General features: G+C 48.8%; 1 protein-coding gene and 2 long non-coding RNA genes across 5 annotated transcripts in view; all 3 read left to right on the top strand.

Moving 5' to 3' along the window:
• The window catches only part of LOC309533373, a 9,113-nt gene extending 2,335 nt beyond the window's left edge, over nt 1–6,778 (top strand). The window contains exon 3 of the long non-coding RNA XR_014220182.1: nt 6,477–6,778. This is a non-coding gene — a long non-coding RNA (uncharacterized lncRNA). The remainder of the gene's footprint in view (nt 1–6,476) is intronic.
• Nucleotides 6,779–48,238: 41,460 nt separating this feature from the next.
• Nucleotides 48,239–135,400, top strand: EPHB3 (EPH receptor B3). Of its 3 annotated transcripts, none has more exons than XM_082223977.1 (16): nt 48,239–49,160; nt 85,106–85,170; nt 89,813–90,485; nt 120,275–120,430; nt 121,301–121,636; nt 123,898–124,022; nt 125,374–125,542; nt 125,661–125,766; nt 127,276–127,328; nt 128,026–128,148; nt 128,276–128,523; nt 129,906–130,121; nt 130,556–130,720; nt 130,816–131,009; nt 131,338–131,493; nt 134,052–135,400. In XM_082223977.1, the coding sequence occupies exons 1-16, from the start codon at nt 49,073–49,075 to the stop codon at nt 134,158–134,160; spliced, it is 2,982 nt and encodes a 993-aa protein (XP_082080103.1). In that variant the 5' UTR covers nt 48,239–49,072; the 3' UTR covers nt 134,161–135,400. The 3 variants fall into 3 exon arrangements, with proteins under 3 accessions (XP_082080103.1, XP_082080102.1, XP_082080104.1); XM_082223976.1 differs by having other exon boundaries at nt 48,250–49,160; nt 130,571–130,720; XM_082223978.1 differs by lacking the exon at nt 48,239–49,160 and adding an exon at nt 49,977–50,007.
• Nucleotides 135,401–136,009: 609 nt separating this feature from the next.
• On the top strand, nt 136,010–141,065 carry LOC309533417. Its single transcript, XR_014220230.1, has 2 exons — nt 136,010–139,809; nt 140,550–141,065. It is a non-coding gene; the product is annotated as an uncharacterized lncRNA (long non-coding RNA).
• The last annotated feature ends 1,488 nt before the right edge of the window (nt 141,066–142,553 follow it).

The following is a 142,553-nucleotide window of genomic DNA, read 5'->3' as shown; positions in this document are numbered from 1 at the left end:
TGGCTTGCAGGGAACCTTGACAGTTAAAAGTGGTGTGGAAGAGTTTTAAATGAATAGTGTGGGTAAGCCCTATGACACGCTGCAGGGCTTGAGTGGCAGATGTAGCAGGGACACAGGGAAGGCACCTTGTTGTAGAAACTGTTCGCTGGAAGCAGAATGCTTGAAAACCCACTGAACTTGTGTGTGTGTGTGTGTGTGTGAGAGAGAGAGAGAGAGAGAGAGAGAGAGAGAGAGAGATTTCCCCAGGATGAACATAAGCTTATGCCTTCTTCCTCATCTTCTTCTTTTAAGTCCAATGAGAGAGAGAGACGTAAGGGTGCCACTGGGCTGTCTGCAGTCCATTCCCTCTGACTGCAAAACCCTCTCCTCTAACCATCTTTAGAAACTGGTGCCAGAGTTTGATTTTAATTTTCCTCTTCCCTCCAAGTCCCTTTTCCCTTGCGTGTTGGTTCCCTTGTGTGTTTCAGGGTTTTTTTATAGATCGTAAACCAACGGATAGGGACTGTCTTGTTTTGGCTGCACGTACGCGGGTGGTGCTGTGGGTTAAACCACAGAGCCTAGGGCTTGCTGATCAGAAGGTCGGCAGTTCGAATCCCCGTGATGGGGTGAGCTCCCGTTGCTCGGTCCCTGCTCCTGCCAACCTAGCAGTTCAAAAGCACGTCAAAGTGCAAGTAGATAAATAGGTACCGCTCCAGCGGGAAGGTAAACGGCGTTTCCATGCGCTGCTCTGGTTCGCCAGAAGCGGCTTAGTCATGCTGGCCACATGACCCAGAAGCTGTACGCCGGCTCCCTCGGCCAGTAAAGCGGGTCGAGTGCCGAAACCCCAGAGTTGGCCATGACTGGACCTAATGGTCAGGGGTCCCTTTACCTTTAAGCTGTTCTGAGAGCCTTTTGGGCTGAAAAGCCAGGTACAAATGTGCCAAATAAATAAATACACAATCCTACTGGTGGCTGCACGGTTGTGAAGAAATGGCACTCTGCTCATAGAATCATGAAATCATTGAACTGTAGAATTGGAAGGGAACCCTTAGGGTCATCTAGTCCGATCCCCTGCAATGCAGGAATTTCAAGTACTGTAAAGCATTCAGAGCAGGTGGCCACCCTCCGAGGGAGACTGCTCCACTGTTGGAAAAAAACCTTTAAAAAACCACCCCAAAAACACTTCCATGATGAAGAACCAGTCTGTTCCGGCTTGCTAAAGGCCCAGCTTTCCAGCAGCCATCAGATTTTAAATATATATATTTAAGCCTCCCTCCTGGGAATGTTTGGGAAGAGGAGAAGATCCCCAAGAGGCGCCCGTCTGCGCTCCAGGCCTTGCGCGCTGCTTGGAGAAGCGCCTTGCCTCTCCTCTCCGGCTGCGCGCCTCTCGGGGCGAAAAGCGCCGGCGTCACCCGAGCCTCTCTCCGCGGTGGCGAGCGGGAGTCTGGGCCCGGGGCAGGATCCCACCTCCAGCCCCCGAGTTCACATCTGGTCCTGCTGAAACCCAAGCAGAGCCTGGGAAGCGCCGCTGCTTTGCGCGTGGCTCAAAAGAGCCATTTCACCCCCCCCTTCCTCCTCCTCGCTCGGTCCCAAACAAGCTGGGGGGCTGGAGAGGCTCCTGTCGTCGGCCCCTTCCTCTCCTTCCTTCCTTCCTTCCTTCCCTGCCCGCCCTTGGCCCCGGGGGCAACGAGTGCCTTCCTGCTGCCCGCTCGCCCGGGCTCCCCCGAGCCTCCCTCTTTCCTTGCAGTCTGGCACCTGATTCCACTCCAGAGGGTCCGTAGCTCCTGTTGTCTTTTGGGTAGGGAGGGAGAGGGCAGGATCTGGTAACAAAGAGGACACCGCGCTTTGTGTGCGTTTCTAGCGCAGCTGGCGCCAGCTTTGCCCAACCTGGCGCCCTCTAGCTCTTTTGGGGGGACTAGAGCGAGATGAGCGCGGAACCCCAGAGTCGCCCGCGACTGGACCTAACTGTCAGGGGTCCCTTTATCTTTACAGCTGAAGCTGATAGGAGTTGCAGTTCCCCCAAAAACTATGCCCTCCAACATTTATCCATTGAAAATAGGGACGTCCTATTTCATAATAATAATTTTATTATTTATATCCCACCCATCTGACTCAGTTGCCCAAGCCACTCCGGGCAACTTCCAACGTACAGTGGTGCCTCGGGTTACATACGCTTCAGGTTACAGACTCCACTAACCCAGAAATAGTACCTCGGGTTAAGAACTTTGCTTCAGGGTGAGAACAGAAATTGTGCTCCGGCGGCGTGGCGGCAGCAGGAGGCCCCATTTGCTGAAGTGGTGCTTCAGGTTAAGAACAGTTTCAGGTTAAGAACAGACCTCTGGAACGAATTAAGTACTTAACCCGAGGTACCGCTATATATAAAAACACAATAAAACATTAAACATTTTAAAACTTCCCTATGAAGGGCTGCCTCCAGATGTCTTCTAAAGGTTGTATAGTTATCTCCTTGGCTGGGGGGACAGGGACACATAACTCCATAGCCTCCCACATTTCTCCGATGAAAATAGGGATGTCCCAAGGAAAAGCGGGACATCCTAGGATCAAATCAGAAATTGGGACGGGGTCTGTAAATCCGGGGCTGTCCCCAGAAAATAGGGATACTTGGAGGGTCTGCCCAAAACAACCGGACGGTGCCAAGATGAGGAAGCCCTCTCTGGTTCCACACCACGGACTGACCACGAAAGTCATGGGGCAAAGGCCAGAGGATCTTAAAATCATAGAGTTGGCAGAGACACCGAGGGTCATCTAGTCCAACCCCCAAATGAACGAATTCCTATGCCCCACAAATAACCCATAGGTGCATTTTAAATAAAAGCACACATTCTACTCATGTAAAAACACGCTGATTCCCGGACCGTCCGTGGGCTGGAATGAGAAGGCGATTGGGCCGCATCCGGCCCCCAGGCCTTAGGTTGCCTACGCCTGGACTAGATCCTCAGGGTCCCTTCCAACTCTATGATTCTATGATCTCCAAAGAGCTCTGTCTTTTGATGGGATGAAAGAAGCACCCCCCAGTGATTAAGCTGCCTGAATTCACCAAAGTCAGCTGATTAAACAAATCTGAGTTGATTAATTGCACGAGCTTAAATTAATCAATTAAATCTGCATCAAAATGCGTATGAATAAAACAACAGCTTTGAAGAATACGTCCATTGTTTCAGCAGATCACAATCTTAAGAAGAACGAAGAAGATATCCCACTTCTAGGACTGTGGTTGTCAGCTGAAGCTTTTGTATTAAAACATAATTAACTTTTAATATGTGTGTGTATATATAAATAAATAAAATATGCATTCCAATTAAGTACAGGGCACACCTTTTTTTTTTAGTCAAGTCAAAGTTTGTTTGTTTCTAATCTGTTTCTTTTTATGACTATACTCGCAATTTATTGCAATACGTCTTATTGCTTATAGACGTAGACTTTGCATGGACAAGTATACAAAATATGCAAAATACAGTAGTTTATATATTTATGTGTATGTATCTGGATAATAATAGAATCATAGAGTTTTAGGGTTGGAAAGGACCACAAGGGAAAGTTAGATGACCCTCGTGGTCCCTTCCAACTCTACAATTCTATGATTATATAAAGGGAATCTATGACTGGGAGTCCTGAAGGGATTTTATCATGGATTCACCATTCTAACAGAGGGCCTGGATGCAAATAGCATCTCATGCTGGGAAGTTTGAGGAGGGTGACCAAGATCAAGAATGTTTGAGGGAGTTGGGTATGTTTTGCCTGGAAAATAGGGGACAGAGAGGAGACATGATAGCCATCTTCAGATATCTAAAGGGTTGTCACATGAAAGATGGAGCAAGCAGCTTGTTTTCTGCTGCTCCAGAGGGGAGGACCAATGCCTTCAAGTTGCAAGAAAGGAGATTCCGACTAAGTATCAGGAATGAGTTTCTGACGATAAGAGCTGTTTGACAGTGGAACAAACTCTCTTGGGTGGTGGTGGAATCTCCTTCACTGGAGGTTTTTAAACAGAAGGTAAAGGTAAAGGGACCCCTGACCATTAGGTCCAGTCGTGGCCGACTCTGGGGTTGCGGCGCTCATCTCGCTTTATTGGCCAAGGGAGCCGGCGTACAGCTTCCGGGTCATGTGGCCAACATGACTAAACCGCTTCTGGCAAACCAGAGCAGCGCATGGAAACGCCGTTTACCTTCCCGCAGGAGTGGTACCTATTTATCTACTTGCACTTTGACGTGTTTTTTAACTGCTAGGTTGGCAGGAGCAGGGGCCGAACAACAGCAGCTCACCCCGTCACGGGGATTCAAACCACAGACCTTCTGATCGGCAAGTCCTAGGCTCTGTGTGGTGAGCCAGTGTGGTGTAGTGGTTAAGAGCGGTAGTCTTGTAATCTGGGGAACCGGGTTCGCGTCTCCGCTCCTCCACATGCAGCTGCTGGGTGACCTTGGGCCAGTCACACTTCTCTGAAGTCTCTCAGCCCCACCCACCTCACAGGGTGTTTGTTGTGAGGGAGGAAGGGAAAGGAGAATGTTAGCCGCTTTAAGACTCCTTAAAGGGAGTGAAAGGCGGGATATCAAATCCAAACTACTACTCTTCTTCTTCTTCTTCTTCTTCTTCTTCTTCTTCTTCTTCTTCTTCTGTGGTTTAACCCACAGCGCCACCCACGTCCCTTTTTTAAACAGAAAGTGGATGCCAATTTGCCATAGATTCTTTAGCTGAGATCGCTGCATTTGCAGGAAGTTGGAGTTGACCCTTGAGGCCCCTTCCAACTCTACAATTTTCGAATTCTATGATTGGATGGCCCCAGGTTCTAGGATTTTGATAGGGAGCATTGTGTTCCAGTGAAGGAAAAGCTCCTGCAGGAACTAGAGGCCTTTTCTTTCCAGCAGCAACAACTTCAGTATCTCTCCATTAAAATTCCCATCCCGCCTTGGAGATGCCTCTGTTCCTCAGTGCCAAGATCTGTGGTGTAGAGGGTGTTCTTGGGCTCATCCTTACTTCTGCTTCTCCCATGCTTAGAAAACACGCTTCCGATAAGTTTTCCACTTGTCCCACTCTTTCGAGGCATGAGCCTGAGAGATTTCACCTCTCCCCTACCGCTTCCCCCCAGAAAAACCACTCTTTAGCAATTGTCGTTTGCTCCAATTCAGCGCTAAACCCCAGGTTTCCCCAGAGGGGAAGTGCAAACGAGCTTTGGTTAAGCTCATCATCTCTTGGTTCTTGTGGTAGCCTGAGCATCCCAGGAGAACGCTGCTCCCCAGAGGGCCTGGAAAGGTCTCTGCTTGCCAAAAGACAAAAGAGTACTGCTTTGATGAAGACTTGCCAGGATTGTTTGGGAGATGGTGCAAGATTATTTCCAGGGTGGCGCAGCCTGAGACTTGCCCCAGCCATGGCTTCCTTCAGCTGCCCGCCTTTGGAGGAAATTTTATATTTTTTTAATTATTTTGACGGGGTGCCTGTTTCCCCTCTTAGTTTTGTGTTAGAAATCTCCAACACAACTCCTTTGCCGTTCAGTTGGTTGCTGAGTTTTCCCCTTCCCCGCCTAGTCCCCTCTCCCTCTCTCCCTCTCCTGTCTTCCTCTTGAGTCTTATTATGCCAAAGGAAAACAGTTTCCAAGTCAAATCTCTGAGTTGCAGCATGCAGGCGAAGACTCATTTGACTTTCAAATCTCTGAGAACCAGAGAGGTATCTTCTCTTCTGATACAAACAAACATCTCAGGTAGAGGCAGCTGGCAAGGTGGGGGGGGGGAGGTTGGCGGGCTGTGAATCCATTTTTGGCACTTTGTTTCAGTTTTAGGTTTCAGAGGGTTTTCCCCATCCTTTTATTATGGGCCCTTTCTGCTTTCGACAGCCTGTGTTCTTTCCACGCAGCTGGGGTAACTGCCACCAGCTTCCCCCTATTCCTTGCGCATCCTTCTTACATTTAAAAACAAGCAGGCAGGCAGAAATTCAATTGGTGAAGATGAGATTGAAAGCATCCTTTTTCATTTTCAACTCATCACCATTTGTCATCTTGTCTGAATTGAGAATGGCTAGCTTTAACTCTGGTTTCTCCCCAGAGGATCATAAACCATGGTTTGTAATGGGGTTGTTCAGACAAACCACTGAAAAAATTGAGTTAGCCACAGTGTGTATGAAACAACAATCTACAGTTGTTGATTCTCCGGTTGGTGGTAGCCTTGGACATTTTGTCTCTTCACCTACGTGGCTTGGCTCCTTTGTATGAGTTGTATTAATGTATCTATGTGCTGTATTCAACGGCATTCTATATTGAATAGATCCATTAAATTAATGTTAAATTAATGTACTTAAGTTAGCCATGTTAAGTATAATTGGTTTAATTGACAATGAAATGGTGAATGCCTGTGTATTGCTGAAAAGGCTTCAACATGGGGATTTTTCATGGGGCTATATTAAAGCCAAGAATGGTCTCTTTGAGCTTTAACTGTGCTGATGATTAACTGTTGTTGTTTTCTGCTAGCTAACATGTGAGTGTTTAACCTTAGATCACATGGGAGGCTATTGAATTGCAAATCACCGTTTTGAAGGGAGTTGCCCTTGAGTCTTTTGTTCCCTGGCTCCATGGAGTAAGGATATGAATGAAGCTCTCCAGGAAAACTTCTTCAGGCAGAATGGATGCCGTTAGGAGAGTGACCTTTGCTTCTAGGTCTGTTTGGATTAGTTCATATTTTGTAAGTTGCTAAGCCTATGTCTTGGACTGGCGCCTGTCTTATGGAGCTGTTTGGATGTATCATTTGATATTTTAATTCTGTTGTGAAGAAAGTTCTGCAAGTAAATTTTAATTAAACTTATGGGCCCTGACAATGTTTTATTTCCAAAAAGGAGTCAGTTTTCATGCATCCAGTCACTCCAAACTGCACAGTATACTGCACAGTTTAATTAAGCCATGTCCATTCATTTCAATGGGTCTAACCTATGCCTAACATTGGATACACCCTACCTCTGCTTTTCTCCCCTGACATAAGGACTAGAAACTTGCTTTTAAAAACAAAACAAATCCCTGAAAGAAGAGATGCTGGTCTGTGAGCCAGCCCTCTCCCCCTCTCCCTCAGTCCCCAATTTCTATGTTTCCACAGCAATCCCACAAAACTACAGGGTGCAAGAAGTTCTGGGCTGCAGCGAGAGCTGTGAGCTGTGCTTTAGTACATTTCAAGGCATTTGCATTTAATTTAAAAACAGTGAGGAGGGGTCATTTGGATTCACCGATAGATTCATGAATCACAGTCACGTGTGGATTTTAAATACAATTTCCATCTGAGCTGTCGCCCACCACATGGTCTTCAGCGTAGCAGCAGGAAACGCAGAGACAGCTGCTGAGTTTTAATTCGGAAACCTTTCAAGCTGCCTCCCATGTTGAGGTCATATTGGAAGAACCCGTGACAGTCTGCGGAGAACAGGCAAAGCGGAATAGCTCTCTCTCCCCCACCTCAATTAAGTTTTGAAGAACCTGCTGGGAGGCCAGCTTAGGACTGAGCTGTGAACCCCAAAGAACTGAATGGGACTCATGTGCAGCCATTTCCAGCACAATCCTTCCCATTGAGATTCAGAATGGGGGGGGGGGGTGCCATGTCTGCATGCCCTTCTCCTGATGCCATCCAGAACAGGGCTTACTCCTGCGTAGTTGTGCTGAGGATGATGCCCTTGAGGCGTTGGGGAGGGCGAGAAAAGAGGCTTAGCCTTTGGCCAGTCAAATAATAAGTGTTTCTTTTATATAAGTATCAAGTTCTCAGAACAGCCACACCGACTGTTCTTTTCCCCTTTTAAAGATGTGTTTATTGGGTTTTCAAAAACAGCAACGTGCAAACAGCAAAGAGCAATGGCTGTGTGGGGCATGTATGTCATTGTTGTGGCTGGCTTCCTTCTGTCTCGAGAGCCAATGGAGTGTGCACCTCCGGGGCCAAGTTAAACTGCTTCATCAGCAGTACCAAAGTGACATCCCTGGGGCGCAAAACTGGGCAGTGTATTTTGGAGTCCTGGGCTGCCCAGGTGACAAGATGCTTCCCTTTGCCTCACTGCTGTGGTCCAAAGGAAAGTGAAGAAATGCGTTTGGCACCAGTTTGGCTGCAGGAGTTGCCAGTAGGAGGTGTACAAGACGCCATCCAACCAACTTAGGGACTTCACTCCAGATTTGTGTAGCGTTTGTGTCTTAGCCTTTTATTCTCTTGAAGATATCCCACAAGGCAGTGGAGGTTTAGGGTCAGATTATTGCTTGTCCTAGATGGGCCACCTTCCCAGGTGGGCAAACCTCATCCACCCCTCACTTCCTTCTACAGTGCGTGCAGAAACCACCTTCTTGACTTTTGGACCCACTATTGGTCTCATCTATTCAGTCCACCAGAGCCTGTCTTCACGTGCAGAGGAAGTACATGATTCACTGAGCACTTGAGACCCATCGGCTACCCTCACCCGGTTTAGCCAGCCAGTCAAAGCCATTGCTGGCAGCATCCAGGAGCCACAGGTGAGAGCTGAGTGCAGGGTGGGGACCAAAGGTGGACAAGCTACTGCAAAAGGTTCACAATGAGTCCCCCACCAGAGGTGATTGCCCCTCCCCTAACACTCCATACACCTTATTAAGATGCATACACCTTATACAAACATTATTAGAGATCCAGGTAGGTAGCCGTGTTGGTCTGATGCAGTCAAAATAAATAAATAAAATTTTTAAAATTGTCCAGTAGCACTTTAGAGAAAAACTAAGTTTGTTCTGGGTATAGGCTTATGCACACAAAAGCTTATACCCAAAGCAAACTCAGTTGGTCTCTAAGGTGCTACTGGACAATTTTTTAAACATTATTACAGTTTGAATAAGGGACGTGGGTGGTGCTGTGGGTTAAACCACAGAGCCTAAGACTTGCCGATCAGAAGGTTGGCGGTTCGAATCCCTGCGACGCGGTGAGCTCCCGTTGCTCGGTCCCTGCTCCTGCCAACCTAGCAGTTCAAAAGCACATCAAAGTGCAAGTAGATAAATAGGTACCGCTCCAGTGGGAAGGTAAACGGCGTTTCCGTGCGCTGCTCTGGTTCGCCAGAAGCGGCTTACTCATGCTGGCCACATGACCCGGAAGCTGTATGCCAGCTCCCTCAGCCAATAAAGTGAGATGAGCGCCGCAACCCCAGAGTCGATCACAACTGGACCTAATGGTCAGGGGTCCATTTACCTTTACCTTTACCTTTACAGTTTGAATAAAATAACTGGAAGGTTCAGCGTACTTTTGCAGACATCAGAGCCAGCGTGGCAGAGTGGTTAGAAGTTTGGGAACCTGTTTATCTAGCTGTGAAAGGCCATTGGTACAAAGATGGTGTCAGTCGTTGCTGGAAAGTGCAGACAGTGGGCACCTGAATGCTATTCCGAGAAAAGGACCAATCCCACTGGGAGCCCTGTTCTGAGTTCCTGCAGGTTTGGCTCCTCACAGACCCCAGTAACCTACCAGTTACGCAAGGAGCAGTACATGTGAAAAGTATCTAAGAGTCTTGGTTGACCACAAACTTGACATGAGCCAACAGTGTGACGCAGCAGCTAAAAAAGCCAATGCAATTCTGGGCTGCATCAATAGGAGTATAGCATCTAGATCAAGGAAAGTAATAGTGCCACTGTATTCTGCTCTGGTCAGACCTCACCTGGAGTACTGTGTCCAGTTCTGGGCACCACAGTTCAAGAAGGACACTGACAAACTGGAACATGTCCAGAGGAGGGCAACCAAAATGGTCAAAGGCCTGGAAACGATGCCTTATGAGGAACGGCTAAGGGAGCTGGGCATGTTTAGCCTGGAGAAGAGGAGGTTAAGGGGTGATATGATAGCCTTGTTCAAATATATAAAAGGATGTCACATAGAGGAGGGAGAAAGGTTGTTTTCTGCTGCTCCAGAGAAGCGGACACAGAGCAATGGATCCAAACTACAAGAAAGAAGATTCCACCTAAACATTAGGAAGAACTTCCTGACAGTAAGAGCTGTTCAACAGTGGAATTTGCTGCCAAGGAGTGTGGTGGAGTCTCCTACTTTGGAGGTCTTTAAGCAGAGGCTTGACAACCATATGTCAGGAGTGCTCTGATGGTGTTTCCTGCTTGGCAGGGGGTTGGACTCGATGGCCCTTGTGGTCTCTTCCAACTCTATGATTCTATGATTCTATGAACCAGGCGGTCTCTCAAGGGCCTTCTTTGGTCTCCTGCTTCTGTGAAGTTTTGTGGCACGAATAATGCTCTTGCCTTCTGGAGCATTCCTGAGCCTGAAGAGTGTTATCCTGGGCTTGCATCTTAAATAGAAGCATAAGCATCTTTCCTGCACTTTCAGATTTGGCAGTAATTCAATTTGCATTTCTGCTCGCTGCCTTCTTCATATCTCAATACCGATAGAAGACGGAGGTGGGGGAGGCAGGAGAAAAGGAGGAGGACTCCACAAACAAAAGGCCGACTTAACCACATCGGAGTCCCCCTCTGCCTGCACTACAAATGTATTGTTCTTCATGTTGTTATCTGCTGCGAGGCTTTGGAGATAGCAGGGTGTTAGAAAACTTAAAAGAATCGAGGCAAATCCTGGTGGATTAAGGGAGGTTTGCACAGGCAAATGGCCTCCACATGGTCCCTTCTGACTGTCCCTGGGTAGAGGGGATGTGTATAGAATGGCACACTAAAGCAAGCATTCCCAAGCTGGTGCCTTCCGGGGATTTAGGACTACAGCTCCCATCAGCCCCCAGCCAGAACAGCTCCAGGAATACCATACCTGGAATACTGTGTCCAGTTCTGGGTGCCACAGTTTTAAAAGGATGCTGACAAGCTGGAATGTGAGCAGAGGAGGGCAACCAAGATGATCCAAGGGTCTGGAAACCAAGCCATATGAGGAATGGCTGAAGGAGCTGGGTATGTTTATCCTGGAAAAGAGGAAACTGAGAGGAGACATGATAGCCATCTTCAAATATCTCAAGGGCTGTCACATGGAGGATGGAGCAAGCTTGTTTTCTCCTGCTCTGGAGGGTAGGACTTGAACCAATGGCCTCAAGTTCCAAGAAAGAAAGGAGATTCCAACAAAACATCAGGAAGACCTTTCTGACAGTAAGAGCTGTTCAACAGGGGAACAGTCTCCCTCAGGAGGTGGTGGACTCTCCTACTTTGGAGGCTTCGAAGCAGAAGTTGGATGGCCATCTATCATGGATGCTTTAGCTGAGATTCCTGCATTTCAGGGGCTTGGACTAGATAACCCTCGGGGTCCCTTCCAGCCCTACAGTTCTGTGATTCTATGATTCTGGGTAGGGCTGCAGAAATATTCCTGCCTGAAACCCCTGATAATTTGAGTCCTGCCCTGATTCACACCCACCCAACCATGGTAGAAGACAACATGATTTGATTCCCTTACGCCTGCCAATGGTGACTGGACAAAATCACCAAGCTGCTATCTCATTAGGGATGCTTCAAGAGGAACATTTACGGAATGTCTTTTACGATTTGTTTCCGGGGAGGTTATACAATGTGGAGTCAAGCTACTGCTGTCAGGTCAGAACATAAGAAGAGCTTGCAGGATCAGGCCAAGTCCAGCATCTTGTTCTCACAGTGGCCATCCAGATGCCTGTGGGGAACCTGCAAGCAGGATCCAAACACAAGAGCAACTCTCCCCTCCTGTGATTTCCAGTAGCTGCTATTCAGAAGCATTGCTGCATCTGTAGCATAGCATATCTATCATGGCTAGAAGCCACTGATAGCATTATCCTTCATGAATTTGTCCAGTCCTCTTTAGTGGTGGGCTATTGTTTCAGTTTGTTACTATGAAGCTGTCCCAGAAACTCCAGTGGGTGCAGAATGCTGCAGCGAGGCTCCTTACAGGGTCTCTGCCATAGGAGCATATTCACCCAGTGCTTTTCCAGCTGCACTGGCTCCCGGTGGAGTACAGGGTCAGATTTAAGGTGCTGCTTTTTGAGGAGATTTCACCCCTCCCATACCCAAGAATCTCCTGATCATCTCCTGATGGTCTCTGCTGACTCTCCACAGAGAGGAGGAGGCGTGTCCTGCCTATCTACTTATTCTGCCCAGCAACATATCACTGTGTGTGAGAGAGAGTCAGTCAGTCAGTATATCGGAGAAAGTGAGAGTGTTGGAGATCCTAGAGATAAGATTGCTGCTAAGTGCAGCTGCAGACTCTCAGTGTAGCATTGATTTATGCTTAGAATATTCAGCTCTGTATACAGTTTTGTATCATAGTTGTAGTTACAGAATAAAAGGAAGATATTCTACAGAGCTGCTCTCCGAGTGGTTTATACTCTGCAAGACTCTGCAAAACTCTGCTGCGCAACGACTGTATTATTGAGACAGTGAATCCGGTGCTCTCAGCTCTAAGCTGTGAGTCCACAGCACCGTGACCTGTTCCTGTGGGAAAATGAGGTCTCTGGCGGTGCTACCCAGCTCGCCTAGCCCAGTCGGGGTTGAGGTGCATGAGTCCAGTTGGTGCACTGGCTCTAGGGCGATGCTGACACTTTTGACCTTTAAAGCCCTTCCCGGCCTAGGACCCTCGTACCTACGGGACCGCTTCTCCCGATCTGCCCCACGGAGAGCCTCAAAGTCCATAAATAGCAACACCTTAGAGGTCCCAGGCCCTAAGGAAGTCAGATTAGCCCGAACCAGAGCCAGGGCCTTCTCAGTGATGGCTCCAGCCTGGTGGAACGCTCTCTCTCATGAGACCAGGGACCTGCGGGATCTGATTTCTTTCCGCAGGGCCTGTAAGACAGAGTTGTTCAACTTGATCCCCTCCCCCTCTTTCCTTTTTCCTGTCTCCTTCTGTGATGGAACTCCTGTTTGGGGACTTCCCTGGCTTTTTTCTGGCCCATGTAGGACCAGTCTGGATAGTTGGCCTTGGTGAAGATTTAACGTTTTCATTCCCAAAAAGTTTTTGATTTGAGCCGGCTGAAAGGGACTGAAAGAGACTTAAGGGCCTCGGACGTGATAGACCCAGGCTGAGAACTGAGAGACTGAAAGACAATTTTTGGGGAGCAAAACCGGGGAGGGGGGGAGATTTTGGAATCCAAAGGGGTATAATTATATGTTTTTATTGGATAAGTTGTTGGGTAACAATTATAAAAATTGGGAAATTCGTGAAAGGGAACTTGGGATGACCTTAGAAAAAGGGGTAAATGTTATGTATTAAAATGAGGTTTAGAAGTTTAAATTTGATAAATTAAGTAAAATGCTAATAAGGGGTAATTTGGGGATAAGAACTTGTTGAGTTAATTATTGGAATAGGGATGCAAGAAGGGGAGGTGGGGGAAGTCCGGGAAAGTGGTTAAGAAATTAAGATTTTAAAACTATATTTGTTATGTGTGTGTTGTGTGTTGTGTTTGTTTGTTGTTGTGTTTGTCTAAAAAACTTTTTGAAAACCCTAATAAAAATTTTATAATAAAAAAAATGATTTGAGTTTCTACTGAAATGAGGCTGCATTTTAATGTTGTATTTTAATCTTGTTTTTAAGTTGTATTTTAATCAATTGTTTTTATACCTGGTGTTAGCCACCCTGAGCCCGGTTGTGTTTTTATATTGCAAAAGAATCCTCAGACCCTTGTAATCCTCGGATGAAGGATGGTATAGAAATTTTAATAATAATAATAATAATAATAGCATCCATCCAAGTGACTGGACATGCCTGCCTCCCTGGGAGTGAGCTGTGTTGTCTGTGTGCCTTTTCCAGGGTACAGCTGGTTGACATTTCCAATTGTCCTGATTTAGGCTGCGCTTGCAAACTGCGTTATATATATATCGGGCTTCATTTTCTGTTGTGTTGTTTTTTCTTGATATTGGTTTTTATGGCTCTTATGAGCAGCCCTGGGAATTCTCTTGGAGTGAAGGGCAGCATAAAAATGGCTTCAAAGACATAAAGGCTCCGCTGGCTGCTGGTGTTTAATGCAGGGCAACTCTCTGCCTCTCCTCTTCCACAACAGCTAAACTCAACGGCTCAATGCTCTCTGCTGGTTTAAGCTGCAAGCGCAGAGCCAGTAAGAGTTGGTGCCATTTCTGTCCTGCCAAGCCTTCTGCCCTCACCAAGCCTCCAATCAAACTGTCTCCCCCCCCCCCAGTCTTCTTTAGAACATACTTCATTGCTCCAGTTAATTCATTATTCATTTTCTTACATTTATATCCATACACCTTTCTTCCACCCTGGAACCCAAGGTGGAATACATACATACCTGTCAACTGCCCTGGGGGAAAATGGGCCATCCCGTTTTTTTATCCTGAGCAGCCAAAATGGCTGCCACAATCTTACACAATTTTGGGCTGCACTTTTGGGGGGCATGGCACCTCAAAACATGCAGTTATGGGCGCTGTGCATGAAAAAGCATGTTTTTTTTGGGGGGGTTAGGATCTCCTGTGAGTCACATGACTTGCACGGGAGTGCGGAACCAGAAGATGGCATCCTAGATTTGGGGCGTGTCGGAAGGTATGTGTCGACATGAAGGGCCGCAAATCCAGCTGGCTATCCCCGGCTGGGACGTCTCCTTTCAGCCGTCCTGCTGCAAAGACCCATCGCCTCTGCTCCAACGTAAATCAGCGACCCAGGCTTCAAAGCCAGGGCACACTATCAGCAGATTGAACTGCCCACACAGAATAGGGGTGAGGCTTGTGGAAGCATACTATAACTACAGATTTATTAATCATAAATCAGGACAAAGAAACATGTCTCTCTCTCTTTTCAACTTCTCAGAGATAACGGGGAAAAAGCAAAAGCTATACACATTGGAAGTTCCCAGCATACTGTGCTGGAATGTAAACAGACACGTGACATGCAACAGTTCCACACGTCTCCTCCTTAAGGTGGAATGGAAATCTCAACAGTATGTACGTGTGGTTCCCAGACAGTCTCCCTTCCAGGCACTGACTGGGTCCAGACCTGCTTAGCTTCAGCAAGGTGACAAGAACATAAGAAGAGGCTGCTGAATCACGCCAATGGCCTCTCCACCTCCATTGTTCAGCCCAGACACTGAGGTCCAGCTCCGATTATCTTCTGGCACTTCCCTCATTGTGAGAAGTAGTTACAGGGAACCCAGAAGCAGGGCCTTCTCAGTAGTGGCACCTGCCCTGTGGAACACCCTTCCATCAAGGAAATAAACAATTGCAGGCAGCCTCCTGTTTACGTACCTTCAATGTGTGTGTGTGTGTGTTTGCATTGCGCCAAACCCGGAAGTAACCCAAAAACGTCATAAAGACATCACTGAAATGTCACTAAAAGGGCAGAGCAGGGGTGGAACAGAGTGTTTGCAGGCTTTTTCAATGGGTTTCAGTCACCTGCGATTTCACTGACACGCACTGTGCCTTGAAATGTGCCTAAACGGAGGGCTGCCTGTATTTGACTTTTAGAAGACATCTGAAGGCAGTCCTGCGTAGGGTTTTTGTAAAATGTCTGATGCATTGTGGTTTGTTTGTTTTTTACATTCTGTTGGAAGCTGCCCAGAGTGGCTTGGACAACATAGTCAGATGGGCGGGGTGCAAGTAAAAAAGTCACCATTATTACTATCTAGTCTAGCATCCTGTCTTGCAGTGGCTGAACAGAGGCTGATGGGAAGCCTGCAAGCTTGACCTGAGTGCAAGAGGGCTCTCCCCTCCTGCGGTTTCTAACAACTAGTATTCAGAAGTATTACTGCCTCCATAGCATAGCATAGCCTTCATGCCTAGTAGCCATTGTTAGTCGTATCCACCATGAATTTGTTTAATCCTCTTTTAAAGCCATCTAGGTTGGTGGCCTTGGTTGCCTCCTGTGGCAGTGAGTTCCGTAGTTCAACTATGCGCTACATGAAGGATATATATATATATATTTGTGTGTTGTTTAGTCGTTCAGTCGTGTCCGACTCTTCGTGACCCATGGACCAGAGCACGCCAGGCACTCCTGTCCTCCACCGCCTCCCGCAGTCTAGTCAAACCCATGCTGGTAGCTTCGAGAACACTGTCCAACCATCTCATCCTCTGTCGTCCCCTTCTCCTTGTGCCCTCCATCTTTCCCAACATCAGGGTCTTTTCCAGGGAGTCTTCTCTTCTCATGAGGTGGCCAAAGTCTTGGAGCCTCAGCTTCAGGATCTGTCCTTCCAGTGAGCACTCAGGGCTGATTTCCTTAAAAATGGAGAGGTTTGATCTTCTTGCAGTCCATGGGACTCTCAAGAGTCTCCTCCAGCACCATAATTCAAAAGCATCAATTCTTTGGTGATCAGACTTCCTTACAGTCCAGCTCTCACTTCCATACATCACTACTGGGAAAACCATAGCTTTAACTATACAGGTCTTTGTTGGCAAAGTGATGTTTCTCTTTTTAAAGATGCTGTCTAGGTTTGTCATTGCTTTTCTCCCAAGAAGCAGGCGTCTTTTAATTTTGTGACTTTCGTGATTTATATATATATAAATTTTTAACGTATCATTTTTAGCAGTCATTTAACACAATTTCATATCTTATACAATTTTTTGACTTCCATCAATCACATCTGAAAATTTTCCAATCTTTTCCACTTAATTTACATTTCTTAATTTCACTATTACTTTTAATTATCGTAACTAAGAACTCTCTTCATAATCTTCCTTGCAATATTTCATATATTCCTCCTTACAAAACTTATTGTAATCCTACTAGCGTAATCTGTTGATTAAAATTCCTTTTCAAATAGTTCCCATATTTATTCCAGTCCTCTGAGAATCTCTGGTCCCGCAGGTTTCGAATCCTTCCTGTCATCTTATCTAATTCTGCATAGTCCATTAATTTCATCTACCATTCTTCTTTCATCAGTAATTCTTCTTGTTTCCATTTCTGTGCCAATAATACTCTTGCTGCTGTTATTGCATATAAGAACAGTTTGTTATCCTATTAATATCCTGTCTTACAATACCAAGTAAAAATGCTTCTGTTTTTTTTTTAAATGTATATTTCAACATCTTTTTCATCTCATTGTATATCATTTCCCAGAAGTTTTTTCACTTTCTTACATTCCCACCACATATGATAAAAAGTGCATGAAAGACTTTCCTTTATGTGCCCTGAATCTTCCTACATTCAGCCCCATGTGCTTTCAGATGCTGGGACAAGTTGGTGAAAGTGCTCAGCCCCTGTTTTCACTGAGCACAGCTGCTGGATGCATAATATGCAATGACTTCTTTTACTAACTGTTGATATACAGTATTGCTCTAGTTCCGTATTAGCTGAATCAGTGTCCCTGGCTCACATCACGCACTCGATCTATGTCACTAAGGTTGCCATGTTTTAAACAGTGTAAATCCACTAGCAGAAAAAGTTGTTGAGGTGTTTGTTTCCCCAAAAAGTTGTTTTTGAGCTATTTTTTAAAAGGAAATCAATACTGCCAACATGAGTTGCCCGGATTTTCCCAGACCATTTTTTTGTGATTTCTGCCCAAATGCAGCATTTTGGATATGTCCTGGAAATTCCGGACGTAAGACAACCTTATATGTAACCTTTCCAAACCAGCTGATAAAAGAAAACAAACCGATAAAATTATCAGTAAAAATAAATCAATGACAACCTTAATTTTAAATGCACAGAAAGTTAAAAGCATAATAGAATGGACCAAAATAAAAGCCATAAAACTTTCTCAACCTAGGCTTCTCTAAATAAGAACATCTTTTGCAGGCACCAAATCGAATACAGCGAAGGCACTTGGCTAATATCAATAGGCAAGGAGTTCCGAAGAGTCCTGGCTGCCACATTAAGCCATCAAGCTCTCACAGATGAAGAACGGGTTATTATGTGGCCCCTGTAAAAGTGCCAGTTCTGCTGATTGAATTGCATGCATCTGTGTTATTGTGGCTTGAGTTCTTTCCAGCGGCATAATAATAACAATAATGCTAATTTTATTATTTGTACCCCGCCCATCTAACTGCATTTCCCCAGCCACTCTGGACAGCAATAAAGTATGGATGCTTTATTGTTGTCAACTGCCTTTCAGGACTCTTTGTGGCACAGAAATGTTTTATAACTTCTTCGGGGGGAAAAGAATCTCAGAACAAACCCAGCCCTGCCTTGCCTTGATCCTAAAGGGTGGAGCAAAAACCTCCCTCCAACTGAAAAAACAAACAAACTTGTGTCAGCTGAGTTATTGGTCTTCCATTGATACTTCAGAATTGTTAGTTTAATTGCCTTTATTGTTTCGTTATTGTTCTTGGCTTCCATTCTGGGAGCAGAAGGGCAGGGTAGATTTTCTTCGGTTAAAAAAAATGTAAACGGGCAACACCGCAATCCTAAGGGAAGGGCAGTGACTCAGTGGCAGACCAACTGCTTGGCATGCGGAAGGTGGCAGGATCAATCCCCAGCATCTCCAGGCAAGTGTCCAAACCTGGTCCAAACCTGGAGAGATTCTGCCAGTCAGTGCAGACAACACTGAGATAGATGTGTTATGTGCTGAAGTTCTTACCCTGGGCCAGCAAGGGGATACTGTAGATAGTTCAGGTCCACATATGCAAATAAGGGATCGAAAGTGACGTTCAGTGATTGGATAGTTACAGAAAATGGTTACTGTTGCGTTCTAGTGGAGCTCTATATAAGCAGGCTGGCTGAACCCTTCAGTTCAGTTCTGTTCTGGCCTGTGAATAAACAAGAGCTGTTTGAAGAATCGCTGTGTCGTCTGATAAGTTCACCCACTACTTAACAAGATGGGTCAACGGTCTGGTGTAAGGCCCTTTGCATGGTGTCTGTCTCTCTGTGTTTTTCTACCAAATCTACCAAAGAATATAATAAAATAAAATCAACCAAAGCATAAAATAAAACAAGATTAAGTGGGTTTTTTCAGGACGGTGGAGGACTGTGTTGTGTCCGGTTGGTATACTAGTGGAGGTCTTCTAGTAGGAAATGCTCTGCGGGGGGAGGGAGGAAAAAATGGGGAGGGGTCGATAAGGGTCAGCTGGATTGGGGAGTAGGAAATGTACCTATTTTTCTAATAATAATAATAATAAATTTTATGTATACCCCACCCTCCCCGGCCAGAGCCAGGCTCAGGGTGGCAAACAACAGTAAAAATTACAGTAAAAACATAATGGGGGGGCAGTTTAAAATACAGGTTAAAATGCAATTTAAAATGCAGCCTCATTTTAAAAGTAGCCCATAGATCAAAAGCATAAGGGGAGGGAAACATAAGGGTCAGACTGAGTCCAAACCAAAGGCCAGGCGGAACAGCTCCATCTTGCAGGCCCTGCGGAAAGATGTCAAGTCTCGCAGGGCCCTAGTCTCTTGTGACAGAGCGTTCCACCAAGTCAGGGCCAGTACTGAAAAGGCCCTGGCCCTAGTTGAGACCAATCTAACCACCTTGCGACTTGGGACCTCCAAAGTGTTGTTATTTGTGGACCTTAAGGTCCTCCGCGGGGCATACCAGGAGAGGCAGTCCCGTAGGTATGTGGGTCCTAGGCCACGTATGAGGGATGTTGGAGGGTATGGATTAGCAGCCTCTGCTAACAAGAAAAACTTGTGGGTGTTAATTAAGTTGAAGCTTTCTCTGGAAAGGTGGGTCGTATATGGAAAGCTTTTCCCACCTAAGAAAGTAAGAAAGAAAGAAAGAAAGAAAGAAAGAAAGAAAGAAAGAAGCCAAAGGCACTTTCACCTGCTGAAATTCCCATTACTCAGCTCCTGAAAGAGCAGCAGGTAGCTTTGTTCTGGGGGGGGGGATACACTTGCACAAGGGGGGGGGGAGACACAACTGGGGATAATTCTGAAAGGAAATTTTCTGGCCAGGCATGATTGGTGAAACATCAGAAGTCGGCAGGGCTGGGGCGGGAATTCGCCTGCAAACAGAAAGGCTCCTTCTCCAATTGTCAAAACGTGTAGCAAGTAACCCGCCTGCAGCAGCAGCAGCGATAAAATCACTGCTCATAATTCCTGAAAGTAACAGATTTCAAGCTTGGGCAGTCAGCGAAGTGCCTCCTCTAATCCTCTCGTGCACCACAAAACGCAACACGCCAGGCCGCACCACAACAAGGCCGGTGATATATTTCGCTATACACACAAGGCCGGTAACCAGATCCCTTCAGATTAGCTGGATGGGAAAATGTCATGAAGATGTTAAACCACCTCGGAGGAAAGGAGAACCGGGAAGGAGGGGGAGGGTGGCACACGCAGCGTTTGCGCAAAGTGTTGACTGGAATGGACTCCGAGGCCGGGACGGGAGGGTCTTGCGTTCCCTTGCTGAGCGATAATGAAAATCTCTTTTCCTGCAAGTGATATTTTTCCACCGGGGCTCAAAGTGAGGACTATAAGCGACACTAGATGTGGGATAGGCAGGTTGAGGATGGAGAGAAGGTGTCAGGGCTGGCTGTTTCTGTTGAACCTGCAGAAAACAAGATTACTGTCCAGTCCTGTTCTCTGGGATTTCTTTGGTCATCTCTGGACTCCCACATGCACCCAGAGGACACTGAACGAACATGCATGGACCCTTTCCCTGGAAAGAGGCCCCTTCTATCTCAGGATAGTGAGATGGATTACCTCCGTGCTGGTCCCGTGGGTTACCCGAGAGGCGAGGTCCAAGTCCGGTCCATGGTCAAAGGTGCAACATGGAGGCAGTCCGTAGTAGCTGGAGCTGGGTGCAGGGCAGGGAGTTGCGTGAAGTCAGGAACAGGCATGCAAGCAGGGAGCCAGGGCAGGTCAGGAGCTAGCAACCAACAATGTTACTCCTGCAACTTGGGACTGGGGCTGGCCGGCTTTTATCTGCCCCAAGGCATAGGGCAGCCCCGATCCTCTAGTGACTCGCCTCTCCTGGCCTGGAGGCGAGCACTCCTCCTGCGAGAACTTAGTTCCCTCCGCCTCTCTGCCCTGAGCCTCTGCAGCTCAGGAGAGGCTGGAGGGTTACTGGACCCAGAGGCAACCTCACCTTCCCCTGACGGGGCTGAGAGTGGAGCACCTGCAGGCAATGGGTCCTCCATCACCTCAGGAGCTAGAGCAGGCTCAGCTGATGCCTGCACCTGAGGATCCAGCACAGGTGAGGACCCTTCAGGCTCATGCCCCGGCCCCGGCTCAGCTGGTTCTGGAGGTGGGGACTCCTGTGCAGGCTGGGATCCCTCAGGTTCAGCCTCTGAGTCCGAATCCCAGGCCATCACAACCTCCAGGAACGGACGCAGCAAGTCTCTGACCACCAGCCGCAGGGGAACAAAAGCAAGAGAAAGCTGTTACCCTCAAGTGTCATGGACTGGCTGGGTGCAAAGGAGTGGAGGGAATCCCCACAGGAAAACCCCAGAGGAAGAAGACTCAGAGCCAGGGGGTTGGTGGTGGGATGATGGTGCACGGTTGGAGGGAGGCAAGGGAGGGAGCAGACTGGTTGCTGGAGGTGTCGGAAGCTGAAGAGGTGACAGGGTTTAGTGAGCAAGAGGAGGCTGTGGCAGAGGGCAGCTGAGACTCAGTGGCAGGAGAGGAGGAAAGAGAAGAATCCAGGGAGTCTCCCCCTCCTGCTGCCACCGGCTCCCCTCTCCCCTGGTCTCCCAGAACATGCAGAGAAATGAAGAGGGCAGGGGAAGGAGAGATGAGACAACATAGTCTTAGACTGCCGGTGAAGGAAATCAGGGAGGAACCTTAGAGAGCGGTGGGAAGGCAGGGAGCTTCAGTCCTCGCAACTGCTTCATTCGGACCAGAACTGCTAGGAAGGGTTGCTGTGACCACTAGAACTGAGCTGAAGAAGAAGAAGAAGAGGAGGAGGAGTTTGGATTTGATATCCCGCTTTATCACTACCCTAAGGAGTCTCAAGAGGGACGCGGATGGCGCTGTGGGTTAAACCACAGATCAGAAGGTCGCGGTTCGAATCCCTGCGATGGGGTTAGCTCCCGTTGCTCAGTCCCTGCTCCTGCCAACCTAGCAGTTCAAAAGCACGTCAAAGTGCAAGTAGATAAATAGGTACCGTTCCGGCGGGAAAGTAAACGGCGTTTCCGTGCGCTGCTCTAGTTCACCAGAAGCAGCTTAGTCATGCTGGCCACATGACCCGGAAGCTATACGCCGGCTCCCTCGGCCAATAAAGCGACATGAGAGCTGCAACCCCAGAGTTGGTCACGAATGGTCCTTATGGTCAGGGATCCCTTTACCTTTACCTTTAAGGAGTCTCAAAGCGGCTAACAATCTCCTTTTCCCTTCCTCCCCCACAACAAACACTCTGAGCCAAGAATGGGAATGCAACATATTTTCTGGCACAACATTCCTCCTCCTCAGACCTGCAGGAGAACAACTGACCAAGGGGAATGCCTTTTAATTTAGGTTGGGCTTGAGCCTAAGAAATTTATTTGCATCCAGGGAATGCCCAGGGGGTTCCTGTTTGGGCTGCAGAAATTGCCCTCTCTCCCAGTTGTTCTAGGAAGAGGGGCGGTGGCTGGTGCTGAAACAGCGGTTCTCCCCACCTGGCTCCCTTTCTGTGCTTTGCCTCTGCTCCTCTCAGGTTTCCTGCTTGCTCACACTGCTCCCCCCCCCCCCGCCCCACCACCACCACCCTCCCCACCTCAGCTCCAGCTCTGCCGGGCCTTTCCAGCTCGAACCAGGAAACTATAAAACTTTACAGAGTGCGGCTGGAGAGAAACAGCCATCGCTGGCGCAGATGCCAGAGTGGGGCCATTGCTCGGCTCACAAGATTTTTCCAGGGTTGGGGCTCACCAAGAAGGGATTTATCCATCTAGGAGGAGCTGTAAAAACTAAAATTAAATTCTTCATCTCGGAATAATAATAATAATATTTCTTTTTTATAAAAAAAAACCTGTCTGCACCGAGCCAGGTCCCAGGACACTTTGGGAGAGACCCGATATAAATGCACCTGCTCAGGCATCAGTTTGATGGTCAAAGCTGCTCTTGTTTGCGCTATCCTATATGAAGGCAGGTCATTGGTCCATTTAACTCACTACTGCCTACACTGGCTGGCAGCAGCTCTCCGTTTTTTCAGACCAATCAAGCTGATTTACTTAACTGGACTTCCTTAAGGCTCTTCCACTCCTTCCTTGAAGTACCAGACCCTCCAAGTGTCCTTATTTTTCAGGGAAAGCCCCGGTCTCTGATTTGAGCCCAGAATTTTCCACTTATCCTTGGGATGTCCCTAGTTTCATCAGAGAAATGTTGGAGGGTATGGAGTTTTGTGACCGCTGAGCCAGGGAGATAAGTAACTATACAAATGTCAGATAATAATGGAATAGGACATCCCTATATTCATCGGAGAAATGTTGGAGGGTATGCAATAAGTCAAGCAGATCCAGAGCTCCTTGTTTCAGCCCTGCTTGGTTCAAACCTGGCAGTAGCCTATGGCATCCCTGGGCAACTGCCAGGGCCCCAATGCCCTGGTACCCAGCGTGCCTCTTCCATGCCACCCCGATCGTGTAGCCTGGACACTGGGGTCTGGCTCTGCGGGCCTTCTGGTGGTTCCCTCACTGAGACTAGTAAAGTTACAAGGAACCAGGCACAGGGCCTTCTTGGTAGTGGGGCCCACCCTTTATAAATTCCTCCCAACCACTTCCAATCCAACTGGTCTGGAAAAACTAAAATGCTGACTCAGAATTGATACGAATTCCAAAGTCAGCCTGGTGCTGTAACTTGGCCATCGGCAGCTCCTCAAAAGATTCCATCTACGGTGTCTCCGAAAAAATGTAACATATCACTTGGGAAGACAGGCAAACTAATACCAGTGTACTAAAAGAAGCAAAGATCCCCAGTGTTGAAGCAATGATCTTCAACATCCACTTCGTTTGACCTAGTGTCTTGTGACAAAGCATTCCACCAAGTCGGGGCCAGTACTGAAAAGGCCCTGGCCCTAGTTGAGACCAATCTAACCACCTTGCGACCTGGGACCTCCAAAGTGTTGTAATTTGTGGACCTTCAGGTCTTCCGTGGGGTATATACCAGGGGCATACCATCCCTTGCCTTTTATTAACCACTAGTCGTGGATGATGTGCCTCTCCCAGAACAACATTTGCATATATCCACCCCTGCCTCCTCCCTTTTTCTTCCCTTGCTCCCTTTTCTGAAATTTAGATTGGAAGCTCCTTGGGGCAGAGACCTGCCCCTTTTGCTTATGTCACTTTTCCAAAGTGCCGGCTGCATGGATGGTGCTTTGTCAATGAGTTTCAACTGACCTGTGCCAGTGCTAAGCATGAAAGGCCTCCCTGCCCCCCCCCAACTGTGCAAAAATTCCTGCCACGGTCATGATCCTCAGCCGCTAATGGATTTGAGCTTGTATTTCACCAAGCAGGACAGGAATAAATTAGCCTTTGGCATCTTCGCCTTCCGAATGGTGTGGAGGGGATGTGTTTATGGCGAGCCCTTCCTGCAGAGCAAGGTCGTGACCCGGTTTGGCAGGGGCTAGTCTGGGAATTAACCCTTTCCGTGACACTTCCTGGCTTTGTTTCTCTTCCCACCATCTAATTCATTGGGATTCTGCTTTTCCCCGGATGATTCATCTCTCAGTTCTCTTATTGATTTTATTTCTCTGTGTTCGTGTGTGCATGTTGCCAATGGTTATTCTAGAAGCGGCACGATGGTGTGGATGGGAAATGATGTCAGCCAAATAACTGCAGCACTGAAGCTGGATATTGTTAAGAAATACCAGTGTTTCACTTGGAAAGGTTGGAAGATGTTCGAAAGCAGGGTTGCCATGTGTCCTCTTTTTCCAGGACATGTCCTCTTTTCCAGAGGTGAAATTTCTGTCCGGGTGGATTTTTTAAATTTGCCAAAATGCCTCTTACTATATGAAATATACTCGGAGTTGAGAGTGGATTTCATGCTCTTTATTCAGCTCATAGTGGGAGGAGGAATGAATGTTTCCCCAAAGTATCTGCTTTATAAACATTATTTACACAATGAGCTACACGTGACTGGCTAATTCCGGAATTCTCCTGTAGGCCAATCAGGTTGTGGATTCACTTCCATCTGGAGCTGGATTGGGTGGCTCCTGCAGACCAATCATAGTGCTGCATTGTTCTAGGACAGGGGTCTGCAACCCGCGGCTCCGGAGCCGCATGTGGCTCTTTTACACCTTTGCCGCGGCTCTGGGGCGGATACTAGCGAGGGGAGGAGGTGCATTGTGCGCCCCGACACTCCCCACTGTGGCGGGCGCTGTACTGGCTGTGACGTCACATGGGGGCGGTGCATGCGTTAGTCACGCACCGTCCCGACATCACCTTCCCACCCGCTGTCAGATCGCGGCTCCGGAGATATATTTGTTTTAAATGCTGCAGTGGTTTTGCGGCTCCCAGTTTTTTTCCCCTTCGGAAACGGGTCCAAGTGGCTCTTTTTGTCTTAAAGGTTGCAGACCCCTGTTCTAGGACCAATCAGACTGCAGCATTTTGGATCCTATTCAACTCAGTACATAACTCTATACTTTCTGGATGAGACATAGATATAACTGGTGGTTGGAGATTTGCTTTCCTCTTCTCTTCTCCTGCCCCCTCATCATTATACCACAGCTTCTGTAGCCTGCATATAGTAGGAGTACTTAAAACAAGAGTCGTCATAGCCTCCTCTTGTTTGCTTTTCAAAATATGGCAGCCCTAACCCCACTGGGGTTCAGTGTTGCCGGCTTCTTCTGAGTCAGGGAGAGGAGACACTGTAGTGTAGTGGTTAGAGCATCAGACTAAGAGATGGGAGACTGGGGTTCAAATCCCTCATGTGGCCATGAAACTCACTGGGCCAGTTCCTGCCTCTCAGCCTAATCTACCTCACAGGGCTGTTGTGAGGATAAAATAGGGAGGGAGGAGAACCATGTACGCTGCCTTATGCTCCTTGGAGAAAAGGTTGGGATAAAAATGTTGGGTTGGACTAGATGACCCTTGGGGTCCCTTCCAACTCTACAATTCTACGAAATGCAGCAAATAAATATCTAGATATGCCAAGTCACAACAAGGACACATCCAAGATGGCACTGAGGCAGGACTCAGGGACATCCTTGGCCTTCCAGATGCAGTTTGTTTATTTGGCTGGTTGGTTCCAAGTCCCTTTGGGCTGCCTTGGGCAAGATAAAGTGACTAGCAGATTTAATAAATACCGTATTTTTTGCTCTATAAGACACACTTTTTTCCCTCCTAAAAAGTAAGGGGAAATGTGTGTGCGTCTTATGGAACGAATGCAGGCTGCGCAGCTATCCCAGAAGCCAGAACAGCAAGAGGGATCGCTGTGCAGCAAAAGCAGCGATCCCTCTTGCTGTTCTGGCTTCTGGGATAGCAACGCAAAGACTCTTCAGGGCAGCAGGAAGAATGCTCCTCCTGCCCTGAAGAGGCTTCGTGCGGCTATCCCAGAAGCCAGAACAGCAAGAGGCTATCCCAGAAGCTAGATCCCTCTTGCTGTTCTGGCTTCTGGGATTCAGAATATTTTTTTCTTGTTTTCCTCCTCCAAAAACTAGGTGCGTCTTATGGTCTGGTGCGTCTTACAGAGCGAACAATATGGTGAATTGATGATTTTCATCAGCCCCAAGCCAGCATGACTAATGACCAGAGCTGGAGCTGCAGTCCAGAACTGCTTCTGAATAAATATGGTGAGGATTGTACTGTAAATGTGAAGTATCCAGAGGATTTGTTATAGGATGGCATTGTAAGCCAAGTATTTTGAGGTGAGTGTTGTTCCCCCCAACACCATTGCCTCATTACCTTGATTTGACAGACTCCGCCAACTAACAGAAAGCAAATTCATTCGTCGATATCCTTTCTAATAAAAAATCAAAAAATCAAGAGTATCCACTGGCATCATTTTATTTGAATTATTAAATAAGAAGCTGGAGAATAGATCACTAACTCCTAAATGCAAACCCCTTATTATCCTGCACAACCCTGCATTTTTCCAAGGGGAGGCCGTGAGTCATGTTTATTTGAGCAGACAAGACAATGTGCACAGCGCTATTAGAGTAATGATGGGAAGAACATTCGTATTATGGCGAGAGCTCTTGAAATACGAGCAATCCATAAAAATTATGAATGCCTGTAAGCAGCGGTACTACAATCTCCTTTCTTCCAGCCTCTGGCCCAGGCCTTCCTTGCAGGAATGTTGTCTGGTTTGTGGAGTTATTTCAGCCATTCCTAAGCCCTGTGCTGCAAGAGCAATTCGGTCCCTCCAGACCGATGTGTGTGTGTGTGTGCTTGCTTTGCAGGTGTGTTTTTGCGACACGTTGTTGATACAGTAATAGCACATCAGTGGTGGATTTATTTTGTGCCGTCCACACATCGTTCCTCTTTATGGGTTGTTCTCTGATGCTTCCCCCAACCTTGTGACATTATTGCTGTCTTGAGGGGCTCTCTTACGCTATAGAGCAATAAAAGCAGGACTGCAAAATAAACCAAACATCTGTGGCGTAAAAGGTTGCTCAATTTCAGCACATGGGTTGTCCAGCAGGGTTTTAGCAGGGTTTTCCCCCTGTCCCTTGCTTTCTAGGTAAAAGAGCAAAAGAATCATGACAACCAAAAACTTAACAGAGAGTGGGACAAATATAGACAATACCTAAAAGATCACTGTAAACACCTGGAATCTTTGGCAGGCCTTGAATGACACCTGTAATGTGACATAACCTATGGAAATAATGACCAGAAGCATTTTTACTGGGCATTGTAGGGGAGGACATTAACAGACAGAACTGTAAATTGGTTTTATATGCAACAACAGCAGCAAGAATACTACTGCCACAAAAATGGAAGCAAGAAGAATTACCGACGAAAGAAGAGTGGCAAATGGAATTAATGAACTATGCAGAATTAGACAAATTAACTGGAAGGATTTGAAACCTGTGGGACCAGAGATTCTTAGAGGACTGGAGTAAATATCTGAATTATTTAAAAAGCAACTGTAATAAACAGATTACGCTAGTAGGACTGCAAGAAGTTCTGTAAGGAGGATTATGTGAAATATTGCAAGGAAGACTATGAAAAGAACTATTCGTTAATGATAATTAAAAGTAATAGAGAAATTAAGAAATGCAGAATAAGTGATAAAGAACGGAAAATCTTCAGAGGTGGTTGATGGAAGTCTAAAATATTGTATAAGATAAGAATTTATGTTAAATGATTGTTGGAAATGAGATGTTAAAAAACCAATAAAAATGTATTTTTAAAAAGGAAATTATGGGGAGCCATCTCCCTCTCCTTCCACTGACGGCTTGCTGGTTCTTGCGCTCTCTGTGGCATCGTCCCCTCTGCGAACGCAACCGAGCCAAGATGCCACAGCTATCTCTTCAGGCCGGCACACAATATAGGAAATGGCAGGTGCTAACAGAGACGGGCTGGAAATGGGACAATCGCATCTGACAGACAGAAGCTTGACATCTTGGCTCTGAAATGTGTCTGGAGCTTTTTCTCCCAGATATCCGAGTTGCCTCTAAACAGCATGAAAGAGATGCCCGTGAGGCCTTATTACAACTCAGCAGGAGAGCGGTGTTTTGCATCTCCGCGAGGTTCCAGGTTCAATCCTGGCATCTCCTGCTAATAGGGTCTTGGGGTCAAACTGAATATGATGTAAGTAAGGACGGTGGGGAGATTTGATTTGATTCGCATTTAAAGGCGAACGTACCCGATTCCCAGGAACATAACGTGATCTTGCATCTCTGTGCAGGAGGACGGAGGAGGGAAATGATGGAAGGGGGTGGTACCCACAGAACGCAGGGATAAATCCAGATGTGCCCGTAGGCCTAAAAGATTGGCAAGCCCTGTGAAATTCTCCCTTTATCCCCCCAATGCATGGATTAAAAACCTGTGCGGCTTGTCAGGACAACAAAGTATCACTGAACTGAGCTGAATATGCTGGCCTGACAGCTCCCAAGTGTGTTCTCCCCTCACCCCCCCCCCCACTCCCTTCGGGCTTTTGATTTCCCTCTTTGGAAATCGACACGGCAAAAGGAAAAAATATGTCACAACAACGGGGCCAGAGAGAAGGTTGGGGAGGTTGTGACAAGAGAGAAATGCACACAAAGAAAATTGGCTGGCATTTGATCCGCGTGTATTGACATCCCTTGAAATCAAACAGCATCGCCTTGGATCGCAAGTACACCCTCACTGGCAGGGCACGCTGCAACCTTTGGAAAGCAGACTGCGCCTTGGGAGGGGGAGGTCAAAGGAATGGCTTTGAAAAAGTACATTTTTTATTTTAAAAAATCAAGGAAAAAGTAGCACTAAGCAATTGGTTTTCTCCCTTTAATTTTGAATATTTTGTCGGTCATAAAAAATCATATGGACTAGAGGTATGAAACTCGGATTGCTATTATTATTATTATTATTATTATTATTATTATTATTAATATGAGGATGAGGATGATAGCTTAAGAATAAGGATGCTTGCCATTCCCCACCCCCCAGCACTCTCTAATCCTGGCATCATTAATCTTCACAAAATCACAGTATGGTAAATAAAACAGGGTACTGCTGTTGGACCCATTTCACAGACGGAAAAGTAGGAGTCAAGCTATTCCAGCAGTTCTGGATGTGCAAAGAACAACCCAGCTCTAAAGGAAAGAAGCAGTGCTTCACACTAGGCTCCTGCTTCTACTGTAAATGCAGTGCTATTTATCACCTTTTCTCTAGAACCATGGCCCTTTCGGAAAAGGGAAAAGGAATATGAAATCATGGCAGGCTGGGAAGTGGGCTGGAACTGCATGATCCGACACAGACTGTACTTTGTTGTGGCAGGACTGTGCCTCTGCTAGGTAGAAATTCAACATATGAAGTAATTGTTCTCACTATGTCTCCCTGCCTGAAAAGCGCAACCTGCTTATCTACCCCATTCTGCCTTTTTTAATATAGTGCTATGAGTTTGTGGGTGCTGGGCACCCTAAATTTCTGGATTCTGTAAGTGTTAGAATTCAGTTGCTGCTTGGAATGCTGAAACTGGAGGTCAGACACTGGGTTTAGCACAAATTAAAATATAAGCCAGTCCCGCTTTCCATGACAGGAAATCGTCTTGGAGATGAGCCATTAAAAAAGATACTGGGAGGGTAATGAGCCATTGGGAAAGCCAAAGAGAGGGGATTCTGTGCCAGACAACAAATGGGAGGGAAGGCCGCTCCCTCAACTCAGAGTTTAGTTGGGAAGACAAAGCAGAGTTTAAAAGTAGAGTTTCAGAGTTGGCTGTGAGGTGACCTGGAGGAGAAAGGTTGCAGTCTGTAAAAGTGAGCAGAGAGTCAGAGCCATGGCTGGGATCTGCTTGACTCCAAGGCTGTAGCAATGGGAGGAGCCCCTCAATCATAGGCTCAGGCTGTATACAGGTGAAAATAAGCCATATACCATAAAGACACCGCAGACTCCGCTGTGTCTCATGCCCAAAAGGAAACACGAACCCTGTGTAAATGCCTGAAAACCCTGGAATCTCGCACTGCTCATAGATTGGGGTGGTATGCAACAATATGCAGCAACTGTGCCTGCTCTGAAGTATCATATACATGTGAAATGTTGCTATATCTTTGCCAAACGTTTGCCCATTTCAGGGTGGAAGTAGGGGGCACCCTGAAATCAATGAGAATGGGGGATACACCACTGTTTTGCTCATTGGCTGCTGATTCAGGGCATGCCACCTATAATAAGGAATTCTGTCCCCTTCACAACATGAATAGTCCCAACTAATCAGGGATCCCAGAATAATGTTGTCACAGGGCTGGATGGACAATCAGCGATAGCCAAGAAAGGTCACTGAGCCAATGTGCCCACTGTATATTCAAAGCACACTCCTCACTCTAAAGACCACTGGGAACTGTAGTTTTCCCGCACGCAGAGCTACAGTTCCCAGCACCCTGAACAAACGACAGTTGCCAGGGTTATTTGTGGGATGTTGTGTGCTTTAAATGTGTGGTGAGGGAGATGGCAGCAACGATGCCAGTACCGCCTCACCCCGCCACAATCCCAAATAATCAGTGGCGCTGTCACAGCTCTGAGTATCCAATCACTGAAGGCAAACAAAGACGACAGAGAGAGCTGACAATGCTCTGCGAACGGATGGCTGGAAGCACCGGCACGCATGGGTTCACCAATCGCCCTTACTCTTGAGTGAACAGACAGACATTCGTAGTCCCCTAACAATTGCTGAAAATAGAGGTGCTTTTCAGGGCTGCTGAAAACATTTTCGGAAGCACTTTCCGCGAGTCCTTATGTACTCCCTAGACCAGGGGTCTGCAACCCGCGGCTCCGGAGCCGCATGTGGCTCTTTTACACCTTTGCCACGGCTCCGGGGCGGATACTAGCGAGGGGGGGAGGTGCATTGTGCGCCTCGACACTCCCCACTGTGGCGGGCGCTGTACTGGCTGTGACGTCGCATGGGGGCGGTGCGTGCGTTAGTCACGCACCGTCCCGACATCACCTTCCCGCCCGCTGTCAGATCGCGGCTCCGGAGATATATTTGTTTTAAATGTTGCAATGGTTTTGCGGCTCCCGGGTTTTTTTCTTCGGAAACGGGTCCAAGTGGCTCTTTTTGTCTTAAAGGTTGCAGACCCCTGCCCTAGACTTTGGCTGCCTTTGCCAGGCTCCACCTGCTTGCTGAGGGGTGGAGAACCCGAGGCTTCGGGTCATCAGTCCACTGTTTCTCTCTAGGGATGTGTCCTGCCTTGGCAAGTGGAGCCTGAGGCCACGGGTGAGGATGCTGCCCCCTTGGGGGAGTCTGGGAGGGTTGCAGCCTTTGGGGATCTCACCCTGGAGTGTAGGGTTCTCTGTCTCCATGGGCTTCTGGTGGCTGGGATTGGGCGCGGGATCAGCCTCCAGGTCCACCGCCTATGTCACTGGCTCTTCCTTGCACCAGGACTAAACTACTGAAATGAGATCTGCATGGAGCTGCCTTTTATGATGACCTGGAAGCCTCAGGTGGGATGGTGTGGAGCTGCTTGTGTGCTCAGGACGCTGAGAACACATTGACACCAGCTGCATGGGTTACTGGCACATTTTGGGGCACAAACTGAAGCAGGGGCCCAACTTGAATAAAATACAGAGGGGGCAGGTAAGCCCTGTGCCACCTACAGTTGCAACCTCCCAAGGGCCACAGGCGAATGAAGTGTTATCTGAGTTTGAGGACACATGCCAGCCAAGCAAAAGCACCTGAAGGTGTGAGGAGGTGTGGCTTGGGAAAAGAGGGTGCGGCCTGGAAGGGGGTGTGGCCTGGGGACAGTCCCACAAGCCAGATAGAGATGCCTGAGCTTCCCCACCCCTAGACCCAGTGGACAAACAGGCAGATTCATATATCCAATCTATTGGGCACCCAAATAGCTCTGGGCCAGGTCCAAACATCCCAATGCAGGGTGCACACACGGATTCCTGTGGATGGTAGGGGCACCGTTTCCCAGAGTACGCAAAGCAAAGCAGCCAGACGCCCAAATCCCAGGATGGCTCCCTGCTCTTCTCAAACCTACCTGTCCTTTCCCATGACTTGGCCAAGTCAATTTACCCTATTTAGCTCCGCTGCTGGAGTGATTGTAATAAGCAGGCGAAATTCAATAGAGGCAGCTCAATCAAAGGGCAAACAAACCCTTAAGAAATAGAGGGAGGGGGAGGGGGACTTGTTAGCTTTATAAATGCACAAGGTGCTGTGCAGAGCAAACCGACACGGAATAAGACTGGAGTTGAGTCATGCAGGGAGGAAAGTTCTTTGCAGATCAGGGCCGAGAAGTAACCCAACATTTGGACTGGAGTCTGGCTGACCCCAGTTCCCTCCCGCTGTTGTGAATTGCAGTGGTTTCAAATGCTGATCACCAGGTGGCAGCCAAAAAAGCCAATGCAATTCTGGGCTGCATCAATAGGAGTATAGCATCTAGATCAAGGGAAGTAATAGTGCCACTGTATTCTGCTCTGGTCAGACCTCACCTGGAGTACTGTGTCCAGTTCTGGGCACCACAATTCAAGAAGGACACTGACAAACTGGAACGTGTCCAAAGGAGGCCAACCAAAATGGTCAAAGGCCTGGAAACGATGCCTAATGAGGAACGGCTAAGGGAGCTGGGCATGTTTAGCCTGGAGAAGAGGAGGTTAAGGGGTGATATGATAGCCATGTTCAAATATATAAAAGGATGTCACATAGAGGAGGGAGAAAGGTTGTTTTCTGCTGCTCCAGAGAAGCGGACACAGAGCAATGGATCCAAACTACAAGAAAGAAGATTCCACCTAAACATTAGGAAGAACTTCCTGACAGTAAGAGCTGTTTGACAGTGGAATTTGCTGCCAAGGAGTGTGGTGGAGTCTCCTACTTTGGAGGTCTTTAAGCAGAGGCTTGACAACCATATGTCAGGAGTGCTCTGATGGTGTTTCCTGCTTGGCAGGGGGTTGGACTCGATGGCCCTTGTGGTCTCTTCCAACTCTATGATTCTATGATTCTATGATTCTAGGCTTCCCTCTGTGTTCGTGCATCGAGTGGGCTAGAAGGTAAAGGGACCCCTGACCATTAGGTCCAGTCGCAGACGACTCTGGGGTTGCGGCGCTCATCTCGCTTTATTGGCCGAGGGAGCCGGCGTACAGCTTCCGGGTCATGTGGCCAGCATGACTAAGCCGCTTCTGGCGAACCAGAACAGCGCACGGAAACGCTGTTTACCTTCCCGCCGGAGTGGTGCCTATTTCTCTACTTGCACTTTGATGTGCCTTCGAACTGCTAGGTTGGCAGGAGCAGGGACCGAACCACAGGGACTCACTCCGTCGCAGGGATTCAAACCGCCGACCTTCTGATCGGCAAGCTCTAGGCTCTCTGGTTTAACCCACAGTGCCTGCTCCTTAACCGTTTAATGCACTCGTGGGTGTTTATCTATTGAACTCTTCATTTGCCACCTTACTGCTTATTTGATTTAAAAAGCCCTAATGAGAGCTGTGCATGGAAGCTCTGCGGAACAAGTTGCCCCTGGACGGGAAAGGGCTTGTTTGAACAGAATGTGCTTCCAGAGTGGCTCTGCTGCTTGGAGCATGTTTTGTTTGTACTCAGCCTAGAATTCATTTTGCACCAACTTTTCCCGCTGGGCTATGTCCCAGGAAAAGCTAGTCCAGCCCTGGTGGAGTTAGTGCTTCTCTTGCAGATCTGTTGGAGAGGAAGTGAGCTGCTCTTCCAAGAGGGAAAGATCATCACTTTCTTGCAATGTTCCCACTACTGTCATTTTGAACAGACACCAGATCAGATCTCCTTGTTTTGGGAAGGCCCTTTCCAGCTGACAGATCTCTTGCATGCAATTGCATCTTTGGACTGGGAAGGACTCGATTTCAAGTGGGAGGTTATGGAGTCTTATCTGCTAAAGGATCTACTCATGAGAAAGAAGCAAAGGAGGCCGCTTGGTGCTGCTGCTCCTCCTCCTGGAGGCAAATTGTCTGGTGCACACAAGTATGCGAGCACACACACCCTCAGCCCCACACCCAAATGCAATATTGTCGTCAAACTTCACATTTCTTTCTTTGTTTACGAAATTAGATTCATGCGACAATTTAATTGAAGCAACCCATTAAAAAGAATTGAGACAGCATAAATAAGAAGACCGTGCATTTTAAAAGCTCTTCAAATTAAATGTAACAAATCACTGGGGAGAAAAAACAACAACCTCTGCTTAGGTCTGTTCTGTTGTTCGGGGCAGGTTGCCAGGAGCAGTTCTTTTCAAACACCATAGCCCATGGGTGGGCAACCTAAGGCCCGGGGGCCGGATTCAGCCCAATCACCTTCTAAATCCGGCCTGTGGATGGTCCGGGAATCAGCGTGCTTTTACATGAGTAGAATGTGTCCTTTTCTTTAAAATGCATCTCTGGGTTATTTGTGGGGCATAGGAATTTGTTCATCTCCCGCCCCCCAAAAAAAAATATAGTCTGGCCCCCCACAAGGATTGAGGGACAGCAGACCGGCCCCCCTGCTGAAAAAGTTTACTGACCTCTGCTATAACCTCTCGGAATGCGACAGTTTCTGGCGAGAGGTTTGCAGGGCTTAAGGGGACTTCTTTGGGGTGCCCCTGTGCCTTCCCATGGCATTTTGGCAGGTTTGGCTCATGACCCCATAGAGCTGCACGGGTGAGAACATCTGCAGCAGCTGGAAAGTTGCCTTCAACAGAGGATGTGACATGCCTTTGAATGCCCTTTGCAGAGAAGGCAGGGAGAGTGTTGCTGTGCTCAGGTCCTGTTTACAGTAGGGCTGGGCGATATCTGGTTTGTGATATATCACCAGCTAAACACCCCGATATACTGATATATCACGATATCTGAAATAAGGGTGGAGCTATGTGGAGGCATTGGCTGGCTTCACGGTTTTCCCCACATCATGATTTCTGCATGGCGTGCAGACACACACATATCATGGTTCCTGATATATTGCCAGGTCAAAAATTAAGAAACCGATATCACGATATGGACTTCACACCGGTTTTGGACCATATATCTATGTATCACCCAGCCCTATTTTGCAGACGACCAAGGGGATTGGGTTGGCCATGGAAGCTCTGTATGGAAGCACCCTGAATTTTCTCAGTATGTGATAGAAGTTCGTCTGCAAAACAGTCACTATCTGGAAGTGCTCTACAGGGTGCTGCTGGCTTCAGGCACTGAGCCTATTGGTAGACCAGCCCCGTGTTACAAAGATGTCTTCAAACGTGACATGAAGGCTGGCAACTGGCAACATGCAGAGGGCCGGGAGGCCAGCTGGCAAGCCCTAGCTTGGATGTCTCCTTCCATCGGCCTGTGTTCCAAGGTAAATCAGTGACCCAGGCTTCAAAGCCAGGGCACGCTATCAGCAGAGAGAACTGCGGACACAGAATAGGCGTGAGGCTTGTGGAAGCATACTATAACTACAGATTTATTAATCATAAATCAGGACAAAGAAACATGTCTCTCTCTCATGTCGTCTCAGAGAGAAAACAGGGAAAAGCAAAAGCTACACACAACGGAAGTTCCCAGCATACTGTGCTAGAATGTAAATAGACATGTGACACATAACAATCCCATGTCTGTTCCTTAAGGTGGAACGGAAATCTCAACAGCAGCAGCAGCAGCAACCCTGTTGTGTGGGAAACCCTTGCAGAGGACTGCAGTGCCTGGAGACAGGCAGTCAAGTTGTGTATCCACAGCAGTGATCAGAGGAGAAATAACTGCTGGGAGGAATGCAGACAGAAGAAACGCCCTGCTGCATCTGCAGCAGCACAACCAGATGCCTTCCTCTGCCCCAGCTGCAACAAAACATGTCTCTCCTGTATCGGTCTCCACAGCCACAGCAGGCACTGCAACCCTGCGACGTTTTCACTTTTCTCCCAAAGGCGCACTCTTCCATTGTCTCCCCAGACAGATGGATGCCGACAACAACTGGAAGTAAGTGTCATTAGTGGCTGTTAGTTGCTGCAGTGGAAGTTTAATGTAGGCACTTGGTTGGATCCTGACAATGGGCCGAGATACCAAGAGATTCTCTGATCCAAGAGCCCCCTTTCCCAAAGAGTCTCTTGCACATGGAGACATACGTGGTGTGTCTCCCCCCCATCAGAAGAAAAAAAATCCTTCTCCAGCAGCAATTATTCCTTACAATACGTTAAAGGTCACTTCCAGGAAGGCATTTATGCAGAAAGGAGCATCACGAAGCAGTCCAGTTGCAAAACCTTCGAGGGCCACATCCTGGAAGACTTCAATAACTTTTTTTTTTCCTGGCAGCACGGCCAAATGCTTTTCTCTTTATTTCCCATTATTTTTTAAAAATTAATTAAAGGGAGAATTGTATGAACCACAGGAATTTATTTTTGCTATAAGGCTTCCTTGATTATTTTGCCACTTCTCAAATTGTATTGGATTTCTCCTGCAGTCAAGAGATTTTTGCATCTGAATAGCCTGGGAGGGGCTCTTTTATCTCTGGCTAATTGCAGATTGCAAGCAAAGCTGTGCCTGTTCAGCATCCTCCTCTTCCTAATGATACCCGGTTTTGTCAGTTTTACATTCTTGCTGCCGTGAGATGGATTTGCGTCTCACCGAAAATTGCCTTCATTTCTCTGTGGTTTCCCTCCCTCCCCCCCAAACTCTTTTTTTCTGTTTGGTGAGATCTAGTGCTTATTGTATTTACATCAGAATACGGGAAACGGCTGCAAATGAGGACATCTATACCTGGCATATTTATGGCACTTTGCAGCATACTGCAATCCAGCCTTTCCCAATCTTGGGTCCCTGGATCCTGCTGGACTACAACTCCCATCATCCATAACTCTTGGCGGCGGATGATTGGAATTGTAGTCCAACAACATTTGGGGCCTTAAGGCTGGGGGCAGGCTGCTCAAGATCCTTGCAGGAGCCCTGGGAAAAGGACCGTAGCTCCATGACAGAGCTGTAAAAAGGCACCAGGCCAGAATCTTTGGAGAAGGCATTCTACCCCTCCGTTTAAAGCAGGTCCCTATGTTTCCAGTGCATCTGCTCTTTATACAGAAAGTACCAGGTTCAAATCCTGGGCATCTACAGGCAGGACTAGGAATGTCCAGTCTGAAACCCTTGAGCATGGGTAGGCAAACTAAGACCCGGGGGCTAGATCCAGCCCAATCGCCTTCTAAATCCGACCCGCAGACGGTCTGGGAATCAGCGTGTTTTTACATGAGTAGAATGTGTCCTTTTATTTAAAATGCATCTCTGGATTATTTGTGGGGCATAGGAATTCATTCATTTTTTTCCTTCAAAATATAGCCCGGCCCCCCCACAAGGTCTGAGGGACAGTGGACTGGCCCCCTGCTGAAAAAGTTTGCTGACCCCTGCCCTAGAAAGCAGATTGAGCTACGTGTATCAGTGATCTCAGGAATGCAATATTTTAATTAAAAGAATGAGATATAGAGAACTAATCTCTATATACTTTGGCCACCTCATGAAAAGAGAAGACTCCCTGGAAAAGACCCTGATGTTGGGAAAGATGGAGGGCACGAGGAGAAGGGGACAAGATGGTTGGACAGTGTTCTCGAAGCTACCAGCATGAGTCTGACCAAACTGCGGGAGGCAGTGGAAGACAGGAGTGCCTGGCATGCTCTGGTCCAGGGGGTCACGAAGAGTCGGACACGACTAAACAACTAAACAACAACAATCTAAATTTAAAAAGAGCTGCAAGAAATACAAATAGAATAAGTAGAATACAGAGTCCTCTCTTAAAGGTAGATCTTAACTCTTACTACCCAAAGAAAGCAGTAGCCCCTCCCAGCTCTCACCTGGGATCTTCAACAACAACAACAACAACAACAACTTACCGTAATTATACCTCGCCCATCTGGCTAGGTTTCTGCAGCCACTCTGAGTGGCTCCCAACAGAATACAGTGGTACCTCGGGTTAAGAAATTACCGTATTTTTCGCCCTATAGGACACACTTTTCCCCCTCCAAAAATGAAGGGGAAATGTGTGTGCGTCCTATGGGGCTAATGCAGGCTTTCGCTGAAGCCTGGAGAGAGAGAGGGGTCGGTGCGCACCGACCCCTCTCCCTCTCCAGGCTTCGCGCACCTCTCCGCAAGCAGCGGGAGCACAGCGCTGGGCTCCTGCTGCTTGCGGAGAGTTGCCTGCATGCTGAAGCCTGCGCACGCTGAGCTCAGCGCGTCCAGGCTTCGCGGACCTCTCAGCAAGCAGCGGGAGCGCTCCCACGGCTTGCAGAGAGCTGCCTGTTTGGGGGCTGGGGTCAGGGGAAGCTCGGGCTTCTCCCGCCCCAGCCCCGCGCCTGGGGGGAAATTTTCCCCCCTTTATTTCCCCCCCAAAAAAACTAGGTGCACCTTATGGGACAGTGCGTCCTATAGGGTGAAAAATACGGTAATTCGTTCCGGAGGTCTGTTCTTAACCTGAAACTGTTCTTAACTTGAGGTACCACTTTAGCTAATGGGGCCTCCTGCTGCTGCTGTGCCGCCACAGCACGATTTCTCTTCTCATCCTGAAGCAAAGTTCTTAACCCAAGGTACTATTTCTGGGTTAGCAGAGTCTGTAACCTGAAGCGTCTGTAACCTGAAGCGTAAGTAACCCGAGGTAAAAAGATAAAGGGACCCCTGACCATTAGGTCCAGTCGTGACCGACTCTGGGATTGCACACTCATCTATAGGCCAAGGGAGCCAGCGTTTGTCCGCAGACAGCTTCCGGGTCATGTGGCCAGCATTACTAAGCCGCTTCTGGCGAACCAGAGCAGCGCACGGAAACGCCATTTACCTTCCCGCCAGAGCGGCACCTATTTATCTACTTGCCCTTTGACATGCTTTCGAACTGCTAGGTGGGCAGGAGCAGGGACTGAGCAACCGGAGCTCACCCATCACGGGGATTCAAACCGCCGACCTTCTGATTGGCAAGTCCTAGGCTCTGTGGTTTAACCCACAGCGCCACCCGCGTCCCTGTAACCTGAGGTACCACCGTATTAAAAACATTCCTCCCACCCTCTCACCCTGGGAGACCACCATTTCCCTGTCTCTCACCCAAGATCCTCCATCAAGCATCTACCACCGCCATGGGCATATAATCCCTGGACCTTACTAAAGGCCCAGAGCAGAGGAAGCCAAAGAAATAATAGGAGAAAATGAAGGAGACCAGAAAGAGACAAGAAAGAAAGAAAGAAAGAAAGAAAGAAAGAAAGAAAGAAAGAAAGAAAGGACATCCGATTTTTCACCTGCTGGTTACATAAAAAAGAGAAAGAAATCAAGACATTCAGTCCACAATAACATATATCTTTTCCACTTTCTGTTAAGCAATATTTCTTTTAAGTCAGGTAGGTGTGCCAGTGGTCTGACTCAGTCCAAGACAGTTTCCTACGTTCCCCTCGTAACCACCTGGGACTTTTCCAATCCCAGGAAGGTATCCTTACAACCACACCACCCTGGCTGTCAAAATACCAGTGTTTGGCTATGCATATGAGGCCAGTCCAATAATAATAATAATAATAATAATAATAATAATAATAATAATAATAATTTATTTATACCCCTCCCATGTGGCTGGGCTTCCCCAGCCACTCTGGGCGGCTTTCGACAAACAAAATGTTAAAATACAGTAATGCATCAAACATTAAAAGCTTCCCTAAACAGTCCAAGTGCTGCCTGTAGAGAAAAGCTGCCATCTAAGGAGCCTGCAAACCTCTCTCTCTCTCCCTCCTGCCTGCTCAGGAACACAAAACCTTCAGCCGGGCCTCTCCCCTTTGGAACGTGCTTGACACCTGTGGGCTGGAGGGGAAGGAAGTGTCAATAACTTCCTTCTCCCTGGGCTCCGAGAGCGGCAAGCCTCGTCTTGGGCACTTGGCAGATGGATGATGAGGGAGCGGCAGCAGGTCAGGTTTCCTTCTGCCCTCAAATACAGAAAGCCTTCCGGCCTCTCGCTCTCCAGATTCACGGGCTGGAGCCTGCAAAGGGCAAGCTTTCCAGGAACATCAGCGGCCTGGGGGTCATTTCTCTTCAGCCCGAGGTCACGGCCAGATCACTCTCCTTCTCTTCTGTCAGTCTGGGAGAAGCCAGAAGGGCCTCCTCACCACAAGTAAGCAGCGAAGCAGATTGCCGCGTGGGATCCGTGCACAATTCCCCAGAGTAGAAATGCACCACGATTTGACATTTGCCAGGGAAAAGCAGCCAGACCCGTCGTACCTTCAGGAAGGACTTTGGACCGATTTCACCCGTGCAGAACAAGGGGAGAAGGACTGTCACGAAGGCAAAACCCTGTAAATGGAACACACTACAAATAGCACAAACTTCATCAGCCTCAGCAAAGCCTCAGAAGGATCGCAGAATCACTGAGTTTGGAGGACATCGGAAGGGACCTTGAAAGTCTTGGTTGACCACAAACTTGACACGAGCCAACAGTGTGACGCGGCAGCTAAAAAAGCCAATGCAATTCTGGGCTGCATCAATAGGAGTATAGCATCTAGATCAAGGGAAGTAATAGTGCCACTGTATTCTGCTCTGGTCAGACCTCACCTGGAGTACTGTGTCCAGTTCTGGGCACCACAGTTCAAGAAGGACACTGACAAACTGGAACATGTCCAGAGGAGGGCAACCAAAATGGTCAAAGGCCTGGAAACGATGCCTAATGAGGAACGGCTAAGGGAGCTGGGCATGTTTAGCCTGGAGAAGAGGAGGTTAAGGGGTGATATGATAGCCATGTTCAAATATATAAAAGGATGTCACATAGAGGAGGGAGAAAGGTTGTTTTCTGCTGCTCCAGAGAAGCGGACACGGAGCAATGGATCCAAACTATAAGAAAGAAGATTACACCTAAACATTAGGAAGAACTTCCTGACAGTAAGAGCTGTTTGACAGTGGAATTTGCTGCCAAGGAGTGTGGTGGAGTCTCCTACTTTGGAGGTCTTTAAGCAGAGGCTTGACAACCATATGTCAGGAGTGCTCTGATGGTGTTTCCTGCTTGGCAGGGGATTGGACTCGATGGCCCTTGTGGTCTCTTCCAACTCTATGATTCTATGATGCTATGAAAGGCATCTAGCTCAACCCGTGTGCTTAAGGTGGCATCTGCAATGGACAATTCAACTACAGTGGTACCTCTGGTTACGTACTTAATTCGTTCCAGAGGTCCGTTCTTAACCTGAAACTGTTCTTAACCTGAAACACCACTTTAGCTAATGGGGCCTCCTGCTGCCGCTGCGCTGCTGCCACACGATTTCTGTTCTCATCCTGAAGCAAAGTTCTTAACCCGAGGTACTATTTCTGAGTTAGCGGCGTCTGTAACCTGAAGCGTATGTAACCTGAGGTACCACTGTACTGCAGCACCCCTGACAGTGTGACCATTCTGTTGAAATACCTCCAGCGAAGGAGAGACTGCGGCTTCCTGAGGCAGAGAGTTCCACAGTCAAACAACTCTTGCCACTAGGAAGCGTCTCCTAACGTTCGGCCAAAATCCACTTCCCTGAAATTTCCACCCCTTTGGTTCCAAGTCCTGCCCTCTGAAGCAACAGAGAGCAAGTCTCCTCTGTCTTCTGCACAACAGCTCTTCAGATATTTTGAAGGCCGCTACCTTGGTTACATTACAGACAACTACATGAGATGTACAAGGAAGACAACAAGAAAGGGTTTGGTTATACAACTTCTAGATTTCAAAAGGAAGTTATAGAAGAAAAAGTAAAGCTGTTGAAGAAAGCATATAGTATTTTGCTAGAATGGGAAACAAAAGATGAGGAGGTCAAATTGGTTATGATTAAATGGGCACAAGATATAGGACATAATATACAATTTGAGGATTGGGAAAAATTGTGGAAAGTAAATTTGAAATGTACAGATTGTTTTGTTTTGAAAGAAAATTATATGAAAATGATGTATATGGTATATTACACCAGTACAGATAGCAGAAATGTACAAAACCGAGTCAAACACATGTTGGAAATGTAAAGAAAAAGAAGGAACATTTTTCATATATGGTGGGAATGTAGAGAAGTGAAAAAAAATTGGGAAATGATATACAATGAACTGAAAAAAAATGTTTAAAATGACATTTGTAAAAAAAATCCAGAAGCATTTCTATTAGGGATTCTAGGACAAGACCTGCCAAGAAAAATAAATAACTTATTTATGTATGATACAACAGCAGCAGGAGTCTTGATAGCACAAGGATGGAAGAATGAGGAAATCCCAACGAAAGAACAGTGGCAAGAAAAATTGATGAGTTAAGCAGAACTGGCTAAATTGACATACAAACTGTGGGATAAGGACAACTGTGACTTTAAGGAAGAATGAGAGCTTTTTACAAATTATCTAAAAAGACAACAAAATGAACTGGACTCCTTGGCAGGTTTTGAATAAACATACACAAATTTATTGGTTGACAATATAGATAACGTAAGGATAGGTATAATTTCATAACATGCAGAGAACAATATGTGCTGAGAAATCAGAGAGAGGAGCTGAGGGAAGTCTCGGGGGGGGGAGGGTTTGAAGGGGGGAAAGGGGAAAATAATAACGAATATGATATGTTTTGACAGTTTGTATGTTGAAATTGTTAATAAAAATATTAAAGAAAAGATAAGAAGAAGGCCGCTATCCATTTTGCCCTGACCATCTCTTCTTTGGGCTACAAAACCCCACAGAGCTTTCATAGGACTCGGCGTCTGGACTCCCCACCATGCTGGGTGTGACTGGAAGTTGGCTCATTTAGTTTAGAGCGATGGCAGAGCATGTCCTCTGACAGCTGGCAATAGGCTGCATCAGGGATGGTTTGTGGACCAGATGATTCTCTAGGTCCCTTCCAACGCTACAACTCTATGTTGCAAAAGATCCATTGCTGCTATCCCTACCTGGCCAGTGAAGCAATAGGCGAGGGCAGGTTCCTTGCAATGTTATTGTTGTTATTATTATGGAGTTTCTGGAGGTAGAGTCATCAGCAGTGATTCGCTCAGGACCTACAGACACCTTTGGTGTCTGGAATCAGAGGAGAGCAAGATCTTATCCACCTGATCATCAGCTGTCAGGCTACCTTGGCTGAATCACAGCGACAGCCCTGTTTATCTTGCTGATGCACATGGCAAAATCAACAACACTCAGATCATGCCAGCTCACACCGGCAGGGCGAGTCCAACAGGTGTTGCCAAAGAAGGAAGAAAGGAGCGGACCCTGCCAGTATCTGCCGAGCTGGCAGGTGGAGCTGGGCCAGAAGAGAAGCAGATCACATCTTCAGATGGAGTTTCGTTTCCTCCACCCGCAGCCTCCTTATCACCCTGCCTGAGCGGCAACTTGCAACCCGGGTGTTTCCTGGGCTTGCTTTGAAACCTGCACCTCCGCTTGGTTGCGCTGAAAGAGCATCGTCAGCTGTGGGTGAGGAAACGACCCGTGCCTCTGAGCATGCCCAGGCTGCTTTCCTCCCACTATTGCAGAACTGCAGCCCACCTGAACTCAGAATTAAGCCAATGGGCCTCTCTGTCCCTAGTTGAGGACAAAAATGAACCCTCCTAAAGCCTGCCCCCCCCACGTCCTGTTTATTGTGCATTCATGACTATTTGTGGTCGTGGTGGCATTGGGGCAGTTATATGTGATCCCACTTTCAAAGCTATTTGAACCTGCAAAAGTTTGGGAGCAGAAACAACAACAACAATTTCTTTTTTATTTAGAGAGCCAGTGTGGTGTAGTGGTTAAGAGCGGTAGTCTCGTAATCTGGGGGACTGGGTTCGCGTCTCCGCTCCTCCACCTGCAGCTGCTGGGTGACCTTGGGCCAGTCACACTTCTTTGAAGTCTCTCAGCCCCACTCACCTCACAGAGTGTTTGTTGTGGGGCAGGAAGGGAAAGGAGAATGTTAGCCGCTGTGAGACTCCTGAAGGGGAGTGAAAGGCGGGATATCAAATCCAAACTCTTCTTCTTCTTCTTCTTTATTTATACTCGGCCTCTCTGGCTGGGTTTCTCCCCAGTGGCTCCTAGTACATATAAAAATTTAATAAAACGTCAAACATTACAACCTTCCCGATACAAGGCTGCCTTCAAATGTCTTCCAAAAGTTGTGTAGTTCTTTATCTCCTATGCAGTATTGTTATGTCTGTGACGTCTTGCAAAATACACCCACAAAGGGTATCGGTCTGGAGGGGCCTCCTGACATCCCCTTTGTTACATTCCTCTCCACCCTTCCACCGTATGCACATTTATACTGTATGCTGCTCAGGGCAGAGATCTATCTTTTGCTTATGTCACCCTGCGAAGCACCGTGCACAATTGTGGCTCTGTGTAAATAATAAGCAACTATACGTTATAAGGGGCCAGGATGTAGTGGCAGAATGCTTGCCTTCCAAGCAAGGTTTTAAATGCCTTCGGTCCTTGGGACCTATGAAAGTAAGCAATAGTGCCTCTGAGCAGGCACAGAGTATATTTCACTCGCAAATAAGGGCCAGGTTAGAGGTTACCTTGAGCCAGCCTTCCCCACGCTGGTGTCTTGCTGGACTGCAACCCCACTCTCCATCAGCAGGGGCTGATGGGAGCTGGAGGCCAGATCGTTGGAAGAGCACCAGGTAGAGGAAGGTCTGTCTTAAAGGCAACATCGCCCTGGTTACTGCATCCCTTCTCCGCATTACCTGGTGGCATCCCCTGAAAACGCTTGGTAACCTTCTTACATCAGCCTAACATTTCCCTCTCATGGACCTCTCTGAATTCAGGTGGTGGAGGGACATCAATGGAGATGACGCGACATCATGTACCAGCTTCTGTTAGGCTAGGGGTGGGGAAACCTTTTCAGGACCAGGTTCCCTCACAGGCAACATTTGGGGGCCGCAAGCCTGCAGTGGGCAGGGCCAGAGGCAAGAAGTAGCTGGGTCAAAGTTGGATGTGCAGATGATGATGATGATGATGATGATGATGATGATGATGATATACCCCACCCATCTGGCTGGGTTTCCAGACGTTACCCGTATCTGTGTATATTTCAGGCACACACAAGTCAGGGTGTGTACACACCCTTTATTCAGGCAAGTGAGAGGCATCTTTACGGCTCAAGGGGAATCCTTTCTAGCTAGGGGAAAGCCCTTGAGAAGCAGGATCAAAGAGGGAGAATGTCCTGGGTTTGAGTGTCGTCTCATGAGAGTCCCAGGGGCCAGATGGAAAGGATTTGAGGGTCGCTCCTGCTCTGGCTTTCCCGACCACTGGGTTAGGCATTCTGGATGAGATTTGGATGGTGAGTAGTTCTGCACAGAGTAACCACAGAGAAGTCCCATTCATGGTGGCATAGGGAGAAGGCCAAATTAAGCAGATGCAGCTTTCACCATTGGTGACTCCTCCCGCCGCAAGTGCAGGTTGAGGTTGAGGTCTTGAGGAAGCAGCTCCCATGTACTTCCTCATATTTGGAACACTGATACATGATGCCCCTCCTTCCCCCTCTCCGTACCACACTGCCGGTGACTTTCTCAGCTGTTTCAGTATCTTATTTGTCATGGTGATTGCTCAACGACTCCTCTGAGATGTACACAAATCCAGAGCATTGCTTTGTGGTCACTAGCTTGGAATCTGGGTAGGCTCACCTTTAGAAACCTGTGCATTCTGATTTAGTGAGGTCAGGGGAAAGGCACAGGCACAGCAGCCCAGTTTCATGAGGAATTGTGAGTCTCCCCGCACCCTGTGTGAAAATGGGGGTGTTTTGTCACCTTCTTCCCTTCACCTCGCTAGATCCTTGACTAATAGAGGAGCCCTGGATCTCAAATTCTCCATCCAGCTATTGTTAGAGCACCTGCATTTGGGGGGGGGTGTTAGGGGAGGGGCAATACCTCTGGTGGGGACATGTTGTGCGCCTTCTGGACCTTTGGACCCCACCCTGCACTCAGCTCTCACCTGGGGCTCCTAGAAGCTGCCAGAATGAGACAATGGCCACACCCTAGGAAACGGCTTCAGCTGGCCAGCTAAACCATGTGAGAGTAGCCAATGGGTTTCAAACCCTCGGGGAGTTAGAGAGTTCGCCTGCATGTGAAGAAAGCCTTAGGTGGACTGAGCAGACCAGACCAATAGGGGGTCCAACGGTGAAGAAGGCAGTTTCTGCACTGTACAGTCATACCTCATGTTATGTTCGCTTCATGTTACGTTCTTTTAGGTTACGTCCTGCGGCGACCCGGAAGTACTGGAAAGGGTTACTTCTGGGTTTCACCACTCGAGCATGCACAGAAGCGCAAAATGACATCATGCGCAGAAGTACCAAATCGCAACCCGTGCGTGCGCAAACGCGCCGCTGCGGGTTACGCTCTTTTCATGTTGCGAACGGGCCTCCGGAATGGATCCCGTTTGCAACCAGAGGTACCACTCTAGAGGGAAGTGAGGGGTAGATAGGGCTCGTCCACACAGGGGCGTTCTGAAGTGGGGGCAGGGGGGTGGTCCGCCCTAGGTGCCATTCAAAGGGGGTGAGACAAAATGCCGACTCCCTATCTGTGGCACCTCCCGGGGCATACGCTGCTCGTCGTGCACCCCCGGTATGCGTGCCACGCCCCCAGGATGCACACCACGCCCTCGGGATGCATGCCATGCCCCCGCGAGCGGTGTGTTACACCCCCTCAGGAGCGCATCACATCCCCTGGGACGAATACCGCTCCAGGTACCGGAACAGGTTGCTCCGCCTCTGCGTCCACATGGGAAGGAAAACGCTGATCCTAAACTTCCACTGCCTTGTGGGATGTCTTCAGGAGAAGAAATGACAATGGAGTAAACCTTACACAAATCTGGAGAGGAGTTCCTAAGATGGTTCAGTGGCACCTTGTGCACCTCCTTCTGGCAACTCCTCCAACCCAGCTGGCTCCTGTGGACCCCATCAGGGAGGCCGAGAGGAGGGTCTTGTCGTCTGGGCAGCCCAGGAGCTCCATACACACTGCCCAGGCTTGCGCCCCAGGGAGGTCACTTCGGTGCTGCTAGTGCAGCAGTTTGACTTCACCCCCGGAGGCGCACTCCATTGTCTCTCAAGACAGACAGAGGCCAACAACAACGATGCCATGTGCCCATGAGTTGGTTATAAGTGCCAAGCACACTGCCTCCTTTTCAATTGGTGCAGGATCCATAACGTCCTGCTGAAAAACCGAAACTTTTTAAACTGCAAACGGACATTGCAGTGGCGTAGCGTGGGGGTGCAGGGGGGGGCGGCTGCACCGGCCGCAACATCTGGGGGTTAGGGTTAGGGGGCGCAAATCCACGGGTTAGGGGGCGCAAATTACTTGCCTTGCCCCGGGTGCTGACAACCCACGCTACGCCACTGGGACATCATTGCTGTTGTCGCATGTTAAGAGCTGTAGCTCAAGAGTGTCTCTCCAGATGGCAATATTGTGGTGACATTGGGAGAAGCGACACAGAACAACTAATGAAGTGAAATGACGTGTGGGCAACGCAGTGTGCTTCCCCCACTAAGGCAGTTCTAGTATCTCACTGGCTTGTTGCGGGACACATTTTGCAACATTAAAAGTATAGGGTCTATACTTAGCAGAAGACTTTATGTCAGCACATGGCTCCTGTACCTGCTCGCATGAGTATCTGGGGAAATCCTGACCATGCCATATCTGCGAAATCTGCCGCTATCTCCATGCTGCTGCGGCCGCGGAGTTCTTTATTCCTATCTTTTGTTAACTCTCAGGCTTCCCCTCCCCCCGCCTCCCATGTCATCCTGCCCATTCATGAATGGGAACCCCCCCACCTCCCACCGCAGCACTTTAATAGTTGGCTATTCCCCACTCGGCCACTAGGTGGAGCACCCTCCTCGCCGTGCCTCCCGCCCGGCCAGTGAGCCTTGAGAGCTGGTCTCGGAGCGCCCGCCCTTTCCAATTCATCTTTCCCTCGGAGCCCCGCCTCCCCGCTTCGGGAGGCGGCAACCCAGAGGACGCCAGCCGCCCAATCAGCGCGAGGCTTGGCGTTGCTAGGGGCGTTCCCGCCGCGCCTGGCCCGCGCTGAGAGGGTGCCTGGTTGCCGGGGGCGCGGCCCTGGGCGCGATTGGCAGCCGGGCTCCTCCCCCTGGGTCTGAGCCGCGGCGGCTTTGCAGGAGCGCCCAGAGCGAGAGCGTGAGCGGCCGAGAGAGGATCCCTCAGCGAGGGGCGGCGCTGGCTGCGTGCGGAGCCCGCGAGTCGCTTGCAGCCTGCCGCGCAACGAGCCTCCCGGGTCTCTCCAGCCGGGAAGGAGGACCCTCTGCGGATCCCCGACGCCGGGGAATCCCCAGCCCAGCGCGGACCCAAGAGAAAACCGAGAGTGGGGCGGGGGAGATCCTGGCACTCCAGCCCTGCCGCGCTTCAGCACCGGACCGTCCGCAAGGGCCTGGACGAGCCCGCTTGCGTTCCGACCCAGCAGCAGCGCAAGAGAAAGCGGAGCTTAGCAAGCCGAGCGGGGATCCGCTGTCCGCATCGCGGACCGGAGCGGTCGTCTGAAGAAGCCCCGGCCGGTTCTGACCCGCTCCAAGTCCCCCGGACCCGAGCAAGGGAGACCCCCGGTGCTGCTGCGGAGAGCGGCGTCCTTGGAGAGGCGCGCGGAACTCTGGTGCCGTCGGAAGACCCGCTCCGGCGAGAGGTTCCGGAGGGCGCCCGTCCAAAGCCACCTCCGCCCGGGCTGCGGGGTCGGGCGAGGAAGCGAGGGCAGGACTGCGGAGTACGAGGCGCCTTGGGCGGACAGCGCCTTTCAGGACCGCCCGGGACTACCGGATCGACCCGCTGGAGCCTGGAGGAGTTTAATTTCGGGAGGTTTTTTGGGTGCAAAGATCAGCCCGCCGGACGCCGAGCCGACGCCGGGAGCGGACCGTGGGCTCCCTGCCGAGGAGCAGCGACAGCGACGCGCCGGAGGTCCGCGCCCGCCCCGGGGGCTCGGGATTGTGTAGCCGCCCCGCCGGGCTCCGGCCCCGCGATGGCCGCGGCCCGCCCGGGGGCGCCCCAGCCGCTGCTCCCGGTGGTGCTGCTGCTTCTGCTGCCGGGCGGCTGCCGCGCATTGGAAGGTGAGGCCCCGCGGATCCCTTGGGGGGGCAGTAGGGGGGAGATTTCCCGCGGGGATCGGCCTCTCCGTCGGGGGATCCCCATTCCGAGGGAGCGAAATGATGAAAACCTCAGCTTGGCACTGCATGTGCACATTGAATTCTGCGGATGCACACACACTAAATATTTGCGTTTTGGGGGTACCGGGGGTGCTTAAGAACCCCACCCTTTTCCAGAGTCACGAACCCTTTCAACCTTTATCAATATATCGGACATCAGATGGAGAGGCAGCCTCCAAAGGCGTCTGCTGTCCTGAGTCCACATACACGCCCCAGAACGCCCGTCCATTGCCTTGGATGGGTGTCTGGAGAGAAGCCATTGTCCCTGTCTGTTTGGGATGGGCAATTGTTCCACCTCCGCCCTACCCCCCCCAATTCAAACACTTGGCCCCTTCTTCTGCCCTCCAGCCTCTGTTTCACAAATCTATGGCAGCCTCCATGAAAATAATCAAGTCCGAAGCATGCCCACTTGGCTTGAGATCCAGTCTCTGGTCTTTCCAGGGTCTTCTAACTTAGATCCTCTGCCCCCCACTTTCTGAACCGTGGCGTTAGATAGGGCCACCACCACTGCTTAATGTTGAGGTCCTGTGTTATGACACCAGCAGCTTCAAAACTGGGGGGCAAGCGAAGGAAGCTGGTGGCCAACTGGCCTGCCTTGGCCTTGCTGCCCGTTGTGTGGCTTGCTGAGAGTTGGCTCAGCTAGATTTTGGAGGGCGATTGTGTTGTAAGTGGCAGATGAGAGAGAAGAGATCCTCAGAACTGTCAAGTGCTATCCATAAAGTTGCTAAGTGTGCCATGCTTTTGACTGCGGGTGAGTTTTAGACCTTTGCAGCTCGGAATTTGGGTTTGCATTCTTTTCTCAGTTCTTTGGACTGCTTTCTTCTGGCTGTGGGAGCAGGATGCTGTTTTCTTCAGACTGGGAACCGGGGAGGCAGAGAGGGTACTTCTGTCACTTGGCCTGCATTAAACAGAAAAGCAAAGCTGTGAAATGAAGCAGTTCGTGGTAGACTTTAAAAATAAAAAAGCCAAGTTCAGAGTTTGTTTTAAAATGAGTTCCCTCTGTAAGAGAGCCTCACATGTAAGAGCAGTGGCTTACTTAGTTGTTGCATTTCACAGCATAGATGTCTCACTGAAAAGTTCCGATTCTGCAGAAATTGTTGGAGCCACCTGAAGATAGCCTGAGTATCCTATTCCTGCTTTAAGCCCAAATGATACTTCTGTTTAGTATAAAGCACAATTTTAGCAGAAATGGAGAGGTTTGTATTCTAGTGGAATCTCCCCCCATATACTTCCTATCTTCAGCAAAAGAACAGTAGACATTAATGTTCCTTTTGGGTGTAGGCAGATTTCAAGTTTGCTTTTCCACAACCCCTCAGTCCTGAAGCCCAGAAATGGTGCTCTTTAGCCTCACCGAAAGGTTGAGCATTCAAGAACCAGGACGAAAGGCTTGCAACTCAGTTGAATTGCGAGGCCAGAGGAGAGGAAACTGGTTGTTTTCCAGTTCTGGTAGAAGTTTTAACTTTAGTCATTTTGCCAAATGCGTGGGAATCACGAGCTTTTGTCCCATCAGAGAAAAGGTGTTGGGCCTTTGAGCAAGCTCGGAAAAAAAATTGGTTCATCTTGCCCTTTGTGTTCTGAATCTTGTCAAAATGAGAGTGGGGGGGACGATACATGTTTTCAGCATGCACAAGAAGAACAGCACAGAAGCTGGAATGCAGACATATGTGACACATTCTCAAAAATCAGTGCTGGGGAATTTTCTTAATAGACAGCTTCATTTCTCCAGCTACCTCCCAGCCTCCCTTCCACACAAATATGGAAGTTGTCTCTTTAAAAGTAGCTCCTGTGAATTTCCCCAAATACATCAGATCTTAAAACCCGCCAGCTTCAGCATCGCTTCCCTTGGATACATTCAAAAACATGCTTTTGACTTCCTTTCTTCTTCTCCCCTGTTTGACGCTGGCTTCAAGTTTTCCTTCACAGGCACATTCTTTTGCTGGGATGGCAAAGGCGCTGGGTTTGTGGTGAAATGAGAGTGAGAGAGAAAGAGAAGGGGTGGGAGGGTGTGTGTGTGTAAGGAACCCTTTTTGGCTCCTTCTGAGATTTTCAAGAAACATGCCTCCTTCCAAATTACCTTGGCTCCTTTTGTGCAGAACAAGATTGGAGCTTTTCCGCCTTTTTGGGAACTGCCTCAGCTGGAAGGCGAGAGACATCAACACAGGCAGGCAGCCACTTTGTGGAATATCTCCCTTTCTCCAAGATAATTTAACTCCTGGAGAACAAGGGCCTTTAACACTGAATTGGAAATTCCTGCAGAGGGATACAATTTTTTCCTGTTCCATATATGCAGCTCCATTTGCCCAGATGGGGACAGCCCAGGCATGTCACCAAATTGTATCAGAAACCAGGGCAAACCCACAAAGATCTCGTGAAGGGGACCCATCACAAGACTTAAAACCAGTGTTGTGCGTTCTGCAAGTCTGCCTGCCTTCTCTTTGTCGTCTTGGTGTTCTGATTTCCCTGACCTGGCGTGCTTTATGGGTACAGTGTCTGCCACGCTCCACACTTCAGGTGTTTCCCTTAAGTTTCTTCCGTTCTCTGCCGCTGTGATTGTCAGGCCCGTGTAGATCAATGCGTCTTTGTCCTGTCCTGCTTTGAGAAAATGGGGTGGCAGCTTGTCATCGAGATCAGGTCCCCGTTAACCTCCTAAACGAAGAGCAAATCGGAGGCTATAGAAAGGCTTGCTCAGGAATGGCAACCCTTTTTTCCTTTTCCTTTTTCAACTGTTTCCCTTATGTGTGTGTATTTAAAAAGAGCACCACCTTGCAGACGGAGGAGTTTGCGTCTCTGCTTCATGCCAGGCTCTCTCCGCGAGGCGCTCGCTTGGGGTCTGCGGGGCGTGTTCTTGGGTGGGTTCGAGAGTTGGCTTCTCAACCTGCACTTTTCCTGCTCTGCCTTTTGTTCCAGCTGGGCTGCGTGTAAACCGAGCAGTGGCGTGTGCGGCATATGTTGTGACTTAACTCTGCGAATCAGGGTCGCTTGACCCTTAAGATCACCAGGAATGCGCTCTTACATTCCCTTTTTGTGGGGCGGGGGCTCTCACTTAAAAATAAAAATAATACGCGCATTGTGTTGTGGGTCCCCCCCCCCGCTGTTTAAAAAAGCTGCTTCCTGATCCAGACTGTGCCGTTTTTGAGCAGTTACTGTAAATCTAGTGTATGCATTACTTTAGTGCTAATAATAAATCCATAGCAGCAATAAATCCATATGCGCACACTCTATATAAACCGCAGCTGCTAGTAACCGGGGATTCTGCCACCTCGCGCTGCCCTGTCAGGTTTCGGTGCCAGAAATGTGTAACTCCCAGCTAGTTTTGTTACCTCTGCGTCCTGACCCGTGAGAGTTGGGATTTTGCGGTCGGCTGGGGTGTGAGCGTGCACATTTTTAGACTTGTGTCTGGGCTTTTTTAAAAAAAAAAATGCAACACGACTCTGTTCAATTGTGCTCCTTCTCCCCTCTCCTCCCCGCTGCTCCTCTTGGCTTGACCTATCGGGAGCCTGGTGGAGAGTCCAGTTTCTTTGCAAGGGAGCGCAGAAGGGGAGACGTCGAGGGGCCGAGGAGGAGAGCTCTGTGTGTGTGTGTGTGTGTGTGTGTGTGTGTGTGTGTGTGGAGAAGCCTGCTTTTCAGCAGCGAGTCACAGAGGGCTTTGTAAGGGCTGGGAAGAAAATGGTTCCTTCCCCCAGATTTCTGTGCAAGCGTGCTGGGTCTGTTTGAAGTTACAGTGTGTTTTTCTTCTCTGGTTCAGCAGCGCCTCAGCCTGCCGGAGCAGGAATGCTCTGGCCCAGAAGCAACGGCGGCGGCTTTCTCTGGCAAAGGCACTTGAACGCGAAGAGAGTAGAGCTGGGCTGGGGAGCCGAGGTCCCACGGGAATAGGTTTCCCTTGCTCGGCCGAAGAGCGCAGGAGGGGAAGGAGGAGCGCTTTTGGAAAATGCAAGCTTTCTCTTCTTTCCCTTTTGCTCAGTTTTTGCTGCTTCCCTTGCTTGGGACCAACCCACCCCTGTTCTGCTGGAAAGAGAAAGAAAAACGATACGCCGTTAATTTAAACTGCATTAAACCACATTTTCTATACCTCTTAGTGCTTCTGATGCCCTGTGCTTCTCCCCCCCCCCCCTCCCAGGGCTGGGCGCAAGGGAAGGAATTAATAATACTGGTTTGGGAACAATGGCAAAAGACAGGTTCTTTTTCTTCTTCCTGCCTGCTCACCTGCGCACAAAGAGGCACAAACTCTGTAGGGGCAAGACGGACAAGAGCAGCTCCTGTCCCTGCAAAACCTCGAGGGTTTCCTTTTCCTTTGTCCTGGCTAGCTTGCACCCTGACACTGCACCGAGGGATTCGGGGCACAATTAACCTCTCCACTTTTGCAAAGGGCTCCTCCGCCCCCTGTATTCCCATGACTGGGTAAATGAATAACTCTTTGCTGAGACATTGGGAGGAGGAGGATATTGGGGACAAATGGAAAGCAGAGGGGACGCATTTCTGTTTACGCTCAACTCCCTGTGCTGCAGAGCAGCTACATAAGATCACTAAATGCCCAGAAGTTATCTCATAAGACCCTCTAACCGCTACCCTAGCGACTAAAGGTGCGGTTTCAAAAGTGGATTTTCCCACCATCACCACCTCTTTGTGGGTGAAGCCCATGCAGGTGAATGTAAATACAGAACTGGGTAGTGGGAGTGATTGTTTCACATTAGCTTAATGTGGAGCGCGGGGGTGCTTGTGGCATTAAGTGGGTCAGGAGGGAAGCTTGTTCATCCTTTCCCAAGTTTTGCTTGAGTTGAGCGAAGATGGAGGCTGGTTTGGGAGGCGCATTTTAGCTCTATAAAGCCTGGCTGAATTCTATAGTGCATTTGTTTCTGTGGCAGTGGGCTCCCAGTCTAGTGTAGCACAATGCACGTATTTATGCACATGTTTTGACGTAGCGCGATGTGCGTGGTGCGTCTGCGTGCAACGTCGCGTTTTCTCCCCTCCCGATTCTATAGATGCGCTGCCAGGTATTTCCCTGACGGAGCGAGATTTGCTTTCTTTTAATTACAGTTCACTGAACTGCCTCCTCTCTCGGCGGGGACACTCGGCCTGCTGTTTTGTTGATGCTTTAGGATAAGGCTGAGGGGAATCTGGTCACAGAACTCGGGAAGCTCTGGCCGAGCTCATTAAATCTCCCATTCCTTGCAAGCTGGCTCATCCGTCTGGGGGGAGAGAGAGGCTGTTCCTTTGTGCCCAGAAGAGCAGCCGGCTAATTGGCGACGAGGGCAAGCTTACAAGACGAGCTGCGTGGACTTCTGAGAGTCCCCCCTCCCGGGACGGTGTTCTCTGTACTTTCTATACTTTCCTTGCTCTCATCTTCTTATTTTCTCGGTGCCTAACTGAGCTTCCCCTTGAGCTACACGGGCAAGCGCTAGGCTGATCATGATGCTGACTCTCTTGGGTTAAAATGATCTCTGTTCCCTCCATTTCCCTTAATGGTGGGGAATCCCTAGTACCGGACGATTCGCACCCAAGCACCCTTTGTGGTGGCATTTGGGGCTTTTCCCTCCTCCTCCTCCTTTTTAAAGTTCTTGTCAAGGCTGGCATCGTGCATGAAATATTCGGTTGCGTTTCCCCCTTTCTTCCCGCAGGCTGGTTTTGGCGGTTGCTGGCGACTGGGTACTCGGCAGGTTTTAATTAAACATCCCAAGGAACCTGAATCACGGGCTCACGTGTTGTTTTCTGTGTTGTGTTTTTCTTCCAGGCCCGCTTTTACTTACCTGCGGTGCCGACTCAAACTGGTTTTTCCAGGTTCAGCTACTCCTTGTGGTGCCAAGCATGAGGGAAGGGGGCAGGCAGGCATCAGCGCGCATGTGCGGGGAACCATGTTCTCTCCAGCTGGGAGCATGGAGTAGAGGGTTCTGGAGCCACAGCGCATAGGCGCTTGTGTTGCTTTGCCCACCCCGGACCCCCATTTTGGAATTCTTCCCTCTTTGCCAAATAGACTGGCTGGTCAGATGTCCAGTTTTTTCCACTTAAGACCAAGCTGTCCCATCGGACAGGGTTTCCAGAACTTGAGGGATTCCCATCCGTAAAACCGGAATCCCCAAACCATATTGCCCCGTGTTACGACGCATCATCTCGTGTGGGCATTTTCGTTTGTGTGTTTACATGCGTCTCTGCTTGCAAATATGGCAGCCCTCCCTCGCTTAAGCTTTCTTGTTTCCACAAAGCCACTATGTGGAGATGCAGCCTTAATGAGGGAGCAGGTTGTTGTGATTCCACAAAGATCGCATCCGGGGAACAAAAGATAGTGTAACGATTGGGCCTCTCATTAGAGGCTATTGGCAGGTGGAGGAGTCAAAATGGCGGCTAGATTGACTGCCATAATTAATACTGCACAGCGTGTGGCTGGAAAGCAGAATCTGTTCGCCGTCCTCAAGGTCCTTCTCTCCTGCATCCTCTGGGGTGGGGCATGTCTTGCAGCAGAAGGGGGCCTGCTGCACGGTTGTGGAATAGAGACAGACAGCAACTTTGGGTGAAAGGAGTAGTTTCTTGTAGCGTTGTGCCTGGCTGCCATCTGAGGGAAGTTGCATGTCTCTGGCGGGTTTGAGAAGAAGTGTTTGCCATGGCAGCTGCACGTGCACATTTCAGATGGAATCTGGGTCTGTTCTTTTGTGGGCAGCACATTGGCACCATGGAAGAACGCTAGAGCTTCCTTCCTCAGCCTGCCACCCTCCCATCACCTGTGCCATGATGGCAGGGGATGATGGGACTTGTAGTCCAGAACATCTGGAGGGGGCACCAAGTTTGAGAAGGTGGAGCTAGTTCCATAGCTCCACAGCTTCTGTGAACTATCCTCCATTTCAGCATGTGAGATCTGCCAGCCATGGAGCTTGGCCTATGTAGATCCTTCTCAAACCCCTCTGCTAAATTCAGCTGGAATTTGTGTGTGCGTATTTGATGCCATGGCTTTGTTTGGGTGGTGCGTAAGATGAAAATGGGTCTTAAATCTGGGCCTGGCTGAGCAAGGCCCCTTTGAGCAATGTTTTTGGAGTGATATGAGCTCCCTGCACAGACATGCCGCTGAAATTTTGTAACTCGAGGGATCGTGTTGGATACCTCTTAGCAGCGAGCGCTGCCGTCTAGTAGGGTTTATCTTCTCCTTTGTTAAAAAAAGAGCTGCATTTCAGGCATGCAGTGGAGATACAAGAAAGAATGAGATAATAATAATAATAATAATAATAATAATAATAATAATAATAATTTAAACATGTATGCTATCCTTCATTAAAAGATCCCAGAACGGTTCACAACAGAAAAATGTAAATAGCTATCGAAGACTGCTCACTTTTGCAAGGGAAAGAAAAGATGGAAAGGTTTGCAAGGAACTGGAAGTGTGATTCCGTGCAAGGGAAATAGCAGCAGCAGCACAATATTTGGACCCTTTCCCCGTTGCTGTGAAAGTCAGCCCAGGCCCCATGGCTCCCTTAAGGCCATTGTGCCGCCCGTTTCTCCAGCACATAGGAACCCTCTTGTTGCTCTGGTGTGTGTGGTGGACTTCTTGTTTTTGTTTGTGTGTGTTTTTCCTCCTCTTGTGTCTCTAGGAGCCTGCAGCTTTCCCTTGCACCTGTTCCCCCCCCCAAGCCCCCACCTTGGAATGTGAAATGTAGGAAACATGTAGGAACTTCGGCCGGGTTTAGAATCGACAGCATGCATGCCAGCTCTGGGGTTTTGGTGGGTTTTTTGCGTGTGTTTGTGTGTGGGAAGGCTGCATTTAACACTGAAGTTGCATGGATTCGCCCGAGGACTCAGTGGGCTATCCTTATGATCCTGAGCAGCTTTTTCTGTCCTTCGTCGTTTCAAAAAGGGCTGGACAGAGGCCCTCCGGTCACTGCTGAAGTCCCGTCCCAAAGCCGCCTCTTTCTACAGCATTTGCTCTGGCTGAGACTTCTGGGGGAAGCCCTTGCCTCCTCTGGCAAGAGGGGAAGGGGCTTCGTTGCCTCTCAGACCCCCGGAGAACCAGAGAAAGGAAGGGACTCTGGTTCTGGAGTTGCTTGGCAGCGCAGGCAGAGGAGGTGTCGAAAGGGTGGCAGTGCCGTGCGTCTTCCGCACGCACCAACGGTGAGGAACCCGAGGCCCCCTCTTTACTTATTAACGAGAAAAACGTGTCGGCTTTGACCAATTGCCAGGGACAGATTTATCCTAGTCCCGCAGAAATTAAACTGAAAATGAAAAGTGGGGGAGAGAGGGAGAGAGAAAGCGCCATCGAGCCAGGCCCTGGCACTTTTCTCTCGTTGCCCCTTCTCCCTCTGCCTCTCTCTCTCTCTGCTTGTTTTAACTTCGGAGGAATCTAGAGTTTGGACTGGGGAGTTTATTGGGGGGGGGGAGGAGGATATTTAGGTTTAAACAGTTCCAGATGGGTTTAGCGTTCGCACGTTGGGAGGAAGTGAGCGGAGGGCCGTTCAGAGATTCGGGTAACTGCCCCAGGCGCAGGACTGGGAGGGAAATTTTGGCAAAGGGCCGTTTGGGGGGGCCATGTGCTTGCCAGCTAAATTTGTTGACTTTCAGAGCTGCTCCGTTTGTGGGGCTAAGTCTTTCAGATAAAAGTCGTCTTCTTCTACCGGCACATCTCTCTCGCTTGCTTTCCCACCCCCCGCTTGTTTTCTTCCTCCTCTCCCAGGAGAAGAACCTGCAAAAGGAACTGGAAAAGGTGGTTCTCCCAGCCGCAACTTCGGGCGCTGCTGCGAGGTTGGCAGGGCGGGAGAGAACTCCATTTTGTCTGGCTGTTTTGTGTGAACGCAGCCTAAATTAGTTCGTGAAGATGCTGGCAATTTGGGTGTTCATCGGGACCCTGGGTGCGTGTACATTTGAAGCACATCCTCGCTGCCCCCTGCCCCACAAAAATAACTGTGGGAACTGTAGTTTTCCATCATAGAGCTACAGCTACCAGAACTCCTGGAAAATTACAGTTCCTGAGCTTCTTTGGGGGAAGCCAGGAGTTTTGAATGTGGCTTTGTAAGGAGTGACATGTCTTTTAAAAATGTAGTTCTACTCGCTCAAAATTCATCTTATGAAGATGCATTATAAATTCAGGTTTGGTGAAGAAGGAAAGTATTGCATGTTTCAACTTTACTTCCAATATTCTGGTTTTCCTCCTTGGAAAGGCTAGGGGAAAGCGCTTCAAAATTTCCAGAATTTCCCCATCTCTTTTTGAGACTCCTACTGCTATTAGGCCCCTAATCCCCTCATAGAACTGCGATTCCCAGAGTGGTTTCACAGTCAATTCCTCTTCACAGGGAACTGTGCAAACCGTAGCTCACTGAGGGGAATAGGGGTGGTCTAGCAACTCTCAGCACCCGTAGTAAACTACAGCTCCCAGAATTCTTTGGCAGGAGCGGGGCAGGCATGATGGCTTAAAGTGGCATAAAAGTGCTTTAAATGTTTGGTGTGAATGAGGACTATGTGCGAATGATTTGAGCGATGCCACTCGCAAAGAGCTCCGCTGGGTCAAGCCAAAGGTCCACTTTGGGATCCTGATTCCAACACTGACTGACCAGATATCACTGGGAATGCTACAAACAGGACAAAAAGACAATGCATTCTCCATACATGCTTGCCAGTATTTAGAAATATTCTCACTTTGCATCTGAAGATTCCACGTTAGTTACCATGGCCAAATAAACCTCCGGTAGACGTATTTGTGAACGTGAGGGAGCACTTTGCAAGACTTGCTTATGCATTAAAAATCTGTGTGCCTCACTCTTAACATAGCTCGGCCTTCTTAAAGCTGGTGTTCTCCATATGTTTTGGGCCGGGGCTGATGGGAATTGTAGCCCAAAACATCTGGAAGATACCAGGTTGAGGAAGACTGGTCAGGCTTACGGACTGTGCCAGCTCTCAGTTATTTTGCAGAGTTTCCTTCCGCCCGTCCTGGTTGCACTGGCAGATGTTATCTTTGGACAAAGTCTCCTTGAGGTGGAGGGTGATATGAGAGGGCATTTCTTTCTTCTCGTATTCTCTGCATCACCCTTTCAAATGTGCTGTGGAGGCGGGAGTTATTGGTTTGTTTCTGTTTTATGGCAATGTGTTTTGTGGGTTTTTTATATTGTTATTTAAATATTGTGAACCGCCCTGAGATTTACAGATATAGGGGGGCATACAAATTTAATCAATCAATCAATCAATCAATCAATCAATAACTTTTTATGGTCCTCTGCCATGACTTCCCCCCAACCTCCTTAGCTTAGGAGAGGAAAATCCCCACAAATCCTCTGTCTTTAGGTCACTTGGTTGCCGTTATCTAGCTCCTTCTTGGGTAATGCTCATAGATCAGTGGTGACGAATCTTCGGGCTGGGCTCCCTCCCTCCTAAAACACAAACCCTCCTATAGGATTTTTTTTTTTTTTTTTTGCATATCCTTCCACCCCCGCCAAATTGGGTTCTCAAGGTATAACTCAAAAGAAAGCAGAAGAAATAAATATTTTACAAGAATTGGGAACAAAGGTAACAAAAACAAATCTAGATTTAACAATGAAAACCATTAATGAGGATAACTACTCCGTACAAAGACACGACTGCCGGCAAAGATTATAAAAAGCTAAAAATAGCTATAAATACTGCAAGCAGCTCACTTAAATGCCTTCCGATATTCTTTTTCGAAGCTTTGAAAAGAGGAGGCCACACATTTCTTCTAAAATGAGAGAGAGCAAGAAATCCCAGTCCAATGACCTGTGTGTTGCCACCAAATCAGAATGAGGCCCTTCTCCCCATTCCTTGCTGAGCTCTTGTCACTGTTTTGCAGAGGGAAGAAAAACGTGCTTGTTGTATGTGAGGAACAGGGGTTGGTTTCTCATTGCCTCTGGAACAACCTTCCCCAATTGGCTGCCTTTCAGGGGTTTGGTTCCCAACAGATTCAGCCCTCTGGGCGATGGTTGAAGATGACGAGAGTTGTCTGGGAGACATCAGCTACCCCCTTCTCTCGAGAAACAGACACAGGCTCTTGAACCCCCTCTCCAAAGCCATTGGCTGAACTGCTGTGGCGTCACAGCATGTTTGCTACCCTTGCCATTCAGAGAGTGGCGGAATGCAGGCTGCTGGTGCCGTCGCTGTGATTGAAACTGAAAGTTTGGTTTGGCTGGGACAAAATCCATGTGCCAGCCCAAAGGCAGCAGAGAGCCGAGAGTTCTTGGCAAGAACAGTGTGGGAGTTTGGGTCCAGGATCCACGCGGCAGGCGGGGAGGCCAGGAAACTGAGGGTGGGCCGCAAAAAACCCTGCGCCGATTAAAATTGGCGAGGAAGACCCATGGCTTGGAGTTGCCGAGCGCTGTGTTTTTGTTTGCTTTGCAACAAAGTAGAAGCGGCGGCTTTTTGTCCCTCGCCGCAGACATTTTGCCGGACAGTTTCAGCAGATGGGGCAGTAGAGGAGGTGGCAGGGCTGGACGGATATTCCTGACATGAGGAGAACTGCAAGCCGCTCTGTTCCCTCGGCTTGCCTACTGGAGCCCGGGAGGCCCTCCGCTGCTTGGCAAGGAGGGGAAACACCGGAACCGAGGCGAATGTACATCTCCCCTCCCTCCTTCCCCGCTGAGCAGAGGGAAGTCTGTGATTGATGAGCCGGAGGTGGTGGGGAGGTCAAGCAGGGAGAGCCACGGGTCAGTAAGAAGGGAATGGCAGGGGAGACAGCATCCCCTGGAACCCGACTCTCTCTCAAGTGTGCAGGCCCTGGCAGGCGAGCGAGAACTGGGCTTCATGTTTCCCTCAGCACTGAGGAGGATCTTGTGGGGAAGCGAGTGGCCACGAGGCAGGTGTGCACGCAGAAAACATTCTTCATAAGACTTTCTCGGTGCAGATTCTGGGGTCCACGCACGGCTAAGCCACCTGAAAGTTATTTGCCTTAAGGAAGCCGTCACAGAGCCGTGCATTTTGGGTCCTCTCGCTTTCCTCGAATTCTTGCCGGAGCTGTTGAAGGAGCCCAAAATGGCGGCCGCGGCGCTCCTTGAGCAAAATGGACAATGGCAGCCAGAGACTGCCGCACCGCGTCTGCGCAGGCGTGGCTCGCTGCTGTGGGGAGAGGAGTTGGACGGCTTCGAGTTGACGCATGCTGGGGTCTTGGATGTGCCGAGAACCAAATACTGTACCCAGCATCCTGCTAATTTGTGGTTTCCAAGGTACCAATTGGGGCCCTACAAACAGACGTTGATTTTCCGGGAGCCTGCTGTGCTTGAAGCTTTCTGGCATTATTAACGCACAGTTTTCTGCTAGAAGTTATTTTTCACCCCAACCCCAAGAAAATCCTGACATGAGAAAGTGAGTTGGACCCCCTTTCTCTTTACTGGTTCTGCCATTGGCACAGAATCCAACCTGGGTCACTTCCCAGGAGGGCGGCACAATATTTTGGGCTTCAAAGCCCTGCAAGACCTTCTGGTTTCACGCTGGCTTTCTGGAGCTGGGAGTGTTCCCATGTTGGATTTCTTCTCAGGGTCATTTTTATCAGAAAACTACCCTAAAAGTCACAGCATGACAGGCCTGTTCCCAGGGAGCAAGTTGGCTAAACAAATAAATGTTCCTTTCCCTCCTCGGTCCTAAGATAAGACCTATGTGGAACTTTCTTCATTGGTATTTCTTTCAAGTACCCACACCCCCCTGACATCTGCAGCCATCTACTCTTCCCTCAAATCACTTTGCCTACTTTATATCCCCCATCTCTGAGCTGTGATGCCCCCCACATTTCATTGCCCTAGACCCCTTGTCGCTTGGGGTGCGCTCTGCTTTTCCCACCTTCTGGCTACCAGCAGTGTGTGCACACTCTGTTGCCATGCCCTATGTACGAGTCTCCCCACATCCGTCCACTATTTTTGCAGCATTTTTGAACAGCCCTTCCCACTCCAAAGTTAGACTGTTTGTGGATGTTCCATGACACGACACAGCTGGAGCTGATGGGAGCTGTGTTGGGGCCAGCTTTTAGCTGATACAAATATATGAACTGTGCCCCTCTCAAACTTTCAAGGTGATGCACACTAGAGACCCTGTGCTTATGTGGCAGAAATTGCTTCTTTACAGCAGCAATTGTTTTTACCTGGACACTGACAGCAACAATAATACTTCCTATGATACTACAATTTTCTCCTATAGCCCTTTCCCTTGCACCTCTCTTGTACCTGTGTTTTCCTGCAGAAAGCATCCCATTTCGTTAAAAAATGCAATGTCACAAAATTCATTACTAGCACAAAGAATGGGGTTGCATCCAGACGATTTGAGCCATGTCAATGTTGTGGTGTTGTATCCGCTGGTGGCTTTGTGCTTGTGAAAGTGCTTAGGTCTACGGAAGGCGGCTCATTTATTTGCCCTCCTACCACATTGCAGTCTTTTGTGGCACATTCTAAACTTTTCTAAATAGGTACTGGCTTTCAGAGGGTGCAGTGGGTTGCTAGTGGGTAAGGGGTACTGATGAACAAGGAAATACTGCTTTGCATAGGGCACTGTTAGTTCCTGGAATTCCCTGTCACAAGACGTGAAGAAGGCCACCAATGTAGGTGACTTTAAAAGAGAGTTAGGCAAATTTATGGAGGCTAATGCTATCAGTGATGTCACACGTTGGCTGGACACAGAGGAATGGTGGGAGGAACCAGCTGGGGGAATCCCCAAGGGAAGACGGCTCAGAGCCTGGGAAGTGGTGGTGGGATGATGATGAGTGGTCAAAGGAGGAAGTATTGGAAGCTGAAGAGGTAACAGGGTTTAGTGAGCGGGGGGACACTGTTGCAGACAGCAGTCCAGAATCAGAATGGGAAGGAGGTCAAGAGACAGAGATGAGTCAGGCTGGTGAAGAACCCAGGGTGTCTCCTCATCTCCTGCAACCAGCTCCCCTTCCCCCTGGTCTCCCAGGACCAGGAGAGGCATTAACGGGAGGAGCAAAGGCAGGCACACCAACGCAGTCTCAGATTGCTTGGGAAAGACCCGGGAGAGGAGGAGACTTTGGCAACTGTGGGCATGACCTACCGAAGAAGAAGAGTTGCTGGCTTCGTTAGGCCCTCCCAAGCAGACCTTGTTCCTTCCAATACAGAGTTAACTTCATGTACTTGGTGTGATTTATTGCTGGCTCGCTTCCGACAGGCAGCGGCTACTAGTCCCACGATGGCTGTACTCTTACCTTCAGGATCCAAAGGCTGCATGCCTCTGGAAACCAGCTGCTGGGGAGCAAATGAGGGAGACTGCTGTTGTGCTCAGGTCCTGCTTTCAAGCTTCTGCGGGGGACCATCAGGCCAGCCCTTGTAGAAAGCAGGTGCTGGACAGTTCGGGCCTTTGGTAGGATGTGGCAAGGCTCTTATGTATGTGTGCTTGGTTTTATCTCGGAAATCAATACAGCAACCCTGAAAGGCAACCCACAATTATCCCTGTGTTACTGACAGGCAAGCAGCTCCCCCCCCCTCTCTCTCTCTCTCTCTCTCCCCCCCCCCCTTCCCATGAGCAAGTGAGTTTGTGTCTACCATGAATTTGGATCAGGATGTGTCCCGACTCATATAGCTCATTCATTCTACCTAACAGCCGTGCTTCACCCTACAACCAGAGTAAAGGGCGAAGTTACATGTTATGCTGGAGTTTTGTGATAGGAACTTCTGATGTAATTTTCTTCTCCCAAAAGCAGCTGCAATCGTGAGTGTGGGTGAACTGGAGCAAGGCTTCCTTGCAAAGGAGAGGGAGGCAACCATTTCTTCTTCAAGCAATAATAATAATAATAATAATAATAATAATAATAATAATAATTATTTATTATTTATACCCCGCCGATCTGGCTGGGCCTCCCCAGCCACTCTGGGCGGCTTCCATAAAAACCAAAAATACAATAAAATATCACACGTTAAAAACTTCCCTGAACAGGGCTGCCTTAAAATGTCTCCTGAATGTCAGGTAGTTGTTTATCGCTTTGACATCTGCTGGAAGGGCGTTCCACAGGGCGGGCGCCACTACCGAGAAGGCCCTCTGCCTGGTTCCCTGTAGCTTTGCTTCTCACAGTGAGGGAACCGCCAGAAGGCCCTCGGCGCTGGACCTCAGCCTCTGGGCAGAATGATGGGGGTGGAGACGCTCCTTCAGGTATACTGGACCGAGGCTGTTTAGGGCTTTAAAGCCGTTTAGGGCTTTAAAGCAAATGTACCTCTCCCATCCTGATGCCATTATATATTTCTGCCCAGATATTTGGGTGGTCAGTTTGGGGAAGTCAGCAGTTAAGGCAGCTTTGGGAAACCTGTGGATCTCCAGGCATTGCTGGAACTACAGCTCCTATCATTATTGGCCTTGGAGCAACAAGCGGTGCAGCCATAAATCTGCCGGCACATTTGCAAAGCAAAGCAGTGTCCAGTATGGTTTCAGTTTGGATGGGGGGCCGCTTGTTGAGATTCCTGCAGTGCAGGCAGGGGTTGGACTAGATGTCCCTTGGGGTGCCTTCCAACTCTACAATTCTATGACTGATTTGAGTTTTAGTTCAGCAATGGCTGGGAGCCAAAGGTTGCCCCATACCTGATGTTGGTGAAGTGTTAAACTCCAGACTGGTGCTATAGCATGCATCCAAATTGAGTTGTTCTACTGGCTGCTTTTTGAAGAAAGGAGTGTTATATTGTGGGTGCTAGTCACATGATCCCAGGCGTAACGTATCATTTTGCCCTCTGTTTTATTTATTTATGTGATGGAATTTGTCGGATCATAAAGGCAGTCTACGTGAAATGAAAATATGCATTAGAATTCTCGGTAAAAGAGTCGAAATACAAGCTAGTGCAAATATATGTGCCTGAGATATTGAACAGCAGGTAGACTTTACTTGACTGTGTAAGCCTGTCTAAGCAAAAGGTGCATTGGTTGGTTGAACTTAAGCATAAATTAAGAACTGACCAACCTTCTCCAACCGGTTGCCTTCCAGATATTGGACCACACTTCCCACCAAATGTTGGCTGGGGGATGATGAGCGTTGTAGTCTAAAACATCTGGAAAATGCCTGGGGAAGTGTGTGTGTCTCTGGCTGAAAAGGCCTCTGGCTGAGGATCCAAGCGAAGAGGTGGTTCACTTGTTCATCTTTTTATTATGCTTGCTCTAGCAGCCAGCTCTTCCCATTTTGCTCCTAGCATGGCCTGGGACAAGTAACATAGTTCCTTCTTTTTTTTGGTCCCTCTCACAAAGCAGCTACTAATCCACCTTCCCTTTCTTCCCTCTGCCTATTGTCCTGTAATTAAAAGAGTTGGATGCAAGGACCAGCGCTCATTGTCTGCCTATAATGGGGCTCTGCCTGAGCTGGGGCCTTTAGGCGCTGCTGTAATATGAGAAGCAATGATGAGAGAGAGAGAGAGAGAGAGAGAGAGAGAGAGAGAGAGAGAGAGAGGCTGCTTTGAAACGCTGGCTTTGTTTGGGACTCTAAATGAAGCCGCAATCTTCCCATGCTGCAGGTGGAGCATTTGAGTCAGATGCGGGTCAGCAAAAATCTGAAAATGGGACAAGGATGCAACTTGCGTCAGGGACACGTGCCTGCTGTGCTTAGGTCAGGGGGCAGCTGATCTGTGGTGTTGCTGGATTCTCAAGTCCCATCAGCCTTGCTTGAGTAATGGCCCTGCTGGCTGGAGCTGATGGGACATACAGTCGTACCTTGGAAGTCGAATGGAATCTGTTCCGGAAGTCGGTTCGACTTCCAGAATGTTTGGAAACCAAAGTATGGCTTTTGATTGGCTGCAGGAAGCTCCTGCAGCCAATCAAAAGCCGCGGAAGCCCCATCAGACGTTCGGCTTACAAAAGAACGTTCGAAAACCGGAACACTCACTTCCGGGTTTCGATCATCTGGGAGCCAATTTGTTTGGGAGCCAAGGCCTTCAACCTCCAAGGTACGACTACATAGTATCCTAGATGGTAGAGTTGGAAGGGACCGTGAGGGTCATCTAGTCCAACCCCTGCAATCTTTTGCCCAATGTGGAGCTGGAACCCACAACCCTAAGATTAAGAGTCTCACGCTCTACCGACTGAGCTGCCTCGTCTCTGTTGGAAGCTGCCTTGAGCTGAATCAGACCATTGGCACAGCTAGCTGACTGCAGTGGCTGTTCAGGATTTCAGACAAGGGACATTCCCTATTTTACCTGAAGATGCTGTGGAAACGTCTAGTTCAGCAACACCTGAAGAGCTGAAGGTTCCTCACCCCTGGCTTGCTTGCAGGTACGGCACCAGCCCTGCACAGATGTTGGAGTCTTCGTGCCATCCATGCCATCTGGGCACACATGTTGCTTTGAGAATGCACATGCATTTGTATCTGAAGTATGCGCACATGGGAGAACCTGAGTAAATCTGGGGTTGAGAAGGCACATCTGCTTGAGACTGAGAGGAGATCTGACGGCCATCTTCAAATATCTTGAGGGCTGCCACATGGAAGATGGAACAGGCTTGCTTTCTCCTGCTCTGGAGGGCAGGACTCGAACCCATGGCTTCAGGTTACAAGAAAGGAGATTCCGGCTCAACATCAGGAAGAACTTTCTGACAGTAAGAGTTGTTAGAAAGTGGAACAAACTCCCTCAGGAGGTTGTGGACCAGTGTGGTGTAGTGGTTAAGAGTGGTAGTCTCATAATCTGGTGAACCGGGTTCGCGTCTCCGCTCCTCCACATACAGCTGCTGGGTGACCTTGGGCCAGTCACACTTCTTTGAAGTCTCTCAGCCCCACTCACCTCACAGAGTGTTTGTTGTGGGGGAGGAAGGGAAAGGAGAATGTTGGCCGCTTTGAGACTCCTTAAAGGGAGTGAAAGGCGGGATATCAAATCCAAACTCTTCTTCTTCTTCTTCTTCTTCCTTCCTTGGAGGTTTTTAAGCAGAGATTGGATGGTCATCTGTTAATGGATGGTTTAGCTGAGATTCCTGCATTGCAAGAAGTTGGACTAGATTACGCTTCCAGCTCTAAAATTCTAGGATTCTTTGTATGCATAGGGTTGTGCGAACAGTTGAGACTTGCTTACCCGTGTGCGAAATCATCCGGGTCAGAGGTATTGAAGCAACACAGAGTTGTGCCATTTGCCTATTCAGCAAATGTTGATCCATTTGCATTTTGCAGTGTGCGCTGACTGAATGCCTTCTGCCTGCCTCATCTCCGCTGTGGTACATGATTAGGAGGAACATGCTTAAACATGCACATGTCTCCAGCCAGGTGGGACATGCAAGCAAAACGATGGTTTGTGCACTGCGTCCCTGAGAATCCACCAGTTCCGTGCAGACAAATAGCACAGTGTGTGTAACTGAACATAAACGCCTGGGCAGCAATGCTGCTGGGAGCTAGCAAGGGCTTAATTTTAAGGATTTCATCTAATCTGTGGCACCCATCATCCCAGAGCTAGCTGTGCTGAAAGAGAGTTGTGGCCTTTCCAGATTCCCCATCCTTGTCCTAGAGCGTTGGAACCACCAACCAGAGAAACTTGGATTCTGATCTGCATTCAGATGTGTTGCGTACTGGGTGGCCTTGGGACAGTTGCTCACACTCGACCCAGCCTGCCCCACAGAGTAGCTGCATGGATAGAACATGGACAACCCCACATAAACTGCCCCGAGCTCTCGGGTGGAAGAGCAGGATGGGCATGCGACGAACGGGGTGTGTGTGTGTTCTGGTTTGAAAACGAGATGGTGCAAATAAACGAGGAATGTTGTGCAGGCTCGGCTTGTTTTCTGCATGCACACGCTCTGCAAAGTTTGGGTTTCTGCAGAATCCTGATTTTGAGAAAAAATGCAGACAGGAACAAAGGACAGGGAGGAGACTAAAGGATAAGTGTTTACCAATGTGGGGCCCTTAAAAACACAAGGGCAGGAGGAGAAGGTACAGCTGGTTTCCCTACAAATCAGTGCAGGCTTACATGGACAGTGCCCATGACAGCACCAGTATTACCGTATTTTTTGCTGTATAAGACTCACTTTTTCCCTCCTAAAAAGTAAGGGGAAATGTGTGTGCATCTTATGGAGTGAATGCAGGCTGTGCAGCTATCCCAGAAGCCAGAACAGCAAGAGGGATTTCTGCTTTCGCTGCGCAGCGATCCCTCTTGCTGTTCTGGCTTCTGAGATTCAGAATATATTTTTTTCTTGTTTTCTCCTCCTTTTTTGTTTCCTGCAGTCGTCGCTCGGGCTAGCTGGTCACATTCTGGGGTTGGCAATAGGTTAGTCTGCCAGTTCTGACTGGCAGTATCACTTCAGGCCCCAGGGTTTCAGAGAGGGGTCTTCCCTAGTCCTGCTGGAGGAGCCATGCTTATGAATCTCTGCCACTCCTTCTCTAAGAAATGCGGGAGGAGGTATTTTCTCTAGGCTCTCCCAACCAGCCCTGGCTCAGCTTGTCTGCCACAGTTAACAAGGTTTGCAAGCGAATGCTCTGAGAGAGGTGTCCTTCCTGCGCCTCCTCCCTCTCCAAGGAGTGGCTCAGGACTCTCAAGCAGCATGGATTCTTTCCCCCCCACTCCGGTTGTTTTTGCAAAAGTTGCTCTGCCGTATAACAAGTACCTGTCTGATGGTATGTGTTGTCGAGAAGGGAGGGAGGCCTCACACCTTCCTTGCTGAGTGATGCTGCTCTGCAGTCTGGATAAACACCACCTACCCATGCGCTGAGGCTGTGAGTGCAAGTTGGGGCCTATTTTGCATGTGCTTGGCTCGGGACGTGAGCCAAGTTGGTGGTGAGGATGCAGCCTGGGACACTGCCGCTTTTCCCTGGCGGTCCTGCATGGACGGATACCCGAAATGCGGAGGGAGGAAGGAACTCACTCAGCAATGAAGCTGTGATAGGGATCGCTCAGAGTTTTATTTTGGAAACTGGGCTTTATATTACCAGAAGAGGAGAATATGGAGAGAGTGGACAATATCTCAAGGATCACCTCTCTCCATATGAACCAACCTGGACCCAGGGGTCATCCTCTGAGGTCCTTCTTTGTGTGCCTCCTCCACAAGAGGAACAGGCCTTTTCTGCAGTGGCCCCTCCTTTGTGGAATGTTCAACTGGCGGCTTCATTACATACCTTTAGGCGCCAGGCAAAAACATTCTTCTTCCACCAGGCCGTTGGCTGATTGCAGACCCTCCAAGTGTCCCTATTTTCCAGGGACGTCCCTCATTTAAGGAAGCCGTCCCGGTTTCTGATTTAATCCCAGAATGTTCCACTTTTCTTTAGGATGCCCCTATGTTCATTGGAGAAATGTTGGAGGGTATGGAGTTATCCGACCCCCAAGCCACCTGAAGGCAATCTTGTATAGGAAATATTTTTAGAAAAATCTTTTTATATATGTTGGAAGCTGCCCAGAGTGGCTGGGCAACCCAGTAAGATGTGTGGGGTATAAATAGTAAAATTATCATTATGGAATAGGATGCCGCTATTTTTATCGGATAAATGTTGGAGAGTATGTGATTGACATCCAGTACCCTTTTGAAATGTGTTGTGGATTATTGTTTATGTTCTTAATTTTATCATGCATTTTGTGTTTTTTGGATTGTAATTTTATGTTGTGAACCGCGCTGACATCTACATATAGGGTGGTATACAAATTTAATAAAGAATAAAAGAATAAAAAATAACTTAGGGGAGGCCAGCTGTCAAGAACATTTGGGGCCATAACTGAGTGGCAGAGCTTGTGTTCTGCATATAAAAGGTCCCTTGTCTCCTGTCTGCAATTTTTTACCCCAGATTCTTCCTTATGGGTCAAATCTGTGCCCTACCTGGGCTCTGCGCATCCTCTAGCAGTCTATGTTAGGGATATGCAGACAGGAGACTAGCTCAGACTTGGTGTGGATGGGTTTAATTCTCAAGAGAGAAAAAGCCTCTTTTAACTGCTTGTTCCTTTTCCCACTTGTGTTTCCTACACAGTGGGGCAGAGTAATTGGTTAATCTGACCAGAAGAGAGCATGTTATGTCAAAACTTAATAGAGCATTTTGTTCCATGTAGGAGAGTATTGCTCTGTATAATTTTGTGTATAGAATCTGGAAGTTGTTGTTGTTGTTGTTTTATCAAGTTTTAGGATGCATCCAAAACACAGTACTTATTTATTGGATAACTGCTCACCCTTTTAAGCTTCTGAGCCTTATAAGGATGCTAACTGGAAGTGACTCCTCACACACAATGCAGCACATCACCCTTTATTGATCAACCCAAACCTTTCACAATGTTATTTCTGGGTGGCTGTGTGCTGGGTTGTTTCTCTCGTATTACATAACTCTCTGTGGCTCTCTCCACCCCAGCCACACAAATCGGCTAATAGTCCAAAGGTTTCCCTTATTCTCATCCACTGGTCTTCAGCTGGTGGGCTGGGGCTGCCCCAGAGGTGGGTTGCAGCACAGGAGCAAATGCAGGCTCCGAGATTAAGCAATGGGTCCCCCCAATGCAGAGAAACTGGGTTCCTGGGTCTAAAAAGGTTGAAGATTACTATCTGTGCTTTTAGAGGCAACTCAAAAGGCCTAAAACCTTCCAGAAGGGATGGTACTAGGGATACAGGGCGCCACGACAGGTGAAAAAAAAGAAAAGGAAAAGAAATGATCTTGTGTTTATATATTATTATTAGCTAATTAAATTTGTATACCATCCTTCATCTGCAGTTCTTAGGGAGGTTGGGAATTGTAGTCCAAAATGTCTGGAGGTTGGGGAAGACTTCTGAACTCTGTAGGAGTGCAATACCATGCATGTCTGCTTGCAAAAGAAAGAAAGCTCAGTTGGTAGAGCATGAAACTCTCGGTTTCAGGGTTGTGTGTTCAAGCCCCATTTTTGGCAAAAATGTATGTAGATAGATGACAGGATGCATACAATATAAATATGGTGAAGGGCCTTATGGGTACATTTTCCTTTTCTCTCTCTTTATATATTTTGGTCCTTTTAAATATCCCTGTATTGTAGACTACTTTGATCCTGATTGTATTTTATGTTGAAAGATTTCAGTAATTGTTGTTTTTTTAAAAAAAGGAAAAGAAAGAACGAAAGTTCGGTTGGTAGAGCATGAAGCTCTCAGTTCCAGGGCTGTGGGTTTGAGCCCCACATAGGGCAAAAAAAAAAAAGGTTCCTGCATTGCAGGACATTGGTTGAGATTTCTACGATTCTAAGTCCCATTGACTCGGTCCCAGCTGAGCGCATACAAATTAAGGAGGAGATAATTGCAGAGCTCAAGCAGAGAGGATGCAAACCTGAATATACAGGACCACCCAGGTGTGGCCTAGTGGACATCCTTTTCCTCCTCATCTCCTGAAGGCAGCAGCTGGCTCCTACTCCCTGGCTTCTAGTGCCTGTGATGACTTGTCTGTCCTTAGCCCAAAATCTCCAGCCCATCATAATAATACAGCCACCTGCTTATTGTGTCACAGAGGCTTATGTGTCATAGCGCATAAGCAAGAGTTGTTGTGTTTCTGTATTTTATTTTCGTTCACGGTGATCATTCAGCGCTGTACAAATCTAAGTGGCTGGTCTCAAAAAAGATGATTTTCCCGATCCTCCCTCCCCCCCAACCCCCCCCCCTGGTTTCTTGTTTACATTAAAAGAGTTCCATTGCAATGTTTTTGATAGAAAGCAATTAGTCCAGTGTTAAGAGATTGTGTAGCCTTAACAGGGCATTCAGATTTAATGTTAACCAAACTGTGTTGTTGGTTTTTTGTTTTTTTTAAAAGCGAGAAATTACAATTACTAATGGTGTGTGGGGGGGGGGAATCAAAATTTTATCAGCTGCTTTAGCTAGGAATAGCCAAGCCCTCTTTTTAAAGTCTGGCTTAGGAGAAGGGTGTGTGTTAGCTCCACACCGCAATATTAAGTGAGGCGTATTAGCAGACAGGTTTTCTGTATTGACAAACGCATTGCTTTGACAAGCTACCTGTCTCCCTCCGACAGCTCACTTACGACCTTCAGCGCTGTTTCTTTCTGCAGAAGTATATTTTATACTGCAAAGAAACCAATAATCTTCTTTCTTTTCTTTTTCTTTTTTAAGGTGTGTAACGGGAGGGTATGAGATGCTAGCTGCTGCTGCTGTTTTTGGGTTTTTTTTAAAAGAAAATTATCCTGTGTGAGTTATGAAATTGAAGGCCAATTCCTTTTTTTTGGGGGGGGGGGAGTGGGGAGCAAAGCGAGGAAGCCAAAAAGAAGAAGCATGGAACGAAACTGCCCACTTTGCAGCCTGACTTGCAGCCGCCTCTGATCTCCTGCAGGGGGAGCTGGCACATAGCTTCTGCCGGCGCATTAAAAGTGGCAAGCGCATGGGTTTCCCAGGACCCCTCTTTTCCGAAACGTTGCAGAGAGGCGGCGTTCATGGGTCACGGCCTTTCGTGGGCCTGGAATAGCTTTGCCCTGACAGCTCAGGTCCTCTGGGGAGTGCCAGGCCGGGAGCGCATGAAGTGTGCACATCCTGAGCTCTCCGCGCTTTCTCTTGTCCCCTTCCTTTCCACCCTGACATGCAGGGCTTTGCTTGCATCTAGCAACGGGGCCGATGGCTTGGTGCTCAGACCTCCTCTTTCGCTGCCTTTCTCTCTCCCCCCCCCCACCTCCTCTCAGACCTGTCATGGCCGCTTCCGCAGCGCACAACCCTTCTGAATCTTTCATGAGATGTGCTTTGTCAGAGGCGAGGGGTTCTCCTATTAAGCTGAGAGGCGCAGGGGCTCATTCCTCTTGCCAGCGGTTGAGGTGGGGCAGGTGGCCAGCTGGAGGTGAGGGGGCGGGAGAGATGAAAAGTCCCATTTTCTCTGCTGCTTCGTTTCAAAGCTGCTTTTTGAGGCCATTATCAAGCAAGCGTGTTTGGGCTTTGAAGTGCACAAAGGTGGGGTTGACCTGGCCGTGAGTTTTCCTTTTGGCAGAACTGAAATGGTGATAATGAGGTATACACTCCCAAACTTTGGTCTCTGTCTCTCTCTCTCTTTTTAATTAGGGAGACTCTGTGATGTTTCTTTGGCGGCCTTGTAGATTTAAGGCACCAACTCGCCTCAGCCAGGTGAGGGGGAGACACACACCTGAGCTGTGTTTGCAGCCAAAAGCTGGTTGCACCCATCAGCGCAAACGCCATCTTTGTTCAGCTTTTCTTTTTCTTTTACAAAAGTAGGAAAACGGAGGGAGAACGGCTGCTTTCAAAGGCAGCGGGGGCCGTGTGCAGGCAGTCTTGGCCAAAATTTTGCTCTCCAGCTCTTCTGGATTGTATCTCCCATCAGTAGAGGATGTGGAAATTGTAATCCAAATCGGCTGTAATGCACCAGGTTGGCACAGGCTATGCCAGCCTCTGTGTAACTTTGTGAGAGGGTAAATGTCCCTTCCCTTTTCTTAAAAATAAAGTGGAGGTAGATGAGCACTCCAGCTCTGGAGAATGATCTTTTCTCTCTCTTACTCTTTTCAAAACCTTCTTAAAAGAGCTATTAGAACATAACTGGTGAAAGCTGGTTGGAGGAGACTTAGCGCATTTTTCGCTCTATAAGACGCACCAGACCATAAGACACATCTAGTTTTTGGAGGAGGAAAACAAGGAAAAAAATATTCTGAATCTCAGAAGCCAGAACAGCAAGAGGGATCACTGCGCAGCGAAAGCAGCAATCCCTCTTGCTGTTATGGCTTCTGGGATAGCTGCACAGCCTGCATTCACTCCATAAGACGCACACACATTTCCCCTTACTTTTTAGGAGGGAAAAAGTGAGTCTTATACAGCAAAAAATACGGTAATACTGGTGCTGTCATGGGCACTGTCCAATTGGTTCCTGCGACGCTTACACAACAAGTTTTACTGCATAGCGCTGTCAGTAACTAGCAGTGAGCGAGGAATCTCATTTTCACGGCGACATTTTTGTGGTTCCGACTGCAGAGGCAAATGACACTCCTGGCCCCTGCTCTGCAACAGGAGAGTTATCTCAGGATAAATTGTCTAGATCCCCCGCAAAAAAGCGCAACAGCTTGCAGTTTCGTGCATGAAACATCCTGGCAGTGTAGGGATCGGGGACGGGCCCTTCGTCAACAAACAGCGATAAGTTCTTACCAGGAAAGCTGCTTTCCCTGCCCCAGAGTTTGCAACTTTTTTGGAGACTGGGGACGAGGAAGGTTCTTTCCAAAAGGCAAGAAGATTGGCGAGAATTTGGAAGTTTTGCAGGGCAGGGAAGCACACAGGGGCTGACCCCCCCCCCCCAACTATGCTGTCACTCTGTGTGGCTGATGCTTTTGCATTTGCAAAAAAACCCCGCATGTCAGCGGGAAAAGTGCAACCTCATGTTCTCTGCCACAGGCGGTTTTTTGTCCCGGACAAAGGCGCTCTCTCCAGAGGCCTTTGTGATGCTGTTCAGAATGTCGCTGGGATTAATTGTGCCAATAGGTGCCTGAATGCAGGGAGCACAAGGTGGCTTGCTGTGGCCACAATTACCTCCTGAGCTGGACAGGGAGTCAAAGCTTGGGCAGGGGAGGTTCGCCCTCTCTGGGGTCAGCACTACCAGTTGGATTGCCGGCCTTGGGGCTCCCGCTGCTTGGGGGATGAAACGACTCTTAGGCTTACTTTCTTGTATGTGGGTAGAAGCACGGCACAGTTTCAGGGGTCATAACTGCTGTTTGGATCCCCTTTATAGCAGGAGGCATGGGTACAGAAATTCACAACCATACCTTGTGAAATGATGCTACAATGCTAGCATTATAGAGTTGGAAGGAATCCCGAGGGCCATCTACTCCAAACCCGGGCAATGCGGGAACAGTGGTCAAAATTAGCCAAATGTGTTTTGCAACTGGAGCAGGACCGATTGTGGCCAAATGGAATCATAGAATAGAATCATAGAATCATAGAGTTGGAAGAGACCACAAGGGCCATCGAGTCCAACCCCCTGCCAACCAGGAAACACCATCAGAGCACTCCTGACATATGGTTGTCAAGCCTCTGCTTAAAGACCTCCAAAGGAGCAGACTCCACCACACTCCTGGGCAGCAAATTCCACTGTCAAACAGCTCTTACTGTCAGGAAGTTCTTCCTAATGTTTAGGTGGAATCTTCTTTCTTGTAGTTTGGATCCATTGCTCAGTGTCCGCTTTTCCATCTGGCTGGCCACTCCATCTCTCTCCAGCAACTAAGCAGAATAGCTTATTTATTGCAGTTTATATCCCACCATTTTCTCCACGGAGTCCATGCTTCACCCACTTCCTCAGTTAATCTCCACAACGACCCTGTGAGGTGGGTTAGGGGGCTGTGATTCCAAGGTCACCCAGTGAGCTTCAGGACTGAGTGAGGATTTGAAACCCGATCTCCCAGGTCCTAGTCCGACACTGGCTTCCTACAGTACTTCTTCTCTATGGGGCAGCTATATAAATTGACTAGGTAAATATTGGGGAGAGCAAACTGTCACGGGGAGAAGGATCTGAAAAAATTCCTTGAAGCCTGAATTTGTTTTCTTCTGGATTGTTTCATTTGATGTTTTGATGTCTTGCAAGCTGCTTTGAGATTCCCCCCCTTTAATAATTATAATTTTAATAATAAACCACATGGGGGGGGGGGAGAAGGTGCCATTTGGCCAATAGCTTATATATCTATGAGTTTCTAATAATGGTCCTGCCCACATCTCTCCTTGGCTGGGCTCGAACCACCAACCTTCTGGTTAACAGCCAGGCGCATTAACCCATTGTGCCACCATTGAGTCGTTTTATGTGACAACTTAATACACTGCTGCTTGTCCCGGGAAGCCCCACGTAGGAAAGAGATGTGAGGAAAACGTCTCTGCGAGAGAACAAGCAAATAATTCCTTCCCTGTCCTGGTACTTGCTTCTGCCATTGAGTTCCTGTAGCCTCTGCGCCATTGCTCTTGAATATGCTTGCCAGTCTACTTCGGTCCTAGTCGCTGGCTGAAATCTCTCCTCGCAATCGGATAGTTTCTTGGAAGGAGGAGTGCCGACCTGCTGGCAGAGGTGGCAGGCTGGAGCTTCTCCCCCCCCCCACCGCCCCCCATAAAAGGCATTTCCCTGCGGTACCATGCCCCAGCCTGCTCTTTCAGCAGCCAAGAACATTGCAATGGCCTGTGATGTCGGTCCAAACAGTTAGTATCTCTTAATGAGGTTCTGACTTGCCCGCAGTAAAACTTGGAACCAGGAGTCTCAATGAGGAGCAGAGCACCTGAAACAAGCTGCAGATTGCATTTTGCCCCTTATGACTTGGCACGTATTCTGGGAGAATCGGTTGGCTCAGCCCCACCCTTTGTTCTACGATATCATCTGCCTCCTCCCCCCCCCCCGCTTTCTACTTTCTCCCTTTGCTGTGGTTAATCTTTCATTCCTCGGTGCTCCTTTTCTGCCTGTCTTAAGGATATTCTGCAGCTGGCAAAGGATGCTTCCAGACATCCCTGACCTGGAGCTTTGGGCATGCCGGTTCAGAGCTTCCAGAGCTTTGTGGTTCAGATGGAGATGATAGGAACCTTGGAAGCTCCATTGGCCCATCCAACTCACTATTGTGAATCTCCAGGATTGCAGGCAGGTTCTTCTTCCAGCCCCACCTTGAGATGTTCAGGATTGAGCCTGGACCTTCTGCATGGAAAGCAAATCATCTACCACTGACCTATGACCCTTCCCCATGGTGTCTTCAGTAGAGCTGGGCGTTATAGCGATATATCATCCAAAACCATTTTGACGTGGTATCAGTTTCGTCATTGCTGACCTGGCAATATATAGCAAATGATAATGATGTGCTATGCAGAAATCACAAGGCGGGGAAAAACCATGAAGCCAGCCAATGCCCCAAATAGCTCCGTCCTTGTTTCAGACATTGTGATATATCAAAATCTTTCATTTATATCCTGTCTTCCTTCTGTCCATCATGGTTCCACTCAGGCATTGATTGACCAGACCCAGAGCTGCTTAGTTGCAGCAAGATGGTGGCCTCATGTCTCGTATTGTGTTATTAGACAGGCTAGAGATGGCAGAGTTTATGATACAGATAAAGTTGTATCGTTTCTATAATATTGTTCTGACTGGAAGGCCAAAAGCCCCTCTTAATGTTGAGGGTACAGTCTGTTTTGTCTGTGTCGTGTTGCTTTTCCTTGGTGTCAAGGGAGGGGGTGTCTTCAAGCACCGCCCGTTTTCCTCCTGTGAAACCGGTATTTTGTTCTGGGGAGGGATCAGATAACGTCATTTGACGTTTGGATCTCAGACGCAACCTCTCCCTTGCACTCATTTTCTTTGGGAAGCCAGGCTTCTTGCAGCAGCCGTTTTATGACTTGCCACCTCTTGCCACGGCAGACATTTTGTGGTATAGCCATGGCAGCTTCTCAAATTCTGAAATGTGCCCACAGGCTCAAAAAGTCTAGGAATTCCTGCATCCATTCCCCCTCCAATATATTGGTCCAAATGCATGTGTGTACACACACACACACACACATACACATACACACCGACGTCTGCTTCCTTTTGTGTTTTCTCCACTGTTTTTTGAGACCATTGCGAAGGATGCGTTTTGCTAATTGCTTTGTAAAATGCAACTGCCTTCCAATTAAAAAACGCTTCACGTGGTGCACAAAGGATGCAACGGGAACGTGAAACTCGAAAAATTCATCAGTGTCTGCCTAAAACTTAGCCGGAGTCTGCTAGGGGGTGCAAATTTCGTAGGCTTCCTGGCTGAGGTGTGTGTGTATACAAAGTAAACTGTCTAATGTAATAATTAGTCACAGCAAAACAGACACTTGTGCCATCGTTCACATATAACAAGCATATACTGCTCTGCAAAGCAGTTAAATCACTGTTGGGAGAAGCAAGATGTACTCTGCCCTCAGGGCTCGGCAGTATATTAGTTTCAGTAGGCCTAAGCTGACAGTGAATCAGAGGAGGATTTGGGAAACGAAGTTGCCCTCCAAAAAAAAGAAAAAAAAAGCACCCCTCCTTTCCGCACTGTTTTGGGGTGGGCGCTGAGAACAGGGTCAAAAGTGTTTGCCTCTGCAAGGTGTAACGGGGGTGATATTGTTGCTGCTTTGAATGGAGTTCTGTTTACTGCAGAGTGGCACCTTTGTACAATTTTGGGCAGGAAACCAAATGTCCTGAATTGGGGGGGGGGCGTTCCATGTGTCTGCACCTCCTTCGAAGTAAAAGTAGGCACCTTTAAGCAAGATTCATTAAAACTGTAAGTAGCACCTTGTTTGGCTTAGGTATCTAGGAAAAGTCTGTATCCGTTGAATTTTAGCCTGCAGTGTCATAAACAGAGGAATTCTGGGAAGGGGCAAAGGGGCAGCCTTATGTCCATTTGCCTTGATGTCTCTCACAGCCCCTTTCCTTTTCGTCCAGCTGCTGAAAAGATGCTTTCTGGCTTTTCCTTCTTTGTCTTCTTGAGCTCCCCACCCCCCTCTTCCCCGCTTTTTTTTGTGGTTGACTGCTTACCGAGATTTCTAATTACTGCAGGGATAGTTCTTTTTAAAAATTATTTTTAGCCTCTTCTTGTGCCTCCTTGTTCGGCGCCCGTCTTTCAGGTGAGCTCGTGGGTCCTGACAAAATCAGGATGCAAATGGCACGTCTCCTGTCAGAACGCAGCATCTGTCATGGATCAGCACACTCTGGTGGAACAAACCTCCGAGAAGGGCATTTCGTGAGGGGTGTGTGTGTGTGTGTGTGTGTGTGTGTTGGCTTTACCTTTTGGACATGCGCTGAACAGGGAGGCAAGGTTGGCAGCAGGTCTAGAACTTTCCGCTGCTTTCTTCCGGCTCTTTCTTGGGCTGTCCCAGCGCAAGACACTCCTTGCTCCGGTCCCCCGAGAGCAGGTGAAGCAAATAACCCCCAAAACTGCAGCCACAAATCTAGCCGTAGTCGCTTAACACTTCAGGCAGGATGAAGATGGGCAGGCACAGGCCTGCAAATGCCACTGTTTGCGGGCATTACTTCAGCTTTGCAAATAAGTTCACCGGCGTTATTAGCCCAGGAAAACTTTTGCTAGCCTTCCCTGCCTCTGCGCTAGCAGTTTCTGGCACTGCAAGGGGGGGGCATATTTCCCACTTAATAGAAGCTACCCTTCGTGGTTGCCTGGAAACGGTTCTGATTCGCCATAGGAGACCAGATGATTAGCTATTTACAAGCCTCCATTACAAATGTCCAGCTTTTTGTTTGCCTTGGCTAAATTGGTTCCCCAAGGGTTCTCCCAATTCTTTTGTCCTCCATGGGTTGTTGTTGCTGCTGCTGCTGAGCTTTTTCAAAGGGGAAGGAACGCCCCCAACATCGGTCTCAGTACCATTTTGGGGGTGCTGGCTTCAGGAACACACCAGGCGCTGATACGCTTCTAACACACCTGTAATTTAGGCCTTACAGTTTGAACCAAGGTGTAAAATCACCCTTGTTTAAATTGATTTTTAAAATACACATGCAAGTTCCTCCATAGCAAAGGGTGTTACATGGATTTCTGGGTGCCCAGGGTTCTTTGCATAAATACAGAATTGGGAGCCTGGTCATTTTGTGATACTCCTTCTTTGTTTTAACGCCAGGAAGCCAGTCCTTTAAAAGCCCACCATTTACCATGTCGCATGTGTAGTTTGTCATTGGTGCTCTGGCGCTTTGTAAGGGCCTGAATTGACTCTGAATCGCAGACTGTGCGAACAGCTGATTTGCAAAACTGTTCTTGGACTGTGTCGTTTCTGAGCATTGTGTGTTCGAATGCTTCCCTGCAAAAATAATACCTGCCGAAAGACAAGCTAGCCTAAGCTAGAAGCCACTTTGTTCCTGACATTTGGTTTTCTTGGGGGATTTCCCCCCTCATCTGGGGGAACATTTAGCCTTGCAGTCCCCCACTTTGCAGTCTGAACTGATATAGTCCAGGAACAGTTTTACGGCAAGATCTGCTTTCCGCACAAAACAGGTCTGAGTGGTGCCTTGGCATGAGATGGAAACCATCCATCTTCCAGTGCGATCCTTGAGCTTTGATCAGGCTCCAGTCTGCTTCCCCCCCTTTTGGAGCAGCTGTTCCATCACAGCCCCATCTCTGTTCCAGGGGGGTAGTACTTGGATTCCTAAAATCCCGGGATGCGGCGTAACCTCCTTGCAAGACCAAACTGGAAAACTAATTGCTATCTCACCGAGAGGGTGCTGAAGGGCAATAGGGCGGGAGTGGGAGATGGCAAAAAGGCAGCCCATATAGCATTGCCACCTGCGTTGGCGGCACATGGTTTTTTATTTTCTTTTTTGTTGCTCCAAAATTCCACTTCTACTTTGGTATCCTTACTTAGATTTGATAGTTCCATATTGCCACGGACCTGTACAAAAACAGTTTCGGCTAATCCAGTATTCTCATTTTGTTTATGCAGCACCATCAGTGTACACAAGACTTTTTAGTTTAGAGAATGCCCATAAAAGGTAAAGGGACCCCTGACCATAAGGACCAGTCGTGACCGACTCTGGGGTTGCGGCGCTCATCTCGCTTTATTGGCCGAGGGAGCCGGCGTACAGTTTCCGGGTCATGTGGCCAACATGACTAAGCCGCTTCTGGTGAACCAGAGCAGTACACGGAAACGCCGTTTACCTTCCCGGCGGAGCGGTACCTATTTATCTACTTGCACTTTGATGTGCTTTTGAACTGCTAGGTGGGCAGGAGCAGGGACCGAGCAACAGGAGCTCACCCCGTCGTGGGGATTTGAACTGCCAACCTTCTGATCGGCAAGTCCTAGGCTCTGTGGTTTAACCCACAGCACCACCCGCGTCCTAGAGAATGCCCATAGAACCAAATAATTGTAGAGTCATCTAGTCCAACCCCCTGCAATGCAGAAATCTCAGCTAAAGCATCCCTGACAGAACCCAGATATGATACCTCTGATATAGTCAACAAATCATGCTTTCCATTTCTTTTATGTCACCTTCTATATCTTCACAAGGCAGGTCAGGCTGAGAAGTGAGTAAAAACAACAAGAAGTGAGTTTAAAATGTGAAACTGCACATAACCAGCTCCTTTCCTTTTTGTTCATTAAAGTTCCCAAAATGTTTTCTCCTTGGTTTTTCATAGAATCATAGAATACAATTCTATGGGACCCCAAGGGTCATCTAGTCCAACCCCCTGCAATGCAGGGGTCTCAACTAAAGCATCCATGACAGATGGCCACCCAACCTCTGCTTAAAAACCTCCAAGGAAGGAGAGTCCACAACCTCCTTCGGGAGTCTTTCCCACTGTCAAACAGCTCTTACTGTCAGAAAGTTCTTCCTGACGTTGAGTCAGAATCTCCTTTCTTGAATTCATTGATTCAGATCCGAGCCTCTGGAAGAGGTTTATGGTTTACTTGGAATCATGGTCAATAATCACCGGCTAAAAACAAAGAAAGAAAAGCCTGCAAACAAAACTTTTGCCCAAGAACAGGCAATGGAAGGACAATATAGAATCATAGTTGGAAGGGACCCCAAGAATCATCTAGTCCGACCCTCTACGATGCAGAAATATTCCCTTACGTGGATCGAACCTGCAACTTTGGTGTTATAATCAGAATACTCTTAACCAGCTGAGCTATCCAGCTGATGGCATAAATAAGCCCTGCTGGATCAGGCCAGTGGTCAGTCTGGTACAGCATCCTGTTCTCACATTGGCCAACCAGATGATTGTGGGGAGCGTGCAAGGAGGACCTTGGAGGCACAACAGCCCTCTCCCCTCCTGCCGTTTCCAGCAAGGGGTATTTAGCACAAGCGCACTGCCTCCCAGCAGCGGACAGTGACGTGTGGCTAAGACACTCAAATGTAATCCAAAGTGTGCCGTAGTTTGGGGCGAGGGGTTGGGTTGGAGGCTAAAACCAAGACCGTGGAAGAGGTGGGCTTTGAGGAGGACTCTGAAGAAAGTTGGCATCCCTTAAGAGTGTGTGTGTGTGTAACCTCTGTCTTTGCAGACTGCAACTCCCATTGTCCCTGACCATGTTTGCTGGTGCTGTTGGGTGTCCAAGAACTTTTAGTTTCCCACCCCTGGCTTAGGTGATCTGGCTGGGAGTCCCAGGCAAGAGAGAGAGAGGGAGAGACGGGAACCATTTCTAGATTCAAGACAAGATTCGGCATTCTGGCGCACTGTGAGGAGTGTTTAGGACGTCCATGTGCTGCATTCCGCGGCACTTGTTTTCAGGGCAAAGCATGGGTGGTATGCAAACCACTTCCAGCACGCGCAAGTTTCCTTTCAATAAACGCGGAAGCCCATCAATCATGCCTTTTGATGGGAGATAGATCACTCGGTTGACAGGCCATAAATTCCTCACTTTTGAGAGCGGCGTGACGGTTTCCTGGCACGGTGCATATCTGGCCTCCCCTCCACAAGGCAGAGATGGTATCTCAGTGGCAGAGCGCATGTGCGAGGTGCTTTTTGGGGTTTGCTCCCGCCCACTCTTCGTTGGGACTGCACGTGTCCAACCTGTTCTGTAAGGACCAGGAACAAAACACCCGCCACCATGTCCTCCTTTGTTTATCGTGGCTTGTTTGTTTTGTAAGGCAGGAGTTTAAATCTCGACAAAGTGAAAAATTTGTGCAAGCCTTTGCTTGTAGCAAGGGCGGGAAACCGGCAATTCTCCAGATGTTGTTGGACTACAATTCCCATCATCTGCAGCTAGCCACAGGGGTCAGGGATGATGGGAGATGTGATTCTGTGTTTTGGGTGTGATTCAGAAAAAAACTGGGCTGGTAGTACAATGAGTATTCCCAAAAACTACCACCAGTTAGATGGTGTTTTCTGACTGTATCTCTTTCTCTCTCTCTCTTTCTCAAATGTGCAAAAGTAATAAAATGATGCTAACTGCTACTCTGTGGGCCTTGGAGACAAGGTAATTAGGACAGGAGCTGCATAAAGTCATGATGTCTAGCTTTGACTCTCACTTTGGGTGACTGCGATGGAGAAGTTTTGTTTCACAGAAGGGTGCCAAAGGTGCAGCGACGACAAACAAATTTGTCCATTTCACTTCCCATCCAGTTCTCATTATTCCCAGCCTCAAGTTTGCCCCGTTTCTGCATCAGGTTGTGATTTCATTTTTTAAGCGAAAAGTCCTCGAGAAAACTCAACGGTAGTTTAGCACACTTTACTGCTCATCAACTCATTTCCAAGGCAGTTTTGCCTCATACACACATTTTTTTTGCAAGCAATTTCCCCTACTATAACACTTTTCTGTACGTTGACAAAAAACAACAACAACAACCATGTGCGCTTTTATACGTGCATGTTCCCCTAATGCGCGTACGCAAAATTCAGAGAAATGGCAGGTTTTGAAGGGCAGCTGTGTCTCAGTTCGCACATTGTTTCAGGAAGTCCAAACCAGGGAGATTTGAGTCAAAATGTGAACCGAACCGAACTAACTGTGCCCTACAGGGTAATCTCTTGTGGCTGGTTTCTCGAGTCATTTCCCCGTACTGCCCGGTCTCTCATGAGACCTCTTTATAAGGACAGGTACTCAAAACCTTTTTAATAAAACAACCAGTCGTGAACTGGGGTCTATTTTTGTGATGTGTACTTGCTATGCTGCTGGAACTCAGCTGTGTTATAAACTCTTGTGGCTGCACAACTGTTTTTGCCACGCATCTGATTTTGCCCTAGATCCTTCCCCTCTCTCTCTCTCTCTCTCTCTCTCTCTCTCTCTCTCTCTCAGCTGATGTTATCAACCTGCTAGTGTCATCAAATGCCCATCTTTCTCTTGTCGTGGATGCCAGCAAGCTGCAGAACGGCTACTCAGGGTCAACCATCTTTGGTTACGGCCCCGACAAAAATCCCAAATGCGCTGTTGTTCATTCTCTCTCTCTCTTGTCTCTCTGTTCACCCCCAAGGCTGAGGCTGGGACTTGGGAGGCTCTTTGGGGAATGCTGACAGGGAGGTTTTGGCTGTTAATCTGCTGCTGGAATGTTGGCCAGACGGTCAAATTCTTCCCCCCCTATTTTTTGAAACGGCACGAGTGAGCGGCGCATGAGAAGCTGCCTCCCTGCTCTTCTCTTGCTGGATAAACCTGCTTCAGCCTTCGCCGCCCTAGTCACAGGGAAAGCACTCCTTCTACCAGCGCTGTGGTTAATACATGCCAGCACTGCCAAAGTCTGGGAGAAGTGTGTGTGGGGGGAGAGCTTTTCCTGCCTCTACTGCCAGGTCTGCGCAGAAGTGAGGAATGGGAGAGGTCAAAAGGGTGGAGGAAGGGCAGTCATTAGGGTAGACCAAGCATGTAACTCCAGGGAAATCTCCTTCCTGAAGGCAAAACAGCCCTAAAGTTCATCCGTAACAAGGACCCTTGTTGTCCTGCAATCTTCCCACATCCCATTCCATCCCAGGGTTAAGTTTTCTCTTTTTTAAAAAATAAGAAATGATCTCTAGGGGCTTGTGTTATGTGTAGGTTCCTGGTGCTCTTGTTTCTTCCTCTCCTCCTTCAAGTGACAGGGCTTAGCTCTGGAACCTGTCAAAGGCAGCAATGCCATGTCCCAGAGCATGCACAAAGTGCTATCCGCTGGGCCAACACAGGCAGCATCCCCGTAACTGGGCTGCAGGTGAAAAGTCATTCTGTGGGAGACCCAGTTCGCTGTAATCTATCTGCTGCCTCGTTTTTCCGTGCCAGGCTAGGGGGTGTGCCAAGCTGAAGGTCCTCTTTGCTATTTTCCAGAAGTGGAATAGTCTCTTTTGGCGTAATTTGACACACGTGTTGCTGTAACACGTTTTATTTGATTTGAATTTGTTTTTTATTTGCCCTGCCTCCATAGATCTCAGGGCTGTTTACTGCATAAAAACACAAAATACATAATAAGTGCAAGAACGAAAACAAACCAATAACCCAATGATGTTAATGAGAGTTTTCGGTCTATTGCTGATCTTAATCTTTTGAATGGTTCTTTTAAACTGTTTTTTGCCCATAATTTAATTGTGTAACTCCTTGGGTAAAACCTGCTTGTGGTTTTTATTTTTTACTTTTACAATCAAGCAGTATAGAAATAAAACTAATAACTTTGTGCAACAGTGACCTCCAAGTTGTGTGTTTCTCTCTCTCTCTCTCCCACCCTCTAGAAACTCTGATGGATACGAAGTGGGTGACGTCTGAGCTGGCGTGGACGGCTCATCCCGAGACTGGGGTAAGATGTTCCATTCTCCAAAGGGGCTGGGTTGGAACCAGACGTGGGCAAAATTAAGAGCCACACTGCTTTTGTCTGCCTTTGCTTTCCTGTGCGTCTCCGCAACTTAGGTTTAGCTTAATCAATAGAGCGTGAGACTCTTGATCTCATGGTCGTGGGTTCGAATCCCACACTGGGCAAAATATCCCTGCACTGCAGGGGATTGGACTAAATGACCCTCGTAGCCCCTTCCTACTCTACAGTTCTGTGATTCGTGGATTCACCTGCTACTCCCAAATATTGCTTCAGCCAACCATGTGAATTCCTAGCAGTTGCAATGAGGGTAGCCCAAGAAGGCCACTTAGACCTATAAAAACCATGGAAATCAATCATTTGCAGAATTTGCCTTTTGAGCATTATGCACCAGGGCAGTGCTCATTCACATCAAACCATAGTTAAACAATAACTATGGCTTAACTTGACATGTGAGCGCATACTTTAAAAAAAACAACACATAAAATGTCATAAGAACTTCTGCTTCAGTCTTACTATAGCTCAGATGATTTTTTTTAAAGCAAAGTTATTAAAAAAACATTTCCTAGAATCATATAATTTTAGAGTTGGAAGGGACCCCGGGGGGTCATCTAGTCCAACCCCCTGCAATGCCAGAATTTGCAGGCAGAGGTTTGTGTAGCAGTGACTGGTAAAGGAGGAAGTGGGATAAGTAAGGGGGAGTAGGTTTTGTGTGGGGATGAGCTGTGTCTAGAGCCTGTGAAGGGAAAAGACAGAGGTCACCATAGCAGGGAACCAAAAGATTGATTCCTTGGGGAACTGTAGTCATGTGTAGAATAATCATAGGTGATTTCTTAAAGTTTGTGCTCCCGCGTCATGTTGCAAACCATAGTTATTGTTTAACTATGGTGTAACGTGAATGGGCTGTGCCATAGTGCATTCTGCTTTAAAAAAAGCTCTGCTTTGATCTTCCCCTGCTTGCTTCTGGAACAGCAAACCACAACAAACCACAGGTCTTCGCTCGTTGTGTCGTCTGAACCTGAGCTCATGGTTTGTTTTCCCCAAAGATGCCACAAGCAACAAGCCGAAGAACAAACCTTGGCTATAGCTCATGGTTTGTTTGGAAAGAAACAAACCATTAGCCCAGGTTCAAACCAGCACAGCAAGTCGAGTCATGAGGGTTGTTGTTCCTGATGCAGCCAGGAGTGTGGTAAGAGTGAACCGGGGACATTTGAGTAGCGTTCTCCAGCATGCTGTTGGTTCAGATTAAACTATAGTTACATTAAACCAAGCAGTAAAAAAAAAGCTCACCTGAAACATTAACATAACATAACATTAATGATTCGATTTTTAAAGGGAGTTGGTTTTGTGCCATTAGCCTTGTCCTGCTTCTGCAGAAAATATTGGGTGCGTAGAATCATAAGAAGCCTTGGGGGAGTTTCAGAGACTGATATATGTCAGCTGTCATCATTCTGTCAAACTCTAGCGTGACCAAAGAGCAGGACCCAGAATAGGAATGTTCATAAGGAGCAGACTTAATGACTGGGGTCACCAGAGCCAAAGGGAGAGTTTAGCCACCTCGGTACACTCTTTTATTTTATCCTATATACAGTGGTACCTCGGTTTACGAACTTAATCCATTCCTGAAGTCCGTTCTTATACCAAATCCATTCTTAAACCGAGGTGCGCTTTCCCTAATGAGGCCTCCCGCTGCCAGTGCCCTTCCACCATTCGGCTTCTGTTCATAGACCGAGGTAAAGTTCACAAACAGGAACACTACTTCCGGTTTTGCGGAGTTCATAAACCGAATAGTTTGTTAACAGGACTGTTCGTAAACCGATGTATCACTGTGGTTGGATGGTCTCTCCATTCAGTTCTATGGGGCAAATTAAACTGCAGCCTCCCCCCGTTGCACGGGCTGGCCTAGTTCCCTCTTCCGTGTATTTCCACATAAGTGTGTACACGCATGCCTGTGTGCAATGCAGTATATGCAGAGATGCACTGCGCCACCATCAGAGTATCTACATCTGTAGTAGATGCAGATACGAGCACACACAGAACACTTGCCATAACCGGAAATTTGCTAGCAAATAATAGAACGGCAACAAAAATGGGCGATCTTGGTTTGCTCCTTTCCTCATAACATCCAAACGTGTCCTGGGGCCTCTGACCTCCTGTTTGTTCACCAACCAATATTGCTGAATGGTGCTGCTCATTAATAGCATCATTGACTTCATGACCACAACAAAAGCCTGCTGCAAGTTGTTGCAGGCAGACGTTGCGTGACTTCATCTCTTCCCACGGTTTTCCCTTTTGTTTCTGCGCTTTCGTGGGGTTTCCGCTACGACCCATGAGAACTAGAAACTTGATCCCTCCCCCCAATATATCATCCCCCCACTCTCCCAAGCAATGAAAGCTGTGCATTCGGGGGTGAGAGGGTGAGGAATGTTCTTCTCTCCAGGCAAGTTTTCAGCAAATCTTTCTCACCCTCCAGCTTCCCCGCCAATTGCATTATGGGGCCGGGGTTTGGGAGCCAGGGATGAGAGCTCTGTTCCAGGCCAAGGTTTGCATTTCCTCCTGGAACATTTTCCGTGGGCTGCATGTCAGTGTTGGGTGTGGCCAGAGGCAAAACTGGGCGAATCAGTGAATTGGGACTCTCTACGGTCAGCTACATTCCAGCCGTGCAAAACCAGATTTTTATATTCTAGTACGAAAACGGCACAGATCAACTGCCTAGAGATAACTGCCTTCACATAACTTCCAGTGTGAGAGCCAGTGTGGTGTAGTGGCTAAGAATGGTGGACTCATAATCTGGTGAACTGGGTTCGCGTCTCTGCTCCTCCACATGCAGCTGCTGGGTGACCTTGGGCCAGTCACACTTCTCTGAAATCTCTCAGCCCCACTCACCTCACAGAGTGTTTGTTGTGGGGGAGGAACGGAAAAGAGAATGTTAGCCACTTTGAGACTCCTTCGGGTAGTGATAAAGCGGGATATCAAATCCAAACTCCTCTTCTTCTTCCAGTTCGGGCTTTGAGATGGAGCCAAGATTGCTAACGGATGATGCCCATGCAGATTTGTTTTTTTAATTTCACTCTGCCTTCTCTCCAAGGCTTGTGTGCTCCTGCCTCTGCAGCTAATCCCACGGGCAAAGGGTATTAGTGCCGATTTAACAGGAGAGAGGGGCCTTAGCTCTGCAGTGGGGAGCAGAATTTTGCAAGTAGCACATCCCAGGTTCACTCCTGGCATCTGCGCTCTGAGGATGTTGCACTTGACGGGCTGGGAAAAGGCTTAAGCTTGGGAGACCTTGGGGTTTCTCTCTGCCAAATAAGGCAACCCAGGCCTGAAACCAGCTGTTGATGGGGGCAAAGGGCTCTGTGCCCTGATGTCAAGTGGGCTTGTGGGCTTCCCAGAGGCAACTGGTTGGCCACAGTGGGATTTAGGAACACGGGGGGGGGGGGGGCTGCCTTTCACTGAGTCAGATCATTGGTCTAGCTCAGTCTATTCTGATCAGCAGTGGCTCTCCGGGGATTTTGGGTGGAGGTCTTTCCTTGCCATACCTGGAGATGCTAGGGACTGAGAATGGGACCTTCCACATTCAAATCAAATACCCTACCACTGAGTTACAGTCCTTCCCCATGATTTATGGCAGCAGCCTTTATGTCCTTGCATCCAAACTTTTCAGTAGCAAACAGCTTACGTTTGGAAGAGTCTCAGTGATATGCCTGGGTGTCCTGGTTTGCTTTGCCCTTCTTAGAGTGGCTTGAATTTTTCGATTTTTATTTTCAAAATTGAGGGGTACTAAAAAGTTGAAGCATGACTCAGGAAATCAAATAGCGTTTTGGGCTAAATTATTATGATTTCGCTTTGCTTGATAGTTAGAATGTGTGTGAAATTGCACAGAAGTCGTTAAAACTGCCAATACTTGCAGTTATATTATATATTACTATTATTAGTATTTATAATTACTACTATTTAGCAATACCTGACAGTTTCATAAGGTCAAATTAAAATGCTCTGGTTTTAAGCTACGGGACAAGGATAACTGTGACTTTAAGGATGAATGGGAACCTTTCACAAAGTATTTGAAGACGAAACAAAGCAAACTGGACTCCTTGGCAGGTTTTGAATAAACATCCACATTTTTTTTATTTTTTTTTACTGATAATAATTAGCTAAACAGTTGGAGGATTTATACAACTCTGTATCATGCAGAAAATAGCATTACTGGAGAAACCAAAGACTGAAACTGAGGGAAGTCGGGGTGGGGGTGGGGTGGGGGGATGGGTTTTGTGGGGGGAGGGGAGAGGAAAAATGGGGGGGGGAAATAAGGATATATTTTTGGAAAATATGTTTTGTTATAACTTTGAATAAAAAAAGAAATTAAAAAAAAAATGCTCTGGTTTTCCAAAAGCGGTTAAGCTTCTTACTCAGATGTAGACTTGCCAAGCCAAAAGTTATCCAATCACAAAAATAACAGCAGATTTGAATTCCTCACATCCCAAAAACACTTTTTCTAGGAGAAAAAAATTGCAAAAAAGTAAGTTTCTCCTTCCCCCCCCCCAAACGACACGCCCTACTTAGCCATGCCTCCCCTTTCTCTCATTAAAAATAAAGAAATAATAATGGACCGGTGTCATTTAATTTTGTGCAGTGGGAAGAAGTCAGCGGCTACGACGAGGCCATGAACCCCATCCGGACGTATCAGGTGTGCAACGTGCAAGAAATGAACCAGAACAACTGGCTGCGCACCCAGTTCATTGAGCGCCACGACGTCCAGCGCGTCTACGTGGAGCTGAAATTCACGGTGCGCGACTGCAACAGCATCCCCAACATCCCCGGCTCCTGCAAAGAGACCTTCAACCTTTTCTACTACGAGTCGGACACGGACTCTGCCTCTGCCTCCAGCCCCTTCTGGATGGAAAACCCTTACGTCAAAGTGGATACAATTGCCCCCGATGAGAGCTTCTCGAAGCTGGAATCCGGCCGGATGAACACCAAAGTCCGCAGCTTCGGGCCCCTTTCCAAGAACGGCTTCTATTTGGCTTTCCAGGACCTGGGAGCTTGCATGTCGCTCATCTCCGTCCGTGCCTTCTACAAAAAGTGCTCCAGCACCATTGCTGGCTTTGCCGTTTTCCCCGAGACCTTGACTGGAGCGGAGCCGACCTCCTTGGTCATTGCTCCGGGTACCTGCATCCCCAATGCGGTGGAAGTGTCTGTGCCCTTGAAACTCTACTGTAATGGCGACGGGGAGTGGATGGTACCCGTGGGAGCTTGCACCTGTGCTGCTGGGTATGAACCGGCTATGAAGGAGACTCAGTGCCTAGGTAAGTGGTGGCCTCCCTCCGGGCGTTCCTTGGTTGCGTGTGTTGAGACTGTTGCTTTAGTTCCTGGCCGGTTTGCCCAATGTATGCTGCTGGTGTAGACATTTTGGCACGCGAAGGAGAAAATCTCAACTCTCTCTTTCCCGCCGCCTCCATCCCCAAGGGTCAAAAAATTAATTAGATTATGATTTCTGCCAGCTAAACCAGATGTCTCACCTGACTCATGGTAGGGCCGGCTCATTGATAATGGTGTACACCATCAAGTCAGTCTTAGCTTTTGTCTTCATATACAACACTGTGCAAGGAACTTGAGGCTGCAGAACTGGCAGCCGCCAACAGTGGTCAAGAGTGGGGCAAAGGCAGACTGGTTGGAAGGCAGCAGAGGCAAGAGCCTTTTAAGGTCTCTAGAGTCCGTACTGTTTTTCAGGGCTTTATATGATCAAAAACAGCACCTTGTCCTCCGCTCTGGAACGATGCCACCATCCCAGGTTCCTGCTCTCTCTTTATGCAACTGACAGCTCACAAATGCCAGAAGTGCGCACACACACACCATTCTCCTTTGAGCCTGACCTCCTGACATCTTAGCTTTAAAATTAAAAGGTCTCTGTTTCTGGGTCAGAGCCTGGGCACATTAAAGCCTCTGAGGTTTATACTGGCCTCGTCTCGCTAATACCATCTGCCATGGCGAATGCCTGGTGGGTGTTTGAAAGTCTAGCAGGTAGCCAGAGATGCTATAGGAAGCAGCTTATCTCTGCTTTCTTCCTTAGCACCCTTTCCCCCAATTCCTCTGGTCATAGAGTGCTTATTTCAGTGTCTGGAGGTTATCTCCCGAAGTGTAAATCCAATTGACTCTGAATCAAACAAAGCCTTGTCTTATTGTCACTGCGAGGCGGTGCTGGGATATTGAGGAGCAGCCGTCCGTGGCTTGGAGGGGTAGCCAGAGAAGCAAAAGAGTGAGCAATGCCTGCTCCCAGCTTCGAGGCTGCGAACCTGGAATCGTAGAACCGTAGAGTTTGAAAAGGGACCCCAAGGGTCATCTAGTCCAGCCCGCTGCATTGAAGGAGTCGCAGCTAAAGAATCCCTGACAGATGGCTGCCCGACCTCTGTTTAGAAACCTCCAAGGAAGGAGAGCCCACCAGTTTCTCAGGTAGACTCGCTCTCAGGAAGTTCTTCCTCTCGTTTAGTCGGGATCTCCTTTCTTGTAAAACCTGTTCTTTTGAAAAACATGTCTGTCTGTAAAACATGGCACCTGCACTAGGACATTGACTCATGCTCTGGAGTGTGTGTGTGTGTGTGTGTGTGTGTTTTAGTGCTTTTGTAGGGAATGCAAAGTATATCATCAAGTTAACACTTAATCACAGCTGCAAAAGATCTGGGTACTTGGAGGGCAGGGAAATTGGGGGAAAGGGGGAGAGAGAGAGAGAGAGGTCTCTCCTATTGTGCTGCTCCTTGGCTCAGGCTGCCAGAGTGTGAATTCTGCCTGCTCCAGAGCCCAGCCAACAATGCAAGACACCTTTCTTTGGGAAGTCCCGGAGTGCGTCTGAGTGTTTGCCTCACATTGCTCTGAATTCTTGAACAAGGAGAAGCCGCCTGAGCTTTATGTACCTGTTCTAGAGCTCAGAGCAGTACAAGTGACCACCGCAAAAGGGAAGATGGTAGGAATCTGCCTTATACTGGCTAGCTCCTGACTGCAGACACTGACTGGCAGCAGCTGTTCGGGATTTCAGGCGTATGACTTTCCCAGCAGGTACCCAGAGATGCTGGGAAGTGATCCTGGGACCTCCTGCGGACAAACCAAGAACTCCCTGACCTACAGCCCTTCTCAAAGGGAGGGAGAGGGCTGTCATTGCCCCTGGATTTGTAGAGCATAGCCTGCCCTTTGGCAGTATCAAAGTCTCTTTCTGATTCTTTTGGTGGTTGGGAAGGAGAACTAATTCTCCTGTGCACTATGTTTTGTTTCAGTCCATTAACTCTCCACTCCCACTTAATCACCTTTAGGGTAATTTTTGGAACGGTAGATGATTACTATTTTGTTTCTGCGAATGGGAAACAGTGGCTGGTTCTGTGTAGTGTCCAAGGCAGCCAAGGGGACTTGTTGTTGACGTGACAATTAGGCTTAAGCCACTCACAACCTCAGAGGGTTGTTGTTGGGGATCAAATGAGGAGCTGAGCAGGGAGAACGGTGTCTGCTGCCTTGAGCTATTCGGAGAAAAAGGTGGGATAAAAAAATGCAATGAATGAAGAAATTGATCCTGAAAGGCCCCTGAAAGAGCAGTAGAGTTTAGGCTGCGATCCCACACTCACGTGCCAGGGAGTAAGCCCCACTCAAGTCAATTGGACTTTCTTCTGAGTAGACAGGCATCAGATTGCGCTCTTCATTGTTCTCCTTCCCCCCTGCAAAAACAAAACAAAACAAGAAAACCCAACCAGGTATTTTGTGTCTGTTCTTAACTTGCTCTGACTTCTCCAAGCCTTCAGGAGTGAGCGAACTGGGACTCTTAAATCAATCAGTCAAGAGAACCTGCGTAGGCAAGGGGAGGAGAATCAGGGTGCCTGCAGGGGAGACTGCAGCAACAACAAGAACTGCTGAATATTTGGCACTGGTGGCTGCCAAGATTTACCTCTGGAGGGTTATTCTCAGGGAGAGAGCTTCTGCAAAACCTGAGCTTAGTGGGGTGTGATCCCACCGGGTCATGTCACGCGTAGAGGAGGCGGAGAACCTCAGGGGCCAGATGTGGCCCTCTAGACCTCTCTGTTAGGCCCTTGGAACTCTGCTTAGGCCACACACCCGCCCCAGCCCACTCTCCTCACCAGCCTTTGCTCCGTAGCTTAATCTCAGGGTTGTGGGTTCGAGCCCCGTGTTGGCTGAAAGAGACCCGCATTTCAGGGGGTTGGACTAGATGATCCTTGCGGTCCCTTCCAACTCTACAATTCTTTGATTCTAAGATTCACAACCTCCTTGGGTGTTCTTGCCTGGCTGGAATGTGTCTTTGGACTCTAATAGTGACTCATTTGCCTGATGTTGGGCGTGTGATTTGTGTGTGTAGAAACCAGCCCACTTGAAGGTAATGGATTTCTTTTCTGTTTGCCCTCCAGAATCAGGTATACATAGGTTTGCTGCATCTGTGTATGGAGGTTCAGTTTAGCTGTCATGGCTGATAGACGAATTCCCCATGCAGATGTTGTTGTTTGTTCTCCCTCTTTTGGGAATGAATTCCATAAGCGGACCATGTGTTCATCCTCCTAAGTGATTCCACCCCCACCCCCGTTAGATTTGATACTGTTCGTACAAAACACAGATGGGCAATATCTTGCAGCCATAATGTCATGCAAGTCCTAAGTAAGGTGGAAAATGGGGTGCGAGGCAAGGAGATGGTGGGGTGAGGGTATCCTCACCCACTTCAGACTCCATCTCTGCTTGCTGCTGGTATGAGACCCCTAACATATATTATTAATCCAAAGGCAACGTGGACCTTTGGCAGGGAAAGGGGTTACCCACCGTTGGTGTAAAATGTGTGAATATTTGAAACTACAAAGCAAGTGGTTGGTCATGAGATGGGTAAAAGCACCATAATACTAGTTGCTGTGATGTTATTTTTTACTGGTGAGTAAAAATCTGGCTGGTTTGGTGGCACCACCCAAAGCTCTGTGCCTGGGTCTTATCGTTTTTGTCTGATTGATCAAAATAGGCCAAGCTATCTTCCCTACGGTTTGTCTGACCTTTCCTCCTGTTTTCTACCTCGCCTTATCTTAGGGCTCTCCTGGCCCTGCCCCAGGCAGATATTACCAACCATACCAGTATTTATAAGTTCGGGTCCATGCGTTCTGCCATCTTGCCTTGCTGTGTTCAGCCATTTTGTCAGACAAGGCAAGAAACGATTCCGCAGCAGGCTCTCAGCCCCTTTTGGACGCCTGCTAAAGTTTTGACAGGTGTAGACTTTGCTACGATATCCAGTTCATCATCTAGGCAGGTTCTTGGCGCAGATCCAGTACAAATCTTCATTTGCTACTTTGTGCGCTGGGTAATTTAACAGAAAAAGAAAAAGAAAAAGAGATGCGTGTACATGTGTGTGTCTTCTTGTGCCTTTAAAGCTGGAGATCTTCCATATGAAGGTTTCATGTCCGTAAATGGAAACAGATTTTAAAGATTTGCAGCACCTTGAAGTTTGCCAGATTTCCTGTAAGTTGTGATGGGACTTTGAAAATGTTCACATATTCCTTGGGCAAATCTGAAATAGACCTGACTCTCCACTCACGCTTCCTTCCCACTCTCTTTTAAGAGAGGGATTTGTGAATCTTCTGCTTATATGCAGTCCCGAAAAATCCTCCCATAAAAGGCTTGCGTATGAAATCATAATTCGCAAGCCTAACGTTCATTCCTGGGGGAGAGGATACCAGCGGTCTTCTTAGCCGCACACCGTAAAATATCAGTGGTTTTTAATTCAGCCTTGCAAAGAATAAATCGCACAGCCCTACCGGAGGTGGGGGGGGGGAGTACTACCCCAGATAGTTAACTTTGCCATTCATTATTATAAAAGAGATTCCTCCAACAGGATCAGATCACTGTACATTGCAATCCCGTCCCCTTTACAACAGCCCTGTAAGGTAGGCTGAAGGAAAGTATTGTCCAGTGCAGTACCCTTAACTCCAAATGGACCGTCCCTGTGGTCCTCCAGGTGGTGGACTTGCAACTTCCATTAGCCCTGACCCTTGCAGGCTGGCTGGGGATGGTGTGAGTTGGAGGTCAGTAGCATGGGGAGGGCTACCAACCCCACCCCTTCGCTTGCCACTGCGAGTACGCGGGGAGAGCAAACTACTGCGGACGCTCGGCTTGCGAACGTGATCTGTGAGGGATGCACATTTGCAACCCGCAGCGTTCACAATCTGCGCCTGCGCACGCGGTGGTTGTGATTTGGCGCTTATGTGCAAAGCGCGATTTAGCACTTCTGCACATACTCGACCGCCAAAACCCGGAAATAACCCGTTCCGGTACTTCCGGGTTTCGGCAGTCCATAACCCAAAAAAATGCAACCTGAAGCAGCTGTAACCCGAGGTATGACTGTATTCCTGTGCGCAAAATCTGTTTTGTCTGGCAATCGGGAGGCAGTTCTCTCTAGCCAGATGCAGCCAGGTTGTTGGCCGCTGACAAGCCTCTCCTTAAATAGCACTGAAGTCCGGGGACAGGAGAAGATGCAGAAGTGTTGTGTGGATAAGAATGAAATACCCCAGGCTATGATACTGTGGAGTCGCAGGTTTCAGTTGCCACATCTGAGCAAACGGTGTGTGCATAGCATGCTTCCTGGAGTCAGCAGCTTTGGGTTTTCTCTGCCCACAGAAAAGCTATCAGCGATAGAACGTTAATAAACACCGCAGCTTCTGTCAAGTAAGTTAAAACGTCAGCTTGGCTTGGAAAGCCTTCCGACTGGTTCTCGGAAAAGAGGGGTTGCTGCGCTGTTAGCAGAAAGTGGGGTGGGCAGGGAAGCACATTGGAAGGGGAAGGGGGCCTGAGGGGCAAGGCACCCAGAAGCCGAGGGGCTGAAGGGAGAATGGCAGGCTGTCTTTAAAACCAGGTTCTGAGCCTGGGAGACAGAGAGGCTCAGGAAGCAGAAAGTGGGTGAAATGGGAGTTGGAGTGTCCTGCCCATTTGTTCCCATTCTCTGCTTCCGGTTCTTCAGACAGTTGCTGACCCTGAGTCCCATGAGCTTCCTGAGGAGTCTCTGGGGGAGTAATGTGTGTGCTTAGCACCCGGAACTGCCGAGTCCCGGGTTCAAACCCTTTTGGGTGGCTTCGAAAGAGGATCAGGCAAATTCTCATGGGACAGATCAGGCGATCGGTGGCTACGATCCATAGTGTCTATATCCCAACACTGCTGTTGGAGGCAGAATGCTTATGAGTACCAGTTAAAATCATAGATTGTAGAGTTGGAAGGAATCAGAAGAGCCATCTAGTCCAACCCCCTTTCCTCCCCAACCACGGAACGCCTCTCTGGCCTTGTTCAGAAGGCTATCTTTGCAAGAAAGGTACTGTTCCCCACAATGTTCTGCATGGAAGAGGCATGATCCTGGCTGCTTCCCACAGAGAATTTTGACAACTTTTACTTCACTTATAGTTAATCTGTGGCAGTTAAGCTGGTTGTGAGGGTTTGATCTGCTGCAGCTTGGGAAACCCATGGCATTCTAAATGTTGCTGACGCACAGCTTACATCGTCCCCAGCAAACGTGGCCAGGGCAGAGAGGAGTTGCAATTCAGGAAATTTGGATGGCCAGAGGTTCCCCATGCCTCATACACATACTAGTTTCAAACTTTTGTTTCTGCGTTGAGATGAATTGCCTGTTGTTATTTTACACGTTACACAGACACTCAAAAAACCAGGTTTGCCACCAAGTGCACGCTCCACAGCGAACAGCAACCAATCGGCTGTATCAGGGACTTTTATGCTTGGACCGGTAACTTTAGGCTGAGGCTGCGGCCTGGCCAGGTGTGCTGTGGAAGATGCTGAAGAAGATGGCATTTGCATCCTAGACCCCTGTGATTTGCAGGGATTATGAAGGCTATGGACTGGCCCAGGCTTTGTTCCCAGTTCTTGAGGGGAGGTTTATGGTTTTGGCCCTTCTACCTTCTCCCCTCCTCTCTCTCAGCCGGCAGTTGTGAGAGGAGTTGCTCCTGCCTCACAGTAAATAACAATAAAACTGAATTGCAGCTCAGATGGATTTACAGCAAGGTCTTCTCCACTCCTTTCTAAACTTCCTGGTCTTTTGAAGATCTCCCGCATCTCTTTCATCTTCCCTGTTCCCGCATTTCGAGCTGTTAACAATATGTAACTGGAAATCCCACTCCCAAGAGGACGGAGGATTTTGCTCCCTGGTGCCCAATGGAGCCACCTGGGCATGGAGAGCTGGTGCTGACGCCATTCAAGCCTCGTTTGCATTTATTTAATTAGCACACAGCTTTCCCTCTGGGACCTGGCTTGATTCTTCAGGTGGGGGAACCGGAGAGACAGACCCTCAGATGGGAGATGGAGGCGGCTGTCAGCGCCTGCGGATAACTGTGGTCTGACGTGTCCTGCAGGGCTGGGGAACCCTTTTGAGACCAGGGGCTGCACTCCTTTCTGGACAGGTTTCAAGGGCCACATGCCAGAAATGTGTGGAGTCTGAGGCATAAATGAGTGCAGCAACATGAATTTTACCTAGGCTAGTTTCTGTGCACATTTCCATCGTCCTCTCTACCCTCCTGGCCTGGGTGCAGAGTCCCGAGGGCCAATTAGAAAGGCTTGGAGGGCCACACTCAGTCTCTCAGCCTGAAGTTCCCTAGCCTTCCTTGAAGCCATCAATCCATAAAACCTGGCGCCCTCTCAGATATCTGTTAGATTATACAACTCCCCTCACCCCCAGCCCATGTTAGGAACTCAGGTATGTAAGCTAATCGCTAAATGGCCTATGTGTGCATTTACAGAAGTTTTCCACCCTCCCTCAACCCTCGTTTGCCTTTGTTCCACGTGAGCGTGGTACAAGACAGAGCTGTTTAAACTGGATGTGCACTTCCAGAGAGCTTTCCTGGCCTCTGTGCCTTCTGAAATCATTGCCGTCTCATTACCACCGCGATAAGGCTTCAGTGATGATGTTTCCATAGTGTGTGGGCCTGTGTTCTGTGCATGGCTTGATGCCATATAAATGTTAAATAAATCATACTGGTGCCAAGGAAGATAATGCACCGAATGTGCACGGTTTATGTTTGTGCTTCCTGCCCGTGGCCGTCAATGGGGCTTTTATCGAGGTAGAAAGCAATCAGAAGTGGTTTTTTCCAGGCTCCCCTTCACCTCCACATAAGGCTCTCTCCACTGGGTTCATTTGTGCAAACCTTTTTAATCACCGAGCGAATACAGTATCATGACAGATGATGGCTGAAGATGTATAATTTCCCCCCCCTTTTTTTAGTGGTGTGGGCAACTATGGGACGATTGGGGAAGCGGGGTTGTCAGGTAGCAAGGCAAGTACCTGTAGTAGCCAGATTCCAAAACGTCTGCTCTTTGCATTACCATTTACTCCTGCGAGCGAAAGGATTTGCTTCTAAAGTCCACTGAAATGTGTTCCTTGGAGGAATTAATCGTTCTGTGTTTCTGTACGAGTCTTTTTGCCTGATTGAAAAGAAGCAGGCCTGCAGCGTGCAGAAAGACCACAAGTAGCCTCTTCCTTGAGCAGGTAATTCTGTGTTTGCTCCAAACTCACCAGGTGCAGAAATGGGGCAAAATTACCTACTGGATAGATCAGATGCACCAAACACGCCAGAAGCAGAGATGGGCCAGAATTACCCTCCTCCTGGTGGGTAATTGAGAAGGAACTAAAGCTGAAGAATTGACCCATGCAGAGACACATTAGGCTCCTTCTTCTTTGCGGCTGGCTGGGTGAGCGTGCTTGCGCTCACTGAAGCATTTATTTTTTTTTAGAAAAATTGTCACCGACTGCAAGCAGTTCTCCTTTGTGGCCTGTTGGTGTGGTTTGGCTCACAGCTTGGAAATTACTAAGCTAAGTGCTCTCAAAGTTTTATTTAGTTGACGGGTTGACGCGCATTGCATGCTGTGTATCAAACGTGACTAATTCATGCAAATATGACTTTGGAATGCAAAAGTAAAACACGCCTAATGAGGCATGTGCTTGATATTAGGTGTGGTGGGGGAGCAGCGCCTAAAATAATGCAACCTTGCAAATAAGCATTCAGAACTCACTAGCGCTGAAAATTCTGGTTTACTACCATGCTTTCTGAAACGGATCTGAGATTACTGTTTGTCTTAGCAGACAGAAATTGGTTATATACAATTTGGTTAATTTATAAGAACTTGCTCGCTTGGGAGATAAGTCTGGCTCACCACAGGTGATCAGAACAAAGAGCAGGTTGCAGCCCTCTGACAGCGCAACTTAAAGGTGTAGGAGTTGTACAATAGGCAGGAGACAATGGCTAGGCAGGAGATAATGGCTGCTCCCCATTTGCTGGCCTGCCATCTAAAAATCTAAGTTTAATGAATGCAAAACTACAGAAATCAGAGTGGAGGATTTAAAAGTTTTGATGGTTTTTGTTTTGTCCTTAAGAACTAGAAGAGACGAAGGAGCCAGGAGGGATTAGGATAGAAGGAAAATACTAATCAGTGTTCAAGTATGCGTGCAAAAATTAACTGGTGAGAGCAGGACCGAGAACATATATTTTAAGATGCTATTAAAAATAAAAATAAAACCGGGGGGGGGGGGGAGTACAAGCAAAGATGGCAGAGCTGCAAAAGAATCTGTAATCAAAACTAGCCATTTGAGACTTAGGCTGTCAGCCTGGGATGCTGGCCGGGGTTGGGAGGAATGATGTGGGACACCTGGAGCAAGGTGGAGGACGGTTCAGAGGCAGGTGGAGCCTCACTCCCGACATTCGCCAAGGTTCTGCGTTGCAGCCTCTGCTGCGCCCCGAGAAAGAGATGAGATGTGGGTGGAGGAAAAGAGCAGCAGGTATCAATGTTTCCAGCTAGGGAAAAAATCCTGGGGCAAGCAAAACTTGGCACTGCAGCTGTCTGTAACCGAGAGGAGGAATTTTGGTGAGATTTTGCTCTGGCTGTAATCCGCAGGTTCCCATGTGCAGCCTTTTAATAATCGTAATTATTGGCAGCTCAGTGGCTGACTGTGTGCCAGTCTCTGTATTTTGGACCTGACCTCTATGAGAGTTCTTGTGAGAGCAACATAGGGGAGCTCTCCACATACAAATGGTGCCTGGCCCAGACTTTGGTGTTCTCTACTAGGCCTGGGAAAGAAGTGCTGGTGGGGGAAAGTGGGGCAGCTTATTAATGGGGGCAGGTGGGCCCGGCAAAGTGGAAGGGGGGGGAGAAAGTGGGCAGCCAAGAGGGCATGATGGGGGCAATGGGTAGGGCAGACTACGCAAATGGTTTAATCACACCCACCCAAAAAAGCCTCAAAACATTTACTGAAAGCCAAAAGGACCAACCCAAATCCGAAATAATGCAAAATAATCAAAATCGGGTGAAAACTGGGGGAGAGATGCAACTCAGATCAAATTAGCTGATAAAGGCAGTGGTAAAGAGGTAGCTCTACAACGCCAGTTTAACACCCACAAGTGATGGGGCTTGGCCAAAGCCCCATGGATTTGAATTGGGGTCTCTCTCTCTCTCTCTCTCTCTCTCTCTCTCTCTCCCCCCCCCCCACCTAACCTACCTCACAGCCTTTTCAGGAGGATAAAAGGTGGGGGAGGAATAGGCCAATTGCCCCCCCCCCAGCTCCTTGGAGGAACGTTGGAGTAAAAATGTTATTTCAGAAAACAAAGGCCATATTGACTGGACGCAGGTCAAGGTGCAAAGACCCCGTAACCAATTGTATTCCTTGCATGCATGTGTGAGAGAAAGATTGATGGTCTTTTGGACTGCCTTATCTACACTCATCCATCTGAATTCTGCTTTGTTGACTTTTTCGGAAACTGTGCAAAACCTTTTAAGCTGACCTCTGCCGGGATGAAGGGGTTTGATCTCCGATGACTCCGCTCCCTACCTACCCACCCCCATATACCCCTGTTATTCTCCTCATCCTTGCTCCAGATAATTATTTATTATCTGTGGCTTTCTCGTGTTTATTACACACCCATGGGTCTTTGGCATTCAGGGCTGTGCTCTTGGAGATCTGTGGATCTTGGAGGAACAGCCCTACCCTAAACAAAACACCAGCAAGCGCCTCCTGGGATTTCACAAGGTTTGGAAATTACATGCTCAGAAGATGTGCTGTTGTCAGTTCTGCCTCGGCCTGGGCTGAGCCTCCTGGCCTTGAACCCAGGCTCTGGGGCTGGGCCCTGCCGAAAGCCCGTTTCTAATTAAGCCTTTTGCAATGTATTTGGGTTTCTGAGGCAGCGAGAGGCAAATAACCATCTGCAGTGAAAACCCCGTGTGGGGCTTAAAATGAAGGCAATTTGGGCCTGGCTTGAGTTAAAAAATTGAGATCTATACATACACCCGTACAACTAAGATTTGGGCCACCATAAAAAATTGACCCTGAGGCACCCCAAAGGGCAACTTCAGCATTTCCCTAGTAAGCCATTTTATTCTAGAGGATGATCTGTGCCTACAAATCTGGGCGCAGAATCTGGCTACCAGCCAGGTCGTCTTATGATCTTTGCCTAAGAGGAGAGAATTAAGTTTGGGCCTGGCTTGTCTGTTAAGTGAATTTTTTGAGAGGGGTTCCTTTGGATTTGGTTCTGGCAAAACGACGGTGTCAATTGACTGCCTTCTCGACCTCAATTCAGTTCTCCAGTTCCTCCAAACACTCAGCTCCGCTCCTCAAGTCCTTCCTATCTCTCTCGCTCTCTCGCTTTCCTCGAGGGGAAAAAAAAGGGGGGGTGGAATCCACTATGGAACTGAATTAGACTCTTCAACCTATGGGATAATGCCTCCACAAATCAAATGCACCTTGGAAGAAGGGGGGGGGGGCCCAGAACAGCAGCTTAGAATGAGAGGTGCCACCTCAGCCACACATCTCCACACCATCTGCAAGCACTTAAGGGGAGAAGGATTGGAGGGTTCATAAAGCACAGCTTTTTGCCAGTCGAACCTGATTGCTGCCTTTAACGAAATTGCATGGTTTTTGGACAAAGGGATGTGATGGCTTCAATTTATCTCCAGGACTCGCTCTCTCTCTCCCCTCCGTGCTGGGAGAGAAGTCCTGGAGGATTTGGAAAAGGCACTGCTGAGGCATACAAAACGATGGTGCTTAGGTTGGAAAGCTGGCCAGGCCCATAAAACGGGATGGCATCCCAGATATTATTCTTGTCTTATTGGTAACTGGAACCCAAAAAATTTAAAACGTGGGTGGGTTTCTTCTTCTTCTGGATGGGGGTGCAGGAGAGAAGTTTGAGCTGGCTGGGGCAAAGAGCTTTGCTAATGATGTGGCAGATGAAACAGCCTGAACTCTTGGGGGATGTTCCTCCCAGCTGGAAGGAGGGGACCCCGACATTTTGGCCGAGCTTGCACTTCAGGGATTGCTCAGGGCTTTGGATAACTCCTGCTTCTCCCTGCCAAGTGTTCTGTGTGGTAATGACGAGCCATATGTGAGTCACTTTTGTGTGTGATTTCAGGGTGGTTGTGTGTGTGTGTGTGTGTGTGTGTGTGTGTTTTTAAAGAAGCCAAGCTCCCACCCTCGGCCCTGAGTCACATGGGCGAGGTCTAGATTTTGCAAGAGAGGCTTCTTCCCCAAGCCAGACCACCATGCGCTGTGGTCCCGTCAGGTTGCCTGAGCAAGTTGGGTTGGGTCAACACTAGGCATGAAACATGGGGATCAAGGAGAGCTCAGTTCACCGCAAGATGTGGCAATTTCTTTTGTTTTCAGTCCTCCTTTTCTGAGATGACACTCGAAGAATAACCATTTCCGTGGGCTTTCACGCAGTAGGTGCTCTGATTCAGAGGTGTTAAAGCGGCTGTCTCTTGGCCTGCTGCGACCTCGTTAAATAGACTGGAATGATCTGGACTCAGGGGCTCCTTTGGGAGCAAGGGCAAGATAGAAATCCAATAAATAAAAAACCAAACCTGTGTTGCTTTCTGATAGTTGAGGGACCCGCTTCACTCTTGCAGCTGACTTCTAGAACTTGTGCAAGAGTACGAGCTGATTGCTGCTTTCTGCATGAGATGGTGTTCAGAGCAAGTAAGGCTAATGTATTCTGCAATGGGTTGTACAGAGGAGCTGTGGCAATTGCATCTGCCGGTGGGTGTTCTGGACTCAATAGGAGCCTTGTTCCTGAAGTTCTTGCAGTTGTACACAGCTGTTTTTTCATTTCTGGTTAATAATGATGATGATGATAATTAATAATAAAAAATAGCAACAACAACAAGGACAACTCTGGACAGCTTCCAGCAAAATATAAAAACATAATAAAACATCAAGCATTATAAACTTCCTGATGCAGCCTTCAGATGTCTTTTAAAAGTTGCGTAGTTCTTTATCTCCTTGCACATAGTATGTTACAGAACTCTTGCACAGTGCAAAAAGGTCAGAGAACAAATATTTGCCTTTAATCAAGGGACCCGCAATTTGCAGACAACTAGAGATGGAGGAAGTGCTTTTTTCTCAAGCTGTTCCCTTCTCCTTCCACTTTCTTTGAAATCTCAGCATACTGGATCCCAGTACAATTACGATGGCAGAGGATGGGTGTCCCAAGGGCTGTACAGTGGTAGAACAGCTGCTCTGCATTCAGAATGCCCCAGTTTCAGTCCAAGCAGAGCTGAGAGAGACTCTTGGAGAGCTTCTGCCACTCAGTGTGGGCAATGCTGAGCTAGAAGAGGACTGCCGATGAGTACTAGCCATCAGGGCTATGGTCTGCCTCCACAGCTGGAGACAGTAGACCTTCTGAAGACCCGTTTCTGGAAGTCACAGGAGAGGAGTGTGTTTTTCTGCTCAAATCCTGATTGCAGGTTTTCCACGGCATCGAGTTGGCGCCTGCGAGAGCAGGAGGCCGGACAAGATAGGTCACAGGCCTGATCCAGCAAGATTCTCTTGTGTTCTTATGTCAAAGTTAGGCAACATCTAAGGCAGCCTTCTAGGGTTGTACATTGTCAATCATGTCTGCATGGAAACATCCTGAGAAAAGCCAGACACAGACAGGTAGCTGTCGGCCTGCAGGTACGACATTAAGTTGTCGTATTTTTACTTTTGAACACCTGCACCTCGGGGCAGGCCATGCTGCCAGATGTTGCGGGGCCTCCGTCAGCTGCGCACAGCCCAGGTCCACTCTTGCCAATAGGCCTGCCTGGCAACGTTGCATCACTGCGTGGGCAGGTCATCCAGATGGAATTGGGCGCTGCTGAGCACAAACTAGGACAGCCCTGGCTCACCCACACATTCTGTCACAATAAAACAAATGCAGCCGAGTTAGCGGAATCACAGGCAAGCTGGCTGGCACTGTGTTGGTGTTGGCAAGGAGGTCTCTTCCTCTGCTGTTAGAGCCCAGAGTCATTATAACAGCTGGCAACGGGCACTTAACATAGAATCATAGATAATTGTAGAGTTGGAACGGACCATGACAAAATCTTTTGCCCACCGCGGGGCTTGGACCCACGGCCCTGAGATCTACCAGCTGAGCTAAAGATTCTGCAAATCAGGAATGGTGGAACCTGTGGCCCTCCACATGTTACTGGACTACATCTCCCATCATCCCTCACCACTGGCCACATTGGTTGGGGCTGATGGGGAATTCCACTTTGTGTCGACAGGCCCCTTCCACGGTTTCAGCTTTTAAGATGAGCCAGTCATTTTAAGGACCAGTTTTCCACCAGCATATGGTTAGCCACTGTGAGAACAGTATGCTAGACTAGATGGGCACAACAGAGATAAAATGCCAATTGGCCAACAGGCTCGTCTTATGATCATTCCGTAGTATTTTTAGTGGCATTTTATCTCTGTTGTGCACCACCCTGGGATTTCATATGAGGAACAGTCTATAAATCTTGTGCAATAAATATAAACATCTGCAGGATCACAGGTTCCCCACCCACCAATCCTTGGTCCATCTAATTGCCCAGTTTCCCCCCAGGATGAGAACAGCTCTCCTTGTTCCTAACTAGGCCTTCCCTAGCTCTGCTGCAGCTGAGATCCTCTTTCTGAATAGTTGATTGAGCCCAGAACATGGAAATCTACAAATGGGTGGTTAGCAGAATCAGGAAACTCACACCTGCATTGTTCACTTGAGAAAGTTCCCGGGAGATGACTAGCCAAGGAACAAGGTCTCAAACACCGATTATAAGTAAAATTAAAAAATCACTCACAGCAGAGATTTGGTCACCTTCAACCCAGTGGTCACACTGTGCTGTTCAGTTCATGGGCGAAACTTTGGTATGTGCACTTTTCCAGCCTGAAAACAAACCAGGCTGTTCAGCTTGGAACATTCGTGGTGAAAGGGTGTCTGCTTCTTGGACGGGGCTCAGCCCATAAATATGTATAAGGCTGTTTTGCGGGTTTCGAGGGGAGGCCCCAAAGGTCAGTCTATTTCGGTTCAAAGCGATGCAGGGCAGGTGTCAGACCCCAGCAGGGAAGTCTTGACTGCCAAAAAGTTTTGGAGTCCATTCGAGCCACCAGATGGACGCGCCATGCTCTCCAGCCCGCCCCTCTGGGTGGAGAGCGTTGGCACAACTGTTTGGGAAAATACGTGCTGAAGCTGGAGACATTCCTTTCCCCCAGTAGATCCTTGGTTAGTGCCGTTTGGGAAGCCCAAGCTGCACTCAGCTGCATGAGACTTATCTTGTTTTCCTGGCCTCTGCTTCAGGGGCGGGGAGGCTGCCCAAGAAAATAAGGCTGTTTCACATCAGCTTCCAGCTCCCTGGAAGATAGCAATCTTTTCTCTCTGGGTTGAGGCTTTGATTCTACACCCCCCTCCCTCCTCCTCTGCAAGGCAGAGCTAGCCCCAAACACTTTGGCACTCGACCCAAATGGTACTTCCCTGTGGATAAATACACAACCCACTAGTAAATTCTCCTGTTCCTACCTCATTGGGGAAATAACAGAAGCTGTACGAGAGAGAAAGTGCAGCTCTCGTTCGTTTCAATGAAGTTTGCGCACCAGAACTTCCCGCTGGAGTGTGTGCCTTAGATCGGACCTCTCTATCTCCAACTCTGCTGCCCCTTATCTCCACCCAACATCACCCCTCCTAAGGTGGCCAGCTCTCCGTGGATCCTAGTAGGGTTGTCCTTGCTGCAAGGCGGATAGGAACCGAAGCCTGCAAGCAAATCCGCAGCAAACATTCTCTGCCTGTTCAGGGAAGTTTTTAATGTGTGACATTTTGATGTATTTTTAAGCCTTGTTGAAAACCGCCCAGAGTGGCTGGGGAAACCCAGGCAGATGGGCGGGGACAAATAATATATTATTATTATTATTATTATTATTATTATTATTATTATTATTATTATTATTAATCTGTTTTGGGATAAAGGGAAGGAACCCAGCTTTTATCAAAGCACCCCTCATTGCCTGGAGAAAGTCTTAACACAGGTGACTAGGTGGGTGTTTGCAACCCTGCACTTACAGTTACATGCAGAACTTGCTTTTCCCAAACAGTAGTCATGTCCAAGCTCAGCTCTGCTGGGGGGGGGGGACGGATGACTTTGATGCATAGTAATATTTTCCCTGTTCAGCTGAGCAGCCAGCAGTAGGGCAGATAGAGATTACACACAGTTGATGGCTCCTCTGTGCACACAAATCCCCCGCATGCAGAAAACCAATCAGTCAGGGAGAAGAGCGAGAAGGTAAAGCTGCCAGTCGACATCTTTTGGGGGTGGGGTGGGGGGAGGGGGAGAATTCTACCAGGTGAGCTTGAACCTGCTGACTAGAGCCCACACACAGATTTACCACTGTTTGTCAAAACTACACCAGCAAGAACCCACGCTTCCATGAATGTACTTGACAGCTGGGCAAGGGTTAATTTATAACCCCAGGAAGGCAAACCCCATCTTTGGGCCTCTGGTAAACAAACAGATTTATCAACAAAAGCTCAGCACGGACTCCATGGGAAGAGTCAACTGAGAACACTCCATTAGCAGTTACTACTATTGTGGGTTGCAATGCCACATCTATACACAATATATATACGTTGGTGCTGTGAACAAGGGATGTGGGAACCTGTAGCTTGTCAGTAGGCCTGGGTAATTTACCAATATGTCGCCCTGGACTGGTTTGAGGGCTAGAGTCCTGTGGTGCCTCATGGGGCCAGGGCTGTTGCAACTGGTTCCTCCCAGGTTTATGGCAACCCACGTCAGAAGTGTTTTTTGGCAAATCCTTGGGTGTCAAATTTCCTTTGGCCCAAAAGTTGTTCAAATAAGGCAATCCTACTATATCATAGTATAGTCGGCGGTTCGAATCCCCGCGACGGGGTAAAGCTCCCATTGCTCGGTCCCTGCTCCTGCCAACCTAGCAATTTGAAAGCACGTCAGAGTGCAAGTAGATAAATAGGTACCGCTCTGGTGGGAAGGTAAACGTCGTTTCTGTGTGCTCCTCTGGTTTCACCAGAAGCGGCTTAGTCATGCCGCTGTACGCCGGCTCCCTTGGCTAATAAAGCGAGATGAGCACCGCAACCCCAGAGTCGGTCACGACTGGACCTAAGGGTCAGAGGTCCCTTTACCTTTACTACAGTGGTGCCTCGCAAGACGAAATTAATTCGTTCCGCAAGTTTTTTCTTCTTGCGAGTTTTTCGTCTTGCGAAGCACGGTTTCCCATAGGAATGCATTGAAAATCAATTAATGCGTTCCTATGGAAACCGCTTGCCAGGCTGGCGGTGCGGAGAAGGGCTTTTCTCCCTACCGCCAGCCTTCGGAGGAGGTCCGAGGACAGTGGGGAAGACGCGCTGCGCTTCCCCGCTGTCCCGGAGATTTCCCTATGGGCTTTCGTCTTGCGAAGGAAGCCCATAGGGAAATTCGTTTTGCGAAGCGCCTCCAAAACGGAAAACCCTTTCGTCTAGCGGGTTTTCCGTCTTGCGAGGCGTTCGTCTTGCGGGGCACCACTGTACATTGTGATGTTTGGCTGGTGATACATCATGAGGTTGGAAAGCTGATATCGCGCAGCCCTACTTGTCAGGTGTTGTTGGGACTTCAGTTCCCATCTACCAGCATGGCCAACGGTAGTCCTCGGCTTCTCCATCTTCAGCTCTGAGTTGATCGTTGCTTCTTACCCAGCTGCCTTAAGAAGCAAGGAGGAATGGGAGTCCCCAGCACGTTCATTTTCTCCGTTCCGGGATTTGTGTGTGTGTTGCATGCGGATGAGGAGTTATCCATCCTTTTAGCATCTATGGGCTGCCTGAAGCTGCGGGGAGACTTTCCGCCTAAGAGAAAAGCAGGCCTGCCTGGGCCTCAGAAGCCAACCTCCGAGGGCCCTGCCTCGAGATCAGGCCAGCTCATCCCATCGCTCTTTGATCAAAACGAGCTGAAGGCTGAAGCAATCCAGGGAGTGGCTTTCTCAGGGTAACTGGTTGGGCAAGGCAGCCTTAAGAGAGCTGCCACTGTGCTGAGACAGCCCTAAGAGGATTGCAGCAATGAGTGAAATATCCTGAGCTGTGGGTTTCATCTCCCAGCGCTTGGCTCATACGCTGCTTAGATGGACCTCTTCCTTTGCAGAGGCCAGGTCCCCTCGGTGCGCGGCTGAGTGCATATCGCCGTTTGGATGCTTCATGTTCCAGATTTCTTACTCAGCAGGGGACTTGGGAGATGGGCGGAAAGGGGTTCGTATCAGCGAGGAACATTTGCTAATAAAATGCTTAGGTCATCTGGTGGGATTTTTCCAGAGAATTGCAGCATGAGCAAAGCATCCTAATGGATTGGCTCCCTCTTTCCTGGCGCGGCTGCTCCGTGCGCAGAATACTGTCTCCGTGTCTGCTGTATCAGGGGTGGTGTCCCTCCCAGATGTGCTGGCTGGAGCTGTTGGGAGCCGGCGTCCCAGGAACATCTGCAGGACCACCAGTTCCCTGTCTGTGCACTATGTGGATGTCTAAGGCACTGTAATGTGCTTGGTTTGGCCTGGCTTCCTTTGGACAGCGCTCTCCAGGGATGGTGCAGATGCAAGGCTGGCCATGCTTGTTAATATAGCTGACTCTCTCTGCCGGTTACAGACTCTTATTATTATTTATTACATTTATACACCAGCTTTATCTTCCCGGGAGCTCAAGGTGGTGTATATGGTTCTCCTCCCCATTTCATCCTCACAACAACCCTGGGAGGTAAGTTAGGCTAAGGGATGGTGACTGGCCCAAGGTGAACTTATGCCTGAGTGGCGAGCTTGAATTATTGCTGGCCAGCCTTCCCTCCTCAGGATGGTTGGGGAACCTTCCGTCCAGGTAGCAAAGGCAGACCCTCCAGACCTCTCTTTTTTTGCCCCCACCCCCCGGGACTCTTCGCTTTTGCCTTGTTAATTTTAATTTCTGTTAAGAGAAGTTGTTGTATGCTGCTTAATTGTAAATAAAACCTCTAAGCGGTTTACAATTTGATAGATAGATAGATGATAGATAGATAGATAGATAGATAGATAGATAGATAGATGATAGATAGATAGATGATAGATATAGATAGATGACAGATAGAGATAGATAGATAGATAGATAGATAGATAGATAGATAGATAACAAAAGTAGAATTTAAAATAAGCTTTTTAGAAAAATCAAAATATTAATAAAATCAACTACTACTGCTGCTGCTAATAATAAACTACCAGCCCTGCTTTGCACCCTCCTTGAATGTTTTTTGTCTGGCTCCTTGGACTCTGATAATGCCTCTTGCTTGCTTGGCTGAAGAATACCTGGGGGGGGGGGAGAGGGAGACCTAGAAACTAGCATACTGCACAGAGATGAAACTCACATTCGTTGCTCTGCCTGCTTTTTCCTCTTGCCCCACCCACCATTCCATGTGGCCCCCGAGCTGTATAAGGTCCCCCATTCCTGCTGTAAGCATGGCTTGGAAATGATCCCGAGGCAACTTTGGTTGTCATTAGCTGTTGTTAACTGCATCACTGCTGTAAGGCTTACCTGGGGAGCCAAAGTGCTCCCTTGTTCCTGACCTCTTCACTGTGAGCAGGGCTGCAAGATAATATCACACCTAGAATCACAGACTGGTAGAGTTGGATGGGACCCTGAGGGTCATTTAGTTCAACCCCCTGCAATACAGGAATCTTTTGACCAACATGGCGTTCGAACCCACAACCCTGGGACCAAGAGTCTCGTGCTGTACCGATTGAGCCTGAAAAACAATTCCACCTCAGCTTGGAATCCTTTTTACAAAAAAAAAAAAGTGATGGAACCAGCCGTATGCCCCCAAAGCCTGTGCTTAATTCATCTACTTTGAATCTTTTTTTTTGGGGGGGGGAGATATAGAGCCTTCCCCCCTCCCCATCCTTGCAGCCATGCCTGCAACAAAGGGGTTGATTATGATGTGAATGGAAGTCTGTTTGAGGGTTTGGATCCAGCTACTCACAGCTGTGGCCTCCTGGCATTTATCAACCCCCCAGAAAAGAGGGTCACACAAGACGCCTTGTTCCAACCAACGGAGCAGGCAGCGGCTTTGAGGGGTTGGGGGCTAGGGGGCTGCCCGCACGGGGCGGGGGGGCTTGTGCTGGGTGTCGCCCACAGGGCTGACAGGCTGCAGTCAGAAGGGGCGCGTGGTGTCATCTGCCGGTGAGCGAAGCAAGGAGGGATGGCGGGGGGGGGGTGCCTAGCCTCTCGGGGAATGGGAGGCGAAGGAAGGGGGCTGCTAGTAAGCCATTAGTCTCTTGTAAGGGAGTGGAAATGCTAGCCTACCTTTTAGGAGTGTTGTACTGATAACTGAGACTGAATGTGAAATGCCTCTCTTGCCTTGCATAAATGCGAAAAGTGAATTAAGTGCATGGGGAAAGCCATAGCTCGGCAGCTGCAAGAGCACACTTGTGAGTGACAGAATTACAGAATTGTAGAGTTGGATGGGACCACGAGCGTCATCTAGTCCAACCCCCTGCCATGCAGTGAAGCATCTTCCTCAGTGTGGAACTCGAACCCACAACCCTGAGATTAAAGTTCTCATGCTCCGCCAACTGAGCTATGCAGGCGTGATGTTCCACATTCATTTCTAGTTTGTAGGATTTGGGGAGGCCAAGACCCCAGCTGGGGCGAGTCGTGGCAATTTGGAGGAGGTGGCTGCGGGTCCGCTAGGTGGGTCTGGCTCAAGATTAAGGCAGCTCCTTATATGAAGAGAACACAGAGGCAGTTTCTGCCAAAACTGCAAGCAGTTTTTAATAAAATGCATGTGCAAATTGTTTTGCTTAGAGAAGGTACTGAGGAACACACACACACACCCCAAAAGAGAGGGAGAGATTTGTAGCAAAAAGCAACAGCTCAGCAAAACGAATCAGGCAAGACACCTGTAGCCTTGGCTGGTGATAGTGAAGCTGGTTTCTGTCAATGTTCCCCTCAAAACATATTTATTGAAATTTCTAACATGCAGAAATTGGAAAACACAGCTTCATGTGTAGAGCCTGTCATACAAAATCAGCAGAAATGCTGGTCCTCCCAGAAATGTAATATCGTTTACTTCTCTTGGTTTTATTGTGGAAACGAAAGGGTCTCATCTACCACCACCGTCCCGTGACAGATTGCGCCCCTGCTCTGTTTACAGCAGCCATTGGTTTCGTGGAGCAGTGTCAGCTCCTCATAGATGGCTCCGGTGGCACATCTTCTTCTGAATTCCCAATAAACCCAGCACTGCTTGTCAAAATATTCTGAATTCCAGAGAACCCACCCCCTCGCAGGTTCATTAGAAAATGTGCAAACAGTACCGAAATTTTAAGTACTTGGTGATGATTTGGGAACTGAGAGGGCAGAATATAATTATCCGTGGACCTTCTGGGTCCCCAGGATGGATCCATTTTACCCGTGGGCAAGTGTTTAGCTGAAACCGGGCCAAAGCCATTAAGCAGATGAACTGGAAATGAGGAACGGGTGTGGTTTGTTAGTTTATGTGCTGTCATCAAGTTATTTTCATTGCCCTTTAGCTTCAGGGTGGCCAGTGTGGTGCCCTGCAGATGTTGTTGTACTTTTTTGTTTTTTGTTTGTTTAGTCGTGTACTACAACTCCCATAATCCTTCATCATTGGCTATGCTGGCTGGAGCCAATGGGAGTTGGATTCCTACAACATCTGGAGAAGATTGTGTTGGGTATTAAGGCTCTGGCAAGGATTTACTTGGTTCGCCAAGTCTTATGGGAAAAAGTGACAAGTGGGGTGCTGCAGGGTTCTGTCCTGGGCCCGTTGTTCTTCAACGTCTTTATAAATGACTTGGGCGGAGGAATTGAGGGGGTGTCCATCCAACTTGCAGATGACACCAAACGGGGGGGGGGGGGTGGCTAATGCTGCAGAAAGCGGAATCTGGATTCAGAATGACTTCAACAGATTTGAAAACTGGGCCCAAATTAACAAAATGAATTTCAATAGGAAAAAACTACACAGATATACGATGGGGGACTAGCACATGTGAAAATGATCTAGGGGTCTTAATGGACCAAAAGCTGAGCATGAGTCCACAATGTGACGCAGCAGCAGCAGCAGCAAAGAAAGCCAATGCTATTCTAGGCTGCATCAACAGAAGTCTAGTGTCCAGATCAAGGGAAGTAAGAGTAGGATTTTGACGAGCTGGAAGGTGTGGAGAGGAGGGCAACCAAGATGATCAAGGGTCTGGAAACCAAGCCTTATGAGGAACGGTTAAAGGAGCTGGGTATGTTTAGCCTGGAAAAGAGGAGCCTGGGAAGAGATAGGATAGCCATCTTCAGATATCTCAAGGGCTGTCACATGGAAGATGGAACAAGCTTGGGGTTTTTTTCCTGATCCAGAGGGTAGGACCCAAACCAACTGCTTCAAGTTACAATAAAGGAGATTCTGACTAAGCATCAGGAAGTACTGTCTGACAGTAAGAGCTGTGAAGTCTCCTTCATTGGAGTTTTTTTAAGCAGAGGTTAGATGGCCATCTGTCATGGATGCCTTAGTTGATATTCCTGCATTGCAAGGGATTGGGCTAGATGACCCTCCCAACTCTACAATTCTATTATTCTATTATATACTGTCCTCAGGAACACATCGGCAGCACTCTTAAGCCCAATTCAGTTAGACTTTTAATGCTGAATCACCCTGGCATTAAAAACATAAGCATTGCCTTCCTGCTTCATATCAAAGACCCGTTGCACACAGTCTCCAGTAGTGGTCAGTTGGGACCTGGTGGAGAGAGAGAGCCTTCCCCATCCTCTGGCTTCTGGTCTGGTGATCAAAAGGCCTTTGAGCATCGAAGTTCCCTTCCCAGCTAGAAAGTCCTTCTTCACTCAGCGCATAGTTTACAAACTATGGATCTCGCTCCTACAGTAAGGTTACCAGATTTTTTTTCAATTAATCCAGGGACACTTTTCAACTTCCTACTAAATAGATGGATTTTTTCAGGGAACTGATTTGTCAATCCTGGAAACAGGGATGTCTGGTAACCTTATCCTCCAGGAGGCAGGGATCGTCATCCTCTTGAATGACTTCAAAAGAAGATAACATGAAGGGCAAGGCTATGGATGGTTACAAGCCATGATTACTATGTCCTGCCTCCACAGTTGGAAGCAGCAACGGAATACCAGTTGTTGGAAACCACAGGTGGGAGAGCTCGCTTGTGCTCCGAGCCTGCCTACAGGTTTCCCACAAGCCTCCGGTTGGCTACTCCAGTTGGCCATTGGCTCGCAGCTGGCTCTTCCATTGTTGTGACTCATAACGGCCCTCCATCAATTTGCCTAATCCTTTAAATTAAAAAAAAAAAGCCGGCTGAGCCACCAGGGCCTTGACTGCATCTTGTGGCAATGGATTCCAGAAGTTAATTATTGCTGACAGCCTGGGCTGTAAATAGTCTGGAATGCCAGCAAGGTGGGAAGAAGGAAACACGAATGGCTGGGAACAGAGCCTGAGGGTAGTCAGGCAGACGGTCAGAGGAGACAAGGTCAGCGCTGGTTGTTGCCCAAGCAGATCCCAGACCCGATCCAGAAGGTCTGGGCCAGCCCTTTTTCAAGGTCAAGAGAAACCAATGGGCTTCCAGGAAGGGGTGTTTGGAAGTCCCCCGGATGCCGTGAGGCCATCATATATTCTGGGGACCCTCTCAGCCCATGGCACCTTGACAGCCACGCCATTGTGACGCAGAATTCCCTGTTTCCTCCGGGTTGAAAGTTGTCCCACATTTACTGTGCCGTAATTGGCTAACCCACTTTGGGAGATGTTGTAGCTGCAATGGGGTAATAACCATGCGGCGAAAAGCCACGATTTGCACATCCAGGGTGAGTCAATGCCATGAATCCTTTTCCTCACATTCAGCAGACATCACGTGCCCAGGAAGCAAGAAGAAATAAACAAACACAAGTTGACACATTAAGATGTTTCCGGGATTTGGGCACAGCCCAGGGTAAATAAGGTGCAACTCTAGAAAGGGATACCTCTCTAGCACAGACTAGCCAAGATGGTTGTTGTTGTCGTCTGTATACTGCTCTTCATCTGTAGGTCTCAGATCTACAGAATCATGAAATTACAGAATTGTAAAGTTGGAAGGGACCCTGAGGAACATCTAGCCCAACCCCCCGCGATGCAGGAATATGCAAGTGTCCCATTCAGGGTTTGAACCTGCAACCTTGGCATTATCAGCGCCTCGCTCTAACCAACTGAGCTATCCAGGCATGAAAATGCAAGATACATGATAGCAGCACAGGCCACTACAGGATGGTGAGATGCTGCAGGCATAAATTTCTGAAGCGAGGAGGTTGCACATAGAGCCTGGGGTCTTACAATGTTATTCATGAAATAGGATTCATGCACCTCGAAGCTAGAGCAGGGCTGAGGTCTAGGGGAGCCTGGGAAGAGATGATGGATTGCGCTTCTAATCACTTTCCTTCCTTCCTCACCAAACAACTGGAAAGGGAACATGGAAAAATCAAAAGGCTCTGTTAAATATTTGCCAGAAATCTGGCAGGGTAGGGGGATATGGAAATTATTCATCTGATTTGAGCTTGGCAAGAGGGCAAGGACGGCATTTGCTGCCTCTGGATTCCACCCACTCCGGTTTCGGTGCAGTCCTGGCAGTTTCCTGTCGCGCTCCAAATTCCTGTGGCACTTCTCTGTGGTTAGGCAGGATGAAGAGGGCTTTGCCTCGGCAGTCATTGCCGGGGTCGGCGCTCTAGGGCTGGGCCCCTGAGCCTGACCACGCGTGGGGAGGATTCCTCCGCTCCTCCTGTTTACTGCTGTGTACTCATGTCCTGCCCTGGGTGGGTTGGATTTTTTGCTGTGGCCACAGGATGGGAGTCTGGGAAGCCTGCACTTAAAAGCACGACAGGTTTTGAAATCGGAACTTGCAGCGCAGGATCTGCTGCATCTTTGCAGAAGCTTAAACGTTTAGGAAAACAAGGGGAAAGCATCTCGTCCTCAGGGCGGCAGAGAAGGAGAGCCTACAAATAGACTCAAGGGGAGAATGAGCCCATCTTGGGGAGATGGAAGGCTTAGTCCTTGCAGCTCTTATCTTCCCACCCTGCACAGCCATCTCTTTCTGTCAACAATAACTTTCCTTTCCCTGTCCCCAGTATTTAATAAAGTACCCAGGTACTTCCCATTTTGATGTGAACCAAACTAGGAGCTGGTGTCCATCAGGGAAGGCATATTTTTGTTACGTATTTTGTGTTTTTTATATTGAAATTTTATGTTGCGATCTGCCCTGAGATCTATGGGTAAAGGGCGGTATACTACTAATACTAATGCTAATGCTAATGCTAATACTAATACTAATACTAATACTAATACTAATACTATTAAAAAGGCAATACTGAGTGTGTTGGACTGGTGGTCTGGTTCAGTTCAAGGCAGACTCCTGTGTCCACCAGCCTTCGCTAACAAAGGTAAAACAAGGTGGTGAATTCACTCCCATGCACTCAGGAACATTTCCAAAATCCCAGTCTCGGCTGTTTTTATCTCAGATCTAGCCAGGTGTGCTAGTTCACTCCATCAATGGAATTGTTTTAGATGTGGCGTCAAATAAAGACTCCAGCCCTCTCCTCTCCCCTTGGATGTGCAGTCCAGGATTCTGGCAACTCGTTTTCTGATCAGCTCTGTGCATTTCAAATCTGGGACTCTCTCTCTCTCTCTGTGTGTGTGTACATATGTTACGGGGATCCTCTTTCTGCAATGACCATTTGTTCTCCAGTCTCAGTCCTGTTGATTCGTTGGGACCAATTTTTTAACCTGCATTCAGCGTTTTTTGTTGAGAACAGAGGAGCCATGTGGATAGCTTGGTTGGGTAGAGCGCAATGCTGATAACACCAAGGTCGCAGGTTCGATTCCTGCATGGGGCAGCTGCATATTCCTGCATTGCAGGGGGTTGGGCTAGATGGTGCTCAGGGTCCCTTCCAACTCTATGGTTCTATGATTCAACAATAATAATAATAATAATAATAATAATTTATTATTTATACCCCACCCCTCTGGGTGGGTTTCCCCAATCAATTTGATTGAGGGGCCCCAGTGTGATTTCCTGATGTCACATGTGACGTTGTGAGAAGCCAGGGGACAGAACTGAACACCATCTGAACATTGAGGGGGCCTGGCTCCATATATATATATATATATATATATATATATATATATATATATATGCAGGTTTTGGTGTCTTCGGGTGTCTTCCCGTGTAAGAGTCGGGGTGTCTGGGCGACGTTTCGACGAGGTCTCACTCGTCATCTTCAGGCTGGTGCTTTCGGCTTCTTGTTACTGGAACAGAGCAGAATCTGGTGTTTGAGTTCCTATAAATACTGTTGAGGGGTGTGGTGTATAGCCTCCAACGTTCTAGGCAGAGAGGAAGTTCCTAGATTAGTGTGCCTTTTCTTCTTTTGTTCCTTAAGCTCAAGAGGTCAAGACACGAAAGCTTTAGCAACTAATCTACACTTAATGACCCACCCAGTGGTATTCAGAATATCACTCATGAAATCACTCAAGATATCCCTCAAGTAATTAAGGAACAAAAGAAGAAAAGGCACACTAATCTAGGAACTTCCTCTCTGCCTAGAACGTTGGAGGCTATACACCACACCCCTCAACAGTATTTATAGGAACTCAAACACCAGATTCTGCTCTGTTCCAGTAACAAGAAGCCGAAAGCACCAGCCTGAAGATGACGAGTGAGACCTCGTCGAAACGTCGCCCAGACACCCCGACTCTTACACGGGAAGACACCCGAAGACACCAAAACCTGCATTCCTGTACCCGTGAAAATCTACGAAAGCATATATATATATATATATATATATATATATATATATATATATATATATGCAGGTTTTGGTGTCTTCGGGTGTCTTCCCGTGTAAGAGTCGGGGTGTCTGTGCGACGTTTCGACGAGGTCTCACTCGTCATCTTCAGGCTGGTGCTTTCGGCTTCTTGTTACTGGAACAGAGCAGAGTCTGGTGTTTGAGTTCCTATAAATACTGTTGAGGGGTGTGGTGTATAGCCTCCAACGTTCTGGGCAAAGAGGAAGTTCCTAGATTAGTGTGCCTTTTCTTCTTTTGTTCCTTAATTACTTGAGGGATATCTTGGGTGATTTCATGAGTGATATTCAGAATATCACTGGGTGGGTCATTAAGTGTAGATTAGTTGCTAAAGCTTTCGTGTCTTGACCTCTTGAGCTTGTGAAGAGTTTTTCTGAGAAGATGGCTGTGCTGCATTTAGTTGTGCTCTGGCTAATTCGAGTGAGACCTCGTCGAAACGTCGCACAGACACCCCGACTCTTACACGGGAAGACACCCGAAGACACCAAAACCTGCATTCCTGTACCCGTGAAAATCTACGAAAGCATATATATATATATATATATATATATATATATATATATATGCAGGTTTTGGTGTCTTCGGGTGTCTTCCCGTGTAAGAGTCGGGGTGTCTGTGCGACCCGTGTAAGAGTCGGGGTGTCTGTGCGACCCGAAGACACCAAAACCTGCATTCCTGTACCCGTGAAAATCTACGAAAGCATATATATATATATATATATATATATATATATATATATATATATATATATATAAAAATGGGGGGCCTGAAACTGCTTCAGTTGCTAGAAGGTTGGGATGGTTGGGAATCAATCAAAGCTGGCAGCCATGAAGTTATTAGATCAAAAGGTTCGTGTTTTCGGCCTGTCCCTCTCCTTTTTCCCCTGTTCTCTCCCACTCTTGCATATTTTTCTTTCTTCCCTGTATTTATTTGAAGTAGTAATAATAACCATAATCAATAATAAATACCAAATCCAGGAGCAGGAGAGAGGAAAGAAAGGAGCTGTGTGGAAAACGGCTCAGTCAGCCCTCCAGGCGAAGGCGGCCTGGGACGTGGTCGGTTCTTCCAGGCCCCCGGGGATTGGAGGGTGGAAAGGAAAAAATGTCTTGGCTCTCGCAGCCCGACTGCTCAGCAACTGTCAGTCTGGTCCACGGAGGCAGCTCCGAGGTCAGCAGGAATCCCAGAGCGAGATGCTTCTCGCTCTTCTCCCGGGATTCCTGCGGTAGTTTGAGAAGACGTGGGGGGAAACTCAGTGGCAGGAGACTCCTGGCAGCACCGCCTCTGGGGCTCTGGGAAGAAAAGATGGGGGGGGAAAATGTTCCCACACGGCCTGGGGGGAGTCCCAAAGCCCTCAGGGCGCAGATTCCACCATAAGCCGCCCACCAAGTCGAAGCTGACCATGGCTGGACGGTGGCGTGTAAATTTATGGGCTTTTAAATTATTATTTTGTGACATTTTAATGTTTTTATTGTACACTGTCATGGATTTCTCCCTCCAAGTTGGTGGTTTATAAAAAAAAAATGCAATTCAGTGGTACCTCAGGTTACATATGCTTCAGGTTACAGACTCCGCTAATCCAGAAATAATGCTTCAGGTTAAGAACTTTGCTTCAGGATGAGAACAGATATCGTGCTCCGGCAGCGCAGCGGCAGCGGGAGGCCCCATTAGCTAAATTGGTGCTTCAAGTTAAGAACCGTTTCAGGTTAAGAACAGACCTCCGGAACGAATTAAGTACTTAACCTGAGGTACCACTGTACTGTTCAAATCATTGTGGAAGAGAAAGAGCTTGGTTAGGTTGGCCTGCTGACGATTTAAATTTGGAAAGTGCTTTGCAATTTCCCCCCGTTTTGGGTTCACATATGCCTGTGAATACATGGTACATGTATACATACATGTATACATATGTAGAGACATGTATACATACATACATATATATGTATATGTGTATATGTATGTATATGTATACATGTACATGTATACATGTGATACATGGCTGTATCCTAGCTCCCATTTAAGGGGCAGGAGACTTGGATCTGAGAGAAAGAGAGAGAGAGAGAGAGAGAGAGAGAGAGAAGCAAACTTTGCCCAGGGCCACAGCCCTCCCTCATTGAACCTCTCTCGGATCTGGCATCTTCATCCACATCCACGTCAATGCCGTCCTCCCTGCATTCATGGACATTGGAAGTGATGGGAAATAAAAGGAAGAAGGAAGGGGACTCTGGGAGATCTGTGGGTGAGCGGAATGGAGCAGCCTTGAATGTCAGGCTGGAGAGCCTAAATCAGGGATGGGGAAACTGTGGCTCTCTAGATGTTGTTGGACCGCAGCTCCCAATATCGTTCACCATTGGTCCTCCTAGCCGGGGTGATGCTGTGGACAGAAAGCACAGCCCTCACTCTGATTTGGCTTTATTATGACGCCACGTAGCTAAGCTAGTTCAGAACGAGGGCAAGGTCTTCATGTTCACCACCAAGGCCCTTTTCCAGCCACCATTAGGAACCTGACTTCAGGTGCTGCAGGCAACCCAGAATTAGTGCCACCAATGTTTGCTCTGCGATGGTTCATTTATCTAGATAAAGATCAGGGTGTGCTTGTCTGTGTCTCACAACACCATATTCTTCTGCATATAAATTGCTTTAACTGATCCCAGCCTTGTGTTTTCATGTTGTTGCAGCCTGTCCTGGGATGACAATAATAATGATTAATAATATGCAAGCCATCACTCCATGCTGTGGCCAACATGCCACAGTGATTGTTAATTTTAGGATTTGCTTGTTATTGCCTGGCCTGGTGAGGGCATTCGTTTGGGTGAGGTGTTGCAACAAAAAAGTAGGCTGAAATATGAAGCAATTTGGTTTTTTGCATACGTGTACCAGCTCTGCGTTTGCATGTAATGGGGCTAAACTGGATCTCTTGTTGTGTGCCAGTAACTGAGACCTCCTCTCTCTCCTTCCCTCCCTTCAAGCCTGTGGACCGGGCACCTTCAAGTCAAAGCAGGGGGAAAGTCGGTGCACCCCTTGCCCTCCCAACAGTCGGACAAGCTCCGGGGCAGCTACTCTCTGCATGTGCCAGAACAACTATTTCCGGTCAGACACCGATCCACCCGACAGTGCCTGCACCAGTAAGTCTGCCCTTCTGCTGCTTGGCGTTTTGGTTTCACTTCAAAATGTGTTTATTTTGGGCTTATTATTCCACTCTAGCTTGAGGGTACCAAGGCCAGTGAGATGATCCTCTGAGGTAGCACATGAATGCATTTATACTTCCGCCCATTGCTTTGTTGACGAAACTAACAATTTACAAAAGATTTGCAAAGCTGCTTCAGGAATTGGGAAGATGGGAGAAGAGGTATGCTGGTGACGCCAGACAGAAATGGCTTTTGGGGTGGGGTGGAGCCTCTACGCTAACTTTGGGATGCTGTTGTTTACTGGAAGGAAAGGTAGCTGGGAGGTTGGTGTGGTGTAAACGTACTGGCAGAACCAATCCTGTGCTTCTGCCAACGTTTATGCCCCACACCAATTTCCTTCCCCATCTCCCTCCCCGTGAGCAATAGCAACCTTCCTGCCAGGAATCTCTGCTCTACCCAGCCAGCGGTTTCTGATGTCACAGGTACTAGCCAATTGGTGCCCTCTGCAGCCAGCTTTACCCTGGCTCGGACTAAACCAAGCTTCAGACTTGCAGAACCAGTCTTCTTTTTTCCAGAGCTTGGTTCGGGAGAGAAAAGGGTACATTTGCATTGTACCCACTCAAACCGCCACGCCTAAAAGCGTTACCTCTGCTTCCTCCAATACGAGGTGGTTGTAAAGATGACTAGAGAAACTTGTATGCAAAACTCGTCAAAGACTCACATGCCTTTGTGTAAATGCCAATCATCATTTTACTTTATTTTTGGAGAGGGGGTGGCAAAAGGCTCTGGGGTGGGGAAAGCCCAGCTTTGAGGGTAAGGTTTTGGGGGTTCTTTCGGGGCCTTGAGCCTCTTTTGATCCCGCGGCAGGTGTCCCGTCGGCCCCGCGCAACGTCATATCCAACGTGAACGAAACATCCCTGGTGCTGGAGTGGAGCGAGCCCCGCGACTCCGGGGGCCGGGACGACCTGCTCTACAACGTCATCTGCAAGAAGTGCAGCGTGGAGCGCCGGCTGTGCATGCGCTGCGACGACAACGTGGAGTTTGTCCCCCGCCAACTCGGCCTGACCGAGAGGCACATTTACATCAGCAACCTCATGGCTCACACGCAGTATACCTTCGAGATCCAGGCCGTCAACGGGGTCTCAAGCAAGAGCCTCCAGAACCCCCAGTTTGCCTCTGTCAACATCACCACCAACCAGGCAGGTGAGTGCTTCATGGGAAAGGGAGGGCAGCTGCCTAGGCTCTCCCTGGCAATCTCTGCCGAGCCAGCGGTGAAGCAGGAACCTCTGGGATTGAGGCCCTTTCATGCCAAACAGGCCTTGAACTTGGAGTCCTGGAGCTGCCATGGATTCCTGTAAGTGTGTTGGGCGTCTGGTTGTGCATCTAGCCAAGGATTTAAGGTTGCTGTTGTAGAGAACGTAAATGGTGTTGGTGGTTCTTGCTTAAAGAATCGGGAAGGAGCCTTACGGTAACTATGTCCTTTATTTCTAAAATCTTGCCTGAGGTTTGTTTGTTTTTAATGAGTTTGTACGCATTTCCCCTCCTTCGATGAAATGAGCCAGTGTGATGGCCTTCCAGGCTCCCCAGACCTTGGATCCACCTTTCTAGAGCTGAAGGAGGAAGTTTGGAAGAGGGATGTTCTTTCCGACTTCTTCTTCCATCTCTATGCCCTTTTCCAGGCTCAGATCGATTCTCCTGGAGCTGGCTTTTACCCAGATCTCATGGGAGAGCAAAGTATGTGCACACACTCTTTCTCTCCTGTCTCGGGACGGGAGGAGAGTGATACGAGGAAGGGGAGCGACCAGATGAGTGGCTCCAACACTCATTCAGAAATACAAATGTGGGGCCACTGACCTCCAAAGATTGGGAGCTCCTGTTGTGGAGTCAGGATGGCCAGGGCCAGCTCATCCATGAGACAAGGTGAAGCAACTGCCGCAGGCAGCAAGATCCACGGGGATGGCAGATCCGGCATCCAAGAACACATTGCTCACTTCTGCTGCCAGACCTGCTGTCTCCTCAGCAACCCTCTCCCCAAATGCTGCCTCCGCAGCGGCCTCGCGGTGAATAGGAGGCACTGCTGGTCTCCTCCCACCCTCTGTTACCAGTGTTGATTTTCATTCCCCCCCCTTGCTCATGGCATAGATATTCACTCCCCTCTTCTTCCCTGGCAAGGGGCCGCCATTTTGTGGTTTGCCTCAGGTGCCAAAATGTCTTTAGCCGGCCCTGATAGTGGGCATCATTCCATGTTGCCCCAAAGACGGCTGTTCCAATGTGACTGGTGGGAAATTGCTGGTGGAGCTTGGCAAAGGGCTACCAACCTTTCCAGAAGGCTGCTATTGTAGGGATATGCAATAGAGGAAGCGAAAAAGGGTTTCCATTCCGGATGATGGACTGGATCTTCCATCTCAGGTCCTGCATTCCAGTGGCTTACCAGAAACGTTGGCGCCTATCATGCCTTTCACAGTGACCTGTTTGACACAGTGAATGGAACGCCAGTTGGCTCTCCAGTGGATTTGAGCCATTTTTAGTGGTCTTGCGAATGTTTCGTTCTGCCTCCACCTTTATTTGAGTCCTGGAAATCTTAGAAAATGGCAGTAGAAATCTGGCTAAGTAACACATTTGGAAAATCGTAACATTCATGCTGGAGAAAACAATTCACATAAGAAATACTGGTGATTCTCAGACTTGCAAAACACTGACATTTAAACCCACAAAACAAGCAAAACACAGGCGAAATAGACAGGCAACATTCACCCCCCCAAAAAGGCAGCGCAAACACACACAAACTAACAAGAAAATTGCAGGTGAACCCCTGGCTTCCAAAAAACCCCAACTGCCCAAAATACAGGGAAAGCACCCCAAAAGCACCAGGGTGCCCCCCCAGAAACAATACTGCATCCAAGGAAATGGCTATTCCTCAAACTTACAAAGCACCCGCAGGTTTGCCTTTCCCCCTCTTACTTGAATGTTTTGGATGGGAGCTGGAAGACCAGGCTGCTTTCTTTCCTTTGAGCACCCAAATCAGGCCCAGAAGAACCTAGAGCAGCCTTTCTCAACCTGTGGGTCCCCAGATATTGTTGAACTGCAACTCCCATCACCCCTAGCTAGCAAGGCCAGAGCTCAGGGATGATGGGAGTTGAGAACCGCTGTCCTAGAGAAAGGAAAGGAGCTGGAAGCCTGCACTGCTCTTTCCTGCCAGCCCAGCTGCTGCTGGCTTCTTAAAAAGAGAGAGAGAGAATAACAATCTTTGTGAAAAGCGTTTTGAAAATCAGGAGTAATGGGGAGCCCTGATGGTGAAATATGGGGTAGGGGCAGAGGCACCAAGGTGTCTTTGCGTGTTGCATTGAGGACCTCAGCGACTCACATGTTCATCCCTCGAGTTGTCTGTCAGGGGAGCTGAATCAGTTGTTATTTCTGCTGATAAGGAGGGAGGCTGACACATCTTCTCCCCCCCGCCTCCACAGCTCCTTCAGCAGTTCCCACAATGCATCTGCACGGCAGCACGGGAAGCAGCATGACTCTTTCCTGGGAGCCTCCGAAGCAGCCCAATGGGATCATCCTGGACTACGAGATAAAGTACTTTGAGAAGGTAAAGCTAATCCTCTGGCAGGGACGTGGCGGGCACACTTCAGCTTGACAAACACTCGGCACACTTCTTTTCCCGCTGGGAGGGGAATTAGGTAGTGTGCTGAATTCTACTGCGGTAGCCAAGCAGGTGAGCCAGCCAAACAGGAAGACCTCCGTTCAAATCTCGCCGTTTGTGCCGCCGCCCTGTCTGCAAGGTGGGGGGCTGGGGTGATGCTGGCATACTTTACAGCGGTGGTTGTGATGATTGCTGCAGAGATGGGGGAATCTTTCAGGCGTTGTGAGACTCTCCACTCTCACCAGCCCCAGCTAATATGGACGGTGGGAGTTGGGGAACATCATCATCTGGAGGGTGCTGGATTCTATTCCATATATAACAAAACACTTTAGCAATGAGAGGTGCTGTACAGAGCAACGGTTAATAACAGCAGCAACAAATAATGACGATTAGCTATGATAAGGAGGAGAGAATGCAGGTTATTTAATGGGGGGAAGTATCTTATCAATGCACAGCCTTCCCAGGCTGCCTTTCTTTAGAGAAAACCACTAGAAAGTTGTGCAAAGGAGAATTCTGGGGTGACCTTGAATGCCTTTGCTCTGTGTGTCCCTTTCTTGTAAAGGTAAAAGGTAAAGAGACCCCTGACCATTAGGTCCAGTCATGGCCGACTCTGGGGTTGCGGCGCTCATCTTGCTTTATTGGCCGAGGGAGCCGGCGTACAGCTTCCAGGTCATGTGGCAAGCATGGCTAAGCTGCTTCTGGTGAACCAGAGCAGCACACGAAAACACCATTTACCTTCCTGCCAGAGTGGTATCTATTTATCTACTTGCACTTTGAAGTGCTTTCGAACTGCTAGGTTGGCAGGAGCAGGGACCGAGCAACGGGAGCTCTCCCCGTCACGGGGATTCGAACCGCTGACCTTCTGATCGGCAAGTCCTAGGCTCTGTGGTTTAACCCACAGCACCACCCGCGTCCCTGTCCCTTCTTGTAGAGACGCCTAAAGCAGGTGTGGGGAACCTTTGGCCCTCTAGGTGTTAGGAACATAAGAAGAACTTGTTGGATCAGGCCAATGACCCATTTAGTCCAGCATCCTGTTCTCACAGTGGCCAACCAGATGCCTGTGGGAAACAAGCAAGCAGGATTTGAGCACAAGAGCAACTCTACCTTCCTGCGGTTTCCAACAACTGGTCTTCATAAGCATTACTGCCTCCAACCGTGGAAGCAGAAGACAGCCATCAGGGCTAGTGGCCTTTGACTGCTGTTCCTCCATGAATTAGTCTACTTCTCTTTTAAAACCATCCAAGTCGGGGAAGGGCTGGATGTGACCCTGCGATGCCCCTTTTCTCTTTCCCTGCAGCAGGAGCAGAGCGACGGCATCGCCAACACCGTCACCAGCCAGAAGAACAACGTGCGCTTGGAAGGGCTGAAGTCCAACTCTGCCTACATGGTGCAGGTCCGGGCTCGCACGGTGGCTGGCTATGGGATGTACAGCCTTCCCATGGAGTTTCGGACACCAGTGGAGGATGGTATGAGCTCTGCACCTTCCCCTCCCTTCCCCACAGGCTTCTGCCGTCCAAGCATCTCCCTCCCTTCTCCACTCCCACCTCCCAACACTCTTCCTCCCTCTTCTTCCTCTCCTAACAGGCTCCAGTAGCAAGAGCTTCCAGGAACTGCCTCTTATCGTGGGCTCGGCTACCGCAGGCCTCGTCTTCGTGATCGCGGTCGTGGTGATAGCCATTGTCTGCTTCAGGTACTGGCGGGAACGAGGGAGAGACTGAGCTCCAGGGAGGGGCGTGACTATTCATTCTGTCAAGGATTGGATCTGCCTATATTAGCGATAGACAATTTGTGGTGTTGTCCAGATGTTTTGGACTACGGCTCCCATCCCTCCAGATGTTGCTAGACTCTCAACTCCCAGCATGGCCAATGGTCAGGGGTGGTAATCCACAGAGTCCGGAGGGCACCACGTTGGCTATCCCCGGCTTGCATGAGCAAGCAAAAGTCTTGCGGCACCTCCAAGACTGATTGATTATGACTTAAGTCAGGGACGGGGAGACTTTGCCTTTCTAGAAGTTGTTGGACTCCCAATTCTCATCATCCCTGAGCCAGTGCTGGAAATTAGCCAGTCGCAAGGCGCATTTTGCGACTGGTGTGAGTCCCATTGCAACCGCATGGAGATCTCTGAATACCAGGTTGGCAACTGGGGAAAGCAAAACGTCACTTAGAGAAGGATTTGAAGTATTTTTCTCAAAGCTTGCATTTGCTTTATTCTGGATTGTTTTATTTGATGCTTTGATGTATTGTAAACCGCTTTGAGATTTGTTCTTTAAAATATAAAGTGGTATAGAAATGAAACCAACAACAAGAATGATCTCATCGGGGGTGGGGGGAGGTGCCTAGACATTGCATTGTGGCGACCTCAACTGTGGCTTAAGGTGCCATTTGGTGATCAGCTTATATATATACAGTGGAACCTCTACTTACGGACATCGTCCATTCTGAGGTCCACCCACTGGTCGAAACGGGACGCTAGAAGAGGCGTCTTGTGCACGTGCACGTTTGGTGGTAGTGCGCTTCTGCGCATGCGCAGACGGCAGCAGCCACTTCTGCACACGCGCAGATGGCAGAAGCCGCATGCGCGAATCGTGGCAAACCCAGTGTTTACTTCTGGGTTTGCTGCAAATGCAACTTGGAACGTCCACGAGACGAGGCGTATGTAAGTCGAGGTTCTACTGTATATGAGTTTCTCACTCATGCTGGTTAGGGTCGATAGTCGTTGCAGTCTGACCACTACTAGAAGGACCGCAGGTTCCCCCATCTCACCAACTTTTGTGGGCTTGATTCCACTTCATCAGATGCATGGTGTGCAATTCTCAGTTGTCCATGTCTGTATAGATATCTGTATCTCCATGGAGGCGAAAGGAATTATAAGCCACGAGGTCAGAGGGAACCGGAATGCAGAAAGTGCAGTCTGTGGCCCTTCAATCAGAGATGCAATGAATGCAGCTTAAGCACAGAAGCCCTTTATAGCACCCTGCCTTCATGGTATCCCCAGGGCTGACTGAATACTCTCCAGCTATTATCTGTGCATGGATGATAATATCTGCATAGATAACAGACCAAGAGGATGGGTGGAGTAGATTTCGGCTCTCTGTGTGCAATGGTGTTCAGTGTTCCAGTGCTCAGGTTTTGGTGGAAAGATGACCAGGAGGCGGGTAATGTTGCAGCCTGTTTGATGGTTTCCTTTCTCTTTGGGCAGGAAGCAACAAAACAACACCGACTCAGAGTATACGGAGAAGCTGCAGCAATACAGTGAGTATCAAGCCAGGGGTGGCATGAGGAGCACCTGAGACACACAGGCATGTGAACGTTGTTTTTGTGGGTTCTGCTTTCTCAAGCCTGCATTTATTTCCCAGAGATGCCTGCATGCTGCCTGTGTGTGCTCAGCAGCCCCAAAGGAGGCAGTCACCCTTGTTGTAGCTGCTGCCAAAGGCTGCATGTAAACCTCTTTGTCCTCTTTCTCCCATGGAAAGGTGGTACATAGCGGTGAGGATCATGTATCTTCACAACTGTGCTCCCTTATGGCAATTCCTGGCGGCCTTCTTCCAACCCCAAGAACCTTTGCATTCCGTTTTGACAAAAGAGATTACAAGTTTCTAGCCCTCATTGTAATAAGGAAAAACTGTCCATAGTATTCAGAGCTGGATTTTCCTTTACGGGTGTCAGTGAATTGAAGGCATGTAAAAACCGCCTTTTTAGTTTAAAAAGAAAAATAATTGCATAATTTGCCACCAGATCCACGTTGTGCAAAAAGAATCCCGCATTGCAGGGGGTTGGACTAGATGACCCTCGCGGTCCCTTCCAACTCCACAATTCTATAATTATATGATTCTAATCTCAGGGATAATCAAGAAGAACCTAGGCGAGTCAAACTTAAATGAGCCCCAGATATGTCTGTCTATTGTGATAAAAGCATGTGTCCTTATCCATCGCCTCTCTGTCCTTGCAGTCACTCCAGGGATGAAGGTTTATATCGACCCTTTCACTTACGAGGACCCCAACGAAGCCGTCCGGGAGTTTGCCAAGGAAATCGACATTTCATGCGTGAAAATCGAGGAGGTGATTGGAGCAGGCAAGTCACCTGATGGCAGCCCAGCTCCTGCCTTCCACCGAGGGAAGAGGAGGGGGCGGGGTCCGGCTGTGCTCTCAGTGGGTGTGGCCACTCACTTCCGTCATGTGACCGTCTTGCCCTCCCGCAGGTGAATTCGGAGAAGTCTGCCGGGGTCGCCTCAAGCTTCCAGGCAGGAGGGAGATCTTTGTGGCCATCAAAACACTGAAAGTGGGCTACACGGACCGGCAGAGGCGAGACTTCCTGAGCGAGGCCAGCATCATGGGGCAGTTTGACCACCCCAACATCATTCACCTGGAGGGGGTGGTCACCAAGAGCCGACCCGTCATGATCGTCACGGAGTTCATGGAGAACTGCGCCCTCGACTCCTTCCTGCGGGTGAGCAGGACTCCCTGGTCTTGCCAAGAGCTTCCTGGGCTCTTTTCAAGCAGATAACAACAACAACAACAATTTATTTATACCCCTTCTCCAGCCACTCTGGGCGGCTTTCAACAAAATATTAAAATACAGTAATGCATCAAACATTAAAAGCTTCCCTAAACAGGGCTGCCTTCAGATGTCTTCTTAAAGTTTGGTAGTTGTTTATCTCTTTGACATCTGAAGGGTGTCACTACCGTTCCACAGGGCGGGTGCCACTACCGAGAAGGCCCTCTGCCTGGTTCCCTGTAACTTGGCTTCTCGCAGTGTGGGAACTGCCAGCAGCATACTCCATTATCTTCTTTATCCATTCTTCTTTGGTTGGAGCTTCTTCTTCCTTCCATTTCTGCACATATAGAATCCAAGCTGCTGTTGGTACATACATAGACAACTTTAACATTTTTTGGGGGGTGGGGAGGAGGGGATTTCAACCCCTATCATCCCTAACAGAAATGCTTCGAGCTCTATAAATATACTCATCCTTGTGGTCTCTTCCAATTCTATGATCTGAGCCATATTCAACCCATCAAATGTGGATGGGTTGCTCCAGTCTTTGGCAGGGGTTGCTTGTCATCTTACATATGGCACGAGCCGTGTGTGCCTGTGTGTGTGTACACGCACACACCATGGCGAGTGTGCTGGGCCCGGGGGTAACCCGTGAAACGCGGTCCAGGACTGGACCAGAATCCAAAGGTTCTGCTAGGAGTCAGTCCGACAGGGCCAAGGCAGGACACGAGGCAGGAAACCAGACAAGGACAGGTACAGGATCTAGCACACAGCAATGTTGCTCCCGCAACTTGGGGCGGAGTCTGACAGCCTTTTATCTTTGTCGGGGTAGCAGCCAGTCCTGATCCCCCAGCGACTCACCTCCCTGTTTTGCCTGAAGGCGAGCACTCCTCCTGCGAGTACTCAGGTCTCTCCTTCTCTCAGACCTTAGTCTCTGCCACTTGGGGGACGTTGGTGGGTTACTAGACCCAGGGTCCACCTCAGCCTCCCCTGACCAAACCAGTAGTGGAGCAGCTGTAAGTGATGGCCCAGCTGAAGGCAACGAGGTCATCCCCACATCTGGAGCCAGGGAAGGCTCAGGCCCCTGACTCGGCCCAGCTGGTGCTTGTTGCAGGGGAACCTGTGCAGACTGGGACTCTTCAGGATCAGGCCCCAGACTTGGTTCAGGTGATGCCTGAGGCAAAGGATCCAGTGCAGACTGAGTCTCCTCTGGTTCTGAGTCCGAGCCCGAGTCCCAGGCCATCACAGCAAGGATAGGCAGGGAAGCAGCACACGGAGAGCTGATCTTTTCAAACCTGAGCAATTCTTTCTGACCCCTCTTCTTGTTCCACCAACAGCTGAATGACGGGCAGTTCACGGTGATCCAGCTGGTTGGCATGCTTCGCGGCATCGCCGCTGGCATGAAGTACCTGTCCGAGATGAACTACGTGCACCGGGACCTGGCGGCCCGCAACATCTTGGTCAACAGCAACCTGGTGTGCAAAGTGTCCGACTTCGGGCTCTCGCGCTTCTTGGAGGATGACCCCGCGGACCCCACCTACACCAGCTCGCTGGTATGTGACACCCTCGCCGCCATGCCCTGTCCCTCCCCTCTCAGAGGCCTGGCAGAGAAGCCTTGTATAAGTACTGGTCTCTCCGCACAGAGATATCTAGGGCCACTTGCACGCTACAAGGAAACCCTGCGGGGAAAGAAGAGTTACCCCGATGAGGCCAGAACTAGAATTAAGAAGAGCACGAAAAACTATGCTGAGGGAAGAACTAGTGGGAGGTCCACATCTTTGGGAAGAGACCATATCCTAGTGGTTGGCTTCCAGGTTCAATCCCAATGGTGTCTCCAGGTAGAGACCCTTTGTCTGAAAACTTGGGAGAGCCTGATGCATTACAGTTTAAAAATAAATAAATTGGAATGCAACTCTTATTAGCCCAGCATAATCAGGCTGGCCCCATCTCCCTCCTGGAGGGGTTGGCGCTAATTAACGGGGTCAAGTGTCTCTTCCCACAGGGCGGCAAGATCCCGATCCGGTGGACGGCCCCGGAAGCCATCGCCTACCGCAAGTTCACGTCTGCCAGCGACGTGTGGAGCTACGGGATCGTCATGTGGGAGGTGATGTCCTACGGCGAAAGACCTTACTGGGATATGTCCAACCAGGATGTAAGTACGGCCTCCTCCTGTGTAGGAGAACGAGAGGTGCAGGAGCAAAAGCGCCCCTCCGTGACCCCTTGCCTGTTTCTCACGGGTCTCCTTAGGTGATCAACGCTGTGGAGCAAGACTACCGCCTTCCACCGCCCATGGACTGCCCCACGGCGCTGCACCAGCTCATGCTGGACTGCTGGGTGCGCGACCGCAACCTCCGGCCCAAGTTCTCGCAGATCGTGAACACGCTCGACAAGCTGATCCGCAACGCGGCCAGCCTGAAGGTCATCGCCAGCGTGCAATCTGGGTCAGTGCCGTTCGCCCCCTCACCCTCTCCAAGCACAGGCAACCTGCTGTGTCTGGACTAACTGTGCCAAGTTTCTAGCTCTCATGGAGGAAAGATAAATAAGCAAACCTCGGATATATCTATCTATGGCCTTGGGGGCTGGAGTCGGGCAGCAACCGGGGCTGGAGCGACGAGCAAAGAGGGTGGACAGGGAAGCGCACAGCCGCCTTTAGCCTCCTCACGCGCCACAGGACTGCCAGGACTGCCCCCCTGCGGCTCAGCCCCACATGCAGCCCGCTCTCCCCCTCCTGGGCCTTGCCTGACCTCTGGGCTCTCTCATCCTTCGCAGCGTTTCCCAGCCCCTCCTGGACCGCACCGTTCCGGATTACACCACCTTCACCACTGTGGGCGACTGGCTCGACGCCATCAAAATGGGGCGGTACAAGGAGAACTTCGTCAACGCCGGATTCGCCTCCTTCGACCTGGTCGCCCAAATGACAGCCGAGTAAGTACGAAGGGGTGGGGCGGCGGGGCAAAGCACGCAGCGGCCCCAGGAGACCGGGCCGTTTCTGGTTAAGCCAGACTACGTTGCAGGGGAAGGCCGAGACTGGCATGTTATGTCACCTGGGTACGATCTCAGGGGCCAGGTGATGACTGGAGCATCCTCACCAGGGATGCTACAAGCCACAGGGGAACAGAGATGGGCTTATAGTTCCCTGGTCCACTTGTGGTGGGCAACCTAACGCCTGCTTTTGGCTAGGATGCATTCAGAGTGTGCTGGACATGGCATACAGTTGAGACTTTTTGATGCTTTTAAGCAAGAGAGTGCCTACCCAGGGCCTCCCAGCTCCTTGATTCTGTGACCTCTCAAAATCATGCCCATTTTAATATGTCTGTTTATTACGCATTGCTCTTCCAATCCTATGGAATGGGGGAGACAGTGTGGGGCACCGAAGCCTTGCGCTGTGAAAATCTGGCTTCCGCCATCCCCTTTTGACATTAGACTCCTGGAATTGTCCAATTTATTTTGTACCCTGTGTTTGCAGCTTTTAAGCGTCAGTAACTGCCTGGCCATAGGGACGCGGGTGGCGCTGTGGGTTAAACCACAGAGCCTAGGACTTGCCGATCAGAAGGTCGGCGGTTCTAATCCCTGCAACAGGGTGAGCTCCCGTTGTTCAGTTCCTGCTCCTGCCAACCTAGCAGTTCAAAAGCACATCAAAGTGCAAGTAGATAAATAGGTACCGCTCGGGCGGGAAGGTAAACAGCGTTTCCATGTGCTGCTCTGGTTCGCCAGAAGTAGCTTAGTCATGCTGGCCACATGACCCAGAAGCTGTATGCCGGCTCCCTCGGCCAATAAAGCGAGATGAGCGCCGCAACCCCAGAGTCGGCCACGGCTGGACCTAATGGTCAGGGGTCCTTTTACCTTTAACTGCCTGGCCACTGTCAGACACTGGACTATGGCCACATTCACACCATACATTTAAAGCACCGTGAGACCCCTTTAAACAGCCAGGGTTTCCCCTAAAAGAATTCCAGGAGTTTTTAAAGGGAAACTGTTAGAAAAACCCCGTTCACCTCCCAGAACCACAATTCCCATAGTGGTTTAACAGGCAATCCTTCTGCACAGGGAACTCTGGGAATTGTAACCCTGTGAGAGGAACAGGGGCCTCCTAGCAACCCTCAATGACCTTAACAAACTACAGTTCCCAGGATTCTTTCGGGGAAGCCACAACTGCTTTAAATGTGAGCGTTGCCCCAGGTGGAGCTTTTGCCTAACCCTACATTTCCCTTCAACATTTTGGGGTTTTGATCCTCCACACCTGATCTCCATCATGCTGTCTTCTGTGTCCAGAGAGCTCCTCTTCATTCCTTGCATTTGGACTGTGGAATGAAATTCTCACCAGCCTACCGGGCCGGGGTGGGTGGGGAGATGACAGTCTTTTGTGGGCGATTCATCGTCTGGAGTCACAACTCGCCATCTCCTGGTGCCAGACACTAGTCGAAAGATCCTTGCTGCTGCCAAATGTGGCGAGCCGGCACTTGAGTATTTGCTGAGACCTTCATGGGACATGCATTCCATCAAGTCAATCCTCTTGTACTGACTTCAGCACTGCCAAAAGAAAGCAAAGAAAGACTTTGAATTGCCCCTTTGTTAGGCCAGGGACTCAGAATCCTCCTTCCCCCCCCCCCGTGCCTTCGCTTGAGAACAGTGGTGCTCTGGATTTAAATGTCTTATTGCAGGGGTGGGGGTGGGTTCTGCAGAGGGCCGTGTATATTGAGTCACTCTCTCCGGAATGTGCCAAGCTAGTCCCGCTGCATCGAGGGCCCTCCTTTCTGTTCTGCTAGGTGGAGGCCTCTGAACGCCTGCCCCAGAGGCCTTCTCCGATGGCACCGCTGCTTGAGAATGGTCCTGTCCAGGGGAGGGAGGGGTCTTCCGTGTGTGGACTGTTCACAGAACCTTCCCACCCAGCAATAAATAAATCAAAAATCCCCAGCTGCTTAAACACGGACTCTGCATTCTTAAGGTCCAGGGACACTAACCCAAGTGTCAAGTGGAGAGGAAGAAGGTCATCTGAAGGAGGCAGGCAGGACTGTGGCTGAAAAAGTCAATTCATTAAATGGAAGTCAGTTCACACCACTAAAAACAGAGTCGTGTCCATCCAACACAGTGCTAAGTTAGTGGTTCCATCAGGACAAAGATTTACGATTGCACAGTGGAACTTCTGCCTTTAAAATTGCATTGCGTTTGAGAACTCTGATCGCCTTGTGTGTTAGTGATTCTGACCACCGTGTTTTAATATAGGTCATTCTTATTACCCCCCACGTTGCATCTTTTTGGGGGGCACCTAGTGAGTTCATGGCCAGGGAGAGATCTGACCGCAACTCATGCCTCTGAGCAAAAACACACTGCTCTCCACCAGCCCTCCCATTGATGCATCTGGTGGCAGGGAGTTCCATGGGTCAGCTGCACTTACTCCCTTTCCTGCGCTTACTGACACCCCCCAAAAGCTGAGTTCCCCTTTCTGTGCGTTGATAACGCCTTTGCTTCCTGTGTCTTTCCAGGGACTTGCTCAGGATAGGAGTGACGCTAGCAGGACACCAGAAGAAGATTCTGAGCAGCATACAGGACATGAGGTTACAAATGAACCAGACGTTGCCAGTTCAGGTTTGACGGCTGAGGACTCTGGCTTGGAATGGACCCAACGGGGGAACCTCCCTGGGATTCTAGTTTGTGGTGCTGCCCAGCTTCCTGAGTGTGGGGCGGGGAGAGGGGTCGTTCTCTCTCCACCCCACAACCCTCCACCCCCATATTTTTGCGTGGAGCCTATTGGCTTGTCAACAGACCTCTGGCGGGACGGACTAGGGTGGTCCTAGCTAGATTAACGGCACGCGGGGGGAGAGGCCTGAAGGAAACCCTGCCTTTGTCTTCTTTCCCCCCCTTTCCCCCTTTTTTTATTTCGCTGTTGCGTGCTCGCAATGGCGTGCCAGCAACGCGGAGTCTTCATATTGAAGGCGCATTATGGATGGGGCGGGGATGGAGGTACCAGCTCTCCCCTCTCACTGAGGCTCTCCCCCACTGCCCTCCAATGGTGCCATCGTTGTCCTTTGGGCATCTCAGCCCTCGCTGCGGAAGATTCCTCCAACTCCACGCTGCCCAAGAGGAAAAGGAATCCCCAGCCAACAAGCAAATGGAAAAAGCACCTGCCAGAGCCGCTCTCCTCCCCAGGAAAGGGGCATCCAGCCGGGCGTTTTCCCCGCACGCCCAGAGACGATTGCGCCAGGGCCAGCTCCGCTCCCCGGGGCTGGCAGGGGGCGTCTGCAGGGAGAGATGGCGGCCGGTCCATTTGGGACCCTGAACGCTGGAACTACAAAGCCGGTGGCGGCACCGGCGAGTTTTCTACTCAAAGGAGTTGGGCGACCCGGCTCCGCGTCTTGCAATCGCAGCCTTGGGTGTTTCCAGAGACCCGTCAGCGCGAGTTTGCACAGAGATCACACGGACAGGCGGACGTTGAAGGCAGCAGGATTCGAGAGAAAAGGGAGGCTGAGCGGAGGAGCCTTGCAATCTCAGACCCCCCCCCCCACTCCACACACCCCACCACGACTTCCTCCCCACCTCATGTTTTATGCAGGAAGGAGCAGGCCCTGTCAGCCGCACGCCCATCTCTGCGGATCCTTTTCTTGACACACGCTATGATCGCTGCCAAAAAGACTGGAACACTTCCCTCTATTTCCCACCCACCCACCGCCCCCCTGTTTTGTTTTGCTTTCTTCCGAAAGCCTCTGCAGCCCTGAGCCGAGGGGGCAGGAGGCTCCCTGGCGGAGGTGGCAAGCTTGCATGTGTACGAGTGCGTGTACTGGCCGTCTGGACCGTGCAAGAAGGCATGGGCCGAATAAAGGCAATAACAATTTTACTTGAGTTTCCTTCGATCGATTGATCCCTCCCTCACTCCCCTCTCCCTTTCTCCGCTGCACAGAACCCACAACACACACAAAATGCCAGGCACCTGCCCTTCCTACCTTCCTCTATTACAGAGTTTTTCTTCCTCCCTTTGCCTCTAAAAGGAAGCGGGCAACGCTTTCCTTCCAGCCGCAGGCTACAAGCAATGAGACATTGGGAGGACCTTGCGAGTGGGGTGGCAGAGGCAACTGCAGAATGCGGCCCCACCTCCTCCCGCCCTGCTGGTATCACAGAGTTGCTTTGTCCGTGTGTGTCCAGCTAACCACTGTCTCCCTTACCCACAATGCCTCTCTTCTTCCTACGCAGCTTTGCCCAGCCACAGTGGTCTCTGGTTTTGGACCTGGAGGTAGCGAGAACAGAGGGCAGGCGGGGGAAAGGGGCAACCCTCATCTGCTCGGGACTATAAGGAGTAAACACAGAGGAGGGCGGTCTGGGTAGGAATGGGAACAGTTGTGGCTGCAAGGCGAGGCCCAAATCTCTCTTGTCACTGCCCTATTCTCCTTTTTTCAGCCCTTGTACAAGGACAACCTTCGGTAGACACTGAAAGCTAGAAACAGACCTGAACTCGTTGGATTGGCCCCCCGTGTGTTTTTGGAATCCCACAATTGGCCCCACCAGTGGCCAGGGATGATGGGAGTTCATAGCACAGCATCCTCATGAGCGCTCATAGCAAGTGTGTCCACTCCCCCTCTCTTGCCAAAATGTTTCTTCGCTGCTTCATTTCCTGGCTGTTTGCTGCAAAACCTTAAGATACAGAAAGGACCTTGAGCGCAATGGTTGACAGCACAGCTTAGCTAGCAGAATCTAATATCCCGCCTCCATCAGAGGCCTCCAGTGCAGCAACATCCTTCTTGGCTTGGGGGGGGGGGAACTGATGGGAGGGTCCCTTTGCAATTCCCCCCTATGGCTTCCTGTGGAGAAGGGGGCCTGACAGTTGAGGAGCAAGGGAGGTTCCCCTTGGAAGCCTTCAGCCCATGCTCCCGATTCCCATACCCCTATGAGCTGGAGGAGGCCATCCCATAGATGCCTTGTCAGGTAAATGCGCACTTACGCCCATACGCAGAGGCACACACTTCACTCTTGGAGTTTCTGAACATTCTCCCACCAAAATGTAGCCTTGAGAGGAGACCAGTGGCAGGTGGCTTGCCAATGGCTTTTCCTTCTTCTCCCGTTACTTCATTGCAGGGCATTGGACCAGATGCACTGGCGGAGGAAGAGGAGTGGGGGGGGGAGTGCACCACCCTGGCAGCCCAATTACCAGGGTGCCATCGTGGCTGCCCCCACCGCCCACGCTGGGTGCCCCGCCCCCCCAGGACGTGCACCACACACCTGTGGGTGGTGTGCCACGCCCCCGCCTGCTCTCCGCCTCCCTGTGCTGGAGTGTGAAGCTCCACCACTGACCAGATGTCCCCCAGAATCCCTTCCAACTACATGATTCTATGAAGAGAGCGACTCCTTTCGGTTTGCTCAGCTAATCCTGTAGGAAGCAGAGATTCACCAGAGCTCGCCCAAAGTGTGCTTCCAGAGCTTGTTTGTTTTGCAAAGGTGATGAGTCTAATTCCTTTCCCCCCACTCCACTCTCTCTCCAAAGCTATAACCCAGTGATGGCCAAACTTGGCCCTCTAGCTGTTTTGGGACTACAACTCCCATCATCCCTAGCTAACAGGACCAGTGTTCAAGGATGATGGGGATTGTAGTCCCAAAACAGCTAAAGGGCCATGTTTGGCCATCACTGCACCATTTTGCTTTGGACAAGGCAGGTTAATTCCCACTCTCTTTTCCTTGGGAAACGGGCACGATTGCAAATTTATAGCAGGGAAATTTGCTCTGCCTCCCCCTTCCCCCCCCCCAACAAGTAACTCGGAACAAGGATGGAGCCTTAACGTTTGTCTCCAAGTAACTCAGAGCAGGCGATATAACCTTTTTCGTCAGGCCTGCTGGAAAGAGAGCAGGCTCATCAGTCGCCCAGAGCTGTTCTCTGAGTGGCTATTCTCTTTCCTGGAAAAGGCAGCCAGTGTGACTAGGTAGCTCACTACTTGAGCGTGTCAGTGAGAGAGGGCTGAAGTTTACAGCTAGAGCACATCCAGAACAATCCACAGTCTCTGCAGCAGGGATGGTCATTTCAGTTTCACAGGCTTAAGTGCAGATCTCCACAATTCTTCATTGGTTTGCATTCTCTTAAAAACGAAAATCCTCATGAGAATTCATCAGCAGGATTTCAGTGCAAATTTCTCCCAATTTTCCCCCCTATGCAATGTTGCCTTAACAGGCACATTTTTGCCAACCATCTTTCCCTAATATGTATTTTTGTCTGCTGTATCCACCAAGATGCATTTTTACCGCACACATTACCTAGGGTTGCCCCCCCCCCAAAAAAAACCCACCCAGAAGTTATTGAGCTATTTTTTAAGGAAAATCACCCAAAACAGCACTGCCAACATGGCTTGCCATACATCCAGATTTTCCTGGATATTTTAGTGATTTTCAGCCAGAAACTGCTTCCGACTGCAGTTTTCAGGCTGTATCCAGGAAATTCCGGACATATGGCAACCCTAACATTACCCTAATAATCTGCATTTAGTTCACATTACTTGGCTGTGTTTTGGTTCATTCTGATCAACCTGCCTGAAGCTACCCATTAGGCAGAAACAGACGGTCCTGTAGGGGCTGCTGGACTTTCCACTCAACCCCTCCCCACCCATTTTTTTCACCCTGTGGGGAAGGAAGGCAACCTCCACTTTAAAGCTGTCCATGACCCCACCAAAATCAGAAGGCAGAAGTTTCAGGTTTGCATTTCCCCGCCCTTCGTATGCAAATACCCTTTGCTGTGCTCTGATATAAGGATGCAGAGTCCTGCAGGGATAGCAGAAGCACTTAGGTGATTAGGAGGAAGATTCATGGGGTCCAGCTACAGATCATCAAAGTGCCATCTCCTGGTCTCTGAAAGGCTTCCTGCTGGCTTCTGAGCCTTCATCAGCAGACGATGCCCATTTGCAAACACTTTTCTGCAGCCAGGAGGACTAGTGGCCCTTTTGAAAAATGAAAGCCGAGCACCACGAGTGTGCATACTTGCCGACCTAACCATGCTTCAGTGGAGCTTGAGTATGCTTTGTGTGGTTTCCAGATGCAGCCCTGTTTTTAATTTTCCACTAATTAGCCAATTAAGCCTGCTCATAATCTTGTCTCCTCGCTGGAGTCTCTAGGATTCCTTCCATCACCACACAGTTTTCCGGGACCCAGCCCAGCTTTGAAACAATATCTCCCCCCCCACCCTTTACAACCTCCTTTCTGGGTACGGCCTCCCTGAAGAACAGGCTTTCCCAAACGGATCTCCAGCTGTTTTTGGACTCTCATCGCTGACCACTGGTCCTGCTAGCTAGGGATGATGGGAGATGTAGTCCAAAAACAGCTGGAGACTTAAGTTTGGGAAACTCGCCGGAAGAAGGATGGTTAAGTGGCTTGAAGATAGCTTGAGGAACATCATGACCCATCCTAAGGGAGCTCAGGGCTACTTAGAAACAGGTCTTCCTTGCCCACAATTTCTTCCACTTTGGGCCTGGTTCCTCAATTCCTTAAATCCAACATGGAGGCAAAACTTCCCTGAGGTTTGTTTAGGAAAAGCTTGTCTTGGTTTTCTCCTGCAATATCTTTGCCACCTTGCCAACGTGGACTCCTTTGTCCCCACCTCAGGCCCAGCCTCTTACTTTGCTAGGGACAGAAGGAAGCAGGCCCCTATTAGTTTGAGACACACACCCCAACTAAATGCTGAGCAACCATATATTGCAACCAACCTACTAGACCCGCGATAAGGCAAAAAGATGGAAGGCAAGAGTTATCAAATTCCTGGCAACTATATATAGTAGGTAGGCCCTGTTCAGCTTGGTGAGTCATAAGGCCTAGAGAAGGAAGCACTTTGCTGTTGCTAGGCAACCGCAAGACATCAGCCTCCGCCTTCAAGGGTCAGTGTAGAGAATGCCGACCTGGTCTATCATGCTTCTTCATGCCTCTGTGTGGGAACAGCCTGTCCAAATTACTGTACATTATGTCTTACATGCAGGAAGTTAGTCCTATGTACATAGTTCAGAAATGTGTGATCGGTTCTCAGAGCTTATCTGAGAAGCGGTTGCTCCCTTTTGGCACACGCACATAGGACTTTTCGTGTGTAAATTCAGCCATATTCAGAAGGGTCACGGGTGGCAAGCACGACAAGGAGAAGTGTGGACAAGCCAGTGGCAACTGCCCGGCAAGTCCTGCCATTGCCTAGGTCTGTGACATGGTTTCCCCATCAGTCCCTCCATCTTGCAAAATGGCCCACTGGACAAAGACCTGCTGCCACAACAACGAGTCCCCCTTCAAGGAAAGGTTCAAGAATCACAAAGATGTTCTCTACCCTATTCTTAACAGTATGGTTTGCTATATAGGGCAGGGACCTTAAAATGAAACTAAGACCTCCACATACAGCCAGGATGGAGAAACCTGTGGTTCTCCAATTGGTGTTGGACTACAACTCCCATCATCCCTTACCATGTGCTGTGCAGGATGGGCTGATCGGAGTTGGAGTCCAACAACATCTGGAGGTCTACACGCTTGGCATGCAGACATACATAGTTACCAAGAAGAGTGAAACTCGCACACAACTTGCGTACCTGTTTTTCATTGTATGGTTTAGTGAACATGTTTTCTTTATTAAAGATACCTTCTTTCTCTTGCTCTCAGAGAGGGAGAGGGAGCTATAGACCAGACTCTTATTTTCTGCCATTGCACAAACATTGTAATTTGTAATCGTGTTGAATTCAACAGCCTGGATTTCTGTTTGTTTCGTTTTGCATTTGTTGTTGTTTAGTTTCTAATCCTCAAGGCTGTGGAGGTGGACTTGCTAGCAGAAGGTTTGTGCCATGCAAAAACCTCAGAAGTTGGGCAAGGGCTTCTACTCATCAATTTTTTTTAGTGCAGGGCCTTGTCTATGAATGATTAGGAGAAGCATTATCTGTGCTTTAGAATAAAAGCAAATGTGTGCATCAGGTCACAGAAGGGTGCAGGAATGTGGGTTACCTGGTGTAGAATATGAACTTTCTAAACAACTAATGATTTCCTCTTCCCAGAATATGGGACCCTGTCTTCTGCTTGCATGAAAAAGGTGGAGCCCATCTAAAGTTCTTGAAATGGTCATGTAGCTGTGCCTTCACTCTCTATTCCATAAAGTGTGCCGATTTTAGCTTATAATGCTGGTTTCTTGTGTGTTAAGATGATGTATGGGGAATGCAACCTGAACCTTTGGCTTGAACTCTGTCACAACAAACAGATTCGTGTGCGCCAGCAATTCCACCATTCCACCTCAGGGATCAACACTTCCTGAGCCAGCCCTCCACCCCCGTTTCTGAGGTCAGGAATTTGCAAACTTGACTACCTGAAGCAGACAACTTTCAGCTCTACCTGAGATAGAAGAGGCAGGTGTGTGATACACATTTTACCCCTTCCGTTCTCCCTCATGCCTGCCCATCTTGCAACAACCCATCGACAGCATCTTCCATTAATACAGAAGCTTGCATGCGTCATGTTCCTTCGTGTGTCCCTCGAACAAACCACAGCTCAGGCATAATAATAACCCCCTAGTCCTTGTGCTTGCAAAGGAAAGTTTGAGAAAGGGCAGAGAAGAAGAGAGTGTGATGGGGAAACACTGAAGCCCCCTGAGAACGTGGCTTTGTCTCAATGCAGGAAGGTGTGGGCTTCGCTTGGGCAGTTCTCCATGGGTATTCTGGTTGCATAAACCAAATATAACTTGCAGGCCCCAGAGTGGGAGTTCAGCAAGCTCTAGGCCAGGGATGGGGAACTCGTAGTCCTTAAAATGTTGTTGGACTCCGGTTCCCATCCACGCCAGCCAGAAGAGCCAATGGTCAGGGATGCTGTGGGTTGTCATTTGGTAATGTCTGGAGGACTACTGGTTCTCCATCCATGTGCTAAGCTGATTTCAATCATAGGGCTTTGAAGGTCCTGGCTAAGGCCAGTGGGAGTTTTCCCCATGGATATTAAACACCTGAACCTCTGCAGGTTCTTCTGGGCTTCCTGCCCCCACCTCTTTCCTCCACATGGTGCCTTTATTTGGTGCTTTGCCGAGCTGCTGGGCATCTCAGTTTGTGGTGTGCCTCAGCTCCTGGAGCAGGGATGGTCAGCCCTCAGTCTAATTTCATGCGAGCAGCAAGGAAGGCAGAGAAGCGGGTGGCAGAGAGAGAGAAGCTGGCAGGAAATGAAGGAGCAGGGAGGACAGTTCCTGCCTGTTTTGATTCTGCTGTAGGCCACCCACCCCACCCCGACAAAAAAAGGGTTTCCCACTCCAGTGCTGGAGCACAGCCTTGGTTTGGTGTCAGGGTGAGATAGAACACCAATAACCTCATTTCCTCCCTTAAGGGAGCACTGCTGTCTAAGCCTGCCCATCAATTGCTCCTGAGTCAAAGGGCTGCTCGCGTGAGCCTGCTGGTGCTTCCTTCCACGTTGACTGTGGCGCAGGCTAGATGCCAGATCTTCAGTCCCAAATCTGCTTAGCTGTTCTTATTTTATCTGTAAGCTGCCTTGAGTCCCTGTCGGGGAAAAGGTGGGGTATAAATAATATATACGGGACGTGGGTGGCGCTGTGGGTAAAAGCCTCAGCGCCTAGGACTTGCCGATTGAAAGGTCGGCGGTTCGAATCCCCGCGGCGGGGTGCGCTCCCGCTGCTCGGTCCCAGCGCCTGCCAACCTAGCAGTTCGAAAGCACCTCCGGGTGCAAGTAGATAAATAGGTACCGCTTACCAGCGGGAAGGTAAACGGCGTTCCGTGTGCTGTGCTGGCTCGCCAGATGCAGCTTGTCACGCTGGCCACGTGACCCGGAAGTGTCTCCGGACAGCGCTGGCCCCCGGCCTATAGATGTGAGATGGGCGCACAAACCCCAGAGTCTGTCAAGACTGGCCCGTTTGGGCAGGGGTACCTTTACCTTTACCTTAAATAATATATAAAAGCGATAATAAACCTCGGAACCTCATCCTGTTTGGCAACTGCTACATGGCAGAGTAAGCTGAGTTTCCCCTTTGGCCTTGGGAAAGGGCCTTAGCTCAGAGCTAGAGCAGCTGCCCT

The sequence above is a fragment of the Podarcis vaucheri genome (assembly GCF_965113315.1).
Source record: "Podarcis vaucheri genome assembly, chromosome: 5".
Classification (NCBI taxonomy): domain Eukaryota; kingdom Metazoa; phylum Chordata; class Lepidosauria; order Squamata; family Lacertidae; genus Podarcis; species Podarcis vaucheri.
The sequence above is the reverse complement of the archived record's forward strand: the minus strand, read 5'-3'. Positions and strand labels throughout refer to the sequence as shown.

Excerpts from the sequence above, each read along its gene's own strand:
- EPHB3 (XM_082223977.1), top strand. The coding sequence starts at position 49,073 with ATGGCCGCGGCCCGCCCGGGGGCGCCCCAGCCGCTGCTCCCGGTGGTG. Across the intron at positions 127,329-128,025 it reads GGAGAAGCTGCAGCAATACA|TCACTCCAGGGATGAAGGTT; the intron begins GTGAGTATCAAG and ends CTGTCCTTGCAG. Across the intron at positions 130,122-130,555 it reads CCACCTACACCAGCTCGCTG|TGTCTCTTCCCACAGGGCGG; the intron begins GTATGTGACACC and ends AACGGGGTCAAG.